Source organism: Mesocricetus auratus, unplaced genomic scaffold (assembly GCF_017639785.1).
Source record: "Mesocricetus auratus isolate SY011 unplaced genomic scaffold, BCM_Maur_2.0 Super-Scaffold_4256, whole genome shotgun sequence".
NCBI lineage: Eukaryota > Metazoa > Chordata > Mammalia > Rodentia > Cricetidae > Mesocricetus > Mesocricetus auratus.
In genome coordinates, this window is record NW_024429182.1 from 111207539 (window position 1) to 111351717 (window position 144179).

General features: G+C 37.1%; 5 protein-coding genes across 8 annotated transcripts; all 5 read left to right on the forward strand.

Annotated features, from left to right (window-relative positions):
• The first annotated feature begins 27777 nt into the window (after positions 1 to 27777).
• On the forward strand, positions 27778 to 74355 carry LOC101823865 (olfactory receptor 6F1-like). 2 transcript variants are annotated; one of them, XM_040728960.1, is made up of 3 exons: positions 27778 to 28726; positions 47635 to 47713; positions 74277 to 74352. In XM_040728960.1, the coding sequence occupies exons 1-2, from the start codon at positions 27778 to 27780 to the stop codon at positions 47652 to 47654; spliced, it is 969 nt and encodes a 322-aa protein (XP_040584894.1). In that variant the 3' UTR covers positions 47655 to 47713; positions 74277 to 74352. The 2 variants fall into 2 exon arrangements, with proteins under 2 accessions (XP_040584894.1, XP_005085442.2); XM_005085385.2 differs by lacking the exon at positions 47635 to 47713 and having other exon boundaries at positions 74277 to 74355.
• Positions 50711 to 55029, forward strand: LOC101824123 (olfactory receptor 14A2-like). The gene is made up of 2 exons (XM_005085386.1): positions 50711 to 51626; positions 54902 to 55029. Exons 1-2 carry the CDS (start codon positions 50711 to 50713, stop codon positions 55027 to 55029), a joined length of 1044 nt encoding a protein of 347 aa, XP_005085443.1.
• On the forward strand, positions 74323 to 89028 carry LOC101841938 (olfactory receptor 14A2-like). 3 transcript variants are annotated; one of them, XM_040728944.1, is made up of 3 exons: positions 74324 to 74410; positions 84534 to 84648; positions 87087 to 89027. In XM_040728944.1, the coding sequence occupies exon 3, from the start codon at positions 87106 to 87108 to the stop codon at positions 88111 to 88113; it is 1008 nt and encodes a 335-aa protein (XP_040584878.1). In that variant the 5' UTR covers positions 74324 to 74410; positions 84534 to 84648; positions 87087 to 87105; the 3' UTR covers positions 88114 to 89027. The 3 variants fall into 3 exon arrangements, with proteins under 3 accessions (XP_040584867.1, XP_040584878.1, XP_040584888.1); XM_040728933.1 differs by lacking the exon at positions 84534 to 84648 and having other exon boundaries at positions 74323 to 74410; XM_040728954.1 differs by lacking the exons at positions 74324 to 74410; positions 84534 to 84648 and adding an exon at positions 84832 to 84888 and having other exon boundaries at positions 87087 to 89028.
• A 10053-nt stretch (positions 89029 to 99081) lies between these two features.
• LOC101842203 (olfactory receptor 14A2-like) lies at positions 99082 to 100005 on the forward strand. Its single transcript, XM_005085377.1, has one exon. It carries the CDS (start codon positions 99082 to 99084, stop codon positions 100003 to 100005), a length of 924 nt encoding a protein of 307 aa, XP_005085434.1.
• Positions 100006 to 120423: 20418 nt separating this feature from the next.
• LOC101842472 (olfactory receptor 6F1) lies at positions 120424 to 121350 on the forward strand. The gene has a single exon (XM_005085378.2). It carries the CDS (start codon positions 120424 to 120426, stop codon positions 121348 to 121350), a length of 927 nt encoding a protein of 308 aa, XP_005085435.1.
• The last annotated feature ends 22829 nt before the right edge of the window (positions 121351 to 144179 follow it).

Sequence of the window (144179 nt, forward strand, 5' to 3'; positions counted from 1 at the left end):
AACACTAATGACAGTTTATTCTGGAGAGGATGTGGAGAAAGGGGTATACTCCTCCATTGCTGGTGGGAATGCCAACTTGTGCAAGCTCTTTGGAGATAAGTATGGAGATTCCTCAGAAAAATCAAAAACAGTCTACCACAAGACCCAGCAATCCCACTCTTATGCATATACCCAAAAGATGTACCCTTGTACAATAAGGACATCTGCTCAACTATGTTCATAGCAGCATTATTTGTATTAGCCAGAACCTGGAAAGAACCTAGATTCCCCTCAACTGAAGAGTGGATAGAGAAAATTTGATACGTTTACACAATGGAGTACTACTCAACAGAAAAAAAATGGAATCTTGAAATTTACAGGCAAATGGATGGAACTGGAAGAAACCATTCTTAGTGAGGTAACCCAGTCACAAAAAGACAAGCATGGTATGTACTCACTCATACATGGCTTTTAGACATGGAGCAGGGCATTGCCAGCTCACAAACCCACCGCCAGAGAGTCTGCAGTGCAGGGAGGACCCATGAGAGATATGCATGTTAACCCGGAGAAAGGTTAGGCGATGTGATCTCCTAATTTGATTGGTTGGAGACAGGGAGGGTAGAAGGAGATGGGAGAAAGAGAGAGAGAAAAGAGGAGGGGAGAGGAGGACATGGAAGAGCAGGAAGGTTGAACCAGGATAAGACTAGAGGAGAAAAGGATGGGAGATACCATAAAAAAGGGAGCCAGTATAAGTTGGAGGAGAGATCTGGCACTAGTGAGTTCTTCACAGATCTACAAGGATGACACAAACTGGCATTAAGGCTACTTAAATGCCCTCCCATGATAATGAAAATGCTGACTACCTTATATGCCATCCTAGAATTCTCATCCAGTGACTGATGGACGCAGAAGCAGACACCCACAGCTGTGAACCAAATTGAACTCCTGGAACCCAGTTGTAAAGAAGAGTGATGACCAAAGGAATCAAGATCGGACTGGCAAAACACACAGAGGCAGCTGACCTAAACAAGGGGAAACACACGGATCCCCGACTGAAGACAGAGGGGCCAGCATAGGACTGATCCAGACACCCTCCCACCAAACCTGGGTGACAGAAAGGAGGCCTTGGCAAACTGTGGGTCCTTGGAAAGGGGAGAAGTATTTATTCCTGGCATACAGAAGGACTCTGGGAACCCATACCACGTGGAAGGATGCTCTCTTAGCCTGGACACATGGGGAAGAACCTGTACCCTTCCCGGGATGATGTGACAGACTCTTAAAATCCCTCATGGAGGCCCCTGCCCTCCATAGGGAGCTGGGGGAGGGATGGAGTGGGAGACGAGGGGTTGGGAGGATTGGAGGGTGAGGGAGGAGGGAAGGGAGAAGGAGCTGAAAGTGACATGCATAAAAAGTTAAATAAAAAACATAAAAAAGACAAAAAAGTGAACTTAAACTAACATGTTATGTTGAAGAAAGATAATCAAGAACATAGGATATTTTATTGATATGTATTGAAAGCAATCCTATGCTACAAGTCTCGTGGTCTTGTTGGGCATTGGTGGTGCATGCCTTTAATCCCAGCACTCAGGAGGCAGAGGCAGGCCGATCTCTGTGATTTCGAGGCCATCCTGGTCTACAGAGAGAGTTCCAGTACTGCCTCCAAAACAATACAGAGAAACCCTGTCTCGAAAAAACAAAAAAAAAAAAAAGATGAACTGGTTTCCTAAGAAATCAAACAGTAAACATAATTTTGAAAAGTTGGAAAGGAATTAAATTAATATAATTGTATTACATATCCTTGTCTTCAGAAGTATTAATAAGGAATCTGAGATTAGGCAGGAAAAAAACATAAGCACTACATTTGTCAAACAGTGTGGATCAGAATGTGGTCTGGTTGATTATTTTCTCACTCAAGGTATTTGCAGTTATATCTGAATAGAGAGGCAATTAATATTTATTCTAAAGGAAAATGTTGTGAGGATAGAAAACTTAAGTTTCTTTGCAGGGTGTTTATACGTTATATGTAGGCTGCTTCCAGGTTCTGGCTATTACATATATTGCTGATATGAACATATTTGAACAGATGTCCTATGGAGAAAAATATGCACCCTTTGAATATATTCCTAAGAGTAGTTTTGCTAGATCTTGAGGTAGCCTGAGTCCCATTTTCCTGAGAAACTGCCATACTGATTTCCAAAGTTGCTGTGCAAGTTTGCAATCCCACCAGCAATGAAGGAGTCTTTTCCTTTCTGCACTTCCTCTCTAGCATAAACTGTCATTGGTATTTTTCATTTTAGCTATTCTGACAGGAGTAAGATGGTATCTGAGTTGTTTTGATTTGCATTTTCCTGATGGCTAAGGATGTTGAGCAATTTCTTAAGTGTCTTTCATCCATTTTAGATTCCTCTATTTAAGTGCTCTGGTTAGTCTTATACCCCACTTTTTAATTGTATTATTTGGTGTTTTGGTGTCTAGCTTCTTGAATTCTTTGTATATTTTGGAAATCAACACTGTGTCACATGTGGAGCTGGTGAAGATGTTTTTTGTGGGATGGTGGTGATTCTTGTTAACTGTGTCCTTTGCCTTATAGAAACTTCTCAGTTTCAGGAGGGCCCGTTTATTAATTATCAATCTCAGTGACTGTAGTACCGGTGTAAGGTTCAAGAAGTGATCTCCTATGTCAATTCATTAAAGGGTACTTTCCACCTTTTCTTCTAAAAGATTCAGTGTGGCTGAATTTATGTTGAAGTCCTTGATTCATTTGGACTTATGTTTTGTGTATGGGGACAGATATAGGTCTATCTGCAATGTTCTACGAGTCAGCATCCTGTTATGGCAGCAACATTTGTTAAAGATGCTTTCTTTTTTCCATTGTATAATATAGTTACATGTATCATTATACAGAGGTTAATTTGTTCCTTATTTGATGAGTCAGACTCAAAGAGTGTTCTGTCCACAGACATCCACTGTTCAAGCAAGATTTATGGGAATGAATGAAGAATATTGTTGATACTCTTTAGTCTGGAGTAGATAATATAAAACACAGTCATTATTAGAAGTAGAAATATCTTTGTTAATTTATCTTTGCTCCACCCTAGGAAGGAGATCAGTGTTGGCTTGAGGTAGACACATGTCTCTCCTTATAATAGAGAAAAAATTTGTCTTAAATTTTAATAGAATCAAACACAAAAAATGGGAGATATGTCAAGCTTTTGTCTTATATTTAATTTACCATTTGACATTTGAAGTGATTTTAGGTAAGGCAGAATTTAAATCTTTGTTATGGTTTCCTTAAGATTTCTTTGTAAAACTTGGGAAGAAAGAGTTGTTGATAAGACCATCTTCTGTTGTCAAGACTCACAGATATCTTATATAAATGTTAGATTTAGGTTAGAGAATTAAATGAATCTCTTGTATTTTATTTTTATATTTTTTGTAGATTATTTTTCTTCATCTCATTTATTTTTTCAGCATATTCATACACAGTGATTGTTCAGGATATGGCAATAATTTGTTCACTGAATTCATGTATAAATAAGTAATTATCATTTTGAGATGCTTTTTAAGTCCAAATATTCAAAATTCTTTCTAAAGTTAAATGTATTCAGTATTCATAAAATGATAAACCATCAATGACAACATGATGAAATTAAAACCATGGAAACATATCCCTAAACTTATTATTAAAATTAAATAAGAACTTTTTATATCACATATTATTTGTTAATCAGATTTGATTTAACATAGTGATGAGTTAAGATTTTACATCTCAATTATAGGAAACTTACATAACCTGTACCAAACATTAAGGAAAATCCAAGGACTGCATACAGAGATAGAAAGGGAGATATAAAAGAGGAGAGGGAGAACAAAGGGGAAATAGAGTGAAAGGGACAAGGGGAAGATAGTCAGAAGGGAGTGACCAAGAGAGGGGGAAAGACAAAAGAAGAAATACTCAAAAAAGCTATAGTAGTTAGAGTCCAACAAATCCCTAAAACAAAATATCGAGGGAATATGGGACACTATAAAAAGACCAAACCTATGAATAAGAATGATAGAAGTTGAAGAAACCAAACTCAAAGATAGAGAAAATATATTAAAGAAAATCATAGAAGAAAAATTTCCCAACCTAAAGAAAGACATGTTGATGAAAGTACAAGAAGCTTACAGAACACCAAATAGAGTGGACCACAAAAAAGTTCTCTTGCCACATAACAATCAATATCCCAAATATACAGAAAAAAGAAGGAATATTAAGAACAGCAAAGGAAAAAGGCAAAGTAACATATAAAGGCAACCCTATCAGATTTATATCTGACTTTTCCACATAAATTCTGAAAGCCAGAAGGTCCTACCAAAACAAAGTGATCACAGATACCAACTCATATTACTATAAAAAAAGCAAAGCTTTCAATCACTTCAGATGGATAAAACAAAGTTTTTCATGACAAAACCAGATTTAAACAATGCATATAAACTAATTCAGCCCTACAGGAATTTCTGGAAGGAAAACTCCAACCCAAGGAAGTTAACTACAACCAGAAAAACTTAAGAAATAGGTAATCCCACTTTATCAAAAGCAAAAAAGCAAAAAGGGGTGGAAATCCACACAAAATTCTGCCACCACCAACAAATCTAAAACAAGAATCAACAATCAAAGATCATTAATAATCTTCAATATTAATGGTCATAACTTGCATGTAAAAAGACACAAGCTAACAGAATGGATAGGAAAACAGAATCCATCCTTCTGCTACATACAAGAAACAGACCTGAACTTCAAAAATTGATGGTACCGGTTCACCTCCACCCACACTCAGGGGAGAGGCCAGAGGTGAGCCATCGGTCCCCATCTTAGTCCCGAATCCTTCCCACTTGCCTCTCTCAGATCCCCTGACCTGGAGACTTAGCCAGGTCGGCTGGCACCTGACTGCCTGACTGCGCACCAAGTAACCAGGCACCTGCAGAGTGAGCCGGTCCACTCCTGCCCGCACTTAGGACAGAGGACAGAGGACAGAGGACAGAGGTCAGAGAGTATTGGATTTGCTTCTACCCACCAAAAGGGAATCCTGGTTGCCTGCCCACCAGGAGAGGAAGAGGCTCTTACTACACCCACTGGAAGAAGCGAAGGGAAAGAGGCAATATAAGAACACACTCAGCAAATGAAAAACAAATATGACACCACCAGAGTCTAGAGATTCTACACCAGCAAGACCTAAACATCCCAGTGCAGATGAAGCAGAAGGGAATTACCTTAAAAACACCTTCATGAAAATGATAGGGGCCCTCAAAGAGGATATGAGAAAATCCCTGAAATAAATGGAAGAAAAAAAAAACCAAAAATTCCAACAAAAGCAAGAATGGGAGGAAAACACGAAGCAAAAATTACAAGAAAAATTTCAAACAGTGCAAGGCTGAAAGCTGACATGGAAACAATATAAATAAAACACAGTCTGAAGGAAATCTGGAAATAGAAAAACTGGGGAAATGGTCAAGTACTACAGGTGCAAGCATAACAAACAGAATACAAGAGGTGGGAGAGAGACTCTCAGGTGTTAATGACACCTGAGATAGATTCATCGACCAAAGAAAATCTTAAGTCCAACAAATCTCTAGCACAAAACATGCAGGAAATATGACACACTGTGAAAAGACAAAACCTAAGAATAGTTGGTATAGAAGAAGGTGAAGAAACCCAAACTCAAAGGTACAGAAAACATATTCAGCAAAAGCATAGAAGAAAACTTTCCCAAACTAAAGAAAGACATGCCAATGAAGGTACAAGAAACTTACAGAACACCAAATAGAGTGGACCACAAAAAAGTCCCCTTGCCACATGATACTCAATACCCCAAGCATACAGAATAAAGAAAGAATACATAGAGCAGCTAAGGAAAAAGGTCAAATAACATATAAAGGCAAACCTATCAGAATTACACCTGACTATTCCATGGAAATTCTGAAAGCCAGAAGGTCCTGGATATATATTTTATCAACACTAAGAGACCACAGATCGATTAATATAGATGGAGAAAACAAGATATTCCATGACAAAACCAGATTTAAACAAAACATACCCACTAACCCAGCCCTACAGAAGGTTCTGGAAGGAAAACTCCAATCAAAAGAAGTTAGCTACAACGAGACAAATATAGGTAATAGATAATCCCACTTTACCAACAGCCAAAAGAGAAAAGGGGTGGAAACCTACACACAATTCCACAACCAATAAGAATGAACAATCAAAGGTCATTAATATCCCTCAATATTAATAATGGTCTTAACTTACCCATAAAAAGGCACAGGGCAACAGAATGGATTAGAGGAGAGAATCCATCCTTCTCTTGCATACAAAAAACACACCTCAGCTTCAAAGACAGACGTTACCTCAGAGTTAGGGGTGAAGAAAAGATTTTCCAATCAAATGGACCCAAGAAATAAGCAGGGGTAGCAATCCTAATACCTAACAAATTAGACTTTAAACTAAACTCAATCAAAAGTGATGAAACAGGTCAGTTCATAGTCAACACAGGAAAAATTGATCTGGAAAATGTCTCAATTATGAATATCTATGCCCCAAATATAAAGGCACCCATGTTCAAAAAAGAAACTTACTAAAACTCAAATCACACATAAAACCTCACACAGTTATAGTGAGAGACTTCAACACCCCACTCTTGCCACTAGACACAACCACCAGACAGAAGCTTAACAAAGAAACAAAGGAACTAACTGAAGTTATGACAGAATTGGGTTTAACAGACATCTACAGAACATTCTATCCAAACTCCAAAGAATATACCTTCTTCTCAGTGCCACATGGGACCTTCTCTAAAATGGACCACATAGTTGGCAACATAGCAAACCTCCACAGGTACAAAAAAAATTGGAATGACCCCCTGTATCTTATTAGACCACTATGCTTTAAAATTAGAATTCAACAACATCACAAATTGCAGAAAGACTACCAACTCAGTTTGAAAATTGGAAATTGAACAATGTACGATGTGCAACTGCACTATTCCTGGATCAAGGAATAAATAAAGAAATTAAAGACTTCCTAGAAGTAAAAAAAAATGAAGACACAATATACCCAAACCTATGGAACACTTTAAAAGCACTACTAAGAGTAAAATTCATAGCACTAAGTGCTCATATGAAGAAACTGGTGAATAGTCACACTAGAGAATTAACAGCACAACTAAAACTCTAGAACAAAAAGAAACAAACTCACACCAGAGGAGTAGATTTCAGGAAATAAGCAAATTGAAGATCTGAAATCAATAAAGTAGAAACAAAGTAAACAATACAAAGAAATAATGTAACAAAGAGTTGGTTCATCTGAGAAAATCAACAAGATAGACAAACTTTTTTGTCTGACCAAAAGACAAAGAGAGAATATGCAAAATAACAAAATCAGGCATGAAAAGGGAGATATAACAAAGCATAGTGAGACAATCCAGAGAATCTTCAGGTCATGCTTTGAAAGTCTGTACTCCACAAATTTCAAAAATATAAAGGAAATGGAAATTTTTCTGGATAGACATCACTTATCAAAATGAAATCAAGAACAGAGAAGCACTTTAAAAAGTCCTATAATCCCTAATGAAATAGAAGCAGTCATCAAAAGTCTCCCAATCAAATAAGGCCCAGACCCAGATGGCTTCAGTGCACAATTCTACCAGAAATTCAAAGAATAGTTAATTTCAATACTCCTCAAATTGTTCCACACAATATAAGCAGAAGGTTCATTGCCAACCTCTTTTTATGAGGCTACAGTTACTTTGGTACCCAAGCCACATAAAGATACAACTAAGAAAGAGAATTGCAGACCAGTCTCCCTCATGAACATTGATACAAAACTACTCAATAAAATACTAGCAAATCAAATTCAAGACCATATCAGAAAAATCATACACCATGATCAAGTAGGCTCCATCCCAAAGATGCATGGATGGTACAACATATGAAAATCTATCAATGTAATTCACCATATAAACAAACTGAGAAAGAAAAAGTCACATGATCATCTCACTTGATGCTGAAAATGCCTTTTACAAAATCGACCACCCCTTCATGATAAAGGTTCTGGAAAGACCAGGGATAACAGGACCATACCTGAACATAATAAAAGCAAAATACAATAAACCAACATCCAACATCAACTAAATGGAGAGACACTCACCACAATACCTCTAAAATTAGGAACAAGACAAGGCTGTCCACTCTCTGTGTACTTCTTCAGTATTGTACTTGAAGTTCTAGCTAGAGCAAGAAGACAACCACAAGAGATCCAAGGAATACAAATTGGAAAGAAGAAGTCACACTTTCACTATTTAGAGATGATATGATAGTTTCCATAAGTGACCCCAAAAACTCTTCACGGGAACTCCTACAGCTGATAAACACCTTCAACAATATGGCAGGATACAAGATTAACTAAAAAATTTCAGCAGCCCTACTTTTATACAGATGATAAATGAGTGGGGAAAGAAATCAGAGAAATATCAGCCTTTATAATAGCCACAAAAAACATAAAATATCTTCGGGTAATGCTAAAGAAACAAGTGAAAGACCTGTATAAAAGAACTTTGAGTCTTTAAAGAAAGAAAGTAAAGAAGATACCATAAAATGGAAAGATCCACCATGTTCCTGGATAGGTAGGATCAGCATAGCAAAACGGCAATCTTGGCCAGAGCAATCTACACATTCAATGCAATCCCCATCAAAATACATGCAGAATTCTTCACAGACCTTGAAAGAACAATAATCAACTTTGTATGGAAAAACAAAAGACCCAGGATATCCAAAACAACCCAGTACAATAAAGGAACTTCCGGAAGCAGCACCATCCCTGACTTGAAGCTCTATTATGGAGCAATAGTCTTGAAAACAGGTTGGTATTGGTATAAAAAATAGGTAGGTAGACCAATGAAATTGAATTGAAATTCCTGATATTAAGGCAAACACCTCTGAACACTTGATTTTTGAAAAAGAAGCTAAAATTATACAATGGAAAACAGAAAGTATCTTCAAAAATAGTACTGGCACAGCTGGATGCTGGAATGTAGAAGACTGCAGATAGATCCATGTCTATCACCATGCACAAAACTTAGGTCCAAATGGATCAAAGTCCTCAACATAAATACAGCCACACTGAATCTCTTAAAAGAGGTACAGGAGATTGCTTCCTGAACATAACACCAGTAGCAAAGAAACTGAAATTTGCAGCGCCCAAACTACAAGGAAGTCCGAGGTATCAGGAAAAGATAGACAAGACATCCAGCTGCTTGTACTAAGAGATGCATGTGTTGCCTTTATTGCCAGGAGAGAGAGAGAGAGAGAGAGAGAGAGAGAGAGAGAGAGAGAGAGTCTTTATCGCAAGTGCTAAGAGGTCTCTCTCTTGTAGGAGGGAGCAGTCTTTTATATACAGGCTCACAGCACAGTGGAAAAGCCCCAGTTGGGAAGAGTATGTTTTCCTCATGCTAGATGTTGATGTCAGTGGAGCAATAAGGGGACAGTAAGCCAGGACTAGAAAACAGGATGAACCTGTGGCTATCAGCTGACAAACAACTCAGAGACGCTGTGCGGTCTAGGCCCCAACAGAAATTGACCATTAATAAATAGGATCTCCTGAAACTTAGAATCTTCTGTAAGGCAAAGGGCACAGTTAACAAGATAAAAAGTCAGCCCACAGAATGGGAAAAGATATTCACAAACCCCACAGCTGAATAAGGGCTGATCTCCAAAAATTACAAAGAACTCAAGAAGCAAGTCTCCAAACCACCAAAGCATCGAAATAAAAAAAAGGGGGTACAGAACTAAATAGATAATTCTCAATAGAGGAGCATAAATGGGCTGAGAGACACTTAAGAAAGTGTTCAACATACTTAGCCATTAGGGAAATGCAAATCAAAATAACTCTGAGATACCATCTCACTCCTGTCAGAATGGCTAAAATCAAAAAGACCAATGACAATTTATGCTGGAGATGATGTGGAGAAAAGGGAACCCTCACATTGGAGATAAGCATGGAGATTCCTCAGGAAAACGGGAATTAGTCTACCACAAGATTCAGCAATTCCACACTTAGGCATATACCCGAAAGATACACATTCATACAACAAGGACTTCTGTTCCACTATGTTCATATCAGCATCTTTTTAATAGCCAGAAACTTGGAGCAACCTAGATGCTCCTCAACTAAATAGTGGATAGAGAAAATGTGGTACATTTACACAATGGAGTACTACTAAGCAGAAAAAAAATGGAATCTTGAAATTTTCAAACAAATGGATGACACTAGAAGAAACCATCCAGAGTGAGGTAACACAGTCACAAAAAGAAACATGGTATGTACTCACTCATATATGGATTTTAGACAAGGATCAGGGGAGTGCCAGCCTTCAATCACACCGCCAGAGTGTCTGGGAAACAGGGATGACCCTAAGAGATATTTGCATGATACCCCGGATTAGGGGAATTAGATAGGATCTCCTGGGGGGACAGGGAGCATGAGAGGAGGGGCCAAGGAGCTGTGGTAAAGTAAGGGGCAAAAGAGAAGGGGTGAGGAGTACATGGGTGTGCAGGAAATATGAGTTGGGGAAGAATAGAGGAGAAGAGGTTGAGAGATACCATAATAGAGGTAGTCATTATAGGTTTTAGGAGATATCTGACATTAATGGGATTTCCAGAGGTCTACAGGGATGACACCAACTGGCACTCTAAACAATAGTATAGAGGCTTTCTTATATGCCCTTCCCTGATTGTGATATGGACCTTGTAGGCCATCCTAGAGTCTTCATCCAGTGTCTGATAGAAGCAGAGGCAGACACCTATTGCTAAACCCTGAACCAAACTCCTGGAAACCAGTTACAGAGAGGGAGGAGTGATGAGCAAAGCAGTCATGGCCAAGTGGGTCAAACCCACAGAAACAGCTGACCTGAACATGGGGAGCTCATGGACCCCAGACTGATGGCTGAAATCACAGCGTGGGACTGACCCATATCGCCTGAGCATTGGTGACAGTGAGAAAGCCTCGGCAGTCTTTGGGGCCTTGGTACTAGATCACTGTTTATCCTTGGCACCCAAATGAACTTTGGGAGCCAGTTCCACATGGAGGAATTCTCTCTCAACCTGGACACATGGGGGAGGGTCTAGGCCCTCCACTGGACAATATGGCAGACTTTGCAGATCCCCTTTGAAGGGCCTCACCCTCTCTGGAGAGTCCAGTGATGATTGGATGGTTGGATATGTGTGTTGGTTTGGGGGCGGAGGGGAGGGAAAGGGATCTAGGATTGACATGTGAAGCAAGTTTGGTTCTAATTTAAATGAATAAAAAAGAAACAAAACAACAACAACAACAACAACAAAAAACCAGAAGGGTCATTGCCAAACTCTTTTTATGAGTCTTCAATAACTTGGTGCCAAAGCCACACAAACGCACAACTGAAAAAGGGAACTATAGGACCAATATCTTTCATGAACATTGATGCAAAATACTAAATAAAATAATGGCAGATAGAATCCATGAACACATCTGAAAAAAGTCATCCACCATCATCATGTAGGCTTCATCCCAGGGATACAGGGATTCTTCAACCTGTGGAAATCCATCAGTGTAATACACCATATAAACAAAACGATAAAGAAAAATCACATGATCATGTCATTAGATGCTGAAAAAGCTTTTTACAAAATCCAAGACCCCTTCATGATAAAGGTCTTGGAGACACCAGGGATAATAGTAATACACCTAAACATAAAAAAGAAATACACAGCAAAACAGCAGACAACATCGAACTAAATGGAGAGAAACTCAATATAATTTCTCTAAAATCAGGAACAAGACAAGGCTGCCCACTCTCTTCATATTTCTTCAATATTTTACTTGAAATTCTAGCTAAACAGAAATAGAGATCAACAGGATACAAATTGGAAAAAAAGATGTCAAACTTTCACTATTTGCAGATGATATGATTGTTTACATAAGTGACACGGGAAACTCTACTCGGGATCTCCTACAGCTGAGAAACACCTTCAGGAAAGTGGTAGGATACCAGATTAAATTAAAAAAAAATCAGTAGCCCTAGTATATGACTCTTCCAGAACCCTTTAATGTGGATGTTAGTGCGGATGTCTGGTTAATCTATGAACCCTCTGGTGGTGGATCAGTATTTATCCCTATTACACCAATAGAGTTTGGAAGCCCACTCCTCATAGAGGAATACTCTCTCAGTCTACATACACCAGGGAGGGACTAGTCTCTGCTTCAAATGATATGACAGACTTTGAAGATCCCCCATGGAAGACTTCACCCTCTTGGCAGAAAGGGGATGGCATAAGGGTCAGTGGGGTCGGGGGAGGAGGGAGAGAACTGGGATTGACATGTGTAACTAGATTGTTTCTAATTTAAATAAAAAAGGGGAAAAGAGAGTGAGAGGGACTGGTATGAGAGGGAGGGAGAAAGAATTTACCTTTTATGAACAATGCATCATTTTTTACACTTTGAGTAGTTGATTAACATGTTTTATACTGAACATTTCTGAAAATCAATGATATCATTTGGGACTTTACAAATTTTTGCTCATTTCTTTCCACCTGCTGACAGATTATGAAGAGAATGCAGTATGCCAACATCACTTCACTAACTACATTCATCTTTCTGGGATTTTCTGACACCGATGAGATTCACACTGTGTTTGGAATGTTCCTTCTAGCAATTAACCTGTCATGCATAATGAGGAACTTCCTTTTTTACAACAACAACATTGTCGGTAACTCAATGCACTTTGCAGCATAAGCAAATACATCATTTTTTTTCCTGAGAAAATGTGACCATGTTCTTTGTGACCTATTCCAGTGTATTTTCTGGGACCTGATAATTCTTATTTTTATAAAACAACAATTACTACAACACTAATTATATTAAGACATGGGTCCTTAATAAAGCTATTGAGAAGTATTTGTCCTTTGGGACTCCAAGAGAACAACCAAATGACTGTGAGAGGTCTATAAGGAATATGTTCATTATATATGGTTACAAATAAATCCACATCAAATTTCATAAAAATATAAAATATTTTCTTTGTTGGTTGTATTTGCTTTTTCAGGATAAGAAATGAATACAGTTTAAATCAGAATTTTGTATTTGATAAGAACATTAAAGACAGAAGAATATAATATGATAAAAAATTTAACAAAGATTTGTATGTTCAGGCAAGCCAATGCTAAAATGAGCTCTTATGGATGTGAAATATATTCCCCTACTCAAATTGATCTGCTGGAAACTCTAAAGAGTAACTCTTATCTAGGATTATGAAGCATTTGAATTTTTGTAAGGTATGATTTTTAAATTTTCTTTGGTAAATTTGTAAAATAGGAAATGTATTAAAATCAATGCAATTTAGAAGTGATATATTAACCTTTATGTCTTATATTTGACTTTTTCTGTGTATTCTTGACTGCTTATTGCAATAGCCTGTCAAGTTTCCAGAGTCTAAGCCCTCTTCCACAGATTTTTCCAGTGTACACATAGAGATTTTCAGTTAATATTTCAAATAGGATTCCTCTTAATTGCATTAGAGATATGCTTTCCTAAATGTCATCTCTAGGGCATATTGTCCTGTATACTTGCCCTGTGCACATTCATAGATATCCCTTAAGTTTCAGCAACCAACTTACTACAGAATAAATCATGACTTTTCATGCAATAAATCATGCCAACTTAATATTAGTTTGTATTTTTATGTTAGGAGCACTCTTATTTTACATATTTTCCCCAATTCCCTTGCCCTCCCATCCTTCTATGCCCCCAACCGATCCCCCCAGCTAACCCCCACCCACTAAGAACAGTAAGGCTTTCCATGGGGTCCCACCAAAGGTCTTCACATTATTTTGGGTGAGCACCAAGGCCCTCCTTCGTGTACCTGGACTGTACTATATCTCTCCGTAGGGAATGGGCTTCCAAAATTCATTTGTGCACTAGGGATAAACACTGTTAAACATCCCATAGACTGCCCAGGCCTTCTAGCTGGCACCCACATTCAGAGTGCTTGGTTGGTTCCAGTGCTGGTTCCCCAGTCTTACAACGGGTCCCTGTGCTCTGATTAGGTCTGGTAAACTGATTCTGTGGGTTTCTCAAGCATAGTATTGGCTCCTTTGCTCATCCCTCCTCCCTCTCTACAATTGGATTCCTGGAGTATGGCTCAATGTTTAGCTGTGGGTGCCTGCTTCTGCTTAAATCAATTACAGGATAAAGGCTCTAGGATGACACATATGGTAGCCATCAATCTCATTATCCGGGAAGGGCATCAAAGGCAGCCTCTCAACTACTGACTAGATTCTTAGTTGGGGTCATCCTTGTGGATCTCTGAACATTTCCCTAGTGTCAGATTTCTCTTTAAACCTATACTGGCTCCCTCTATTAAAGACTCTCTTTTCTTGCTCTCCTATATTCCTCTCCCATCTCAATCTTTGTGATCTCTCTTGTTCTCCTCCCCCCTGCTCTTCTCCCCTTCTCTTTTTTGTACTTCCCTCCCCTCATGCTCCCAATTTACTAAGGGGTTCTTGGTTCTTTCCTCTTCATTGGGGGACCATGTGTTTCTCTCTTAGGGTCCACCTTGTTTCCTAGTTTCTCTGGTAGTGTGGATTGTAGACTGGTATTCCTTTGCTATATGTCTAAAATTCACATATGAATGAGGGCATGCCATACTTTTCTTTCTGTGACTGGGTTACCTCACTCAGGATGGCTTCTTCCACTTCCATCCATTTGGAAATTTCAAGATATCATGTTTTTTTTCTGCTGAGTAATACTCCATTGTAGAAATGTATAATATTTTCTCCATCCATTCTTTGGTTGAGGAACTTCTAGGTTGCTTCCATGTTCTAGCCACTATAAACAACAGTGCTATGAATATAATTGAACATATGTCCTTGTATAAATGTGTATTCTTAGGTTGTATGGTCAAGAATGGAATTTCTGGATCTTGAGGTAGACTTATTCCCATTTCCTGAGAAACTGCCATACTGATTTCCAAAGTGACTACACAAGATTGCACTCCCACCAATAATGGAGGAGTGCTCCCCTTTCTCCAAATCCTCACCAGCATAGACTGTCACTGGTGATTTTGACTTTATCCATTCTGGTCTGTGTAATATGATATCTCAGAGTTGTTTTGAGTTGCATTTCCCTGATGGCTAAGATGTTGACACTTTCTTAAGTGTCTTTCAGCCTCTTTAAATTCCTCTATTGAGAATTCTTTACTTATTTCTGTACCCCACTTTTTATTTAGATTATTTGGTGTTTTGATGGCTAGTTTTTTTTAGTTCTTTGTATATTTTGGAAATCAGTCCTCTGTCATATGTGGGCTTGGTGAATATCTTTTCCCATTCTGCGGGCTTGCTTTTTGTCTTATTGACAGTGTCCTTTGCCATACAGAAGCTTCTCAATTTAAGGAGCTCCCATTTTTTAGTTGTCGATTTCAGAAACTGAATATTTGTACCATCTTATATTTTCCCCATTAGGTAAGTGGAGAATAAAATGCCCCTGTATACTCTATATTAGTCTCAATAATGTAGTTGGGGAACAGAGAAACATATATATATACATATATATATATATATATATATATATATATATATATATAGAGAGAGAGAGAGAGAGAGAGAGACAGAGACAGAGAGAGGAGAGAGGAGAGATTTGATTACTGGTGTTTTAATAATAGAGATATTTAATCCTAGTATTCAAATAATGTAATCTGAACATACAGCATTTGACTTGTATCCTAACATACCAGATAACATTCGAAAGTGCATTTCGAAAATATGACAATATAAAGAAAATTACTCAAGAAAAGGAGAGAATATTTGGTTGGATTTTCTTCAAAGGAATCTTATGTCATAAAGATCCTGAATTTTGAGCATTACAGCATATTAGTAACCCATGAGGCCTTTGGAGGAAGCTATGAAGAGAAAGCCCAAGTTTCAGTGGAGACTCTAGGATGTTGAATATGTCAAAATAATGATATGTCTGCCTAGGAAAGCTGTAGCCATAATGTGAACCCTGCCAAAATGAGGTCATATTTGCTACAGGGACCAGAGGTGAAACAGTGGAACTCGTCAAGCCTGTTGGAGTGCAAATGATGCCACTGAAATTCTCCAAACATAGACATGGAGTTGAAAGGTGTTGTGTTTGCACTGTCAGTTGTTGAGATTTCTTTGGTCTAGTCTTTCATTATTTTACTCCCATTTCTCCTTATGGAATGGAGTATTATATGTTGGAAATACATTTTTCTTTTCTCTTTTTCTTTTTTTATTACGTTAATTTTAAATAGCTTGCTTCACATGTCAATCCCAGTTCCCTCTCCCTCCCCTCCTCCCGAACCCCCCACTATCCCCACCAGCCTCCAACCCTATCCACACTTCCTTCCACATGGGGAATATACAGAGTGTTATTTCACTCATGGCAGGATCCAGGCAATTCCCTAAGCGTCCAGGCTGAGAGAGCATCCCTCTTTGTATAATGGACACACAAAGTCCGTTTGTATGACAGGGATAAACACTGATCTACTGCCTAGGGCCCCATAGGTTGCCCAGGCCTCCTCACTGACTGTCATACTCAGGGGGTCTGGATCAGACCCAAGCTGGCCTCTCAGCTGTCAGTCTGGGATCCAAGAGCTCCCCTTTGTTCAGATCAGCTGTGTCTGCTGGTTTTGCCAGCCCATTCTTTGCCAATTTGCTCATCGCTCCTCTCTCTCTGTCACTGGGTTCCATGGGTTCAGTTCAGTGTTTAACTGTGGGTGTTTGCCTATGCTTCCATCAGTCACTGGATGAAGGTTCTAGGATGGCATATAGTGTAGACATCAAGTTCATTATCAGGAATAGGCATTTAAGGTGGTCTCTCCACTATTGCTTAGCTTGCCAGTTGGTGTCATCCCTTTAGATCACTAGAGGTCTCACTAGTACCAGATCTGTCTTCTAACCCATGACTCCCTCTTTTATGGTATTTCTTATCCTGTTCTCCCCCTTTTCGGCCCCGACTCAACTTTCCTGTTCCCCCATGACCTACTCTCTCTTTCTCTTTTTCCCCTCTCTTCTTCCCGGCTCCCACTCCCTCCCCCCATCCCTCGCCGTATTCCCAATCTGTTCAGAAGATCTGGCCTCATTCCTCTTCTCTTGTGTACCATGCATATCTCTCTTAGGTTCTTTCCTGTTTCCCAGACTCTCTTTCAGTGGAAGTGCAGACTGGCACTATCCTGATCCATGTCTAAAATCCATATATGAGTGAGTACATACCATGTTTGTCTTTTTGAGACTTGGTTACCTCACTCAGGATGGTTTAGTTGCTTTTAATTTTACAGATGTTTAAGAGCCTTCTGAGTTCCAGAAGAGATTCTAGACTTGGAACAAGCTAAAATTTTTGAGATTTTTGGGTATTCTTATTTATTTTCTATTGAGATGACTACTGTAACAGACCTTAACACAAATGACTCCATATAGGAGTACTATTCATGCCCTAAATCTCAGCATGTAGACAACACTACCTGCCAACTAAAAAAAAGGCCTAATCCATCAAAATCTATGGTTCTGGGAAAAATCTCTAAATGTATGAACCTTGCTCTTTGGTGTCTGTAGTTCAGTTTCTGTCTAACCATTCAAGTTAGCAAGAGCATGTAGATCCAGGATATGATTTTTGTGCTTAGAAGATCACCCTGAGAAAGTCTTAGGATTACGCTGGAATCTGCAACATGCAGTGTAGTCTCCACTCTTCTAATAAAGACTTTCTATTGGCTTAAACCTGTGTCCAAGTAGTTATTTCTGGTGGATACCCAGCATTTTGGAGGTCTCACAGAGATAGAGTCTCAGAAATAAGACCTCAAGATATGTGAGTGCGTCGTGTCTCAGAGCCCCTGACAATGGGGAAATGTGTGGTGATCAAAGGACTCCTACCTAGCATGGGCAGCTAGAGATGTTCAAAGTCCTCAGGACTCCTTTTGATCAGTTGCTGGGTAATGCTTCTAAGGAGTCTCAAACTTCAAAACCCCAAAGGAATCAAAATTTAATGTTTCATGGAGTATTACCTCAGGAGGTAAATCTTGGTAAACCATCTCCTGACTTGACATATATGTAAAGGCTGACACTGAGCTAGAGTCAGAGATCAGTAGGAGATGTTATTAGATTCAGGTGTTTGAATGTATAGTGGCCGAACTTGATTGTCTTTACTGAGTTTTGTGTGTGTGTTTCTTTTTATTTATGTCAGTTCTGTTTTTATTTGTTTTTCAGTTGATTCTCTGTTTAGAAAGCCTCCACATCCCACCCAACCCTTTCTTGCTTAAGACATGTGATTTCTCAGTGGGAACTGAAATCCTTTTGACTCTGATAGGTTTGCCCAGAGAAATCCAAAAGACCTGTCTTTTAACTGTAGTGTGCTCACTTGTTTATTATCTCACCTGCTGCTCAGGGGACAGGTCAATTTCGTGCCTGGTGTGGAAGCAGGGAGAGCCATGATTCTCATCCAGGACCCCATTGCCTACTAAACACAATGAACATAGAGAAGGAAAAATAGTTCCCTGAAGTGTGTCCATTCACACCTGCCTCCCAGTAGCCCTTGGATAAGGGAAAGGAGGAAGTTCCACTCCTTCATCTTTTAGGATTTGCCACATTTTCAACTAATGATCTATAGAGCTGCAAATTCAAAACCCACCATTCTCTGATAAAGATAGAATATCTTGCCCCAGCTTGGGCAGGGAATGGCTGAAGCATATTGTAGCCTGGATCTAATGCAATTACTTTCTGTCCAACACTGACATTGGAGATTTTAACCATTTTCTTTAGATCCTTTTATAAAAGGATTAAAGATAGCTGCTAAAAAAATTCTTTTGTCACCCAGTTGGCCAAAGATATTAGGAAAAGAAGATTATAAAAGGAAAACAACAACAACAACAAAAAAAAAACGACACACACATTTAAAGTATAACTATGTCCCAGTTGGTGGAGTAGCTCAAGAGATGTTTAACACAAAGAACCAATTGGAAGACAAGAAATTTGCATAAACTGAAACCAAATGTCACTTTCTCAGATGAAGAGATAGTTAGGCTTACAGATATACAGCAATATATTTGTGTCTTGTCATTTGTCAGAAGACTGTTTCCTAGGTTACAACTTCACCCTATGAAAACATAACAGTTGGATTGTCTCTCATATTGACACAGAATATTTCTAGGAATATGGGCAAAAAAACAAACCCCAGGGATTGACCCAACAACAAGTTTCTATAATTGTTCAATTAATCAGTTGTTCAGTTAAGCAATTGATTGTTAAATTACTCACATCCAGATTGAACAAAGCCCCCATAATGTGGGATCAAAAAGGAAAATTGCACTCCATATTGCCAGGATTAGAGACGTAGTCATCCTGGTGTTCTGCCAGTTACTCTGGAATAAACCTCTCCCACCTGTGAAGAGACTGGTACCTTTAACTCTCATGAGTCTAATTCTTCCTGAAACCAGGTGTACATTGCCTTGTACCTGAATAATGAGTACTTCAGTCTCCCATCAGAAGTTGAGTCAACCCATTTTTGCTTTTATGTAGACAGCCTCAGAGGGAGGTTATAACAAGCAACTTTCCTATACCAAGTTGCACCAAGGAATTAAAAACTTTTCAACTCTGTTTGATGCTGCCCTTTTGCTGCTCAATCAGAGGTTTCTCAGGACCATAGTCTTACAATATATAAATAACCTCGTCCTCTAAAACAGAAATAAAATATTTATTAGGGCCACTGGGAGGCTGCTGTAAGAGTTACATAGCCTGGACTACAGCATGTTTACTAAGAAAGCCCAACTTTGTACATCAGAATTTAGCTACCCTGACTACCAGCTGAGGGGAGGCAAAAGGAAATGGTAACAAAATAGAATGTCAACCATTCTTTAGATTCCAACACCAAACGCAATGAGACAGATTCAAGATGTAGGTCTTGCTATCTCTGGATATCAGAGTTTGTAGGGATAATAAGACCTCCACTCACCAGCACAAAGGGGACACTGAACCCTAACTTGGACAGAGACTAATTAAAAGGCATTTTAGGCTTCAAAACCAGCATAGATTACATTCAGCTCCAGCCAGAGCACTTCCAGATGTTTCAAACCCTTCTGACCTGTTCATCAACAAAACAAAAGATATTATAAAAATATTTTAATTCAAACTTTTGGGTCATGGAAATGCCCATAATATTCTTGTCCAAAAGTTTGGACCCTGTAATGACAAGATGACCCACCTTTCTTAAAACTGTGGCAGCTACTTCTAGTCTAAAAAATGAACAAACAAATTAACTCTGGGTGACAGTCATTCACTTACAACATTCTAGGCCACTGAAGATCTTCTCTAAAGAACATCAGGATGATGACTATCTAATGCCTGTGTGACCCTGATCCTGACCTGCATTCCACCCTCGTTTGAGAAATGCTCTTCTTTCAGTCCTTCTACCCTCTTTCCTGATGACCCACAGATGTTTAATTATGACTATCTGAAAAATGAAGTCAGTAGATGAAGCAGTTCCTTTAACTGAAATGATTTGAACCCTATTGAGGTATCTTACTTCAGAGATCAGAATTAATCACATTTTAGGCTCTTAGATAGCAAAAAAGAAAGTTCATTAGTACATATATGGACGATATGCTTTTATTATATGCTCATAGTATGATCTATATAGAATGAGGGATTCTCACTTCTGAAAAACGGCAATAAAAATAAAACAAGCAAAAATCTTGGCCCTCCTTGAGGCTATTTAGCTTTCCCTATGAGTTACTATCATCCAATTCCCAGGACATCAATAGTTGTCTATACTGACAAAAGTAGAATGGTAACTGGGCTGTTGATGTTTCTGCCCAACAAATGGTTCTAAGACCAGTGGGACCTCTTGATATTCTGGTGGCATACCATGTCTAAGTTCTGTCTGAGGTTCAGTGATACAACCAAAAGAAATAGGGGATGTAAAAGAAAATGGCCAGCTCAAATGGAGAAGATTGATGGATAACACCAGAGAAAAAGATCATTTTTCCATAGTCAATTGGTAGAACTCTAGTAAATGATCTTCATCTGGCTACTTACCTGGGGACCAAAAAAGTTTCTGAGTTCACCAGATAAAGGTATGTTATTCCTAGATTAGAGAGTCTGTTGTAGGATATTTCAACTAAATGCCATGTTTGTGCTCAAGTAAATCCAAAACAGAGCTCTTATTCCATATGGGGTTGCATGAAAGGCCAACAAACTTCTAAAATCTTGTAAACTGTCTTAATTGGGATCCAGCCTACCAGGACAGAAGTATTTGCTTGTTTATAGAAATACTTTTTCAGGGGCTGTCCAGTTGGCTCAGCCGTTAAAGGCTAGGCTCACAACCAAGAAATAATTTTTCAGGATAATTAGAAGTGTTCCCCACCAATACTGAAACTGCTCAAATAGCATAAAAACTTCTCCAGGAACTGGTCCCGTGATTTCTTCCACCTGCAGCAATGGAGTCTGACAATGGCCTGGATTTCATTGCTTAACCTATTAATTAAGAGCTAGAGATTTAGACATAGATTTAAAAATTCCCTCTGAGTATAGAACTAAAAATTTTAGACACAACAAAATTGTCACTAGAGGTCAGTGAAGGATAGATATACTTCCTTTGCTTTGTTTCATTCTCACTGTATTTTGTATATCCAGGTACTTTAATCACTATGATATTATTTTTGGGAGACCTCCTGCATTGTTTCCCCAGTTTAACGACAAGCAGTTCCAGTTTTTCCTTGTTGTAACCCAGTGATACTGAACCTAGATAAAGTAGATAACCAAAGGAGCACTGGAAACAACCTGAAAAGAACCATTCTTGCATCCAACTAGACCCAACTTGAAAAGTAATTCTCTTCATTCTTATGGCTTTGATGGTACCTGCCATTGTATCATGGTTTCAGTTAAGAGAGTAAAAGACACATATAAAGATAATACATGTACTGTCTACAGGCTTTTGGACCATTAAAATTAAGGTTTCCTCAGAACTTAGTCCCTCCTACTTCCTGCACCAAAATCTGTGTTTTATATTATGGTTATAGGTGCAGACACATGGTCCAACCCACCACTCTTAGGCCTGGACTTTGGAATTGAGGAAGGTTGATATGTTGGAGATTTTAGTTAGTATGACTACAGATAGAAACTTGCATGCCATTTTGACCTTTAATCATTTCTAACCAGAAATCAGTCAAGTTTGCTGATTGTACTTAGTCAAACCTAGCCATGTACTATACAAGGATAGGAACTAACCAGACTGTCAGACCATGGATAGACAAAACTCAGTGTGACTGGGAGCTTAGAGGAATACAAGTGGCTGAAACTTGTCTAATATACAAATCCTTTAGCTCATGCAGGACCAGTGTGGTGTCATATGAACAAGAAGCAAAAGATAACCAGGATTAGACATATAAATTCTACAAAAATGTAAAACAAAAACACTGTATTATGTAAGAATTTAAGCAACTGAAGCAGCTTTGTCCAGAGGATTTTTCTTGAGTCTACTGACATTTGGCACTCTGTCCATCAAAAGTTAATAATACACTTTTCAGGACTTGGCAACCTGACTTGGATGCCTCTGAGATTTTCTTTCTGTCTGGTGCTTTTCAAAACACTAGGGACACCAGCCTGAGAATGGGCTGTCATTTACCATATATGCCTGCTTTGTAAAAATATGCCTCCAGATTGTTAGCACCTGGGTTACGACGTTGATGTGGAAAACTGCGTGTGAAAGGCAATTCTGTTCTATCATCATTTACAACTATGACAAAACTTATGATCCCAGATATGTAAGTTAAACATGTATCCAGGAACAGAAATAATATGATTTATATTTAGAAACAACCCAAATGTATCCATGCTTGCCTATCTTTTTACAAATAAACTGACAGTCAGGATTTCAGGAGACTCCAGACCACCACATGCCTGACCCAGGTCTTCTTAGCCTGCTTCTTGCATCCACTTTGGAACCTGTTAAGTGCTAGGCACGCCCCCAGCAGTCTTGGCCTTTAGTTTTCATTGTGATTTGTTTAATGGTGGTATCATGTACCTTAAACTATATGGAAAATTATGTGTAAATTCAGTAAAATTAATGGTCCTTTGAACCAACTATACCTCTTTAGAACACTATGAGTCCATGGTTTGACACACTCATGATGGTCCACTGGAATATTACAGGCCCTCAGACCTAAGAAGATCCCCAGACCTTAGCACAATTGACTGCATGATGTTCATACCATTCAGGTTGTGAGGCTCAGGATGTAAAAAGTACCATAAGCCCAAATGAAAACAATGAATTAATACATCAATATCCACAGTTCTTTGGAAAGTCTCTAAATGGATTAACCTTGCCTTTTGGCTTCTATAGTTCTGCTCCTGGCTAATTATTAATATTAACTGAAGCATGGTAATCTCACTATGTATTTTGTGCTTAAAAGCTCACATTGGAGAGACTCCAGGCTACACTGGGATTCCACCGTACAGTATATATTCTGTGTAGCTAATAAACATTTTCTGTTGGCCTAAATGCATGTCTGAGTACATATTCATTGGAGGATACTTCACTGTTGGGAGCTGCAGAGTACCACTCCTATGGATGGCGCTGGTTTCCGCATTCCGGCAGCCCGATGGCAAGTGCTCTCAGTAAGTAAACAACTCCTTATTAGGAGTAAGGCCACATACCCTTCTAGCTCTGCTTGGTGACAACCTATCCTAACGTGCCACCTGGGTGTAGTTGATTGGCTATCTCTGAGTATATTAAGCCCAGAATCCCTGGGGTCGGGGCCACTCCCGAATAAACTGAAGAAGATTCCTCATTGCCGCATCATTCTTGCTGGTTGAGGGTGGTCGCGACACTTCACAACACCATGAGACTTGAGGGACTAGGATAAATTATTATGTGTTAAAGTTATGCTCTTGGGTTTCAAATGAGCAACTAGTCAACAAAAAATTAATAAATTGTGTGTTCCTTATTTTGCACTTTTGTGAGTCTGAGGGAATGGGAATTGTTGACCTCCAGAGGGAAAGTAGTTTTATCAGACTTAGACATACAGACATATCAGATATGATGCACTTATCAGCCACTTTGGAACAGAGGTTTCTGTGGCAACCTACAGTGTGCTTGACAATATAATTTGAGCAGTAAAATTAACTAGACAATGTAGTGAGTTCTAGGTCTAGGATAAAGGTAATTGGCTTGCTAAAATTTTCCAATAGAAGGAAAGAACAGAATATCAAATGTCCTCTTTTGAGAATCCATCCATGATTCGCTATGGCCCCTTACTTCACATGGTCTTTGGCAAAGTGCCTAAATTTCTGAGTAGTGGAAGTTTAATCAAATTTGCCACTCAGTAATACAGCTTTCATGAGGTTATTACTGATTCTAGAGTGGTACTTTTTGGTAATTCAATTGTCTTAATTCACTCATATTCCTGTAATAACTGCTCAGCCATTGTACTATAGTTGGTCCAGTAAAATAATTGACATATCATATTGGAATTGAATCATTTCTTGAGTCATTTATTGGTAACCTAGCTGATGAAAAGATGTTTAACAAATTAAGCCAGATGTTGACATACACGTATCATGTATTCACTCCAATGAGTGGAATCTAAAAAGAAAAACTATTATTATTAACACTATTATTTTTACTAGAAGGAAAATGGGGAATGCCAGAGAGTAGCTGTGTGGGAAGAAGGAATGGATGCATATAAACCTGTATGAAAAGGTCTCAATTCCCTTATTGTGTACAACTGATATATTATAAGTTCTAAAATTTGGCAAAACTCATAGTTTCACATTCTATACAAAAATGTATTAAGCAGTGTTTTGTTGTTATAAAACTATGTTGAAAGGGTCAACATCTTTTGAGGAAGAATATAAACCATTTGACTCTGTCAAATTTGTTTTGTCTGTTTCATTTTTGATGATACATATCAGCTCATATTTTCTTCACAAGTTTGAAAATCCTTTGACACCATGGTCTTCAGTTTTCCCATCTGTGCAATGCTGTATATGGGCTGTCATGACCCCTTTTCACGGCACTTCCCACTCGTGCTTTCTACTTCAGATTAAGTCTTTCTTTTGCATCACTAAATACTTTAAATCTTCATAAATGCACCAGGCATGGTGGTGCATGCCTTTAATCCCAGCACTCGGGAGGCAGAGCCAGGTGGATCTCTGTGAGTTTGAGGCCAGCCTGGTCTACAAAGCGATTTCCAGGACAGCCTCCAAGACAATACAGAGAAACCGTGTCTCGAAAAACCAAAAAAAAAGTCTTCATAAATGATACTAGCTTAGCATTTCTTTTTTTTTTGGTTTTGTTGTTCTCATATTATAGATTAAGGCGTTTCAATACTAATCCAGTTCATACTTTATATTCTAATCTTTATGATTTATGAAAAATGCTTTTGAAGGCTGAAATGTCAAGTGATTCGTTCCCATAACTGTACATTAAAGAAAGAAGACCATAGGCAATGTCTGCTAATGAAGTCATTTGGGACACCATTTACAGTTACTGTAGTGACGTGTAATGCTATGAGAATCTCTCTTCTTCTCTAGTCCACAAGGGAAAGCATTTTGACCCTCAACAAAGGGAATTCAACTGGGAATCTATTTAGTGTCCCATGTCTCCAGGTTGGTGAAATCATGATGCTTCTCAGGAGGAAGCTCTGGACTCACCTTTTCCTGTAACTGGACCACAGCAGGAAAATGCAACTGAGAAGAAAGAATGTGGTGTCTCCAAGCGGCCAGATGCACCCTCAATTCCAGTAACAAAGCAAGGAGGAGACACCTGCTTTCTTCTGAGTTGCCTGAGGACTGTGCTTACTAGCTAGCTATACTGAAAATAAAAGCTCAGAGAGTGCTTAACAGATAATACTACATCTGTGCAAAATGACAATGCAAAACACCCAAGGTAAGTACACTGGGGAAGGATTGTATGTGTCATTCCTCAAATATCTATGGATAATGGAGGGCACACCCAAACAACTTCCAGTAGGAATTTAGTGATTTTCACAGTGTTGTTAAGGAGAGGTAATATTCATCCTCAAGTGTGCATTTTTATGTAGGGTGAATGATTCTATTCTGTAAGATAAAAACAGAAAGCTACGGTATGAGTTGTTTTTATTTTTGAGTATTAAAACCTTTCATTGATTTCAAGTTCATTTTCTCTGTCTTCCAGTTTCTTTCTTAGTTCAAAGGAAAAATCTGCTTTATTGTCATTCCCACAAGGAGAATTAGAACAGTAATGTCCTGGTAACATAACAGGGACTTTGGGATGGGATCACAGCAGCTTAATTTCACATGAAAACTCTCGCTAAATTATTTAAAAATAAAGACTGTAACTTTTCTTGTTAATGTTGAAATAAAAGCTATGCAATATCATTTTCCTAAAAACAGTAAAAACTACTTTGGAATATGGCCTTTTGTAAATAGAATAAAATGTTAATATCACTCTTAAACAACAAGAATTTTTAAAAAGAAACACTTTTTTAAAAAATATTATTTCAAGGATTTGTTTTTTAAAATTTCCTTCAATTCTAAATGCTCCTTAATTTCTCAAAGCTTTTTAAATGAGTTTGTAGACTGAAATCAGGTTTTTTGTTACAAAATGGAAGCAATTGACCCAGCAGTTTTTAGGAATTAATAGCTTCAATTGGGAAGTAAATACAATTTTGACAGCATACTAACATTACATGGCTCTTAGCAAAACAAAACAAAACAAACTTCCAAGCAAAGTTCTCCTCTGCATAAACAACATTATTTGGAATAATAATCCTGTGTAATCAAAGATGTACAAATACTGTTTTAGTGAAGTTTTATATCCCAAAATCTCCAGAGTGGGTTGAAATAAGAAAGTAAGGACAAAAACAAAATGACCAGTTTGAATTCTACTGCTGATTTCATTGTGATATGAGATTCTTACACAGTGCATTTCATTGTAGAGAGTTCATAATTTAAAATATTTAAATTTAAAATATATGTTGATTATGTTTATGAAGATTTTTAAACTTTGTAATCCTCACTTGGATATTTTGACATGAATGCATGTGAATATATCCACAGAGAATTCTCTTGACTCTAATGACAAAAGATTCTCATTTCCATATCTTTTCTTTCTTCTGACAAATATGAGAAAGTAGGAAGATGTGAAGGTTGTAAACATAAATAAAACAGAGAATATGAAATTTAAATGTATCTTCAAAAATATATCTTTTAAAAATCATGTCCTTATCTCACTCCAATCATAAACTCATGTGTAAATAAAGACCATAAATTTAAAATATTAGGTAGTCTTTTATCTTAACAGGGTGCACTACACAGTTGTGAAGACCTCCACCAACAACTTCATCAACTATTGATTTTTGTGTCTGTACTTTAGCAAATGAAGTCCTCAGTGTTTGGTGGTGCCATGTTCTTCCTTGGTCTTCAAATCAAGTCATCAGTGTTCCATCTGTGCCCTACTACCTCTGTGATATAATGGTGGGTGGGTAACCTATTTCCTTTATTTTTGATTTGAAGCAATAGAATATTTACATTAGATATCTATTTTTAATATGAAACTAAAAAATAAATATATATATATATATATTATGTGTGAAATTGTCACTTATGTTTACAACAGATGTTTTTCTCTGGTTACTAGGGATCACTTAGCATCATGGCAGAAATGGACAATGTGTTACAGTTGTGATCCTTATTTACCTATCATTACCTGAGTGCTGCTGATCCCTCCAAGAGTAGCGAAGATGAAATATGGATGTAACAAACCAAACAGCAGTGACAGAGTTTATTTTTTTAGGGTTTCCAGGCTCCTCCTCACTGCAGCTTTCATTATTTGTAGTGTTTCTCACTGTTTATTTGCTGTCTCTCATGGGAAACACTCTCATAATTTTCCTCATTTTGATGGACTCCACACTGCAGACACCCATGTACATTTTCTTAGGAAACCTGTCTTTCCTGGAGATCTGGTATACCACAGCCACAGTACCTAAGTTGCTGGCTACATGTATCACAAGTGTTGTCACTATTCCTGTAGAAGGTTGTATTGCTCAGTACTACTTCTTCTTCTCCCTGGGAGCCACTGAATGCATCTTGTTGGCAGTGATGGCTTATGACCGGCATGTGGCTGTTTGCCGTCCTCTGCACTACTCACTTCTCATGAGTGTTCAGATTTGCCTAAGGTTTTCAGCTGGATCTTGGATTGGGGGCTTTATTGCCCCTCTGCTACCTACCATACTCATCTCTCAGCTCAACTTTTGTGGCCCACAGAAAATCAATCATTTCTTTTGTGACTCTGACCCTATCTTTAAACTCTCCTGTTCAGATACGTTCTTGGTGGAGGCCTTGGGTTATACCTGCAGCTCCGTGGTAATTCTCAGTTCTTTCCTTCTCACAATGAGTTCCTATGGCAACATTGTGGTCACAATAATGAAACTGTCTTCTCGAGAGGCCAGGAAGAAAACATTCTCAACCTGTGCCTCCCACCTCACAGTAGTTACCATTTATTATGGGACCATAATCTTTGCCTATGTTCGCCCTCCAGCCAAGTACAATTTCACAATTGGCAAAGTCGTCTCTGTGTTCTACTGTGTGATCACCCCATTAGTCAACCCACTCATTTATACATTGAGAAACAAAGATGTCAAGAAAGCATTCCAGAAATTTCTAGCACAGAAGAGATTTCTATCAAATGGAAATAAGGGTGAGTTTTGAGAAAGCAATAATTAAGTTCTATTTAAAGTGAAGACTTACACCTCATTTGCTCACGGTATGTATATTAAATTATGAAATGGAATTCTTATATGCCTACCTCTGCACCTTATATGTTTTGCTTTGAATAATTCTGAGAGTTATTTATACCTGTTCTATTCATGATGTTTAATACAATACCACAGTGATAAACAGGATAGATAATGAAAGCTTTTTGCCAATAACCTGTTCCCAATTGTTTTATTCCAAATTCATATTTTTAAGTCTTACACCTTGGCAGGAAACCTAACTCATATAATATGTGTTAAGTAATGCAGTGTTTCTCCATCCAAGAGTCTTATGTAAACTAAATAAAAATACCTGTAAAACACATTTAATAAACATTTACTAAACACAGATGGTGAACCAGACACTATTTTTAGCTTTTACACTTTTTGTTATATATAAATATATAGATAATCTTACTAGAAAATGATTAAATAAATATGATTTTATGGACAATATGAAGTTGTAAATAAATGAATAGAACTTAAAATATTATCAAGAGTACCATGATTAAAATGTTGTAGAACGCTTAGGATGAGATAACATCAGAAGTGTATATTTAACAAGTTTAAGTAATTATTAGATTTTTGTATATAGTCAATCAGATAAAAGTACATTAAAAATTAACTCAAGTGCTACACAGACACAATATTAGCTTCTGAGGATACTCAGGCAGAAAAACCATGATTTCATGCAGCATAACACATTCCCTGGTCATGAAAAAAGAAAAATAACTAAATTTATTTTGAAATGCTAAGAATAGGCTACCAGTTTTCTATTGTTTTATATTATTTTTCTTTGTAAATGAAGAACCTTGTGACATTAATTTATTTTAGTGTAGTTTAGGGACAAAGGAAATGGGAATGTGATGGAAGCTGTAAATCACAAACATCTTTATTGTGAGTGGTCACATGACTATCTCCTTAGTGCTGTGTGTGTGTGTCATGCCTGAGCACCAACACATTGTCTAGTAGAATGAACAATACAAACTCAGACACTGAGTGAGAATCTGTAGTGTAGCAATAACCAGCTTCTTGCTAGTCAGACTGATTCTTCAAAATCATTCTTTTAGGTAACTAAGTATATAAGAAATTCACAACTTGTTCCACATGTTTACTCTTGAAATTTTTCTTGAACTGCATCACAAAATCTTTCTGGAATGCCTAGAAATAAGAATTATATTAAAATGCAAATTATATGCTGCTTTTTAAACTAATTTATTCACTAAAAGTTTTATGCTTGTATATAATCCATTTTGTCACACTCACTACATGTCCATCCTCTGCTTTTATTCTTCCCATATTTAACAAAGCTCTGCTTAATGAGGAAGTACCCACCCACATACATGTCTTCTTTTTTGGACCCAATGGGATTATCCATAGCCTCTGTGTGGGCATGGATATGGAGCTATACTTTGGAACATGGGTATTGAGCAGTGACCATGCCACTGAAGACAATGAGTTTACCCACCCTCTTGCAGTCCTCTGCTGTCAATATCACCAAAGGGAGGTTCAGCCTTCATGAGACTCTCCACAGTCTATTTACAGGCTCAGTATTGGACAGTTCTTTTGCAAGCAATAGTAGATGCTATGAGTTCACATACACCATTATGTTTTCATGCTCTTAAGACAGAATTCCACCCAGCACTCGGGAGGCAGAGGCAGGTGGATCTCTGTGAGTTCGAGGCCAGCCTGGTCTACCAAGCCATTTCCAGGACAGCCTCCAAAACATTACAGAGAATCCCTGTCTTGATAAACAAAGAACAAAACAAAACAAAACAAAACCAGAATTCCGGCTCCTACATTCTCTCTACCACTTCTTTCACAGTGTTTCCTGATGTTTGTAAGGGGTATATGGGTACCATCTTATAACTGAAGACTCAACAGTAACTTGTTCTAGTTCCTTGACCAGCCATGAATCTCTTCATTAACTGGTCACAGTATATTAAAGCTTTTTTGACTAAGACTCAGGACACCATGGGTCTTGCTATAAATATAAATATTTAGGAGGTAGTTTGATATATCCACTTAGAAAAACAAATAGTTGGTTCAATTGTAGGACCAACAATTTCTTCTTGATCTTGGATCAGGTTGAGAGTACAAGGTCTGAATTTCCCACTATAGAATTTGGTTCAAGATTAGATCAGAAAATGACATTTTAACCTCATATTGGTAGCAACATTATTGTACCAGTAGATATATCTTGACTTTCAAATTTGTGTTTTAGCATTTAAAACCCAAAGCTACTAAACACAATTGTAGCTGACTTTTATCAGTTTTATATTAAATGCTTCATATATTTGTATAAACATGTGTAAAAATAACCTTAACTTAGGATATTTAGGTCCACAAATACCATTGTCTCTTCTAACCCTTTGTTTCAATCAGAATATCAAAGTTATATGCAAAGGATCTCAGTAGTACATATGAAATGATAAAAATTATTTATGTTTGCTGTCTCATCTAAAACAAGATTTCCACATTTTTAATAATAGTAATTTATTTTCTAGTATCAGATTCTGCAGATGATATCTCATTGTATCTTAGATTATAACCTTTGAAGTTTTCCTCTAACTTGACTAATATTTTCACCAAAATATTTGGAAATATGATTGATTAATGAGTTTCTTTTGTAGCTCTGAAAACTTTGTGAAAGTGCTTACATTTTAGATGATAGAATTTGGGAAAGTTCAATCCATGTTCTCTGGCCTGGGAACTCACATATGACTGAAGCATAATCTTTATCTTATTCCCTTTGGAGTAAGGTATGAATTCTGTTTTGCTGTGTTTATTCAAGTAAAAGCAACTGGGACATGTTTATATTTGTCATTTGTAAATATGTAACTTCTTAATTTTATGTTATTGTAAACACCAAATTTGATTAGCTGAATATTTTCCTGTTGTCTAATTTATAAAATAAATACTCATATTTATACACTGGACAATATATTTTTGAAGCACTTTGGTTGTGAACTTCCATTTAAAAATGTGTGAATACTTCTGATTATATCCTTGAAGATTTAGTTGCAGACTATACATAATGGAATTATGAAATCACATATGCCCATCACCCTTAAGAAAAATCTTACCTGTGTTTTTGACTTATAACAAATCATAAGAACTCAGAATTGTCATTACCATTGAATCATTATTAATGTACAATAAAACTAATTCTGATTTTTTATCACATTCTTTTCTAAGTCCTCTCCAATAGTATAAGCCACACTAGAATCTTTGTTTCCATGCTCTTCCTGTCTACAGTTTAGGGAACAAAACATTGTCCTCAAGGGTCAATTTCTTTCCTCTAGAATCACTTTCTAAATTGTCCGCTACCTCACAACCAAAGATAACAGTTCACAGTGTCAACTAGGGCATACTTCTATCCTGATTTATAGATACAAATGCCCATCTCTCTATAAAAATGTAAGATAAAATTATTTTATGATCTACAAACATTTTGTGATCAGCTATCCTTTTATTATCATCACTACCATTACTACTATTATTATTTGACACATAAAACTTACATGGTAACTAAGGCTGACCTAGAGCTTAATGTGTATCCCAGGGTTGCAATTATCTTAACTTAGCATGTCAGGTGCTGTAAATACAGATAAAAGTCACAACAACAATGTGTTTTCTTATGTTTGTTCTTTTGCCTAAGTAAAAATGTTCTTGAGTATCCTGTTACTGTGCACTGGTCAAGTCCTTCTCCACATTAGTTATTACACCTGCTGTCCATGCTCATGGCAAAGCCTTCTCTCCTCACTTTCTCTTCCATGAATTAGTGTGAGTTCTGATTCTCTTCCTTGAGGATCTCCTCTCACATGCCAGTTTCCTCAATAGCCTTTTTCATCCCTTAATAGATTGGAGCCCAAATCATCTAACTGTAATCACCATGTACTTCTAAGTTAATCCTGTTAAGTTATAACATCACGATTTTCAAGTGAGTATTTAATTTTGCATTCATATCATGATATTTTATTTAATTTCTGAGAATAAATTATTCACATATAAAGAATCAAAGCATATAAGAAGGTCTCTTAAGACATCATACTTTTTCATCTCTTCCTATATTCCCTTCTGATTTTAATGAAATCATACAAGGTACTTTCTATTTATGTCTGTTTGTTTTAATATAATTATTTTTCATTTAAATTAGAAACAGACATGTTTTAGATGTCAATCCCAGTTCCCTCTCACTCCCCTCTGCCTCAGACCCACACTGACCCCATATCCCATCCCTTTCATCCTCCCCAGGGAGGGGGAGGCCTTCCATAAGGAATCTTCAAAGTCTGTCATATCATTTGAGGCAGGGCCTAGACCCTTCCACATGTGTCTAGGCTGAGATAGTTTCCCTCTATGTGGAGTGGGATCCCAGAGTCCATTCGTGTATTAGGGATAAATACTGATCCACTACTAGAGGCCCCAGAGGTTAACCAGATCTGCAAACTGACATCTACATTCAGGGGGTCTCGGACCATCCTATCTGGTTTCCCAGCTACCAGTCTGGGGTCCACGAGACCCCTCTTGTTCAGGTCAGCTGCTCTTTGGTTTTCTCCAGTCTGGACTTCACAATTTGCTCATCTCTCCTCCCTGCCTGCAACTGAATTCCATAATTCAGCTCTATGTTTAGCTGTGGGTGTCTGCTTCTGCTTCCATCAGCTAGTGGATGAAGGTTCAAGGATGGCATATAAGTTTGTCATGTATCTCATTATCAGAGAATGGCACGTAAGGTAGCCTCTTGACTATTGGTAGCCTCTTATTTAAAAATTTAATGTATTTTCTGTTAGAGAAATAATTTTTCTTTTGAGAATGTCTCTCTCTTTCTCTGTCTTTCTGTATCAGGCCACATTTATTTACAACTACAAATGTACGTGTGTGTGTGTGTGTTTATTATATTTTCAGTGTTAATCCTTTTATAAACTGTAGAAGGAAATTTCTCAGTGATGTGAGAATATGTGAAATATAGAATATTCTATGTGATAAAAATGAGAAATACAAACTTCTTTTTGGCCTGAGATTAAATATTCATCGAATATAAGATTAGAAGGAAAATACAATTACACTATAATCTGTATGCATGCAATAGTATATTTTGTAGAAAGTATTTATATTCCAATTCAACTTTTTGAATTTTCTCTTAAAATTTAAACTCAGAAAAGTATCAGGAAAGAACTAAATTAAAATTTAAGAAAATGAGGTAAAGGACACCGTTCACAAGACAAAGCAGCAGATAGAATGGGAAAAGATCTTTACGAAACCCCATTCTGACAGAGGGCTGATTTCCAAAACAAAGAACTTAAGAAAGTTGTTGCTAAAACACTAAATAATCCAATTAAAAAGTGGGGTACAGAACTAAATAGAGAATTCTCAACAGATGTATCTAAAATGGCTGAAAGACACGTAAGAAAGTGTTCAATATTCTTAGCCATCAGCAAAATGTAAATCAAAACAACCCTGAGATTCACCATCTTACTCCTGTCAGAATGGCTAAAATTACCAAAAAACAATGATAATTTATGCCTGAGAGCATGTGGAGAAAGTGGAATACTCCTGTACTACTTGTGGGAGTGCAAACTAGTACAGCCACTTTGGAAATCTGTATAGAGGTTCCTCAGGAAAATGAGAATCAGTCTACCACAGGAGAATTAGTAGCCACTCAGGTTAAATGTATTATTGGACAGACACTGGATAACTTGAAATTTGTGTGATTTTGTTTGTACTTTCTCCTGAATAGCAACATATAGGTGTGAGGAGGAAGGCTACAGTGTCTAAGGAGTGTGTCCAAATAATTTCTAATTAGTTGAAAATATACACAGGTACATTTTCCATATTGTAGAAGTGTTAAACAATTGTTGAGGAGAGGAAAATCTCTTACTATACTAAGAGCCTGGAAGGGATTTTGTAATCTGTGAAGCTATTTAACTTCATGCATCAAGCAGGCATGTAGCTACTGTAAGTTGCCATCAATACCAGGAATGGAAGTTTTGGATGCTGCAGTTGCCTTTGTGTATTCCTTGCACCTGTAAGCACATAATCCTGATAAACACATTGGTTTACAAAGCTGAACTTTGGAGGAGTGTAGGAATTTCTGTTTCTCTATCTGGTGTAAGTAGTTGTTTCTCTAAAGATAAAGATACCAGAAATGTCATCCATGTATGTTTTTTAGCCTCCCATAGTGCAGGAAAGCATCACTTCTAACTACATTCAAGTAAGTGTTCTCATCAGTGTCTAGAATAAGTTATGGAACTTACTACAATTGCTGAAAAGGAATCATTCTGGGGTGAATTTCCCAGTGTCTTCAATAACAAAACACTCTCCTGGCCATGTTTTAAATCTCTCTGCATATAATACTTTATCAGAACAATAACCTGCCCTTTATATCTAATTATTTTTCATTACTTGAAAAATAAAAATATTTTTGTGAGGTTTTATGAGGTATGACCACTTTCAATTATATTCACTTTTACAATAAGAATGGAAGCAATGTCCACCTGCCTATACCTATTCCATGCTACACACACACACACACACACACACACACACACACACACACACAGAGTTTACTGGACTACAGTTGGTGAACTGTTAAATTATTGCCCATAACAAATACCTTGAGAAATGTGCAGTTCTTAAAAACTTCATTCAATGAGCAGTATAGCAAGTTACCATAGTAAAACTTGATAATAATAATCACAATTTATAAGAACGTGACCCTACTATTCTTGACTCAAATAGCTGTATATGATATGTCTTAGTTAAATCTCAATGTATTTTTGAGACTTAAATTACAAGAAAAACAAACAAAGGAGACAAATAAATCACATCAAACTAGAATACCATTAACAGTAACTGACTTATAATCAAATGCATTCTCTCTGGCCTAACATGGCACACCCAAGACACACTCTCTCTTCTCTCTCTGTCTCTGCCTCTCTGTCTCTGTCTCTGTCTCTCCCTCACACTGTTTTCATTTCACAAATAAACTCTTGTTTAAAGGACATTTTTGTTTGTTTATTGATTAGCTCATTGGTGGGCTCAAAAACCTAGCATGAATACAATCTATCTTTACTTGCCAAAGGCCCCACTGTATCTATGGTCTTGTCTATAAAACCCTTTTTATGCATTACTGGAATTAACCTTGTGACCTCACAATATTTAATTTTTTTTCTAAATCAAAGTTCAGGTAATCCCACTTTATTTCTGTCTTTTTGTTTTGTGTTATATGGTTTTTTGTGTTTTGTGTTGTCTATCACTTCTTAACACATTCTAAGTCTTTTTCTTTGGGTTTAAATTCAGTCAACCTTTATTTTATACTAGAATCCATTTGCTCTATTCATATCTTTCTGACGCAAGAGTATAGGATGGAGAGCTGGTTCAGGAGACATTAATGGTAGCATGCAAAATAATTGGGTGATATATAGAGGGAAGGACTATAGCTTCTCTCAACTGCATGTGACATACAACATTACAACAAAAGAGAACCTTTGAAATTTTTTTTAGAAATAATACAAATTTAGAAGGGAAATTAGGGTATTTAAAGAAAACAATATAACAGAAGTATTAAATATTTTATCAGATTTGTTTTCATGCTTAATATTTTAATTTTCTAGAATTTTAGGTGTGACTATTTTATTTATATCATTTCCTCTCTTACCTTCATCTCATTCAATGTCCTCCACTCACTTCATCTCAAATATATTGCTTCTTTTTAAAAATACTTGTTTTTTAGACACACACATACATAACACAAACACAAACACATAAGCACATACACTGCCTCTGAAATCACACTGGAATATTTTACTTCTGTGATATAAGAGAAACCTGAAGAGAGCCAATGCTTTATTAAATTTCTCATTGGATGTAGTTCATAAATAGCAACTCATTGCTTCTATATTTCTATGACTTTCACATATAACATTTTCTTTAGGTATTTGGGAATTTTGAGTTTTTCCAATATTTTTACTTAGCATATCTTACAGCAACTCTTCCCAGATATATGACACATTACTATCTACCCCACTTTGTGTTGTTGCTTTTTAAATACTTTAAGACCAATTTGTACTGCCCAAAAGTTATTGTATGGGTAACCTAGCACCAAAGATTGATTTGCCTACCAGGAGCTACATTTTAGAGAAAAATAACCCCCGAGTTGCTAGAATCTATGAATTGTCAATGCTGTTTTTACAAAATGTGGAATTTTGGGTTCAATTCCCAATTCTATGGTGGCATTTGGTTTGGTTTGTATTTACAAGTTGTGCAAATGCTGTCAAAAGCTACATGAGTATGCACCTGTATGTACAGCTTCTTTTCTGTGTCAAGAAAATATTTCTTTATTGGCATCCATTTAGTCTGGCTTTCCATATTTGCCATTCACTGTAAGCAATGATCCCAAACACTTGGAACCTGATTATGACATGTATATCTTCCTTTTAACTGCATATTCTGTAGACTCTAATTTTCTTCACCTTGACCAGTTTTTTTTCTTTTTTTTATTTTTTATTTTTTATTTTTTTTAATTTTATTTTCCAGGTTAAATTTGGATAAGAAACAAGGTTGCTTCACAAGTCAGTTCCAGGTCCCTCTCCCATTCCCTCCCTTCCTCCCGAGCCCTCCCCCCCCCCCGTTATCCCCTCATTTCCGCAGGGAGGGTGAGGCCCTCCATGGGGGTGTGCATAGTCTGTCATTTCATATAGGGCAGGGCCTAGACCCTTCCCCAAAAGTTCGGGTGAGAGTGCACCTCACATTGTTCTATGGGAGTCCAAAGTCCGTGTGTATACTTGGGATGGGTACTGATCTGCTGCCCAAGGCTCAATAGATTCCCTAGGACTCCTCACTGACACCCAGATTCAGGGGGTCTTGATCAGTCCCATGCTGGCTTCCCAGGCTGATGCCTGGGATTCAAGAGTTAACCTTTGTCTGGTCAGCTGTTTCTGGGGGTTAAACCAGCCCAGTCTTAATCCCTTTGATCATCAGTCCTCCCTCTCTGTTACTGGCTTTCTTGAGTTCAGCTCAGTACTTAACCAAGGGAGTCTGCCTCTTCTTCGATCAGCCACTAAATAAAGTTTCTGTTTCCCAGACTCTCTGGCCATAGGATTGAAGGCTGGCACTCCCCAGATCTATGTCTAAAATCCATATATGAGAGAGTACATGCCATGTTTCTCTTTTTGTGACTGGGTTACCTCACTCAGGATGGTTTCTTCTAGTGCCGTCCATTTGCCTGCGAATCTCATGATTCCATTATTTTTTTCTGCTGAATAGTACTCCATTGTGTAGATGTACCACATTTTCTCTATCCACTCTTCAGGTGAGGGACATCTAGGTTGCTTCCAAGTTCTGGCAATTACAAATAAAGCTGCTATGAACATAGTGGAACAGACATCTTTGTTGTATGAATGGGCATCTTTTGGATATATGCCTAAGAGTGGAGTTGCTGGGTCTTGTGGTAGGTATATTCCCATTTTTCTGAGGAATCTCCATACTGATTTCCAAAGTGGCTGAACCAGTTGGCACTCCCACCAGCAATGGAGGAGTGTCCCCCTTTCACCACATCCTCTCCAGCATAAATTGTCATTGGTGTTTTTGTTTTTAGCCATTCTGACAGGAGTGAGATTGTATCTGAGAGTTGTTTTGATTTGCATTTCCCGGATGGCTAAGGATGTTGAGCACTTTCTCAAGTGCCTCTCAGACATTTTAGACTCCTCTATTGAAAACTCTCCATTTAGTTCTGCAGCCCACTTTTTAATAGGGTCCTTTGGTGTTTTGGAGACTTGCTTCTTGAGTTCTTTGTAAATTTTGGAGATCAACCCTCTGTCAGATGTGGGATTAGTGAATATTTTTACCATTCTGTGGGCTGCCTTTACCAGTTTTAATCATCTGTGTTGACACCGTCTTTTCTAAACAGAAACTTTCTTGATCATTGTTGAGAGGTGTGTCTAAAGTAATAACAATCAGGCATAATATGCATTTTAACATTTTGTCCATTTGTGAGAATCCTAGTGAAAGACTCTCTCTCTCCTTTAGGAGACATGGACTGTCTTGCCAAATTTTCTGTTTGATGGAGGTAAAAATGTTTTGAAGAACCTAGACAAAAATTTTCAAATTCACTTTTAAAATCTATCAGGCATCATATAGACAACAATGAATGTGTATCACAAACAATTTTGGTTTTAATGCTGACTTAATTATTAATGAGTATGTTTTCCCTAGGCATCATGTATTTCCATACTTCCAAATATTTAGATACATATCATGGGCATTTCCTAAAATCTCCAAGTCAAAATCATTAAGAAAAAAGAAAATTAAGATTAATTGTATTGCAAAGGAAAAGCATCAGTTCATCCAGACCCCACCCCCCAGAGTCCCCAGATTCAGGTGAGCTTGGGTCACCCTGGGACCACTAACCCCACTGCCTGTCACCCACTCCCTCAATTTTTGGGGGGCCCACTCCTGGCATCTAGAGGACCTGCCCACACAGGAAAGGCATCAGTCTTTCGAGACCCCACCCTGCAGCTTCCCAAGTTCAGGTGAGCTTGGGTCACCCTGGGACCACTCCCCCACTCATTACCCACTCCCTCAATCTTCTGGGGGCATGTTCCTGGAATACAGATTATCTGCCACACAGGAAAGGCATCAGGCCTTCCAGACCGCCCCCCTGGCGTACCCTGACTCAGGTGAGCTTGGGACTCCCTGGGAAGACTCCTCCACCCATCACTCACTCCCTCAATCTTCCAGGAGACAGCTCTTGGAATCCAGAAGACCTGCACACACAGAAAAGGCATCAGTCCTTCCAGACCCCACAATCCAGCGTCCCCAGCTTCAGGTGAGCTTGGGTCTCACTGGGAACACTCCTCAGCCCACCACCCACTCCCTCAATCTTCCGAGGGCCTGTTCCTGGCATCCAGAGGATCCAACACACAGGAAAGGAATCAGTCCTTACACCCCACCCTCCAGTGTTCCCAGCTTCAGCTTCAGGAAAGAAGGAGACCAGTAGAGACAGAAAGACCCCACCTGCACCCACTGGAAGAAGAGATGGGAAGAAGACAAAATAAGATCTCACTCAGCAATAGAAAGACAAACATAAATCCACCAGAATCTAGAGACCCAATGCCAGCAAGACCTGAAAAGCACTACATAGAAGAAGCAGAAGAGACAGACCTTACAAATTATTTTATGAAGATGATTGAGACCCTCAAAGAGGAAATGAGGAAATCCATTAAAGAAATAGAAGAAAAAACAAACAAAAACTACATGAAATGGAGGAAAAAACTAACCAAAAAATTCAAGAAATAAACAAATCTCTTAAAATATCTAGAGTACCATTCAAGAACACATCAGAAAATCATCCACCATGATCAAGTAGGCTTCATCCCAGGAATGCAGGGATGGTTCAACATTAGAAAATCTATCAATGTAATCTACCATATAAACAAACTGCGAAAGAAAAACCACATGATCATCTCACTAGATGCTGAAAAAGCCTAGATGCCCCTCAACTGAAGAATGGATAGAGAAAATGTGGTACCTATACACAATGGTGTATTACTCAGCAGAAAAAAAACAATGGAATCTTGAAATTCACAGGTAAATGGATAGCACTAGAAGAAACCATCCTGAGTGAGGTAACCAAGTCTCAAAAAGACAAACATGGTATGTACTCACTCATATATGGATTTTCGACATGGATCAGAAAAGTGCCAGTCTGCATGTCCACTAATAGAGAGTCTGGGAAACAGGAAAGAACTTAAAAGATACTCATGGTACCCAAGAGAAGATGAATGAGGCACAATCCTCTGAACAGATGGGGAACACAGCGAGGGGTGGGAGGGGAGTGGGAGCTGGGAAGAAGAGAGGGGGAGAAGAGGAAAAGAGAGTAGGCCATGGGGGAACAGGAAGGCTGAGTGGGGGTTTAGAATATGGGGAAGAGGGAATCATAGGTTAGAAGACAGATCAGGTACCAGTGTGACCTCTAGTGATCTAAACGGATGACACCAATTGGCAAGCTAAGCATTAGTGGAGAGACCACCTCAAATGCCCATTCCTGATAATTAACTTGATGTCTATAACCATCCGGGAGCCTTCATCCAGTGACTGATGGAAGCAGAGGCAAACACCCACAGTTAAGTACTGAACTGAATCCAAGGAACCCAGTGACAGAGAGAGAGGAGAGATGAGCAAATTGGCAAAAAATGTGCTGGCAAAACCAGCAGAGATAGCTGATCTGAACAGGGGAGAGCTCTTGGACCCCAGACTGACAGCAGGGAGCCCAGCATGGGACTGATCTGGACCCTCCAAATGTGAGTGTCAGTGAGGAGTCCTGGGCAACCTATGGAGCCCTGAGCAGTGGATCAGTCCTTATCCCTAGAATACAAACAGACATCGTCTGCCCATAGCACAAAGAGGGATGCTCTCTCAGCCTGGACTCTTAGGGGAGTGCCTGGACCCTACCCTGAGTGAAATGACAGACTCTAGTTATCCCCTATGTGGAAGGAATTGACAGTAGGGTGGGAGGCTGGGGGGGGATGGGGCTGTGCGGGAGGAGGGGAGGGAGACAGAACTGGGATTGACATGTAAAACAAGCTATTTAAAATTAAAATAAAAAATTAAAAAAAAATCTAGAGTACCAAGAAACAAACGAACAACAAATAAACATGAAGGAAACAACTCAAACAGTTGAAGGATTGAAAGCTGAAACAAACAATAAAGACAACACAGAATGAGGCGATGCTGGAAATAAAAAATCTGGGTAAATGATCAGGAACTACAGATGCAAGTATCACCAATAGAATACAAGAGACAGAAGAGAGAATCTCAGGTGGTGAAGACTCATGAGAGGATACACAGTCATCGACCAAAGAAAATCTCAAAACCAACAAATCCCTAACACAAAATATGCCGGAAATATGGGACTCAGTGAAGAAGCCAAACCTGAGAATAATAGGTACAGAAGAATGTAAAGAAATACAGCTCAAAAGTACAGAAAACTTATTCAATAAAATCATAGAAGTTTCCCTAACCTAAAGAAGGATATGCCTATGAAAATACAAGAATCTTATAAAACATCAAATACCCTGGACCAGAAAAGGAAGTTACCTTGCCATATAATAATCAAAACATCAAACCTACAGAATAAAGAGAAAATATTAAGAGCAGCTAAAGAAAAAGGCCAATTAACATATAAAGGCAGACCTATCTGAATTACACCCAAATTCTCAATCGAAAATATGAAAGCCAGAAGATCCTGGACAGAAGTCCTACAAATGCTAAGGGAACAAGGATGCCAGGCCAGACTATTATATCCAGCAAAGATTTCAATTACCATAGATGGATAAATCAAAATATTCCATGACAAAGCCAGATTTATACAGTACATATCCATGAATCCTACTCTAAAGAAAGTGCTGGAAGGAAAACAGACCCAGTGAGGATAACTACACTCACAAAGACATACCAATAAATAATCCTGCTTTACCAAACACCAAAAAAGGGGAAGAGAACATACACACACTAACACCACTACAAATAAATCAAGCCCAAACAATAATCATTAATCATTGGTCATTAATATCCCTCAACGTCAATGATCTCAACTTGCCTGTAAAAAGACTCTGCCTAACAGAATGGATACGAAGATAGAAACCATCCTTCTGCTGCATACAAGAAACACATCTCAAAATCAAAGATACTCATTACCTCAGAATAAAGGGTTGGGAAAAGATTTTCCAATCAAATGGACCCAAGCAATCCTATTACCTAACAAATTAGACTTCTAATTAAAATCATTCAAAAGAGATGAAGAAGGACATTTCATATTCATCAAAGGAAAAATCCATAAAGATGAAGTCTCAATTTTGAACATCTATTCCCTAAATACAAAAGCACCCACATTTGTGAAAGAAACATTACTAAAACTCAAATCTCTCACACAAATAGTAGAAGACTTCAACACTCTGCTCTCACCATTAGACAGGACCTCCAGACAGAAACTTAACAAAGAAACAAAAGAAGTAAAAGAAGTTGTGACCCAACTGTTTTTTAACAGACATCTACAGAACATTCCATTCCATCCAAACACAAAGGGATATACCTTATTCTTGGCACCAGATGGAACCTTCTCTAAAATCCACCACATAATAGGAAACATAACAAACCTCCACAGATACAAAAAATATGGAATGACCTCTTGTATCTTAACAGACCACCATGCATTTAAATTAGAATTCAACAATAACACAAATCGCAGAAACCCTACAACTCATGGAAATTGAACAATGCACAATTGCACTATCCCTGGGTAAAAGAAGAGATAAGAAAAGAAATTAAAGACTTTCTGGAATTCAATGAGAATGAAGACAAAACATATCCAAACTTATGGGACACTCTGAAAGCAGTGCTGAGAGGAAAGTTCATAGCACTAAGTGCCCACATGAAGAAACTGGAGAACAGTCACACTAGAGAGTTCATAGCACAACTGAATGCTCTAGAAAAAAAGAAGCAAACTCACCCAGCAGGAGTAGATACCAAGAAATAATCAAATTGAGGGCTGAAATCAATCAAGTAGAAACCAGAAAAACATTGCAAAGAATCAATGAAACAAAGAGTTGGTTCTTTGAGGAAGTCATCAAGATAGATAAACCTTTGTCCAAAAAACCAAAAGACAGAGAGAGCATGCTAATTAACAAAATCAGAAATAAAAAGGGGGACATAACAATGGACACTAAGGAAATCCAGAGAATCATCATGGCATACTTTGAAAACCTGTACTCCACAAAATGGAAAATTTAAAGAAAATGGACAATTTCCTGGATAGATATCACTTGCCAAAACTAAATCAGGAACAAATAAACAATCTAAGCTGACCTATAACCCTTAACGAAATAGAAGCAGTCATCAAAATCTCCCAACCAAAAAAAACCAATAAAACAAAAAAACAAAAAAAAACAAAACAAAACAAAACAAAAAACCCAGGCCCAGTGGCTTCACTGCAGAATTCTACCAGAAATTCAAAGAGCAGTTAATCCCAGTACTCCTCAAAGTGTTCCACACAATAGAAGTGGGAGGCTCATCTGCCAAACTCATTTTATGGGGCTGCAATTACCTTGGTACCCAAGCCACACAAAGACACAACTAAGAACGAGAACTATACACCAATTTCCTTGATGAACATAGATACAAAAATACTCAATAATATGCTAGCAAATCGGATTCAAGAACACATCAGAAAAATCATCCACCATGAAAAAGTAGGCTTCATCCTAGGAATACAGGGATGGTTCAACATTAGAAAATCTATAAATGTAATCCACTATGTAAACAAACTACAAAGAAAAACAACATGATCATCTCACTAGTTGCTGAAAAAGCCTTTGACAAAATCATGATAAAGGTCCTAGAGAGATCAGGGATAACATGAACATACCTGAACATAATAAAAGCAAAATACAGTAAACCAACATCTAGCATAAAACTAAATGGAGAGAAACTCAACAAAATTACTCTAAAATCAGGAACAAGACAAAGCTGTCCACTCTCTCCATATCTCTTCAATATTGTACTTGAAGTTCTAGCTACAGCAATAAGACAACAAAGGAGATCAAAGGGATACAGTTAAGAAAGGAGGAAATCAAGCTTTCGCTATTTGCATATGATATGATAGTTTATATAAGTGACCCGAAAAAGTCTGCAAGGGAACTCCTAGAGCTGATAAACACCATCAGCAAAGTTAGATGATACAAGGTTAACTAAAAAATATCAGTAGTCCTATTATATACAGATGATAAGGTGGCTGAGAAAGAAGTCAGAGAAACATCAACTTTTACAATAGCCTTAAACAGCATCAAATATCTGGGGATAATGTTAACCAAAGAAGAGAAAGATCTGTATATCAAGAACTTTGAGTCTCTAAAGAAAGATCAAAGAGGATACCAGAAAATGGAAAGATCTTGGATTGGTAGCATCAACATAATAAAAATGGCAATCTTGTCAAAAGCAATCTACAGATTCAATGCAATCCCAATTTAAATTCTGGTACAATTCTTCACAGACCTTGAAAGAATAATAATCAACTTTATATGGCAAAGCAAAAGACCCAGGATAGACAAAACATCTCTATACAATAAGGGAACTTCAGCAGGCATCACCATACCTTACTTGAAGCTCTATTACAGAGGTATAACCTGAAAATAGCTTGGTATTGGCACAAAAATAGACAGGTAGACCAATGGAATCGAATTGAAAACCCTGACTATAACCCACACACCTATGAACACTTGCTTTTTGACAAAGAAGCTAAAATTATACAATGGAAAAAAGAAAGCATCTTCAACAAATGGTGCTGGCATAACTGGATATTGGCATGCAGAAGACTTAAGATAGATCCAGGTCTATCGCCTTGAACAAAACTTAAGTACAAATGGATCAAAGACCTCAACAGAAATCCAACCACAATGAAATTCTTAGAGGAGAAAGTGGGAGATACTCTTCAACAAATTGGTCCAAGAGACCACTTCCTAAACATAACAGCAGGAGCACAGACACTGAGATTGACAATTATCAAATGGAACCTCCTTAAACTAAGAAGTTTCTGGAAGGCAAAGGACACAGTCAACAAGATAAAGAGGCAGGCTACAGATTGGGAAAAGATATTCGCTAATCCCACATCTGACAGTGGGCTGATCTCCAAAATTTACAAATTCAAGAAGCAAGTCTCCAAAATACCAAAGGATGCAATTAAAAAGTGGGGTACCAACCTAAATAGATTATTCTCAATAAAGGAGTCAAAAATGGCTGAAAGACACTTAAGAAAGTCCTCAACATCCTTAGCCATCAGGGAAATGCAAATCAAAACTACTCTGAGATACTATCTTACTCCTTTCAGAATGGGTAAAATAAAAAAAAAAACACTGAAGGCAATTTATGCTGGAGAGGATATGGAGATAGGGGAACACTCCTCTACTGCTGGGGGGGAGTGTCAACTCGTAAACCCACTTTGGAAATCAGTATGGAGATTCCTCAGGAAAATGGGAATTAGTCTACCACCAGACCCAGCAATTCTACTCTTAGGCATATATACTATGCATCATTATGCAGAAACAAATAAATGAAATGAAGAAAATGTATTTCTCCTAACTGCCATATTTTTGATGGCTATTTTGCCTTCTTTTTTCCCAGCAATAAGATGCCATCATGAGTGTGTAGTGATAGTGGGTGTTTTCTGGATTACTGGGGTCCTCCTTGGAGCCATATATACAGTTGGCACATTTCCATGCCATTCTGTTGCTCCAAAGTTATCTGACAGTTTTTCTGTGATGCTGCCTCCTTTTAAGTAAAGGAGCATTAAATCTTTGTTATGCAGTTCTTAAAATTTTCTTGATAAAATCTGTTAAGAGTTAATAGGAGCATCTACGGCTGCCCAGATTTACAGCCATCTTATACAAAGTCAAAGTTTAGGCTACATGATTAAAGGATATTCTTACACTTTGTTTTTATAATTTTTTGCAATTTATTTTTCTTCATTTCATTTATTTATTTCTGCATAATGATGCATAGTAATTGAACAAGGTATGGGGTCAATATAATCATTTGATACATGATTAAATTAGTAATGGTTATTTTAAAGTGCTATTTCAGTGCAAACCTTCAGAATTATTTCTAATCTTTTAAAGTTAAGTATACTCAGTATTCATAAGAGAATAATCCATTAGTATATAAATTGAAATAAACCTAAACTAAAACCATAAAAATTCTTCCTAAACTTATTATCAGTATGTACTAATAATGAAATAAGAATTATTATTGCACACATTGTTCAGGGTAGTCAGACTTGATTTTGAAATAGTATTAAAGTTTATAACTCAATTTTAGAAAATCTACATATTTTGTACAGAAACTTAAGGCTAATTTTAGGCCAGGATAGAGAGATATAAAGAGTAAGGGAAAGGGAAATGGAGAGGGGAAGAGGTAAGGACAAAAAGAGAGAGACAATAAGAAGGGATGAAAGTTAGAATGGAATAACCAAGGGAGAAGAAAATAGGAAAAGAGAAAGATTCAGAAAACCTATTGATTAAAGAGTTAGAGGGAAATGGTATGATAGGTAATCAGAAAGAAATGCAATTTTATACAAAATGTATCATATTTTATATTTTAGGTAGTTGACATATTTTCTACTGAGAATTTCTGTATATCAAAGTTATTATTTAGGATATTGGAAATATATAGGGAGATTCAGTCTCCTGCATTATGAATTGAATATGCCAGTGGCATTTCATGACCAGATTCATCTTTCTGGGATTCTCTGATATCCATGAAATACAGATTTATTTGTTATTTTCATTTAGTGATTCCCTGCCATCACTAATGAATAACTTCATTTTTACAACTCTAGCATTGCCTCCAACTAGATGCAATGTGCAGCTAAGCAAATACATGAGTAACTTAATTTTGAGGAAAATATGACCATGTATTTACTGACATATTTTAGTGTATTTTCTTGGACTTGATAAATGTCATTTTGAGGAAACAGCAATTATTATAACAGTAATTGTTTCTTAAGACATGGGTTCTTAATAAGGCTATCCAGAAAGATTTGCCTTTTGGGAATTCCAGAGAGTAGCCAAGTGACTGTGAGAGGTCTGTTAGGAATAAGTTAACTATATATGGCTTCAAATGAATGCACATCAAGGTTCATAAGAAGGTAAAATATTTTCTGTGTTGCTCATATTTACTTTCTCAGGATAAGAAATGAAAACAGTTTAACTCAGGATACTGAGATGTAAAATAGCCTTTAAGATAAAAGAATATAATATGATTTGAAATTTAACAAAGAAAATTGTATGACCTATTTTTCTTTCAGGTAATCCAATTTTAAACTGAGCTCTTTCAGATGTAAAACAAATTCCCTATTTTATTCTACCTAGTGGAAAATCTGAAGAGTAAGTATTTTCTAGGACTGTGAAGAATCTGCATTTTTTAAGGTACAGATTTGAAATTTCTATAGGTACAATGTTAAAATATGATTTTTAAAATAAATTTACAACATTATACATATAGAGGATACTGGAAAATGTATTAAAACATTGTAATTTAGTCGTGATTTATTGACTTACATACCTCATATTTGCCTTATTTCTATATTTCTCAAGCTTGAAGATTATAATAGCCTGGCAAGTCTCGAGAATCTCAGCCCTCTATCACTCAGTTTTCCAGAGTACACACACAGGTTTTCTGTAAATATTCTAAGTAGGGTTTATCTCATGTTACACTAGAGATATGCTCTCCTAGATGCCATTTCTAGGGGAATTTATCCTGTTTACTTGTCCCAAGCATATTGGTGGAAAGCCCCTAAATTTAAGCAGCCAACTGACTAAAGAAGAAATCATGATTTTTTTTATTTTAGTAAAGCATGCTAACCTAAGAATGAAGACTTTTGTTGTTTAGTAAAATAGATATATATGCTCATAAATGACTGGCTTTGAATCATCAGAGCAAAAATCAACTTCCCCCATATACTCTGTATTAGTCTTGATTATTTAGTGTGGAAATAGACAAGTACAAACACATTTGCAAATACACAGAGGGGGGGGGAGAGTGACAGAGACAGAGACAGAGACAGAGATTTTTCTACTGGTAATTCAATAAAGAATGGAGTAATAAAACAATTTTTACCTGGTAACCAACTAATAAAATTTGAATGTGGAGCACCTGACTTGCCTCAGGATATACCAGATAATATTCAAAAGTGAATTCTAAACAATATGACAATATAAAGAAAAATAGTCAAGGAAATGAGGGGTATTTGGTTGGAGTTTCTTTTGTTGTTTCCTCATTTTTTATTTAACTTTTTATGTATGTCACTTTCAGTTCCCTCTCCCTTCTCTCCTCCCCCTCGCCCCAATCCTCCCAACCCCTCACCCACACTCCATCCCCCCTCCACAACCCTGGGAGGGCAAGTGCCTCCATGGGGGATTTCCAGAGTCTATCACATCATTCCGGGAATGGCCCACGTTCTTCCCTATGTGCCCAGGCTGAGAGAGCATCCCTCTACGTGGCATGGGCTCCCAGAGTCCATCTGTATGCCAGGAATAAACACAGCTCCCCTTTCCAAGGTCCCACAGATTGCCAAGGCCTCCTCTCTGTCACCCAGGTTCAGTGGGAGGATGTCTGGATCAGTCCCATGCTGGCCCCCCAATCATCAGAGTGAAGTCCATATGATGCCCTTTGTTTAGGTCAGCAGCCCCTGTGGACCTTTCCATCCCAATCCTGATTCCCTTGGTCATCACTCCAATGCTATAGAGATCCTGGCTTTTGAAATTTACAGCACATTAGGAATATCTGATCTGCACAAAAAAATCAAACAAATTAGTGAAAGTTTAGAAAGAAATTGAGCAAACATTACTGTATTGGATAACCTTGTTTTCTGAATTAGTGACAAGAACTCCACGATAAACAGGGAATGTGAGTAATAACTCCTGGGTCAGACTGTGTTCTCGTTGAATCTTATCTCAGTCTTATCACATAGTGTCCAGATAATTACAGTTGACTCTGCTTAGAGAGCCAATCCCTGTTTAATATAAAGGAAAATTTCAGGATGAGTAATCTTTACTATATACATGTATATGTATATGCATATGCATATGTATATATATAGTATGTTTTATTTGAAAGATTTGATATCTCTTCCCAGTTTAATTATTACTCCTTTGTATGGGACCTATCTTTCTAATCAGTGAGTCATCTGCCTCTAATCTTCCATTTTTCAAGAAGTGTTTAGTGACAGGAATAATGACTTCTTATGGTCCTTTGTAGATGATGTAAAAAATAGCTGTTAATAAATTGGAAATTTCTTAGTTAATCAATCCTTTCCTCAGTTCTTAAGGGACAGCATTATTGTCTAGAGGTATATGCAATGCTTGTCACCAGAGTTGAGTAACAATTTCTCAGACAGTTTAAGAGAATCATGTGTGATACAAATTATGGGAATTATGTCAAGCTTTCATCATACCTTTACCTTTCCTTTGGACATTTGCAATGGTTTTAGGCATAGTAGTATCTAAATGTGGGTTACCATTCTCTTAAGATTACTTGATAAAAACTTGTGGGAAAGAGTTGACAACAGTATTCATTAAATTAGTCAAAATTTTGTTGTGCAAACTCATAGCCATTTAATACAAATGCAAATTTCACTCTATAGGATTAAACAAAACCATTACATATTGTTATGTATTTTCTGCATTTTTTGTTTATGCATGTTGGTTCATGTTAACTATACATTATATGACATAATATATTTTGATACATGTGTAATTATCATGTAGAGATAATTTATAAATACTAAATGGAAAGAAGGCCTTCCTATATCAATGAAAATTTTTCCTATACTAATTATGACCATAGTCTTAAAATGATGAGACTAATGTATATTAAAAATTGTTTATGCTGCAAAGAAGACTTAAGTTGCTATACCTCAATCATGGAAAACTTAGTTTGAAAATATAAAGCCTCTTGGACAATCCAACCCTGAGTAGAGAGAGAAGGAGAGAGAGACAAAAAGGAGATGGGACAGAAAAGTGAAGAAGTCAGAAAGAATAGAGTGAGTGAGGTGAGAAAGACAGAGATAAACACACACACACACACACACACACACACACATATATACACACAAAGAGAGAGAGAGACAAAGAAAGAGAGGGAGAGAGGAAGAGGGAGAGAGAGAGAGATACAGAGAGATAAATATACAGGAGGAAGAGAGCAAGAAAACAATATGAGAGAAGGGGAGAGGAAAAAGAATTTACTGAATATATCTGTGCCGTATGTGTAGTTTCTTGAATTCTTTTCCTCTGAAAATAATTGTATGTCGAAGTTATTACTTACAGTAGTGGGAGTATTATTCATTTTTTCTTTCCTAGTGACAGGGCCAGAAAAAATCAAGAATGACCAATATCACTGCAATAAGTGGATTCATCTTCATGGGGATCTCTGACATCCAAGAGCTACAGACTTTCTGTGGAGTGCTCTTCCTAATGATGTACATGGCAACACTAATAAGTAACCTGATGATCATCATCCTTACCACCCTTGATCTGCAGCTTCAAACACCCATGTATTTCTTCCTGAAGAATCTGTCCTTATTAGATGTCTTCTTTGTCTCAGTTACCATCCCAAATTTTGTTTTCAATAGCCTAATACACAACAATTTCATTTCAATTCTTGGTTGTGCAGTTCAGGTATTTTTATTGAGTACTTTCACAGGAGGGGAAGTATTTATACTGACTGTCATGTCCTATGACCGCTATGTTGCCATTTGCAGTCCCCTGTACTATGATGCCATCATGAATGGCGGTACCTGTGTGCTTATGGTGGGTATTTCCTGGGCTACTGGAGTAGTCTTTGCAGCCATAAATACAGCTGGCACATTTTCCATGTCATTCTGTGGCTCAAATATGATCCCACAGTTTTTCTGTGATGTCCCCTCATTGCTAAGGATTTCCTGCTCTGAAACACTCGTGCTCATTAATACAAGTCTTGGAATTGGTCTGTGTCTAGGCATGATTTGCTTCATCTGTGTGGTGATCTCTTACTTTTACATTTTCTCCACTGTGTTTAAAATTCCTACAGCAAAAGGTCAGTCCAAAGCTTTTGCCACATGTATCCCCCACCTCACTGTTTTCACTATTTTCATGGGTACTGCTTGCTTTGTCTATCTGAAACCACCATCACGTGTGCCGTCAATCACAGACAAGCTTTTTTCCGTGCTATACACTGTGTTATCTCCAACACTGAATCCATTGATCTATAGCTTGAGGAACAATGATGTCAAGTGTGCTATGAAGAGGTTGCAGCAAAATCTTTCCTTAATATGTTCATTTTGTTTATCACTTCAAAGTATCTGTCAGGGATATAGTGCCTCACAATGTCCAAGCAAGTTTTGTGATTTTTGACATAGTCAAGAAACTTGTAAATACTCATTTTTACCCTAACTAAATAAACTTTCAGAATAAGGATGCTGTGAATTAAGATCAGAAAATTAGATTATATGAGAATAACATATGATGTCAAGGTACAAATTTCTGTCTGCCATGCTAAAGCTGTTCTTGTTTGGGAATTATAACTATATAAAAGGATTGGCCATTTTTTAAAGGTAAGATTAAATTCCTTATCATTTGACAACTCCTGATACAACTTAATTACAAACAAAAATAACAATTACAACAATAACACAACTTAAAGAGTGGAAGCATGTGAACAGTCAAGGTGAACTGACATATGCTAATATTTCTAGTATTTAGAAAGAATAGGCAAGAAACTCAGCCCAATTGTCCTAGTGCCTAGTAGATGCAATTCTTAAAGAAGTATTAAATGCTTAAAACAAAGACAAACCTGAAGGAAATTCATATGATAACTTTTCTTTCTAAAAGAGAAGTAGTAGCCACTCAGGTTGACTGTATTATTGGACAGACACTGGAGAGTTTGATATTTGTATGTTTGTTTTTTTGTTGTTTCTCTTGAAGAGGAACATTAGATGAAAGGAGGAAGCCTCCTGAGTCTAAGGAGTGTGTCTAATAATCTTATAAGCTATCGTGAGTTTAAAAAACACGTTTGTTTACCATGTTATAGAAGTGTTAACTGTTTGGCGGAAGAAACTCTCTGACTATCCTAGGAGACAGGAAGTGATTTTGTGATTTGTGAAGCCATTTGACTTCATGCATCAAGAACAGGCATGCAATTGCTGTGAGTTGTCACCAGTGGTGTGAATGGATGATTTGGGTGCTGCAGCTGCCTTTGAGTCTTCTTTGCTCCTGTAAGTAAGTAATCATGATAAACACATTGGTTTACAAATTTGAAGTTTGGTGGAGTTACTTAGGGTTTGCTCTGTTTCTCTATCTGGTATGAGTAGTTGTTTATTTACAAATAAAAGATAACACAAAAGTCATCCATATATATTTGTCAGCCTGCCTGCAGTGCAGGAAAGCATCACTTATAACTACATGCATGTGAATGTTCTTATTACTGTCTGGAAAGGAGTTATTGAGTTTACTCAAATTGCATAAGAAAAGAATCACTTGTCCAAAAATATTTCTCGAGATGAATTTACACTGTCTTTAAACACAAAATATTCTTTTTGCCATGTTATAAATCTCTCTGTAGATTCTAAACATTGTCAGAATAATTACCCATCCTTTATATTTAATTGTTTTTTATTAATTGAAAAACTAAAGGATTTTCCTTGAGATTCCTTAATGTACCACACTTTCAATTATATTGCCAAAGATGTATAATCATTTTGAAAAGGGGTCACTAAAGTCAGATTAAGGATTGATATAATGTCTATTCTTTCTTAGAACCACATAATGAGACAAATCACTTATCACTCTCATTCAAGCAGAAAACAAATGTACTCACCCTTCTGTGATACACTCTGTTATTTGCCCATAACAAATCCCTTGAGCAATGTGTACTCCCTTAAAACCTACATCCAATGAGCAGCATATCAAGTTCCACCAGTAAAACTTAATGATAAAAATTTATTATTACAAGACAGTGACCCTAACTATGCTAGACTCAAATAGCTATATATGATTTCAATTTATTGCACCTCAATATAATCTCGAGACCTACATCACAAAAACAAACAAAGGAGACCAATAAACCACACGACAATAGACAACCATTAACATTAGCTGACCTATAAACAAAACCATTCTTCCTGACCTAATTTGGTCCCCACAAGATTACTCTCTCTGTTTTTTTGATATTCAGATCTCAACTGATTTTACTTTACAAATAAACTTTTCTTTAGTAATCTTTTGAGTATGCTTATCAATTAGTTCATTGATAAGCCTAAGAACCTAGTAAGAAAGTCATCTAGCTTTGTTTGTCAAGCATCCTCAAAGTGTCTGTATTCTTTTCTATAACTGTCTTTTTCTGTGTTATTGATAATAATATCCTAAACTCACACATTTGAAATTTTTTGATCCTAGATCAAAACCCCAGCAAGCCAATATGACACTTTATTTGTATCTTTTGTTTCTCATGTCTACCTTTTCTTACCATATTATATGACCCTTTTATCTGTGTTTAAACTCAATCAACATTTATTTTAAATATTAGTTGAAGATACTAGAATCCATTACCCCTATCAAATTTTAATGATGCAAAAGAATATAATGGAGCAGTTATTCAAGAAAAAAATCAATACTAGGATGCAAAACACACAGGGTGATAGAGACATAGAAGAACTATAATTCTTCTCAGCCATAGATGGCATAAAACAAAACAGTACACTTACAGAAATGTGCTCCTTATGGCAGTATCTCAAAAAAGATATGCAGTTTTGGGCCACAAGAGGATTGAGCCCTTTAAATATTTTTCAGAAATCATACAAATTAGATAGGAAATTAGTATATATAGGCAAGGCAATATCATAGAAGTTTTTGAATTTAAAACATTATCTGATACAAAAGACTTGTAGAGAGTATGATCAGATTTGCAAACAAGAAAAAGAAGTAGTGTTGGTGAAGACGAAAGATTTGATTTACAAATGCCAAAGACTTTCATGTAAAATCCAAAACTTCGAAAATACTTCAAATTATGGGCATAGGTAAAATTTTTTTCCAGATTTGTTTTCCAAACTTAGTATTTACGTTTTCTTGAATTTTGCATGTGAGTGTTATATTTTTATTATTTCTTCTACACCCTTCCTATCTTCAGCTCCCTCACTGTCCTACCCTCACTTCCTCTCAATATTATGGTCTATTTTTAAATAGTATTTGTTGTTTATACATGCACACACACAACACAAAAAGAAACACAAAATCACATACACTGCCACTGAAATCACCCTGGGCTCTCTCACTGCTGTGATTAAAGGGAAAACTGAAGAGGATTCTGAGCCTGTCTTAGTGGTTTCTTACATTTATTATGTTATAAAACAGAGTTAAATACAGGAGATAGACATATGTTTTTAAGAACACATCTCATGTGAAATTTACTATTCAAAATTTAAAGAAAAGCAATATTACATCTGTGTAACATGAGAAATAGACTCAAAGACAGCCATTTCATATACATTTTACTTTTAAATAGAGTTTTTTATATAAATTACTAAAATTGTGTGGCAATGGTGTATAAACAAGAGTATTTGCACTTGATAAGAATCAGCTTAAATGGAATAAATGGTTCCACTGAAATATATAACCATGTGAAAATGAAAAGGAAACAAATATATGTAACATGTAATAAAATAGTTTAGCATTTGTGACTTTTAAAAGGAGGAGGAAATATATAGAAATCTTCATGTATTACACAAGGATTCCTTTGGGGGTGCTGTGACCGCAGATATTTGTAAACTTTTTATGCACACTTTTTACATTTGTGCAAGTGAGGAAATGTTAGGTATTTCTGGAACTCAGTGAAGGATTGAAAATGATCAAAGCAAAGTGAGAAACAAGCCTGTGAGAATTCATGTTAGTATACTTCTTATTGCTGTCATATAGTACTTGATAGCCAGGACTTAAGAGAGGGAGGATTCATTTTCACTCCCAGATCCAGGGGCTGTAGTCCACCAATGGAGGAATGACTTTGAAACTTGATAATCTTTGTCATTTTTGGATGAATGTGTGATGCCGCTCTTCACATACTCAACCAGATTGTAGGATGGCACTCCCCGATCTATGTCTAAAATACATACATGAGTGAGAACATACCACGTTTGTCTTTTTGCAAGTGGGTTACCTCAGGATGGTTTCTTCTAGTGCCATCCATTTGCCTGCAAATTCAAGATTACATTATTTTTTTGCTCAGTAGTACTCCCTTGTGTAAATGTACCACATTTTTTCTCTATCTACTCTTCAGTAGAGGGGAAATTTAGGTTGATTCCAGGTTCTGGCTGGCTATTACAAATAATGCTGCTATGAATATAGTGGAACAGAAATACTTGTTGTATCATCTTTGTGTATATACCTAAGAGTGGAATTGCTGAACCTTGTGGTAGACTAATTCCCATTTTCCTGAGAATTATGCATACTGATCTCTATAGTTGCTCTATGAGTTGGCATTCCCATCAGCAGTGGAGGAGTGTTCCCCTTTCTTCACATCCTCTCCCAAATAAACAGTCATTGATATTTTTTATTTTAGCCATTCTCACAGGAGTTAGATGTTATCTCAGAATTCTTTTGATTTGAATTTCCCTAATGGCTAAGGATGTTGAACACTTGAGCAGTTTTTTAAGTGTCTCTCAACCATTTTAGACTCCTCTATTGAGAATTCTCTATTTAGTTCTGTACTCCCACTTTTTTATTGGATCCTTTGGTAGTGGACTTCCTTCTTGAATTCTTTGTAAATTTTGGAGATCAGTCCTCTGTCATATGTAGGGACAGTGAATATATTTTCCCATTCTGTGGGCTGCATTTTTGTTTTGTTAACTGTGTCTTTTGCCTTAGAGTAGCTTCTCAGTTTTAGGAGGTCCCATTTATTAATTGTTGACTTCAGTGTCTGTGCAACTGGTATTATGTCCAAGAAGCACACTCGTACACCAATTCATTCAAGGGTACCCCTCACTTTGTCTCTAAGAGGTTCAGTGTGACTGGATTTATGTTAAGATATTTGATACTTTTGGACTTAAGTTTTGTGCATGGTGATAGACATGAATCTATCTGCAGTCTTCCATATGCCAGCACCCAGTTATGTCAGCACCATTTGTCGAAGATTCTTTCTTTTTTCCATTGTATAATTTTATCATCTTTGTCAAAGATCAGGTGTTCATATGTGTATGGGTTAATATCAGCATGTTCAATTTGATTTCATTGGTCTACCTGATTATTTTTGTGTCAATACCAAGCTGTTTTCAGGACTATAGCTCTATAGTAGAGTTTAAAGTTAGAGATACTGATGCCTCCAGAAGTTGCTTTCTTGAATAGGGTTGTTTTGGCTATCCTGGGTCCTTTGTTTTCCATATATATTTAAGTATTGTTATTTCAAGGTCTGTGAAGTATTGTCTTTGGATTTTGATGGGGATTGCATTGAATCTGCAGATTGCTTTGTGCAAGATTGTCATGTTTACTATGCTGATCCTACCTATCCAAAACATGGTAGATCTTTCCATTTTCTGGTATCTCCTTTAATTTCTTTCTTTAAAGACTCAAATTTCTAACTGTACAGGTCTTCCACTTGTTTGGTTTGCATTACCCCTAAGGTTTTTTTATGTTGCTTGTGGCTATTATAAAGGGAGACATTTCTCTGATTTCTTTCTTAGCCCTTTTATCATCTGTACATAGTAGGAATACTTATTTTTTTGTGAGTTGGTCTTGTATTCTGCCACTCTCCTGAAGGTGTTCTTCATCTGTGGGAATTTTCTGGTAGAGCTTTTTGGGTCATTTATATATACTATCATATCATCTACAAATCGTGAAAGTGTCACGTCTTCTTTTCCAATTTGTATCCCCTTGATCTCCTTTTGTTGTCTTATTGTTCTAGGTAGAAAGTCAAATACAATACTGAAGAGGTATACAAAGAGTGGATAGCCTTGTCTTGTTACAGATTAGAGAGGAATAATATTGAGTTTCTCTACATTTACTTTGATGTTGGCTGTTGATTTGCCATATATTGTCTTCATTATGTTTTGGTATGTTCCTGTCATCTCTGATCTCTCCAAGACCTTTATCATGAGGGGGTGCTGGATTTTTCAAAGGCTTTTTCAGCATCTAGTGAGATTATCATGTGATTTTTGTTTCTTAGCTTGTGTATGTGGTGGATTACATAGATGAATTTTCATATGTTGAACCATCCCTTCATCCCTGGGATGAAGACTACTTGATCATGGTGGATGATTTATCTGATTTTTCTGTTCATGGATTCCATTTGCCAGTTTTATTGAGTATTTTGCATCAGAGATCATGAGGGATATTGGTCTGTTGTGTCTTTGAATGTATCAAGGTTATTTAAGCCTCAGAAAAGAGTTTGGCAATGACTCGTATGCTTCTATTTCATGGAATATTTTGAGGAGAGTTGGGATTAACTGGGATTTCTGGTAGAACTGTGCAATGAAGACATGTGGTTCTGGGCTTTTTTTTGGGTAAGAGATACTTTGGATGACTTTTTCTATTTCATTAGGGTTATAGGTCTATTTAAATTGTTTATCTGTTCTTGATTTAATTTTGGAAAGTGATATCTATTCAGAAAATTGTTCATTTCCTTTAAATTTTTGAATTTTGTGGAGTACAGGTTTTCAATATATGACCTGATTATTTTCTGGATTTCCTCAGTGTTAATTGTTATGTCCTCCTTTTCATTGTTGAAATTATTAATTTCCATGTTCACATTCTGCCATTTTGTAAGTTTAGATACAGGTTTGTCATTCTTATTGGTTTTCTCGAAGAACCAACTCTTAATTGCAATGATTCTTTGTATTGTTTCCCTAGTTTACATTTTATTGATTTCACTCCTCAATTTGATTATTTCCTGGCATCTACTCCTCTTTTTGTTCTATAGCTTTCAATTGTGCTGTTCATGCACTAGTATGACTTGCCAGTTTCTTCATGTGGGCATTTAGTGCTATGAACTTTTTTCTTATCACCATATTCAAGTCCCATAAGCTGGGGTATGTTGTGTCTTCATTCTCATTGAATTTTAGGAAGTCTTCATTATCATTTTTTATTTCTTTTCTGACCCAGGAATGGTGCAACTGAGCATTATTCAACTTCCATGAGTTTGCAGGTTTTCTACAATTTGTGTTGTGGTTCAATTCTAACTTTAAAGCATGATGGTCTGATAAGATACATGGAGTTATTCCAATTTTTTGTTCCTGTTGAGGTTTGCTATGTGGCCAAGTGCATGGTTGATTTTTGAGAAGATTCCATATGGCACTGAGAAGAAGGTATATTCTTTTGTGTTTGGATGGAATGTTCTATAGATGTCTGTTAAACCCATTTTGGTGATAACTTCTATGAGTTCCTTTGTTTCTTTGCTGTTTCTGTCTGGTAGTCCTGTCTAGTGGTGAGAGCGTGTTGTTGAATTATCCCACTATAAGTGTGTGATGGTTTATGTGTGAGTTGAATTTAATTAATGTTTATTAATGTTTTTTATTAACATGGATACCTTTGTATTGGGGGCATAAATGTTCAGAATTGAGACTTCATCTTTGTGTTTTTCTCCTGGGATGAGTATGCTATAACCTCCTTCATCTCTTCCCAACCATTAACTCTGAGATATATGTCTGTCTTTGATGCTGAGGTGTGTTTCTTGTATGCATCAGAAGGATGGGTTCTGTGTTGGAATCCATTCTGTTAGCCTGTGTTTTTCAATGTACAAGTTAAGAACATTAATATTGAGGTATATCAATGACCATTGATTGCTCATTCATGTTTGTATTGAATATGTTGGTTGTAGCCGCATTGTGTGTGGATTCCCACCACTTTTTTCTTTTGGCTGTTGGTAAAGTGGGATTATGTATTACCTATGCATTTCTGGCTGTAGTTAACTTTCATGGGTTCGAGTTTTCCTTCCAGAACTTTGTGTAGTGCTGGATTAGTGGATGTGTATTGTTTTAAATCTGGTTTTGTTTAGTAATATCTTGTTTTCTCCATTTACTGTGATTGGAAGCTTTGCTTGTTATAGTAATCTGGACTGGCATCTATGGTCTCTTCGTGTTCGTAGAATATCTATCTAGGACTTTCTGGCTTTCAGAGTTTCCATGGAGAAGTCAGGTATAATTCTGATAGAATCACCTTTATATGTTACTTGACCTTTTTCCTTAGCTGCTTTTAATATTCTTTCTTTATTTTGTATGTTTTGGTTTTGATCATTATGTGGTCCACTCTATTTGGTGTTCTGTAAACTTCTTGTACCTTCATTGGCATGTCTTATGTTGGGAAAGTTTTCTCCTATTATTTTGTTGAATATGTTTTCTGCCCCTTTAAGGTGGGTTTCTTCACCTTCTTCTATATCTATTATTTTTAGGTTTGATGTTTTCACTGTGTTCTTTATTGTTTTATCTGTTTCTGAGTGGTTTTTAAATTATATTAACAACAAGCTTGCTTCACATGTCAATCCCAGCTTTCTATCCCCCATAAGAACCGCTCCCTGCCCACTACCCAATCCCCATTCCATTCTCTAGGGAGCGTAAGACTCTCTATGAGGGATCTCCAGAGTCTGTCATTTCATTCAGGGTAGGTACTTGGCCCTTCCCCAAGAGTCCAGGCTGAGAGAGCATTGCTCATTGTAGGAGGGGCACCCAAAGTCCATTTGTATTCCAGTGATAAATATTGATCTACTGTCCAATGCCAAATAAATTGTCCAGGTCTCCTCGCTGACAGTGAGTCTGGATCAGTCCCATGCTGGCCTGCTACTCATCAGTCGGAGATCCAAGACCTCCCCCTTGTTCAGGTCAGCAATCTCTGTGGCCTTCACCAGCCTTGTTTTGACCCCATTGCTCATCATTTCTCCCTCTCTGTCACTGGGTTCCAGGAGTTCAGTTCAATGTTAAGCTGTGGGTGTCTGCCTCTGCTTCCATCAGTCACTGGATGAAAGCTCTAGGATGACATGTAAGGTAGCCATCAAACTCATTATCAGGGAGGGGCATTTAAGATAGTCTCTCTACTATTGCTTAGTTTGATAGTTGGAGTCATCCTTGTAGATCTGTGGAAATCTCACTAGTGCCAGATCTCTCCTCAAACCTATAATGGCCCCCCTCTATTATGGTATCTCTCTTTCTGCTCTCCTCTATTCTTCTCCCGACTTAATCTTCCTGCTCCCCAATGTCCTCCTCTGCCCTCCTTTTCTCCTTCTCTCTTTTTCCCAGCTCCCTCTCCCCTCCCCCATGCTCCAATCTGCTCAGGAGCTCTTGGTTCATTCCTCTTCTCTGGGGTACCACGAATATCTCTCTTCGTGTTCTCCCAGCTTCCGAGGCTCTCTGGCAGTGGCATTGTAGGCTGGCACTCCTCTGATCTATATCTAAAATACATATATGAGTGAGTATATACCATGTTTGTCTTTTTGTGGCTGGATTACCTCACTCAGGCTGGTTCCTTCTAGTGCCACCCATTTGCCTGCAAATTTCAAGATTAAATTTTTTTTCTGCTGAATAGTACTCCATTGTGTAAATGTCACCTTTGCTCATCACTCCTTCATCTCTATCACTAGGTTCCAGGAGTTCAGTTCAGTGTTTAGCTGTGGGTATCTGACTCTGCTTCCCTCAGTCACTGATTAAAGGTTCTAGGATGGCATATAGGGTAGTCATCAACCTTATCATAAAGGAGGGGTTATTATTGTAGTTTCTCCACTATTGCTTAGTTTGCCAGTTGGCATTATCCTTGTAGCTCTCTGGAGATCTCATTATCATATTCATGCCCTATCTATTCCCTGATCTGACATACATTACTTCCACCCATTTGTTTTAAAACACTTCAAGACCAGTATATGCTGTTTCAAACTTCTTACATGTGTGATATAGCACGAGAAACTGGTTTGCCACCAGTGGCTATATTCTTAGAGGGAACTATCACCTGAAATACTAGCATCTATGAATTCCAATAACTCTTCTGAAAGTGGTGGAATCTTATAGTCAATTAATTCTCCCTTGTATTCTGGGATTTGGTCTGATTTGTTATTTCATAAGCTATGCAAAAGCTGCCTCCATATGTTTGATTTCATATGTATAGCTTCCTTTTCGTTTTGAGAAAATATTTCCCTAAATACTTAATCTGGCTTTTATATACTTTCTGTACGCTCTAAACAATGATCCCCAAGTCGTGAGACTTGTAGATGTGGTATTTATCTTCCCTCTATGGCTGAATATTTTATAAACTTTTATTTTCCTTACCTTGACCAATTTTAATCATCTTTATTAAGTACCATATATCTAAACAAAAAATTTTAGTCATGGATGAGAGTTATGTTGTACTAAGGGAATAACCATGGGTATTATAGGGCATTTTAGTACTTTGTCCAAGTAGAAGCATCCTAGCAAAAGGGGCTCTTTCAGAAGATATGAACTGTCCTCCAAGAAATTCTAACTCTATGATGAAGGAAAAACTGTTTTTGAAGAACATAGATAAAAACATTAGGCATATAGCCAAATGATAAATAAATGAAAAATAAATAAATTAATTAAAAATATTTCAACATCATTTTTAATTTTTTGTTTACTCCTTAATTTTTATTCTTTTTAAATTTACATTAGAAACAAACTTGCTTCACATGTCAATCCCTCCCTTCCTCCCCCACATGTTGCCCCCCTTTGTACCAGCCTCCCCAGCCCCATCCAATCCCCACTCTGATCCCCAGGGAGGTTGAGGCCCTCCATAGGTGATCTCCAGAGTCTGTCATTTCATTCAGGGCAGAGTCTAAGAGTACTACATGATGAAACAACGAATGTATGTAATGATTGATATTGTTTTTCATGCTAAATGATGTTCAGTAATGAGTAGGATTCTGAGGGAATCATGTATTTCTGTTACTAACAAAAGATTTAAATAGTTCCAAATATAAATATCATTAACTTTACCTAAACACTTCAAGTCAAAATCATTAACTTGAAATTCATTATAAATAGTGATGATGGTTATTGTTGACTATAACCTTCACAAAATTAAAATCATGTAAGAAAGAAAACACTGAGTTGTTTTCATAGCAATTTGAGTGAAGTGGAAAAATCCATCTAAGTTTGTGTGGGACTGAATTCTGTGTCTAGGGGTCCAAACTGAATAAAAGGGAGTGGTAGGTGGGGTGAAATAATTAGTTTCTCTGTGCTTCTTAACAACAGATTTATTATGATCATCTACCTCATAGTCTTAAAGCATCCCTTCCTGAGTGTCATAGAATACATTTGCAAACAATGAGGCAAATTAGAAATTCCTTCATAAATCACTGTTTTAACTATTTTGTTACACTCATCAGAAATGTGACTAATATATGTTATTGGTAATCAAGAAGTAAGAGCCTAACAATGTTTAACATTTGTCTATGTTTCTGATTATTTAAAATTGATGTGCAGTAAGGTAGTGGAAAAATTTGGAGGTATGGCTTACTTAATGAGCCTTCTGGTTAGTTTTTATAGGTCAGAATTCCTATAAAATAGTGAATAATTGGATCCTGAGGTGTTTTTAGGGGAACAGGGGTTCTATTTGGTATTGAAAATGGAACATAATGACATTGTATTGATTTGTAATTTTTTCTCATCAGTGAAGTATTTCTCCTAAATCCTATGTTTTATAACCACTATGTTGCCATCTGTTTTCCCCTGAAAAATGTGCCCATCATGAATGGTGATCCCTGTTTGCTGATAACAGATATTTCCTGGGTTACCTGGGTATTATTTGGAGCAAAATATACAGATGTCACATTTTCTATGCCTTCCTATGACTGCAATTTGATCTGATAACCTTTCTGTGATGGTCCTCATTTAATTGAAGGATATTTTAGAAAAACAAAATATAACTAAAAACAACAAAAAATGTTTCTTTATGAAATCTGTTAAGAAAAAGTTGACAGGAACATCTTCTGTTGCCCTGACTCATATCCATCTTAAACAAAGATGAGATTTAGGCTACAGGATTAAATAAAACTCTTACATTTTTATAAATATACTTTTCATTTTTTATTTCTTATCTCAATTATTTGTTTCTACATATTGATACATAGGAATTGTACATGATATGGGGGTAATGTGATCATTTGATGCTTGAATAAGTTAGTAATGATTGTTTTGAGGTGCTTAACTTAAGTATATACAATATTCTTCAAAGGATAATTCATTAATACATAAATGGAAACAATCACAATCTAAAACTATGAGTAAAGCCGGGTGGTGTTGGCGCACGCTTTTAATCCCAGCACTCAGGAGGCAGAGGTAGGCGGATCTCTGTGAGTTCGTGGCCAGTCTGGACCGACAGCCTCCAAAACAATACAGAGAAACCCTGTCTCGTAAAACCAAAAAAAAAAAAAACTATGAGTAATTCCTCCTAAACTTATTATGAAAGTATCCTAAAAATAAATAATAATAACTTATATAATACGTAGTTCATGGTCATCACTTTATTTTAAAATATTTGTGGTTTAAGGTTTCATATCTCAATTTTAGAAAACCTACATAGTGTGTGTATTGCCTTCAGCAAAATCCAAAGCCAGTAGGAGACAGAATGAGAATAAGGAGAAAGGGAGGGAGGATGGATTGGAAAAGAGGGAGGGAATAGGAAGTAAGAAAAGTTAGAAGGGTGTGAACCAAGGAGGAGGAAAAGACAGAAAGATAAATGTTCAGAAAACCTATAGAAGGAAGAGAAAGGAGAATGGTATGAGAGGAGAAGAGAAATGACACTTTATGTAAAAATGTATCATATTTTATACTTTAGGTATCTGACACATTTTCTCCCAAGCATTTCTGTATATCAGTGTTATTATTTGAGAAATTACAAATATTTACCCAGATGTAGTTCCTTGAATTAAGAATGTAGTATGTCAGTGTCATTTCAGTAACTAGATTCACCTTTCTTGGATTCTCTAATATACATGAGATACAGACATATTTGGAATTTACCATCTATTGATTCTCTGATACCCGTAGTGAGTAACTTTATTTTTACAACTCTAATATTGCCTCCAACTCTATGCACAGCTAAGAAAATACATAATAACCTTATTCTGGGGAAAATATGACCACATTCTTTTTGCCATATTCCAGTATAATTTTTTGAACCTTATAAATCTAAGTTTTAGAAAACAGCAATCATGACAACACTAATTGTCTTAAGACATGGGTTCTTAATAATGTTAAAAAGAAATATTTTCCTATTGGAATACTGAGAGGGTAGTCAAGTGATTTTGAGATGTCTGTTAGGAATATATTCATTATATATGGTTTCAAATGAATCCATGTTAAAGTTTATAAAAGGTAAAAATATTTTCTTGTTGCCTATATTTGCTTTCGTGGGATAATAAATGAAGACAGCTTAACTCAGAACTTTGAGTTTTCTATCAACCTTAAAGACAAAAAATATAATATGATTTCAGAACTCACAAAAGAGAGCAAGCTGCTTCTTTTATGCTCCTTCATGGTGATCTAATGCTAAACTGAGCTCTCGTGGATGTAAAAAAAATCCCTACTCAATTTAACCTGCTGGAAAATCTAAAGGATAACTCTTTTCTACAAATGTGAAGAATCTGAATTTTTGTAAGGTACAAATTTCCAAATTTCTATTGGTAAAATGTTAAAGTATGCTCTTTAAAATAAATTTTTAAAATACTATAGCTATGGGAGAAATTGGGAAATGTATTAATAACAATGCATTTCAGTAGTGATTTATTCAGCAAAATATCTCATATTTGCCTAGTTTCTGTATTTCCCAAGCCTGAGGATTGTAATGGCCTGGCAAGTGTCCAAAAATCTCAGTCCTGTATCAGACATTTTTTTCCAGAGTACACAGACAGCTTTTCCATAAATATTACTCATGTCTTTATCTTATGTTGCACTAGAGAAGTGCTTTCCTAAATACCAAATCTAGGGAAATTTATCCTGTATATTTGTCCTGAGCACATTGATGGAAATCCCTCAAGCTTAAGCAATAAACTAAATGATAAATCATGATTTTTATTGTAATAAATTATGCATACAGAAGAATGAAGATTTTAGTAAGATATTTGCATATGCTTAAAAGTGATTATATTTGCCTTATCAGGTTGAAAATAAGATGTTGCCATATACTCTGTATTAGTCTCAATTATTTAATTGTGGAACAGACACTTCCAAACACATATGCAAATACATACACAGAGAGAAAGATTTGTCTACTGGTAATTTAATAAAGCATAGAGTAATCAAAATAATTTTGAACTAGCAACTAAATAATATAATTTAAATATGCAGCACTTGAACATGCCATTTAATATTCAAAAGTGAATTCTAAACAATATGACAATATAAAGAAAAATACTCAAGGAAATGATGAGATATTTGGTGGGAGTTTCTTAAGTGAAATCCTTTGTTACAGGGATCCTGGCTTTTGAAAATTACAGCATATTAGGAATATCTGATCTCCACAAAAATCAAACATTAAGCATAACAGTTAATGTTTGCGGCGGTGGCGGGGCCGAGGGGCCCAGGATCCATGACTTTCTCTTTCACCTGGAAGATAATTTGAGGGTTAAAGGTGCCATCTCTTGGCCAGCCAACATCAAAAGTTGGCCATTCAGAAGAGCAAAAGGTGATCCATTTCTTCTTGCGCACATCGACAGACTGGTTATGAGCATACTCCTGAACCTGTTGCCAATGTGAAAGGGTCAGACTGAGCGGAGTGGTAACTGTCTGGCCCATTTCCTCGAGGGCGATGACAAACGACACTAAGATGGACGAACAGACAAGAAACACAAACAAACAGATTTTCGCTGCGCGGCTTTGACGCAAAGTCGAAAGCAAAAAAATTCAGATGGGCTCGGGGACGGGGGCCTCGTGCTCCCGTCCTCGTCCCCTACAAGGATGGAAAATCCCTCGGCCAGCGGGACTTCCCCAAACAGACGGGGCAGATTCCTAGACATCTACCCCTAACCCAGATGAGTCCTTAAGGACTCCAGACGCTACCAGGACGTCTCCTGGAGCTGTGGTCGGGAGTATGAACTCGTCAGTTCCTCCTCGGTGCCGCCAGATACAGATGCATACAGCTGTATACTACAGACGCAGGCGCGAGAAAATAACAGGCAAAGACAGACAGCAGACAACAGAAATTGAGTCCGGACAATTCTTACCTCCCAGAAGTGGGTCGGTGGTCCCTGGGCGGGGGTCTCAAACTTTCCCGGCCAATGCACCAAATGAAAGACCCCAATAGGGATACTTTCACGGAAGTGAGACCCGTACCCAAGGAACAGCGAGACCACGAACTTGGATGCAACAGCAAGAGGCTTTATTGGTGACATACGGGTACCCGGGCGTCTCAGTCTCGGGGAACTGAGCGCCCCGAGCTGGGGACTCAGGGGTTCTTTTATAGCAAAAAGCGCGGTACAGAAGTGAGAAGCCAAGTAACAGGACCCTGATTGGGCAATTTAAATGAGGCTAGGGCTCAGAGCGCGGGCAATTGAGGTTTTTCTTGGAACTCAAGTCTTGGCTTTGGCCCTATCTGAGGAACAATTAGTCTCTGTGTTTGCTCAATCCTGCTGAGCTGGCCGTCTGGTTGCCCGCAGATATCTCTGTGTTTGTTTAACCTTGCTGAGCTGGCCATCCGGCCACCTGCAGATACCCAGCAGCCTGTGTCCTTGGGACTGAGCTCCCTTCTGATAGGCAATGACTATGCAGCTGTGGGGGAACAGAATTCTCCATAAGCCTCAGCTGCCTGTTTAAACTGGGCCAGGGTCTTTCACATCTATCACAGACAGGCTTTTTTCTCTGCTGTATATTGTGTTTCCTACAATACTTAATCTTTTGATCTACAGCCTAAGGAAAAATGATGTCAAGTGTGCTCTGAGGAGGTTACAGCAAAATTTCTGCCTAATGGGTTCACATCATTTAACACTTCAAAGATTCTCTCAGTGGTATAGTGCCTCACAAGTTATCAGCAAGATTTGTAATTTCGACAGAGGAAAGACAAATATAGGTACTCATTTTTACCCTTAGTAAATAATCACTCAGTATGAGTTTGATATAAGATCAGAAAATTAGAGTGTATAAAAAAACATCTGAAGGCATGGTACCAATTTCTGCTGTGGTATGCTAAACCTGTTCTCATTTGGGAACTATGTCTATATTTTTTAAGATTCAATGTCTTATCCTTTGATAACTCCTTTATGATTCATTTACAAGCAAAAATATCAACTACAATAACAAAACAACTTAAACAGTGGAAACATGTGAATAGTCAGGGTAAATTGACAATGCTTTCGTTGTTAATTTTTCTAGAAAGTAGAAAGAACAGGCATGAAGTCAACCTAGGTGACCTAGTGCCTAGTAATCCTAATCTTTAAAAAGGCATCAAATCCTTAAACAAAGACAAACCTATAAGATGATCATGTGATACAAATTCTAAAAGAGAAGTAGTAGCCACTCAGACTGAGTGTATTATGGACAGCCACTGGAGAGGCTGTAATTTATGTGGTTGTTTTTTGTTGTTTCCCCTGAGTAGATACATATTTTTATTTATTTATAGGTGATAGGAGTGATTCTTATAGTCTAAGGAATGCATCTAAATAACATAAGATTAACAAACAAATTTGCTTTTCCATATTATAGAAGTGTTAAACAACTGCTGAGAAGAAAAGTCTCTCAGAATATACAGGATCCTTGAAGGGGCTTTTGTGATCTGTGATGATATTTGAACTTCTTGCACCAAGCAGCAGATGTGTAGCTACTCTGAAATGTTTTGCTATAGAAACAGATAACAAAAAAATCCATATGTGTTTGTCATCCTGTCTGTGGTAAAGGAAAATATTACTTCTATCTACGTGTGAATGAATGGATCAGTATACAGAAAGTTTTGGAACCAAATACAATTACAAACTACAAGAATCAATATTTCATGATACAATTCTTAAGGTGAATTCACCAGTGCCTTCAAACACAAATTATTTCTTTTTTATGTTTTAAATTTCTCTGCATAATATATTTTATCATAATAATCATCTGCCCTTCGTATTTAATTAGTTTTCATTACTAGAAATACTAAAATATTTTCTATGATGTTTTCATAATGAACGACCACTTTCAATAATATTGACAATGATGTATAGTCATTTTATCAAGGGTTACTAGAATCAGAGTAATGGACTAATAATAGCTCCATTTAACTTATGTCCTTCTCCATCTTACACACAGATAATCAGACACATCCTTTATCACTCTCATTGAAACAGAAAACAAATGTACTCATCCCTCTGGAATACACTCTGTCATTTTTAAAACCACTGCCAATAACAACTCCCTTGAGCAATGTGCACTTTTTTAAAACCTCATTCTCCTGAGCATTATACCAATATATACTTGTAAAACTAAAATAATAAACACAATTTATAAGAAAGTGACCCTCCTCTGTTTGATTCAAAAAGCTGCATGTGATAAGCTTGATTTCATGACAGTGTAATTTCAAGACCTAAATTACCAAAACAAAGGAGACATAAAAAATGTCATCCTACAGCACCATTAACGTTAGTGGACCTATAAGCAAAACCATTCTTCCTGCCCTAACATTGTCCACACAATATCACTCTCTCTGATGTCTGATTTGCAGGTCTCAACTGTTTTTACCTTACAAATAAATTTCTTTTTACTCATCTTTTGTACCTGTTTCCCAATTAGTTCATTGATGAGCCTGAGAACCTAGTATAGAAAGCCATGTATTTTTCCTTGCCACACTTCCCCAGAGTCTCTGTGGTCTTGTCTTTAACATCTCTGAACACACACTTGAACTTTTGTTATCCTAAATTGTAGTCCAGGTAAGCATACTTCTATGCTTTTGTTTGTATCTTTGCCTTTTGTCTTCTCTGCCACTTCTTACCACATGTCAACTTCTTTCCCTGGATTTAAGTTCAAATAGAAGTCATCTGTCCTGCGAATTTCAAGATTCCAGTTTTTTTTTCTGCTGAGTAATACTCCATTGTGTAAATGTACCACATTTTCTCCACCCACTCTTCAGTTGAGGGGCATCTAGGTTGTTTCCAGGTTCACCCAGTGGCAGGGAGAGAGGAGTGATGAGCAAATTGGAAAAGAATGGGCTGGCAAAACCAGCAGAGACAGCTGATCTGAACAGAGGAGAGCTCTTGGACCCCAGACTGACAGCGGGGAGGCTAACATGGGACTGATCTGGACCACCTAAATGTGAGTGTCAGTGAGAAGGCCTGGGCAACCTATGGGGCCTTGAGCAGTTGATCAGTGTCTATCCCTGGAATACAAACAGTCATCGTGTGCCCATAGCACAAAGAGGGATGCTCTCTCAGCCTGGACTCTTAGGGGGAATGCCTGGACCCTACCCGGAGTGAAATGACAGACTCAAGATATCCCCTATGTGGAAGGAACTGGCAATAGGGTGGGAGGCTGGGGGGGAAGGGGAGTGCGGGAGGAGGGGAGGAAGAGGGAACTGGGATTGACATGTAAAACAAGCTATTTAAAATTAAAATAAAAAATGATAAAAAAGAAGTCATCTGCCCTATTCTGATGTTACTGAAACAACAGAATAGGATGGAGAGCAGGTTAAGGAAACATCAATAATAGGATACAGAGAGAGGGGGGAGAGAGAGAAAGAGAGAGAGAGAGAGATGGAGACAGAGACAGAAAAAATGAGGGAGACCAAGACAAAGGAGGATTGTAATTCTTTTCAAACATAGGCAGTATATAACAAAATAGTACACTGGTAGAGAAATATGCTCAGTATGTCAACAACTGAAAGGAGGCATAAGGTTTTGGGTACAAGAATATTGAACCTTGGAAATATTTTACAGAAATCATGCAAAATTAGAAGTGAAACTTAAACATAGCAATACAATATAAAAATTAGAATTTAAAACATCACTGTAGCTAATAAGAAAGACTGGGGAGTAGAAGGGGGATGGGGTGGGGTTAGGATTGGTGGGGGTGGAGGAACAGGGGAGGGGGAGGGAGCTGGGATTGACATGTAAAGCAAGCTTGATTCTAATTTAAATTTTAAAAAATTTAAAAAAGAAAGGAACTACAAATAAGCAAGGGAACTAAAATCTGAGGGGAAAGGGAATTGGCTCACACACAATTGCTGTTCTGTTTCTCTGTTTCTGTCTATCTCTCCATCTCTTTGTCTCTCCAATTCTTGTCTTCCCTCAGTTCTTGGGGGTACAGGTATTTATGCATTTGCAACAGTAATTATTTTTGCAATACAACATGAGGCTTGAGTTTCTCAGGGTCAGCAAGGCAGATACAATTTGCACATAGAGCAATAAACTAAAACTTCTATTTTCTATCCATTTAGGCAGCTATGAATCCACAAGTTTGGATGTGTAGTAATTCTATGTCCTTGGATATTTGGGAATGTCGTAGATGGGATGCTTTTGCCTGGGCCCTAAACACTGACCAAATGCCCCTCAATAAAGATAATTTCAGGAAAGCAGATCTCTGCAATTACAATAGAGAGGGGATTAGGGACCTGGTAGTGGGAAACAGGTCTCACACATAGCTAAAGAATATATACCTGTTAATGGAGAACAGGTATTTAAACATAGCTAGGGAGTATAATCAGTAAAACTCCAAATGCATGGGTGAAATTTGTTCCCTATAAATTATCAAATGGTGCTAAACTGTGGGAAGTAAACCCAAGTTTGTTACAAAAAGGAATAAGCTACAGGAAGAATCTACCACAAAAAACAGCCAATTCATTCATGAAATTATAAATCCAGGTACAGCTTTGAACTGGTTTCATCTATCATAGGACTCCTTAATTCTTCTAAGTTATCTCATGATGCAAAGGCTGTATATTTACTGTGTGATCTTCCATTTTGTAGCCCCAAATATTTATATACATTAATGTCATTGACTTTCCCTAAACAATGCAAGGCAAAAACATTAATATGAAACTACATTGAAAAATAGTTGTGATGGTGATAGTTGGTTCTAATCTTTAATAAATTAAAATCATGTAAGAAACAAACCTCTGAGTATGTTTTCAAAGAGGTCTGACTGAGGTGGAAAGATTCATATGTGTTTGTATGGAAATGAATTCTGTGGTCTAGTGTCCCATACTGAATCAAAGGGAGGGGTAAGTGAAAATATTCACTTCTCTGTGCTTCTTAAAAACAGATGGATTGTCAGCATCTACCTCATATTCCTTATGGCATCTGCTCTTGAATGTGATGGAGAACATAAATAATGTGACAAATTAGAAATTCCTTCATTAAATTACTATTTTAAATAATTTGTCAGAGTACAGTGAAATACAATCAACATATAATATTGGTAATCAAGGATGGTGTGATTAATAATATTTAATATCAGTATGTGCTTCTGAATATTTTGAAATTAATGTGTAGGAAAAAAGTGGAGGAATTTAGAGTGAAGGTTTAGAGAAGCTTCAGAATGCACAGATTAATGACCCTTATGGTCATTTTCATGTCATTATTCCTAGATCACCAGGCTTCATGTGGGAAGCCAGGACTCATTATATTATTACAAACTGGACATAAACTAACTTGCGTTTTTTTTTCTGACTGTTTCTGACTACAATTGAAATGTATTAGATTATCTCCTTTAGCATAGGACTTTTCAAACATGTATGGTATTCAGTCAATGGGGTCATTAATACTCAATGCTTTTATTCATCTATGGTGAGAAATTTCTAAAATATAGATAAAATATCTAAATTCATTGGGAATGACTGTAAAGATATTTAAAGTTGTAGATAATATGAAGATAAAGAAAACTATCAACTGGTGTCAATAAATGGAAATATTATCTCAAAGCCGGGAAAGGAGAAAAGTCCTTTAGAAGCAAAAACCCATTCACTCTACTTGTGAAAACGCAAATGTATTGAAAGAAGAAATTTTCAACTAAGAAGTTCTCTGGGGTTCCATTTCAAACGTTTTACAAAGGGAGGTATTTCCCTTTGCTCAGAATCAAAGGCAATCAAAAACCACTGAAACTAGCCCAGAGACCAGTCTATGTATCTAAGTCGACAGAACTCACTAGTGATGTAAATGTGATACTGGCTTGTTGGAACGAAGCATACTGAAATGAAAAGCACATGGAGATATATACAAAGGTTCCTGAAATCTTCAGAAGCCAGACAATGTTTGAAAGCCTCAAATAGATTTCCTGCTAGTACATTTGAGAGGGAACTGGGAAAGGTAGCCTAGTTGGCAATATATAGCATGGAGTGTCTAGCAAGGAAAACTGCAGATATATTGTAGAGCAATATCCATGAGGTGTTACCTGAGCTTAAAGTTGCAGAATTATATGAGTTTGATGATGGCTCAAGGCTATGGAAGTGCAAATGTCATCATCATAAATCCCAGATCCTAGATACAAAGTAAAATTTTTTCTTGTTTTTCCTGCTGGATTTTAGTCTTGATTTAACTTAATCTATCCTGGCTGTTCCTCATTATTCTCTATCGTAAAGGGAAATTTTGCTATGTGCAATTGAATATATGAAGCATATTACATATAGTACATTAATATATAATAAATACATATATATGATATGCTTCATATATGTAATCACACAAATATATATATGCATATATATATATTGACAGACATATTACTGCTTTATGCTTCAGGAGAAAACTAAATGGTTCACTGAAAATATTTATTTGTATTTAAATTATATCTTTGTATGTGTTTGAGTTGGTGAGTACATTTGAGTGAAGGCATCAAAAGCCAGAAAAAAACATTAGGGCTAGAATTATGGGTAACTGTGCATTTCCTAATGTGAGTGGTGGAACCAAATCTTGCATCCTTAGCAACTGAGTAATCGCTCCAAAACTCTGAACCAAAAAATTTTTATCAGTGTTAGAATTGCTATGCCTTTAGGGATTTTTGGATTATATGAAGCACATTTGGCATCATGAAAGGAACAGGAGATTTTAAGAAGCTCCATGTAATATAATGGTTTAAAATGTTGCATCTGGGCATCATGTTGCTAAAGGATCAAGTTGCAATGACTAAGTTTTACTGTAAATTTAATGAGATTTAGTAACAATTAGGAAAATAACAATAAGGACATGTCTCTAAGGGCATTTCAAGAGAGGGTGGACCTTGGTGGAAAGATGTAATCTAGCTTGGGCAATTCTGTTTTCTAGATTGTGTCCTGACCTTAAAACCACAAGCAGAACAAAATAGCATTTGAATGCTAAAGTTTGTCATACTCTGCTTTCTGCCTGTAGGTATACTATGACAGCTATTAAATGATCCTACCCCTCAGCTTTCTCTGTCACTTGAATTGTACCTTCAAATAGTGAGCTAAAAGAAACCCATTCTTTCTCCTGTTGTCTGTTTTGCCACGTGTTTCAGAACAGCCATGAGAAAAGCAACCAGTACATGGTACATTGCAGGATTCTTTATTCAAAATACCGAATTTTTATATTGTGGAACATTTGTTTAATATTATAATGTTTTCTCCAATTCTATGTAATAAATAGTTAAGAAAATACAAATACATAATTAGTTTAATTCGGGGAAAAATATGACCATGTTCTTCATGACCTATTGCAGTTTACTATCCACCAGAGTGAGCAATCTGTTATGTAAAAAGGGTCAGTTACTACAACTGTATCTTAAGCTATGAAGTCTTCAGAAGGCTACCCAGAATGATTGCCCTTTGAGAGCTCTCAAGGAATAGCCATATGGCTTAAAAATTCTGGTAGGGACAGTTTGAATATAAGGTTTCAAATGAATACACATCAAAGATTGTATAAAGATAAAATATTGTCCCTGCTGCTTATATCTGTACTCTCAAGATAAGAAATAATTACAATTCAGTTCAGAACTTTAAGTTTTCTTACACTACTAAATATGAAACAATATAATATGTTAATTTTTTACAAAGAGAGTCACATGCTCTAACTTCCTTCCAGGTGATCTATTTCTAAAATGAACACTAATGTATGTAATTAAAAATCATCCTCAAGTTGACCTGCTGGAAAATCTTCCTGCATACATTCAAAGAGTAGCTCTTTTCTGGGACATGAAGAATGTGAATTGTTCTAAGGTACAGATTTCAAATTTCCTTTGGAATATTGTTAAAATACACTGTCTATAGTAATTTTAGTAATGTTATAGATGTTGAATATCCTGGAACAGATATTGAAAGCTGTGTAATTCAGCAGTGATTTATTCACCCTTATTTTTGATGGTTTTCTTTCTGTATTTGCCAAGTCTTGTTATTGTTTGAATAGCCTAGTAAAGGTGAAATCTTATTCCTTTACATAACATTCCTGTGCATGTAAAATGTTTCTCTTAAATTGTACAAATGGTTTTCTGGGGCGTGGATGGGGGGTGGGGTGAGGGAGTCATGAGAGGTATGGGAGGATGGAAGGGAGAGGGAACTTACATTGATATGCAAAATAAGGTTGTTTATAATTTAAATAAAATGCATGTATAAAAATTGCACAAATGGGATAAATTTCGTATTTCATTAGAACTGTGTTTCTAAACTGCCATCTCCAGAGATCTTTGTCCTTGATATTTTTCCTGTGAATTTTGGTTAAAAGCCCTAAAGGTTAAGCAGCCACCAGTCTAATCTCTAAACCAAGACCTTTCATTGCCCTAAAACATGCCACATGAAAATTTTTTATTATTTCATAGAATATTTGTGAATGCTTAGCTTTGAATTCTCCATTGGAGAATATGTTGTATTGATAATTTTTACGTTACTCTCTATTATATAGTCAATGTAACACACACATACAGACACAAAGAGAGTCAGAGAGAAAGAGAGCAAAAGTGAGAGAAATATTTACCTTTAAATAAAGTTAAGTTAGTAACTTTGACCTAGTAACCAAAATTAGTGTTTGAATAAATGACACAAGCATTATATGATATCAGATTATATTAAAAAGTGAACTTCGCCGGGCGGTGGTGTTGCATGCCTTTAATCCCAGCACTCAGGAGGCAGAGGTAGGCAGATCTCTGTGAGTTAGAGGCCAGGCTGGTCTGACAGCTGCCAAAACAATACAGAGAAACCCTGTCTCGTAAAACCAAATAAAAAAACAAACAAACAAAAAAACAAACAAACAAACAAAAAAAACCAACCAACCACCCAAACAAACAAACAAACAAAGAAACCAGTGAACTTCAAGTAAGATGATACTCAAATATTTTGGTAGAGTTACTTTAAAGGAGTCTTGTGCCCACAGCTCTCCTGCTTTTATTATTCACAGTACATTAGGAATAGATAGTCTCCTCAGAAATCAAACAGTAAACATAATAGTGAAAGCTAGGAAAGGAATTAAATCAATATAATTGTAATGGATATCCTTGACTTCAAAGTATTGATAAAAATTCTAAGATTAAACTGGCAAAGATCATAAGAACTATCGTTGTCAGACAGTGTGACTCAGACTGTTGGCTAGGTAATTGTTTTCTCAGTTCAAGATAATTATAGGTTAATCTGCTTAGAGAAAATTCCTATTTATTCCACAAGAAAATGTCAGGCTAACAATTTTTATTTGCTTTGCAGGGTGTCTATATGTCATATGTACTATGAGCAAAAGAGGAAATTTTTCCTTATTTTATGATCCCTGCTTATCTAGGGGTCAGACTCAATGGTTGCTCTGTCCATAAACTTCCTTTGCTCAAGCAAGTTTTATATCAATGAATAAGGAATATTGGTGGTCCTCTGTGGTCTGGAATAGACAGTGTAAAAGACAGCAATTAAGAAAATTAGAAATATCTCTGTAAATTTATCTTTCTTCAAGCTTTGGAAATGAAGCTTGAAGCAGACACAATGCTTGTCCTCACAGCTGAGCAAAAAATTTGACTTAAATTTAGTAGAAGCTAACACAAAACATTAGGAGATATGGCAAGCTTTTATATTACATTGGGTATTTCACTGAGCATTTGAAATGGTTTTAGGCAATCGAGTATTTCAATCCTTGCTATAGTTTTCTTACGATGTATTAGGTAGACTGAGTTCCATTTTCCTAAGAATAATCATACTGATTTCCAAAGTGACTGTACAAGTTTGCATTCCCAGAAGCAATGGAGGAGTGTCCCCATCTATCCATATCCTCTTCATCATAAACTGACATTGGAGTTTTTGATTTAGCCATTCTGAAAGGTGCAAGATGGTATCTCACACTTGTTTTGATTTTAATTTCCCTGGTGGCTAAGGATGTTCAGCACTTTCTTAAGTGTCTTTCAGCCATTTTGGATTCATGTATTGAGACTTCTCTATTTAGTTTTGTACCCCACTTTTTTCTCATTACTTTATTTTTTCAGATTTTTAAATTTAAATTATAAACAACCATGTTTTACATGTCAATCCCCGGTCCCTCTCCCTCCCCTCCTGCCCTGACCCCCCCACTGACCCACTATCCCATCCCCTTTCTCCTCCTCAGGAAGATGCAATGGGGGATCTTCAAAGTCTATCATATCATTTGGATCAGGGCCTAGACCCTCCCCGATATGTCTAGGCTGAAAGAGTATCCCTCTATGTGGAGTGGGTTCCCAAAGTCCATTTGTATATTAGGGATAAATACTAATCCACTGCCACAGGCCCCATAGATTGCCCAGGCCTCCTAACTCACATCCACGATCAGGGAGTCTGGGTCAGTCCTATGCTTGATTCTCACCTATCAATCTGGGGACCATGAGCTCATCCTTGTTCAAGTCAGCTGTTTCAGTAAGTTTCTGCAGCCTGGTCTTGACCCCTTTACTCATCACTTCTCCCTATCTGCAACTGGGTTTCAGGATTCCAGGAAAGTGTTTATCTATGGGTGTCTGCTTCTGCTTCCCACAGCTACTGCATGAAGGCTATAGGATGGCATATATGGTAGTCATCAATCTCATTACCAGAGAAGGGCATTTAAGGTATCCTGTCCACTATTCCTTAATTGTTAGTTGGTGTCATCCTTTTGAATCTCTAGACATTTTCCTAGTGCCAGGTTTCTCTTTAGATGACCTATAATGGCTACCTCTATTATGGCATATCATTTCTTGCTACCTCTATCATGGCATATCATATCTAGCTCTCCTCTATTCTTCCCCCAACTCAAACTTCCTGCTCACTCATGTTCTCCTCTCCCCTCCTCTTCTTCCCTTCTCTTTCTCCTAATTCCCTCAATCACCCCCACAACCTCCTAATATGCTCAGGTGATCTTTTCCCTTTCCCCTTCCCCAGGAGACCATGTGTGTCTCCCTTAGGGTCCCTCTTCTTTCCTAGCTTTTCTGACAGTATAGATTGTAGGCTGCTAATCCTTTGTTCTATGTCTAAAATCCATATATGAGTGAGTACATACCATGTTTGTATTTTTGTGACTGACTTACCTTGCTCAGGATAAGTTTCTTCTAGTTCTACCCATTTGCCAATGAATTTCAAGATTCCACTTTTTTTTCTGCTGAGTAGTACTCCATTGTGTAAATGTACCACATTTTCTCTATTCATTCCTAAGCTGAGGGACATACAGGTTGCCTCCAGGTACTGGCTATTATAAATAATGCTGCTCTGGACATAGTTGAACAGATATCTTCTTTTAGGAATATGCTTATGAATGTAATTGCTGGATCTTGTGATAGGCTGATTCCCATTTTCCTGAGGAATCTCCATACTAATTTCCAAAGTGTCTGTATGAGATGGCACTCCCACCAGCAGTGGAGGAATGTTCCCCTTTCTCCACATCCTCTCCAGCATAAACTGTCATTGGAGTTTTTGATTTTAGCTATTCCGACAGGAGTGAGATGGTATCTCAGAGTTGTTTTGATTTGCACTTCCCTGATGGGTAAGGTTGTTGAGCACTTAATTAAGTGCCTCTCAGCCATTTTAGACTCCTCTATTGGGAATTGTCTATTTAGTTCTGTACTCCATTGTTAATTGGATCATTTGGTGTTTTGGAGATTTACTTCCAGAGTTCTTTGTAAATTTTGGAAATGTGCCCTCTGTCAGATGTGGGGTTGGTGAACATCTTTTTCCATTCTGTGGGCTGTTGTTTTGTCTTGTTGACTGTGTCTTTCACCTTACAGAAGCTTCTCAGTTTTTAGCAGGTCCCATTTATTAATTGATGATTTCAGTGTCTCTTCTACTGGTGGTATGTTCAAGAAGCAGTCTTGTGTATCAGTTTCTTCAAGGGTTCTTTTCACATTCTCTTCTAAGATGTACAGTATGTCAATATCTTTGATCCATTTGAACTTACATTACTTTCTAGAAGACATGGATCTATCTGCAGTCTTCTAGATGCCATCATTCAGATGTACTAGCACCATTTGTTGAAGATACTGTCTTTTTTCCATTGTATAATTTTAGCTTCTTATTGTAAAAACAGATGTACCTAGGTGTGTATGTTAATATCAGTGTTCACAACTTGATTCCATTGATCTGTGTATTTTCATACCAATACCAACCAGTATATATATATATATATATATATATAATATTTAAATTTAAAATTAAATTAGAAACAAGGTTGCTTCACATGTCAATTCCAGGTCCCTCTCTGTTTCCCCCCGCTCCTCCCATGCCCTCCCACGAACCCCCCCCATTATCCCCTTATTTCCCCAGGGAGGGTGAGGCCTTACATGGGGGTGTCCATAGTTTGTCATTTCATCCAGGGCAGGGCCTAGACCATCCCCCAAAAGTTCAGGGTGAGAGGGAATCTCTCATTGTTGGATGAGAGTCTAAAGTCCATTTGTATACCCAGGATAAATACCGATCTACTCCGAAAGGCTCAATAGATTACCTAGGCCTCCTCACTGACACCCACATTCAGGGGGTCTTGATCAGTCCCATGCTGGATTCCCAGGCATCAGACTATGTTTCAAGAACTAACCATTGTCAGGTCAGCTGTTTCTGGGGGTTAAACCAGCCCAGTCTTAATCCCTTTGCTCATAAGTCCTCCCTCTCTGTCACTGGATTTTTTGAGTTCAGCTCAGTGTTTAGCTGTGGAAGTCTGCCTCTGCTTCCATCAGCCACTGAATGAAGGTTCTGTTACCTAGACTCTCTGGCCATGGGATTTTAGGCGGGCACTCCCATAATCTATGTCTAAAATCCATATATGAGAGAATACAAGCCATGTTTCTCTTTTTGTAACTGGGTTACCTTGATAAAGATGGTTTCTTCTACTGCCATCCATTTGCCTGCGAAATTCAGGTTTCCATTGTTTTTTTCTGCTGAATAGTACTCCATGTATAAATGTATCATGTTTTCTCTATCCACTCTTCGGTTGAGGGGCATCTCGGTTGCTTCCAAATTATGGCTATTACAAATAATGTTGCTATGAACATAGTGGAACAGACATCCTTGTTGTATGAATGTGCATCTGTGGATATATGCCTAAGAGTGGAGTTGCTGGGTATTGTGGTAGGTTTATTCCCATTTTTCTGAGGAAACTCCATACTGATTTCCAAAGTGGCTGTACAAGTTGGCATTCCTACCAGCAGTGGAGGAGTGTTCTGCTTTCACCACATCCTCTCCAGCATAAATTGTCATTGGTGTTTCTGACAGGAGTGAGATGGTATCTCAGAGTTGTTTTGATTTGCATTTCCTGGAAAGCTAAAGATGTTGAACACTTTCTCAAGTGCCTCTCAGCAATTTTAGACCTATTGAAAATTGAAAATTCTCTATTTAATTCTGTAGTCCACTTTTTAATTGGATCCCTTTTTGTCTTGCTGACTGTGTCCTTTGCCTTACAGAAGCTTCTCAGTTTCAGTAGGTCCCATTTATTAATTGTTGATCTCACTGTCTGTGCTACTGGTGTTATGTTTAGGAAGCTGTCTCCTGTACCAATTCGTTCAAGGGTACCACCCACTTCCTCTTCCAAGAGGTTCAGTGTAACTGCATTTATGTTGAGGTCTTTGATCCATTTGGACTGAAGTTTTGTGCATGGCAATAGACATGGGTAGATCCGCATTCTCATCCAGTTAATTCCAGCACCATTTGTTGAAGATGCTTTCATTTTTCCATTGCATATTTTAGCTTCTTTTTCAAAGAGCAGATATTCATACATGTGTGCGTTAATATCAGGGTTTTCAGTTCGATTCCATTGGTCTACCTGTCTATGTTTGTGCCAATACCAATCTGTTTTCAGGACTAAAGCTCTATGATAGAACTTGAAGTCAGGGATGGTGATGCCTCCAGATGTTGCCTTGTTGAGCAGAGTTGTTTTGGATATCCTGGGACTTTTTTTTCCATACAAATTTGATTATTGTCCTTTCAAGGTCTGTGAAGAATTTTGGTGGTATTTTAATGGGGATTGCATTGAATCTGTAGATTGCTTTTGGCAGGAATAAATCCTACCTATTCAAGAGCAAGGGCGATTTTTTCCATTTTCTGAGGACTTCTTTGATTTCTTTCTTTAAAGATTCAAAGTTCTTGTGATACAGGTGTTACCCCAAGGTATTTTATGTTGTTTGTGGCAATTTTTTTTTTAATTTTTTTATTTTAATTTTAAATAGCTTGTTTTACATGTCAATCCCAGTTCCCTCTTCCTCCCCTCCTCCCCCACCTCCTCATCCCCCTCAGGCTCCCACCCTATTGCCAATTCCTTCCACATAGGGGATATCTAGAGTCTTTCATTTCACTCAGGGTAAGGTCCAAGCACTCCCCTAAGAATCCAGGCTGAGAGAGCATCCCTCTTTTTGCTATGGCAATTGTAAAGGGTGATGTTTCTCTGATTTCTTTCTCAGTCCTTTTATCATCGGTATACAGTAGGGCTACTGATTTTCTTGAGTTGATCTTGAGGCTGCCACATTGCTGAAGGTGTTAACAGCTGTAAGAGTTCCCTGGTGGAGTTCTTTGGGTCATTGATGTAAACTATCATATCATCTGCAAATAGTTATTGTTTGACTTCTTCCTTTCCAATTTGTATACCCTTGATCTCCCTTTGTTGTCATATGGCTCTGGCTAGAACTTCAAGTACAATAATGAAAAGGTATGGAGAGAGTGGACAGCCTTGTCATGTTCCTGATTTTAGCGGAATTGTGTTGAATTTCTGTCCATTTAGTTTGATGTTGACTGTTGGTTTGCTGTATATAGCTTTTATTATGTTTAGGTATGTTCCTGTTATCCCAGATCTCTCCAAGACCTTTATCATGAAGGGGTGTTGGATTTCCTCAAAGGCTTTTTCAGCATCTAGTGAGATGGTCATGTGATTTTTGTTTTTCAGCTTGTTTATATGGCAGATTACATTGATGGATTTTTGTATGTAGAACCATCCCTGCATGCCTGGGTTGAAACCTACTTGATTGTGTTGAATGATTGTTTTGATATGTTCTTGGATTAAATTTTCCAGTATTTAATTGAGTATTTTTGCATCAATGTCCATGAGGGATATTGGTCTGAAGTTCTCTTTCTTGGTTGTGTCTTTGTGTGGCTTGGGGATCAAGGTTATTGAAGCCTCATAGAAAGAGTTTGGCAAAGACCCTTCTGCTTTTATTGTATGGAATACTTTGAGAAGAATTGGTATAAGCTGTTCTTTGAATTTATGGTAGAATTCTGCACTGAGGCCATCTGGACCTGGGCTTTTTTGGTTGGGATACATTTGCTGAATTCTTCTATTTCCATAGTGGTTATAGGCCTATTTAAATTGATTATGTGTACTTGATTTAATTTTGGCAAGTAATAGCTATCCAGGGAGTCATCCATTTCCTTTAAATTTTCAAATTTTGTGGAGTACAGGTTTTCAAAGTATGACCTTATGATTCTCTGAATTTCCTCAGAGTCCATTGTTATGTCTCCCTTTTCATTTCTGATTTTGTTAATTTGCTTGTTCACACTCTGCTGTTTGGTAAGTTTGGACAAAGGTTTGTCGATCTTGTTGATTTTCTCAAAGAACTAACTCTTCGTTGCATTGATTCTTTGTATTGTTTTCCTAGTTTCTACTTTATTGATTTTAGCCCTCAATTTGATTATTTCCTAGCATCTACTCCTCCTGGGGGAGTTTGCTTCTTTGTGTTCTAGAGATTTCAGCTGTGCTGTTAATTCTCTAGTATAACTATTCTCCAGTTTCTTCATGTGGGCACTTAGTGCTATGAACTTTCCTCTAAGCACTACTTTCAAAGTGTTCCATAAGTTTGCATACATAGTTTCTTCATTCTCCTTGAATTCTAGGAAGTCTTTACTTTCTTTTTTATTTCTTCTATGACCCAGGAAAGGTGCAGTTGTGCATTATTCAATTTCAATGAGTTTGTAGGTTTTCTGCAATTTGTGCTGTTGTTGAATTTTAATTTTAAAGCATGGTGGTCTGATAAGATGCATGGAGTTATTCCAATTTTTTGAAGTTGCTGAGGTTTGATATGTTGCCATGTATGTGGTCGATTTTTGAGAAGGTTTCATGTGGTGATGAGAAGAAGGTATATTATTTTTTTATGTGGATAAAATATTCTTTTGTTTTTTTTATTTTATTTTCCAGTTTAAATTTAGATAAGAAACAATGTTGCTTCACAAGTCAGTTCCAGGTCCCTCTCCTATTCCCTCCCCTCCTCCCATGCCCTACCCCCAACCCCCCCCATTATCCCCTCATTCCCCCAGGGAGGGTGAGGCCCTCCATTGGGGTGTCCATAGTCTGTCATTTCATGTAGGGCAGGGCCTAGACCCTTCCCCAAGCAAATGGAATCTGGGATCCCATTCCACATGGAGGGATGCCCTCTCAGCCTGAAAACATGGGGAAGGACCTAGGCCCTGCACTGGATTATATGACATACTCTGAAAATCCTTCATCAAGGCATCACCCTCCCTGGAGAGTGGAAGGGAGTTGGAGTGGGATGGGGGGGTGGGGAGGAATAGGGGGCTGGGGAGAGGGGAGGGAATGTGAACTCAGAGTAACATGTGTAAAAAGTTAAATAAAAAATATAAAAACAAAACATTTCTTTATTTGACAAGAAAAAAAGGTAATCCATTTCTTGCATAAATAAAAACAAGACCAAACTAAAATCATCATGGTTTCTACCTAAACTAAATTTTCAAACTATCCTAAAATTAAATAAACAGATTCATATCACATATTGTTTACAATAATCAGACTTGATTTTAATATAGTGGTGAGCTAAGGTTTCATTTATCAGTTGTAGAAAATTTACCACATTTGTACAGAGAATTAAGAAAAATACAAGGCCAGTATACAGAGATAGCAAGGGCAATATAGAGGGAAATGAGGATAGGGACATTGAAAGTGAACATATATATATATATATATATATATATATATATATATATATGTGTGTGTGTGTGTGTGTATGTGTAATATATATATATATATATATATATATATATATAGAGAGAGAGAGAGAGGAGAAAGGGAAAGAGAAAATAGAGAACAGGAAGGTAGGAAAGTCAGAAAGGCATGAACAAGATATTGGAAAAAGAGGGAAGAAAAATATTTAGAAAAGCTACAGAAGGAAGAATGAGAGTGGGAAGGAGAAATAAATGACATTTTATGAAAATATATAATATTCTGTACTTTAGGTAGTTAACTGACATGTTTTCTAGTGACTATTTCTGAACGTTAGTGTTATTATTTGGCACATTGCAAGTATTTACTAATTTCCCCTCACCTGCTGATAGGCCGTGAAGTGAATGTACTACGCTAATGCCATTTCAATAACCACATTCATCTTTTGGAATTTTCTGATATCCTTGAGATACAGACTGTGTTTGGAATGTTCTTTCTAGTGATTGAGCTATAATGTGAGCTATAATGAGCAACTTCCTTTTTACAACATTGTCTGCAACTCTATATACTATGCAGCTAAGAAAATATATTTGTAATTTAATTCTGAGTAAAATATGATAATGTTCACTTTTAGGTATTCATTTGTTTTCTGGGACTTGATAAATCTCATGTATAAAAACAGCAATTATTCCAACACTAATTGTCTTAAGACATGGGTTCTTAATAAGGCCATCAATAAAGATTTGTCATTTGGGACTTCCAGGGTGTAGCCAAGTGATTTTGATAGGTCTATTAATACTATGTCATTATAGATCTTTTCAAAGGAATCCACATCAAAGTTTATAAAACTGTAAAATGGTTTCTGTGTTGCTTATATTTGCTTTCTCGGGATAAGAAATGAAATCAGGTTAACTCAGGAATTTGAGTTTTATAACAACCTTAAAGACAGAAGAATATGATATAACTTCAGAATTTAACACAAAGAGTTGTATGTTCTATTATTCTTTGTAGTGCTAAACTGAACATTTTCAGATGTGAAAAAATTTTCACATCCTTAAACCAGTCTTCTGGAAAACCTAAACAGTTACTCTTATCTAGAAACGTGAAGATTCTGAATTTTTGTAAGGTAAAATTTTCAAATTTCCATTGTTAAAATGTTAAAGTATGCTCTCTAAAATATAGTTTTAAAAATACAGATACGGCGGAAAGTGGGAAAGGTATTAAAAGCAACATAATTTATATATTTATATCTCATATTTTCCTTCTTTCTTTATTTCCTCAGGCTGAGTATTGTAATAGTCTGGCAAGACTCCAGAATTTCAGTCCTCTACCTCATATTTATTTCTGTGTCACCCACAGCTTTTATGTAAATATTCAAAACAGGATTCATTTGATGTTGCATTAGATACGTACTTTCCTAAATTTCCTCACTAGGGCACTTTGCCCTATATACTTGTCTTTTGCATGATGCTGGAAATAAATTAAGCAGCCAACTGATTAATCAGTAGTAAATCATGAGCTTTTATTTTCCTAAATTCTGCCATCTGAAGATTTTTTTGATTAGTAAAATATTTGTACCTGTTTATCTTTGCATTATCAGGTGGAGAATAAGATGCCCCTGTACAATCTATATTATTCTCAGTCACTTAGTCATGGAACAGACAATTATGCACATACACATATGCACAAACATACAGAGAGATAGAGATGAGAGAGAGAGAGAGAGAGAGAGAGAGAGAGAGAGAGAGAGAGTGAGAGAGAGTGAGATTTGTCCAATGGTATTTTATTAAAGAATAGACTTACCTAAATAATGCAATTTGAACACATACAGCAGTTGACTTGTATTAAGACATATGAGATAATATTCAAAAGTGGATTTCAAACAATATGATTTTAAAAAGAAAAATACTCAAGGAAATGAAAGAATATTTGGCTTGAATCTCTTGAAAGGAATCCTATATCATAAGGATCCTGGCTTTTGAATATTATAGCACATTAGGAAAATCTGATCTCCACCAAAATAAAAAATCAGACATAATAGAAAACAACAGGAAAGTAATTTAGCAAACATAACTGTATTAAGTAGGCTCTTCTTCTGAACTATTAACAAGAACTCCAATATTAAACAGGAAAATTGAATAACAGTTATTGGGTCACACTGTAGTCTGGTTGATTCTTATCTCAATCTGGTTATAGTATTTATACAGTGTCCAGGTAATTACAGATGACTCTGCTTAGAGAGACAATCTCTGTTTAATCTAAAGGGAAATATCAGGAGGAGAAACTTTCATTTGCTTTGTAGTCTGTATAAACACCAAATGATTTATTTGGAAGTTTTCATATTTCTTCCCAGTTTATCACTCCTTCTTGTAGGGTCAGCCTCATGAGTGAGTCATCTGCATACAATCCTTCATTGTTCAAGACAGGTTTATGGACAAGAAAAAAGCAGTTTTTGTTTGTCATTTGTAGATTCTGTAAATTATTATTGTTAATTGGAAATATCTTAGATAATCTCTCTTCTTCAGTCTGTTAGTGAGTGTATTATTGGCTAGAGGTATTCACAATGTTTGTCCTTAATGTTGAGCATTAGTTTCTCTGAAAGTTTAAGACAAACGAATTCAAAATAAATTATGAGAGATGTCAAATTTTTATCTTACCTTTAGCTTTCCATTGGACATATGCAGTGGGTTTAGGTAAAGTGGCATCTAAATCTAGGTTATTTTCTTGAAAAATGCTATGAAAGAGTTGACAAAAGCATTCAGTATGTTAGTCTAATTTTTGTTGTTCAAATACATAGTCATCTAATACAAATACAAGTTTGTGTCAATATGATTTTAAAAAAATACATTTTTACTTTTTTTGTATTTATTTTTTGCATTTTCTTTTGTTTATGCATATTAATGCAGAGTAATTGCATATTATATGGAGTAACATGACATTTTGATACATTTGTAATTAGCATATTGAGGTAATATTTAGATATATCTTCATAACTCTCTCATGACTGTTTTTCAAACATTCAAAATCATTCTTACAATCTATTGACAGACTCAGTATTCATAAAAGAATAATGTACCAACACTATGATGGAAACAACACCTTCCTAAATCCATGGAAATTTTTATGCCTTAATTATAACTATAGACTTCACATGATAAAATTAATTTATATTAAATATTGTTTATGCTACAAAGAAGACTTAAGGTTCTATAGCTAAATCATAGAAAACCTAGTTTTTATTTAGAAAGACTCAAGGTCACTGTAAGACTGGAGAGAGAGAGAGAGAGAGAGAGAGAGAGAGAGAGAGAGAGAGAGAGAGAGAAAGAGAAAATCAGAGAGAAGATAGTGAGGGAGTAGAGAAAAATGGAGATTTATATACATATTCAAAGAATATATATAGGGAGAGAGATAAAGGACAAGTGCATGAGAAGAAGGGACAAGAAATGAGAAATTGTTGGAAATGTATCTGCCATTTATGTGTATTTCAATGGAGAAATTCTCTACATAAGTGTTATTACTTATGACAGTACCAGTACTTATTCATTTTTCCTTTCATGCTGACAGGGGCTGAAAATATTCAAGTATGTCCAATTTCACTGCAATAAGTGGATTCCTCCTTATGGGCTTTTCGAACATCCAGAATCTACAGACTTTATGTGGAGTGTTCTTCCTAGTGATGTACATGGCAGCCCTAATAAGTAACCTGATCATCATCACTCTCACCACCCTTGATTTGCAGCTTCAAACACCCATGTACTTCTTTCTGAAGAATTTGTCCCTGTTGGATGTATTTTTTGTGTCAGTTCCCATCCCAAATTTTATTGTCAATAGCCTAACCCACCACAATTCCATTTCCATTTTTGCTTGTGCCCTACAAGTATTTTTAATGACTTCTTTTGCGGCAGGGGAATTATTTGTCCTAACTTCCATGTCTTATGACCGCTATGTTGCCATTTGCTGTCCCCTGCATTATGATGCCATCATGAATAGCAGTACATGTATGCTGATGGTGGGTGTTTCCTGGATTACTGGGGTATTCTTTGGAGCCATGTACACATCTGGCACATTTTCCATGCCTTTCTGTGGCTCTAATATGATCCCACAGTTTTTCTGTGATGTCCCATCATTGCTAAGGATCTCATGCTCCAAAATGTTTTTGTTCATTTATACAAGTCTTGGAATTGGTGTGTGTCTAGGCATGTCCTGCTTCATATGTGTGGTGATCTCTTATGTTTACATTTTCTCTAGTGTGCTTAAGATTCCTACCACTAAAGGTCAGTCCAAAGCATTTGCCACATGCATCCCCCACCTCACTGTTTTCACTGTTTTCATTGCTACTGCTTGCTTTGTCTATGTGAAGCCTTCCTCAAATGTACCATCAATATCAGATAGGCTTTTCTCTGTGCTCTACACTGTGCTACCTCCAGCACTTAATCCTGTGATCTACAGTCTGAGGAACAATGATGTAAAGTGTGCTATGAGGAGGTTACAGCAAAATCTCTTCTCAAGAGGTTCACTTCATTTAACACTTCAAAGTATCTGTCAGTGGTTTAGTTCCTCACAAGATACAAGCAAGATGTGTAATTTTTAACTTTAGAAAAACAAGCATAGATAAGTATATTTTCCCAATGTAAATAAACACTTAGAACAGAGCTGATATTATATATGATCAGAAAATACGATAAAGCTGTTCTCATTTGAGAAATATAAATTTGAGAAAATATTGATCACTTTTTAACTCCTTATCTGATGCATTTACTAAATAATAATTAGATAGATGACAAATTAGATGGGAAAATCATGGGAGCAATAAAGGTAAGTCTACATATGTTTCCTTTGACGATCTGTCAGGTAGTAAGAAAAACAACAGGGAAGTTTACCTAGTCAAGCCAGAGTATTCTGGAGACTTGATCTAATCTTTAAAGTAGCCCAAATGATTACAGCAAAGACAAACATGGTAACAGATTATATGAACCACGTTCTGTAATAAATAGTGGCCACTCAGGTTGAGGGTATCATCAGAAAAATAGTGGAGAGGTCAAAATTTGTGGGACTTCTTTTCTGCAATGTTCATCAACACAAACATTACTTAGAAGTGAGAGAAGGCAAGCTCCTTTATCTAAGGAATCAAATAACCTAAACTATTTCTAGAGACCGAAAAATACAGACAAGACGCTCTCTCAAAATTATAGAAATATTGAACAGAGGCTGAGATGAGGGAACTCTGACTATTCTGGGTACCTGGTTGATGCTCTATGATTTTTAAAACAATGTGAACATCATGCATACAATTGTAGGATTGCAACTTTGGTGAGTTGTCACCAATTTTATGAAGTAGGACCTTTTGTGATATACCTGGCATTGTCTCCTCAAAGCTACTATACGTATGTAACCTGAATAAACACATTGGTTTACCATGTTGCACTTTAGTGGAAATATTTTGTATATCTTTTGATCTGTATATATTGTGAGTAGGCATTGTATCTTCAAAGGAATAATTACCACAAAAGTTTTCCATATGTGTGTATTAGCCTTCCTGTAGGTCAGAAAAGCCTTACCTCCAGATATGTGAAGGTGAACTTTCCCATCGCTGTATAAAAGGAAGTTGTGGAACCAACTACAATTGAACAAGAAATCACTTGTCCATGAATGATTTCCCTCGGTAAATATTACAATATCTTCAAATACAAAGTATTTTCTTTATGATGTATGAAATGTATTTGGATACTCTATGCATTATCAGGATAATAATATCTTTTATATTTAATTGAGTTTTCATTTCCTGAAAAGATCCAATATTTGAAGTATATGGCTTCTTTCAATATTAAAAATATTTTAGGAATTTATTTTTTAATTTCATTTTATATTCCAACCAAATTCTCTCTCACAATGCTCCTCCTGCCACCCTTTGCCTCCACCTCTAGCCTATGCCCCATCCACTCCTCCCAATAGATAAAGCTCTTATGGGGAATCTGCAAAGTCTGCCATATTAAGTTGAGGTAAGATCAAGACCCTCCCCTCTGTGTTCAGGCTAAACATAGCATCCCCTCATAGGGAATGGGCACCAACAAGCTAGATCATGCACCATTGAGAGATTCTGGTCCTGTTATCAGGGGCCCCTCATATAATCCAAGCATTAAAATTGTCTCCAACACACAGAGGGACCAGTTTGGTCCCATGGAGGCTCCACAGTTATTGGTCCAGAGTTCATGATTTTCCATGAGCTTAGTTTCTATAGGCTGTCTCTGTAAATTTCTTCTTCATAATCTTGATTTCCCTTGCTCATGTATTCCTTCTTCCCTTCCTTGCTTGTGGATATTTGCATCTGATTCCATCAAATACTGTATGAATTCTCTATTATGACAGTTGGGATGTTCACCAATCTTCTTACAGGGGCTGGCCAGTTCGGGAAGCCTCTCCATTATAGTCCCTCTGACAAATGGTTACCAGGCTTAGAGTCATGAACTGAAAAAATGTCCACCTCACTTACCCTATTTGGTCATAGTCTCACATATGCTGACAGCAAGAGCCTAGAAAGAAAGTAATCTGATATTCATTTCCCCACTATGTCTATGGTCTCAAATAATACGTTTGCTACCACATTACTAAGAAGAATGAATGACCACTCACTTGGAAGTTTAGATCCTCTATCAAAGTCCTGGCAATCAAGTTCTCTGTTTTCATTTTTATCTTTTACTTTTTTGTGTGCCACATCTAGCTTCATTTTATGGTTTCTTTCACTGAGTTTAAACTCAAATAACATTTACTACAAGCACAATGCAAGAGTACTAAAAACCATTTGTCTTATACATCTCCTATTGATACAATACGCTAGGATGCAGAGTTTGTTGAGAAACCATAAACAATAGTGTACCAAAAATAACCAAACAAATAATTCAGAAGGACAGTAAGTCCCCTTACCCATGGGTTATATATAAAAAAATAGAGATCATGTATTTCTGCAACCACTGCACAGCCTGTGTCCAAGAATGTGTGGAGGGTGTCCGGATTGATGACACAGATACCAGTCGGTGGTGAAAAGAAAGCCTCAAGAAGGCTTCTAGAAGGCTCTTATAAGGCCCCTCAAGAAGGCTCCACTCTATTCTTACCCTGGCTGGTTATTATATGCCCTGACACCAAAGGCAGGGATGGGGGTCAGAAAGATGTGGTTAGTCATTGGAAAAGGTCAAGGTCAGAGTGTTCCCGTGGGCAAGCCCTTATCAGGAATTTATTGCACCAGTAAGCATTTCTTAAAGGCACTGTATTGTTTTTAGTAAACATGTTTTTAGTAAACATGTCTGTGGTTATAGCTGCCTGCTCCCAGGCTGATGGGGAAGTGGGCCTTCAGCCAAGGTCTGTTGTTCCCACAATGTATAAAAGTGTTCACTATCTCAAACTCATAAAGAAGCATGAATGTTCCACACACATGAATTCTGACTCTGTGATGTGTACAAGAATAATAAAAATTTTAAATGGAAATTAGGATTTTTAAAATTTTTATTTTTAAATTTAAATTAGAAACAAGGTTGCTTCACATGTCAATCCCAGGTCCTTCTCCCTTTCCCTCCCCTCCTCCCACACCCTCACACCAAACCCCCCCAGTACCCTCTCCTTTCCCCAGGGAGGGTGAGGCCCTCCATAAGGGTGTCCATAGTCTGTCCCAAGAGTCCAGGATGAGAGGTCATCTCTCATTGTGTGATGGGACCTAAAGTACATCTGTATGCCAGAGATAATGATCTACTACCCAAGGCCCAATAGCTTGCCTAGACCTCCTCACTGATACCCACATTCAGGGGGTCTTGGTCAGTCCCATGCTGGAGTCCCAGCCATCAGTCTGGGATTCAAGAGCTACCCCTTGTAAAGTTGTCTGTTTCTGGGGTTAAATCAGACCAGTATTAACCCCTTTGCTCATCAGCCCTCCATCTCTGTCACTGGGTTCCTTGAGTTCAGCTTAGTATTTAGCTGTGGGAGTCTGCCTCTACTTCCATCAGTCATTGGATGAAGGTTCTGTTCCCCAGACTCTCTGGCCATGGGATTGTAGGCTGGCACTCACCAGATATATGTCTAAAATCCATATATGAGAGAGTACATACCATGTTTGTGTTTTTGTTACTGGGTTACCTCACTCAGGATGGTTTCTTCTAGCGCCATTCATTTGCCTGCAAAATTCAGGATTCAATTGTTTTCTTCTGCTGAATAGTACTCCATTGTGCAAATGTACCTCATCTTCTCTATCCACTCGTCAGTTCAGGATCATCTAGGTTGCCTCCAAGTTCTGGCTACTACAAATAATGCTGCTATGAACATAATGGAACAGATGCCCCTGTTGTATCAATGTGCATCATTTGGATATATGCCTAAGAGTGGAATTGCTGGGACTTGTGGTAGGCTGATACCCATGTTCTGAGGAATCTCCATACTGATTTCCAAAATGGCTGTACAAGATGGCAGTCCTACCAGCAGTGGAGGAGTGTTCCCCATTCTCCACATCCTTTCCAGCATAAACTGTTAATGGCATTTATGGTTTTAGCCATTCTGAAAGAGTAAGATGGTATCTCAGAGTTGTCTTCATTTGCATTGCCCTAATTGCTATGGATGTTGAGCTCTCTCTCAAGTGCCTCTCAGCCATTTTATTCTCTATTGAGAATTGTCTATGTAGTTCTGTAGCCCACTTTTTAATTGGATCCTTTTGTGTTTTGGAGACTTGCTTCTTGATTTCCTCTGTCAGATGTGCGGTTAGTGAATACCTTTGCCCATTCTGTTGGCTGCCTTTTTGTCTTGTTGACTGTGTCCTTTGCTATAAAGAAGCTACTCAGTTTCAGAAGGTGCCATGTATGTATTGTTGACCTCAGTGTCTTTGCTATTGGTGTTTTGTTCAGGAAGCAGTCTCCTGTATCAATTAACCCTGACTACATATATATATATATATATATATATATATATATATATATATATATGGATTTATCTTACTGAGGATGTGAGCCTCATGCATGCTGTCTTCTGGAAGTCATATGGTGACTCTCTACTCTTAACTACATTTCCAAAACTCCTTCTAGAATCCTAATCCCACCTACCTTGCTTCCTTATTGGCCAACAGTGCTTCATATATCAGCCAATAAAACATATACAGAGAAGGACTTCCCCCATTAAGTTGGGTGACCCTTCCTCCCTCACCACTCCATGTGCACCCCTCCCAAAGCTGCAGGCTAGGTCTGCTGCACCCACAAAGCCTGGGACCGAGAATCTGCGGACAGTGTCGGGATTGATGACACAGAGACCAGTCCAACGAAAGAAGTCTCACTTTATTCTTACCCGGGCTTGTTATATATCCTGACACCAGAGGCAGGGGTGGGTGGTCAGGAAGAGGCAGTTCATTGGAAAGGTCAGGGTGTTCTCATGGGCAAGCCCTTCCAAAAATATTAGGAACTTATTGCTCCATTAAACATGTTTTTCTTTGTGATTACTGACACTGGATTGTTTTTAGTAAACATGTTTTTCTCAGCAGTTGCAGACACTGGTTACAGCTGCCTGCTCCCAGGCTAATTTGGAAGTGGGCCTCCGGCCAAGGTCTCTTGTTCCCACAGTTACCCCTTTTTTATTTTCTAAAATTTTGTTTGAACTGTTTGCTACTCTATAGAAACTTCCATACAGATTTCTTTGGCTCTCAGGCCATGTTGTAGGCTTCTGTTATTTTTCCACTGACTGGCTCTGAAGACTCAAATCATCAACCTTTCCTCTTAAGACATTGTCTGGCTGGATGTTCCTTTTGGCTATATCCAAGGCAATTTAGGTACCTTTATAACTATCTTCAAAACAACCTAAGTATCATTTTTATCATATCCAAGTCAATTTAAGCAGTTCACACTCATGCATTCACAATCACATTTTATGCATACGGGTGTGGCCACATCATACATTCAGACCATACATACATCTTTCAGTCATTCTTGATCCCTAGGTCATGATTTCTTTGTTGAAATGAAACTTCCTTAATTGAAATCTCTGTGACAGAGCAACTCCAGCCAATCCATAAATTAAACAAAAGGTTGAAAAAGTACTGTGTGCCCCTCATCATCCCTCCATTTGAGAAGTTCTGAGCTACACTCAGGGGCTACAGCCATACCCACTACTTGTAAAAAGTTTTTAGAGATGAATCATGAAATTGACCTTAAATTTGTATCAATAAGTAACCCTGCATACATGCAAACAAACATTTATAAACAATATTTGGAATGTGGGCATCGTTTTTTCCAAAATACTTCCTGCTGCTAAGGGGCGCTGAAACAACAGGGGGATCATGACTAAAAAAACACAAACCTATTGAAGTCCTTGTTTTTGTGGTCTGCAAGGCTACATCATCTCAGCTGTTTTAGATGTTGGATCACTTGGGCCACTGATTCAGGTGGTCTTGCTTCATCAAGGAAGGAAGGAACCCACAGCTTTTTATTTTCTGTGGAAACAAAAACAGAAATTCTTTTCCCAAGTAACCTGTCCTTATATTTAAATTTAGAAGTCAAAGCACTTTAAAAATATATAAGTTGGATTAATTTAGCAGCATTGATAATCAAATGTCTTTTAGCAGTTTTTGCTTTTTTCTCATCAATTAAACAATTTAAAGACAGCACAACAACACACAGTATCCAGACTCTCTGTGTATTTTCCATTCCATATACTTTTAACTTTTCCTTTTCCTTAACTTAATACCAATACCTCATTTACTAACTGTTACCAATTTCAATTCACCCATTTTCAATCCATCCTCCAACCGAGGAATATCCCTCAGGCAAAAGCCTTAAGATTTACTCAATACACCCTCCAACTAAAGGCGATCTCTCAGGCTTCCGTTTCTTTCCCAACCTTGGTATCTGGTGAAGGCCTGGAGATTTAACCTGATACCCCTAACTTGGTACCCTTTTCCAATACACCCTCATATTCCTACTTTCTGGCCAGCCTTTGAGGGTTATCTCTCAGTTCCCCTTTACTTTCCTGACCTCAATGGATCAGGCAAAAGGCTGGAGATTAATTCAATACACTCTTCAACTGAGGGTGATCTCTCAGTTTCCCCTTACTTTCCTGACCTCAGTGGGTTAGTCAAAAGCTAGAGATTAATTCAGTACACCTTTTCCTTAGAAGGTGATCTCTCAGGCAAAAACCTGGAGATTTGACCTTTCAATTTAAATCTTTCCTTTTGGAGTCTCTGTTCTCCCAAGTCTTCTTTCTGGTCGATCTTTCCCAGTCTTTCCAAGTCTCTCTGGATCTCGGTAGAACCTCCAATTGCCGCGCCTGTGCAGCCTGGGACCCAGATTCTGCGGAGGGTGTTGGGATTGATGATACAGAGACCAGTCGGTGGTGAAAGAATGCTCACTTTATTCATACTCCAGCTGGTTATATACCCTGACACCAGAGGCAGGGGTGGAGGCTCAGGAAGAGACAGTTAATCATTGGAATGGTCAGGATATTCACATGGATGAGCGCTTCCAAAAACACCAGGAACTTATTGCTTCTGGAAACATGTTTTTCTTTGTGGTTATGGATACTAAATTGTTTTTAGTAAACATTTTTTTCTCTGCAGCCGCAGACACCGGATACAGCTGCCTGCTTCAAGGCTAATGGGGAAGTGGGCCTTCAGCCAAGGTCTCTTGTTCCCACATGGTCATAGAGGATGGCCTTCCCCAAATAGAGGAGGACTGGTCATTCGTCAATGGTGTATGAGTAGCTGTGTTCCCCTGCTGTTACCTCCTAACAAGCTATCAAGAATTATAGAGTTAGTTTTAGTTTTTCTTTGGTCAGACCCACATTTGTAGGCTAAAGTATTAAAGGAAGAACCATTCCCATGGTAACATAAGGTCTGAAGGCCATAGGAGCAAAAGTGAGACCAGACAGAGTGGGCACAGTACTCAATGACAATTTTAATACACAAATCTACTGTTAGTAGACTAATAAGTGAAGAATAGACATGCTTTAAGATTAATGTGATGTTAGCTGGGGACAGTGCTTTCCTATCTGCTGACAGAGAGAATCCAGGACAATCTTGTTCTCTATCTCTCTGAAAGTTATGGCTCAAAAACTTTAATAATTTTGTCCTTGGGCATCTGTGAATGTCTTAATAGAGGTCTTTTTGCCTGGAAACTAACACTGACCAGCTCTCTGTAAAAGAAGACAATTGCAAGGGCACAGACTTCTAAGTTTATATGAAGACTTGGTTGATAGTAAGGATATTAATGGTGATTTTTTTGTCACAAACAGGCATTTCTGGGGGGAGTCATCCAATATAACAATGTATAGTAGATTATTAATACACTACTAGATTTTGGAGTATGATTCCCATCATAGAAAGGGAATGCCATGACTTCATAGGGAATTTACAGCAAGGATAGTAACTACTCATAGAGCAAATACTCCCACAGCTCTGGATGTGTGCCTCCTCCATCAGAATGTGTGATACTGGTGAGTAAGCTTCATGGTTTGTCTGCTAAATTCTCATTGCACAATTCTGCAGTCCATAGCAATAATTAAAAGACATTTTAAGAAGTTCATAACTCAAAATTAAAATAAAACTCTAGAAATGGAATAAATAGCTAAAAGTTATAGGAACCCAGACTTGGTAACATGCCCTTTATAACATGCAGATTTCCAGTAAGACATATAAATAAATAAAGCTTGGAATCTTTTATATGCATTGTTCATGGCAGTATTAAAAACTGATAGCTGAGAGGCCAGCATTGGACTGATCCAGACTCCCTGAACATGGTTGCCAGTGAGGAGGCGTTGGCATTCTTTGGGGCCTTGGGCAATAGATCAGCATTTAGCCCTGTCAGACAGATGGACTTTGGGAGCCCATTCCATGTGGAGGAATGCTGTTTCTGTCTGGACACATGGAGGAGGCCTAGGCTCTGCCCAGGATCATATGACAGACTTTCGAGATAGCCTCTGGAGGGCCTCATCCTCCTTGGAGAGTGGAGTGGGGATTTGTGGAGGGGCCAGGGGAGGGCTGAAAGGGGCCAGGAAAGGAGGGGAGGGAGAAGGATCTGGGATTGGCTTGTGAAGCAAACTTGTTTCTAATCTAAATTAAAGAAAAATATTAAAAAAGTAAAAGAAGAAAAACACTTAGAGAACTGTTCTTATCTTTTGGTTCAAGCCTCTGGGGGGGAAAGAGATTTGGAAAAAGAATACTAGACAGGTAGTATCTAGAAGGAAATGCTGACAGAAATTAGCAGAAATGAAGAAGAAGAAGAAGAAGAAGAAGAGGAGGAGGAGGAGGAGGAGGAGGAAGAGAATGAAAGAGAATTATAATTGAAATTAGAACTGAGGCAGAGAATTAGAGTTAAGCAGTTATAGACAATTAGGACAAAAGAATTAAAATAGAGAAGAACAAATGTAGAACTATAAAAACACATGTATGAAAAGAAAGTTTGTGAGACAATTATTTTCTATAGCCCTCAGACTTTTCTTCTATGCTTATTTTAGCATCTCGTTTTGAACCCTGTAAGAAAGCTTTGTGGCCATTCCATAAATTTTCCAATAGATTATATTCATGCTTCAAATCTTCCCTGTTCTTTCCCACTCACTGTCCTCCCATATTGATGTATGAAGCAGAAACAAGCACACACTGATCCATACTCCAGGAATCCATTTGCATTGTGTAGAGGGAGGAGGGATGAGCAAAGAGCAAATTAGGGGGAGAAACCCATAGCAATAGTTTACCTGACCTAGTGAGAGCATAGAGACCCTCTGGTGAACCACCATTGGACTGAACCAAGCCCTTTGAATGTGGGGACCAGCCACAAGGCCAAAGCAGTCTATGAGACGTCTAACAGTGGAGCCAGTGTTTATCCCTAGAGCACAGATTAACTTTGGGAGCCCATTCCCTATGGAGGGATGCTACTGCAACCCAGATACAAGCAAGAGGGCCTAGGCCCTCCCCAAATGATATGAAGGACTTTGATGTTCTCTTGTAGAGGGCCTCACTATCTCTGGGGAGTGGGTGGGAAGTGGGTTGATAGGGAGTATGGAAGGATGGGAGGACAAGTGAATGGAGGGACTTGTATATAAACAAGAGTGATTCTAAAATAAAAATAAAGAAAATAGAAAAGGAACTGTTTGGGGATCAGAGGGGTCACTGTAAGATGGGCAATGGCAAAGGTAATTTTAAGGAATAAGAACAATGTACAATATGCATATGTAAAAATGCCACAATGGTAAACATTACACTACATATGAACTAAAACATTGTTAATAAATAGATGCATAATGTTATGCTTTAAAAGTGATACATCTACTTGATTTTGGCATGAAGTTGATAAGGAATAGAGGTGAGATGGCTAATGTTTATTGCCAATTTAATGAAATTTAGAATCACGTAAGGAAGGAATTTTGGAGTGTCTCTAAAGGCCATTATAGGAAGACTTGACCACAGTAGGAAAATGTACTCTGGGTATTGGTGGCTCTATTTTATGGTTTCACATCCTGGGAAGAAAAAGAAAAGCTGGACAGAGTATCACTAGAGAGATATAGTTTGTCATTTTATACTTTCTGAATGTAAGTAGACTATGACCATGTCTTTCATAACCTTGCAGCTAAGCATTCTCTGCCATGTTGGAGTATAACTTCAAACAAGGAGTTAAAGTCAATCGTCCCTTTCTCATGCTGTCTTTTTCCCAATTATTTTGCCACAGCTTTGAAAAAAAAGTTATTAATATTTATTAATAATAAAATCCCAAATTTTATGTTTTGTAGCATTTTTTACAACTATCATGAGTCTCCAACTCTATGCACTGTATAATTAAAAAAACATAATTAATTTAATTCTGGGGAAAATGTGAACCTATTCTTCATGATTTATCTCAGTGTATTTTCTTGGGAGTAAGTATTGTGTTCTGTAGAAAGCACCAATTATTATGAAACTAATTGTCTTAGTACATTCTTAATAAGGCTACCTGGAAAGATTCACCTTTGGGAATTCCAAGGGAGTATCCAAGTGACTTAAGAAGGTCTGTTAGAGAAGTTTTGGTTTATTTAGTTTCAAATTAACTCACATTACAGTTTACAAAAAGGTAAAATATTTTCGTTGATGCTTATATTTTCATTCTCAGCTAAGAAATGAGAACTGGCTAGCTAATAACTTAGAGTTTACTTACAACCAGAAGATGCAAAAATTTGTTCAGATTTCAGAGTTTCCAGTGAGGACTTCATGTTCTATTATCATAGCAAGTGATCTACTACAAAACTGAATATGAAAAAAGAGTTCCCTCTTCACATAGTCTTGCTGGAAAAGTCTCCTACAGATATCTTAAAAGTAACTCTTATCTAGGAATGTGAAGAATCTAAACTGCTATGAGGTACAAATTTCAAATTTCATAGGTAAATATTAATATACATTATATAAAACAATATTTAAAAATATAAGTATGGGTGAAATCCAAAAGGTTGTTAGATGCAATATAATTTAACAGTAATTTTTTTCACCTTTATTTCTTCTATTTGACTTCTATGTTTTCTAGCTTAAGGGCTCTAACAGCCTGGCACATGTCCTGAATTTTAGATGTCTACCACACCTAACATGCCAAATATCACTGCAATAAGTGGATTCATCCTTATGGGGTTCTCTGACATCCAGGACCTACAGACTGTATGTGGGGTATTCTTCCTAGTGATGTACATGACAGCCCTAATAAGTAACCTGATCATCATCACTCTCACCACATTTGACTTGCAGCTTCAAACACCTATGTACTTCTTTCTGAAGAATTTGTCCCTTTTGGATATCTTCTTCGTTTCTGTTCCTATCCCAAATTTCTTTGTCAGTAGTCTAACTCACAACAATTTCATTTCCATTCTTGCTTGTGGCCTACAGGTATTTCTAATGACTTCATTCTCATCAGGGGAAGTATTTGTCCTAACTGCTATGTCCTATGACCGCTATGTTGCCATCTGTTTTCCTCTCCACTATGATGCCATCATGAATGATGGTGTGTGTGTCCTGATGGTGGGTGTTTCTTGGGCTACCGGGGTACTGTTTGGAGCTATATATACAGCTGGCACATTTTCCATGCCTTTCTGTGGATCCAATGTGATCCCACAATTTTTTTGTGATATTCCCTCTTTGCTACACATATCTTGTTCTGAATCACTTGTGGTCGTTTATACAAGTCTTGCCATTGGTGTGTGTCTAGGCACATCTTGTTTCATCTGTGTTGTAGTCTCTTACTTTTATATTTTCTCCACTGTTTTGAAGTTTCCTACTACTAAAGGAAAGTCCAAAGCATTTGCTACATGCATCCCCCACCTCACTGTTTTCAGTGTCTTTATTGTTACTGCCTGCTTTGTCTATCTGAAGCCATTGTCAAACATACCATCAATTATTGACAGGCTTTTTTCTGTGCTATATACTCTTTTGCCTCCAACACTTAATCCTGTGATCTACAGCCTGAGAAACACTGATGTTAATAGTGCTTTGAGGAAGTTGCAACAAAATATCTGCTAGACAGGCCTACTCAGTTAATACTTCCAAACATTAGAGAATGGTGTGATAACCATTCTACATATGTTATAGGGCTGTTTTTATAATTTTTGTCTTTGGAAAGATGGGAGTGGATATGTGTAATCATTTAGTGATTTCTTCTGTTTCTTAGAAGACAAACAAAGATATGGAGATGATTAAATTCATCTGTACTTTGAAAATATATGAGCTACCTATTTAAATTTGCTCTTGGCTTATATGAAATTATTAGTTGTGAGGCAGAAAACCATTGTGACAGAAATACATTAAGTACAATGCACTGTAGATATCTACCCAAATCCATAATATACGATCAGAAGAGATGTACAGAGTATACCCTGACAGATACTTGAGTATTTATTATGTAGCTGCATGGCCTATGTCTACAATCCAGGTACTTTTCACATCTAACAATGTGAAGAAAAATACTTTCCATCTAATGCTACAGAGAGTCTTTGAAACAATTATAATTATAGGAGAAATCACTTTGACTGATTTCTCCTGGTTCATTCTCTGTTGTGAACAATATTGAAAACTATTCTTTACTGTGCATTATCTTCTGCAGACCCTTTTTCATCATACTGAGCATTTCATCTAAGAAAAAAATCTGTTTACTATGAATTTTCTTTGATTCTGTATGTATGTCTTCTATTGTTGTCCTATAATTGGTTTGACAAAACACTTCTCTCAGAATATCTTGCACCTTTGTCTAGTAAATAATGAGACAAATACATATTGCTATTAATAAACCAGAAAAGAAAAATGATCCAGCTGTCTGCTTGATCCAACTACCTTCTTGATTGTCCATGAGCAATGCGAAATTCTGTAAGACCTCCACCTGATGACAAAGACATCACCTTCTACAGATGGGACTTTTCCAATAAGCACACATTAGGAGACTATTGGGCTCTCTGTCCTGAATCATTATTTCAAGCATCATGTGTACATGTCTGCTTAATTCAACTTCAGTCCAATCTTAGCAGCTGAATATAACAAAGGAGGAGACAGAGAACCCTCACCCCTCTAGAGATACGTCTCAATCAACATTTGACAACACACTAAAATCACGCCTGTCATTGATCCTGCTATTTCTACATTTCTCATGGCATTCACTTCTTACACTTTTATTTACTGACTTCAGTGTTTCTGTATAGATTTATTTCATCATTGAAAGCAAAAGGGGATAAAGAACATGGTTCAAATTCTTTGGCTGCCCTATAATATACATCATTTAAAGTTATTTAGGACTTCAATAAATTATATCTGCTGCTTGAGGGCTGATGGTTCCACCTTTTGAGCATGTGTGATGTATCCTCGGCAAGTCAATTTCTTTCAACTGATTTAATATGTTTCTCTGACTTCGTCTGCTACTTAGTTGCTGCTGCTTTTATAGATTTCTACCGTGAAATCAAACTCAAACAGCACAAGCAAAGCATGAAATCATTGCTTGATTCCAAATTGCTTGATTCCAATTTGAGGGAAAGAAGAATAGACAGGGAGGTTATATATGAATATGGAATAAAATATGAAAGGACTAGGTGACTGAGAAAGACTGTAAGTCCCCTTCACTCTGGATTGCATGTAACAAATACATCATACATTTCAAAATATGTAGTATGTAAATAGTCTATGAAGAATGAAGTGTATGGTATTATTTAGAGCCATAAAAAGGCTACAAGTCTCCAGACATGGGTTCATTGAAATTTTTATTTTTTACTAGGTTTGGATCATTTCCAATCATCTATTTTTTAAAAAATTTTTCTTTATTTTTAGTTTAAATTTAGGTAAGAAACAAGGTTGCTTCACAAGTCAGTTCCAGGACCCTCTCCCTTTCCCTCCCCTCCTCCCGTGCCCTTTCCCCAACCCCCCCCATTATCCCCTCATTTCCCCAAGGAGGGTGAGGCCATCCATGGGGGTGTCCACAGTCTGGACCCTTCCCCAAGTTCAGGGAGAGTGCACCTCACATTGTTGAATGGGAGTCCAAAGTCCGTGTGTATACTCAGGACTGGTACTGATCTGCTGCCCAAGGCTCAATAGATTACCTAGGCCTCCTCACTGACACCCACATTCAGGGGGTCTTGATCAGTCCCATGCTGGATTCCCAGGCTGATGCCTGGGATTCAAGAGTTAACCTTTGTCAGGTCAGCTGTTTCTGGGGGTTAAACCAGCCCAGTCTTAATCCCTTTGATCATCAGTCCTCCCTCTCTGTTATTGGCTTTCTTGAGTTCAGCTCAGTACTTAACCAAGGGAGTCTGCCTCTTCTTAGATCAGCCACTGAATGAAGTTTCTGTTTCCCAGACTCTCTGGCCATGGGATTGTAGGCTGGCACTCCCAGATCTATGTCTAAAACTCATATATGAGAGAGTACATGCCATGTTTCTCTTTTTGTGACTGGGGTACCTCACTTAGGATGGTTTCTTCTAGTATCATCCATTTGCCTGCCAATCTCAGGATTCCATTGTTTTTTTCTGCTGAATAGTACTCCATTGTGTAAATGTACCACATTTTCTCTATCCACTCTTCGGTTGAGGGACATCTAGGTTGCTTCCAAGTTCTGGCTATTACAAAGAATGCTGCTATGAACATAGTGGAACAGGCATCTTTGTTGTATGAATGGGCATCTTTTGGATATATGCCTAAGAGTGGAGTTGCTGGGTCTTGTGGTAGGTTTATTCCCATTTTTTTGAGGAATCTCCATACTGATTTCCAAAGTGGCTGAACTAGTTGGCACTCCCACCAGCAATGGAGGAGTGTTCCCCTTTCACCACATACTCTCCAGCATAAATTGTCATTGGTGTTTTTGATTTTAGCCATTCTGACAGGAGTGAGATTGTATCTCAGAGTTGTTTTGATTTGCATTTCCCGGATGCCTAAGGATGTTGAGCACTTTCTCAAGTGCCTCTCAGCCATTTTAGACTCCTGTATTGAAAACTCTCTATTTAGTTCTGCAGCCCACTTTTTAATTGGGTCCTTTTATGTTTTGGAGACTTGCTTCTTGAGTTCTTTGTAAATTTTGGAGATCAACCCTCTGTCAGATGTGGGGTTAATGAATATCTTTTCCCATTCTGTGGGCTGCCTTTTTGTCTTGCTGACTGTGTCCTTTGCCTTACAGAAGCTTCTCAGTTTCAGGAGGTCCCATTTATTAATTATTGATCTCACTGTCTGTGCTAGTGGTGTTATGTTCAGGAAGCTGTCTCCTGTACCAATTTGTTCAAAGGTACAACCCACTTTCTCTTCCAAGAGGTTCAGTGTGACTGAATTTATGTTGAGGTCTTTGATCCATTTGGACTTAAGTTTTGTGCATGGCGATAAACATGGATCGATCCGCATTCTTCTACATGCCAGCCTCCAGTTGTGCCAGCACCATTTGTTGAAGATACTTTCTTTATTGCATTGTATATTTTTAGCTTCTTTGTCAAAGATCAGATGCTCATACATGTGTTGGTTAATATCCGGGTTTTCAATTCAATTCCATTGATCTACCTGTCTATTTTTGGGCCAATACCAAGCTGTTTTCAGGACTATAGCTCTATAATGGAGCTTGAGGTCAGGGATGGTGATGCCTCCAGACGTTGCCTTGTTGAACAGGGTTGTTTTGGCTATCCAGGGTCTTTTGTTTTTCCATACAAAATTGATTATTGTTCTTTCAAGGTCTGTGAAGAATTGTGCTGGGATTTTAATGGGGATTGCATTGAATCTGTAGATTACTTTTGGCAGGATTGCCATTTCTACGACATTGATCCTACCTATCCAAGGGCATGGGAGATCTTTCCATTTTCTGAGGGCTTCTTTAATTTCATTCTTTAAAGTTTCAAAGTTCTTGCTATACAGGTCTTTCACTTGTTTGGTTAGCGTTACCCCAAGATATTCTCTGTTGTTTGTGGCAATTGTAAAGGGTGATGTTTCTCTGATTTCTTTTTCAGCCCTTTTATCATCTGTATATGGTAGGGCTACTGATTTCCTTGAGTTGATCTTGTAGCCTGCCACTTTGCTGAAGGTGTTAATCAGCTGTAAGTGTTCCCTGATAGAGTTCTTTGGGTCATTGATGTAAACTATTCCTTCACAATTTGTATCCCCTTGATCCTCCTTTGTTGTCATATGGCAATGGCTAGAACTTTGAGTACCATGTTGAAAAGGTATGGAGAGGGTAGACAGCCTGGTTTTGTTCCTGATTTTAGAGGAATTGCAATGAGTTTCTGCCCATTTAGTTTGATGTTGGCTGTTGGTTTACTGTATATAGCTTTTATTATATTTAAGTATGTTACTGTTATCCCAGATCTCTCCAAGACCTTTATCATGAAAGTGTATTGGATTTTGTGAAAGGCTTTTTCAGCATTTAGTGAGATGATCATGTGATTTTTGTTTTTCAGCTTGTTTATATGGTGGATTACGTTGATGGATTTTTGTATGTTGAACTATCCCTGCATCCATGGGATGAAACCTACTTGATCGTGGTGAATGGTTGTTTTGATGTGTTCTTGGATCCTATTTGCCAGTATTTTTTTGTTTTTGTTTTTGTTTTTGGCTTTTTTTTTTTTGGTTTTTATGAGACAGGGTTTCTCTGTATTTTTTTGGAGGCTGTCGGTCCAGCCCGGCATGAACTCACACAGATCCGCCTGCCTCTGCTTCCCGAGTGCTGGGATTAAAGGCGTGCGCCACCACCGCCTGGCCTTTATCGAATATTTTTGCATCAATGTTCATGAGGGATAATGGTCTGAAGTTCTCTTTCTTAGTTGTGTCTTTGTGTGGCTTGGGGATCAAGGTTATTGGAGCCTCATAGAAATAGTTTGGCAAAGACCCTTCTGCTTCTATTTTGGGGAATACTTTGAGAAGAACTGGTATAAGCTGTTCTTTGAATTTCTGGTAGAATTCTGCACTGAGGCCATCTGGACCTGAACCTTTTTTTGGTTGGGAGACTTTTGATGACTGCATCTATTTCCATAGGGGTTATAGGTCTATTTAAATTGCTTATCTGTTCCTCATTTAGTTTTGGCAAGTGATAGCTGTCCAGGAAGTTGTCCATTTCCTTTAAATTTCGAATTTGTGGAGTACAGGTTTTCAAAGTATGATCTGATGACTCGCTGGATTTCCTCAGAGTCTATTGTTATGTCCCCCTTTTCATTTCTGATTTTGTTAATTTGCATGTTCACTCTCTGCTTTTTGGTAAGTTTGTACAAAGGTTTGTCTATCTTGTTGATTTTCTCAAAGAACCAAATCTTTGTTGCATTGATTCTTTGTATTGTTTTCCTAGGTTCTATTTTATTGATTTCAGCCCTCAATTTGATTATTTCCTGGCGTCTACTCCTCCTGGGGGAGTTTGCTTCTTTGTGTTCTAGAGCTTTCAGCTGTGCTGTTAATTCTCTAGTATAACTGTTCTCCTGTTTCTTCATGTGGGCACTTAGTGCTATGCACTTCCCCCATAGCACTTCTTTCAAAGTGTCCCATAGGTTTGGGTATGTTGTGTCTTCATTCTCATTGAATTCAAGGAAGTCTTTAATTTCTTTTTTATTTCTTCTTTGACCCAGGAATGGTGCAGTTATGCATCATTGAATTTCCATGAGTTTGTAGGTTTTCTGCATTTTGTGTTGTTTTTGAATTCTAACTTTAAAGCATGGTGGTCTGATAAGATGCATGGAGTTATTCCAAGTTTTTTGTAGCTGCTGAGGTCTGATATGTTGCCAAGTATGTGGTCGATACTTGAGAAGGTTCCATGTGGTGGTGAGAAGAAGGTATATTCTTTTTCATTGGATGAAATGTTCTATAGATTTCTGTTAATCCCAGTTGGTTCATTACTTCTATTAGACCAGTTGCTTCTTTGTTGAGTTTCTGTCTGGTATTCCTGTCTAGTGGTGAGAGTGGTGTGTTGAAATCTCCCACTATAACTGTATGGGGCTTTAGATGTGATTTGAGTTCTAATAATGTTTCTTTTACGAATGTGGATGCCTTTGTATTGGGGGCATAGATGTTCAGGATAGACACTTCATCTTGGTGGGTTTCACCTGTGATGAGTATGTAATGACCTACTTCATCTCTTTTTATTGATTTTATTTTAAAGTCTAGTTTGTTAGATATTAGGATTGCTACCCCTGCTTGTTTCTTGTGTCCATTTGATTGGAAAAAAATTTCCCAACCTTTAACTCTCAGGTAATGTCTCTCTTTGAGGGTAGGTGTGTTTCTTGTATGCAGCAGAAGGAAGGGTTCTGTCTTCGAATCCATTCTGCTAGTCTGTGTCTTTTTATGGGTGAGTTAAGGCCATTAATGTTCAGGGATATTAATTACCATTGATTGCTCATCCTTCTTTGATTTGCAATGGTTGTTCGTGGTGGAATTACGTGTGGAATTTCACCCCTTTGTTCTTTTGGCTGTTGGTAGAGAGGGATTCTCTAATGCCTATGTTTTTCTGGTTGTAGTTAGTTTCCTTAGGTTGGAGTTTTCCTTCCAAAATTTTCTGTAGGGCTGGGTTAGTGGATACGTATTGCTTGAATCTAGTTTTGTCATGGAATATCTTGTTTTCTCCATCTATAGTGATTGAGATAGCTTTTCCGGGTATAGTAGTCTGGGCTGGCATCCATGGTCTCTTAGTGTTGGTAGAATATCTATCCAGGACCTTCTGGCTTTCAGAGTTTCCATGGAGAAGTGAAGTGTAATACTGATAGGTCTGCCTTTATATGTTACTTGACCTTTTTCCCTAGCTGCTCTTAGTATTCTTTCTTTATTCTGTGTATTTGGGGTCTTCATTATTATGTGGCTAGGGGTTATTTTTGTGGTCCACTCTATTTGGTGATCTCTAAGCTTCTTGTACCTTCATTGGCATGTCTTTCTTATGGTTGGGAAAGTTTTCTTCTATGATTTTGTTGAATATGTCCTCTGCCCCATTGAGGTGGTTTTCTTCTCCTTCTTCTATACCTATTATTCTTACGTTTGGTCTTTTCATGGTGTCCCATATTTCCTGGATGTTTTGTGTTAAGGATTTGTTCGATTTAAGGTTTTCTTTGGTTGATGAATCCATTTCTCCTAGTGTATCTTCAACACTTGAGATTCTCTCTTCCATCTCTTCTATTCTATTGGTAATGCTTGTATCAGTAGTACCTGACTGTTTGCCTAGCTTTTCTATTTTCTGCCTTTCTTCAGATTGTGTTTTTTTTATTGTCTCTATTTCAGTTTTCAACCCTGGCAGTGTTTGCATTGCTTCTTGCAATATTCGGTTTATCTTTTCATCCATTTGTTGCCTTTTATGAATGTTTTGGTTTCTTCTTTCTTCCATTTCTTGCATTTTTTGCTTTGTTTCTTCTTCCATTTCTTGCATTTTTTGCTTTGTTTCTTCTTCCATTTCCTGCCTTTTTTGGTTTGTTTTTTCTTCCAATTCTTGCCTTTTTTGGTTTGTTTTTTCTTCCAATTCTTGCATTTTTTGGTTTGTTTTTTCTTCCATTTCTTTGAGGGATTTTCCTATATCCTCTTTTAGGGCCTCTATCATTTTCATGAAAGTGGTTTTAAGGTCATTCTCCTCTCCTTCTTTTGCATTGGAATTTTGGAGTCTTGCTGGTGTGGAGTCTCTAGTATCTGGTGGCATTATATTTGTTTTCCTGTTGCTGAGTGTGTCTTTGTATTGTCTCTTTCCCATCTCTTCTTCTAGTGGGTGCAGAAAGAGCCCCTTACTGTTCTGGTGGTTAGGGGACCAGAGTTCCCTTTTGTTGAGTGCTAGCAAGTCCAATAATCTGGTAGTTCTTCTATTCCTTGTCCTCGTTCTGGTCCCGTGGGTGGAGAAGAAGAACAGTAATCTGGGGTGCTTAGCCTCCTTCCTGGTCCCCTGGACCCTATGCTGTGTCCTGTTTTACCTGATCCTGCAGCCAGAACAGCTACTTCCCTGGACTCCCTGGCTCCTCTGGTTTCGTGGTCTCATTGGTGGGAGAGAAGACCTGGAGTCTGGGGTGCTTTGCTCGCACTGTGATTGGGAGCTCTGTGCAGTTGCCATGCTATCCACAGGTACTGGAACACAGGCCCAGAAGCCAGCCTGTTTACCTGATACTGCTGGAACAGCTGCTTCACTGGACTCCCTGGCTCCTCTGGTTTCCTGGTCTCATTGGTGGGAGAGAAGACCTGGAGTCTGGGGTGCTTGGCTCCCACTGGGATTGGAAGCTCTGCAGTTCCCAGAAGATCCACAGGGACTGGAACACAGGCCCAGATGCCGGCCTGTTTACCTGATGCTGCTGCTGGAACAGCTGCTTCCCTGGCCCCCAATCTTCTATTTTTTATTTCAAGATTGCTTCACGTGTCAATCCTAGCTCCCTCTCCCTCCAATCTTCCCATCGCCCACACCAGAACCCCCAGGCCCCCACCCAATCCCCACTCCATTCCCCAGGGAGGGTGAGAACAACCTTGGAGGCATCCCTAGAGTCTGCCATTTTGTTCAGGGCAGGATGCAGGTCCTTCCCCAAGAGATCAGGCTTAGAGAGCATCCCTCACTGTGTGAGGGGCACCCAAAATCCATCTGTATGCCTGGGACAAACACCAATCCATCATCCAAGGCCCCACAGATTGTCCAGGCCTCCTCACTGACACCCACATTTAGCGGATCTGGATCAGTCCCATGCTGGTCTCCCGGCCGTCTGGCATGTTGTCCAAGAACTCCCCCCTTGTTCAGGTCAGCTGTTCCTGTGGGTTTCACCAGCCCGGTCTTGACTCCTCCATCTCTGTCACTGGGTTCCAGGAGCTCAGTTCAATGTTTAGCTGTGGGTGTCTGCCTCCACTTCCATCAATCACTGGATGAAGGTTCTAGGATGGCATATAAGGAAGTCATCAAACTCATTTTCAGGGATGGGCATTTAAGGTAATTTCTCCACTATTGCTTAGTTTGCTAGTTGGTGTCATCCTTGTAGATCTCTGGGAATCTCACTAGTGCCAGGTTTCCCCCAAACCTATAATGACTCCCTCTATTATGGTACCTCTTATCCTGTTCTCCTCTATTTTCCCCTGACTTAATCTTCCTGCTCCCCCCCCCCGTCCTCCTCTCCCTTCCTCCTTCACCCTTCTCCTCTTCCTAGCTCCCCCCTCTGCTCTGGCTCATTCCCCTTATCTGGGGTACCATGCATATCTATCTTAGGGTCCTTCCTGATTCCCAGACACTCTGACAGTAGGATTGTAGACTGGTACTCCCCTCAGCCATGTGTAAAGTCCATATATGAGTACGTACATACCTTGTTTGTCTTTTTGGGAACCCATTTCCAATCTTCCAAGTGCTTTGCTTTCTTAAAAAACTTGCCTCTGTTTCTACTACTACCCCACAAATTGCTTGTCCAATTTCTTGTTTCATGTCTCAGTAATTTGAAAATTAAAGCAAGTATCATCCATACCTTTAAATATGGGGTTTAAGCAGTTTTATTTTATCTACCAGCCAAGATGTATAAATTTTGACTTTTCTTTTCATATATTCTTCTCTCCTATAATACATTCCACCCTCCCTCCACTGTTCCAAATCCTCTCCAAAAACCGTTACCCCAGATACACTACTCCTTGTGTTCCCTTCTGAAAAGAGCAGATATCCCAGTGTTATCAGCTGAACATGGCATAACAAGATAAAATTAGACTAAGTACAAACTCTCATATCAAGGCTGGACAAAGCAACCCAGTAGTAGGAAAAGGGTCCAAGGTAAAAGAAAATGTCATGCCCCTGTTAGGAGTCCCACAAAACCCTGAACTAAACAACATATTTTCAGAAGACCTAGAAGAGACCTATGCAGTCTCTATTATTATTGCATCAGTCTCTGTGACCCCCACATGGCCTGTTGTTATAATTTGGTGGGCCATGTTCTTGTGGTAGCCTTAATCCTGTTGCCTCCTACAATCCTATCCTATTCTGTTGCAGGATGCTCCAAGCTCCATCTAATGTTTGGCTGTTGCTTTGTGCATCTTCTCTCATCAGTTGCCTGATTAAATCTCTCTGATGATGATTGGGCTAGGTATTGACCTATGAGTATAGTAGAATATCATTAGGAATCATTTCATTGAAGTTTTGTCAGTTGTATTGGTTTCTATTCTAGGTCTATGGCCACACAGCCCTACTTCCTGGTCATCCAGGAAGTGTTACCCATGGACTCTCTCTCCTGGCCTGTGACTCAAGTTTGACAAGTTATTGGTTGACCCACAAGCTCTGAGCCACGAGCAAGTCCACACCAAATACAGGGCTCCTACAAAATACATAACTCAAGCAACTAGACATTAACGAACTAAATAATACTATTAAAATGTGGTTCATAGCTAAATAAAATTCTCAACACAGAATTTCAAATGCCCGAGAAACAATTAAATGTTCAACATCCTTGGAGAAGAGATTCAAACAGAGAATTCTCAATAGAGATATCTCAAGTGGATGAGAAATCTTATGTTCAACTTCTTTAACCTTCAGGAAAATACAAATCAAAACTACTTTGAAATTATATTTCATACTTGTCAGAATGGTTAAGATCAACAACACAATGAATAGAACATGATGGCCTGTATGTGGAGTAATGGGAATACTCTTTCTTCGTTGGTAGGGGTGAAAACTTGTGCAGCCGTTATACAAATCAATAGGGAAATTTCACAGAAAGTTTGGAATCAATATATATGATGATTCAGCTATAAAACTTTTTTGGAATATACCCAAATGACTTCCCATCCTACCACAATGACATTTGCTCCACTATGTTCAGGTGGCTTTTTTCATGAGAGCCAGAAACTTGAAGCAATATAAATGTGCCTCGGATAATGGATAGTGAAAATATGGTATATTTGCAAAATTGAGAATTACTCATATGTTAAAAAATGACATCATAAAATGTGCAGACAAATGGATGAATTGAGAGAAAGAAAGCATCCTTATTGATGAAACTCAGACTAAGAATGACAAACATGATATGTACTCCCAAGTGGATATTAGTTTTTAAGTAAAGGATAATCACACTAAAATCCACAATTCTAGAGAAGTTAGTTTATGAGAACAGAGGTCTAGTGATGGTGAATAGATATCCCTGGGAAGGGGAAATAAAATATATTTTGTAAGTATACTTGGGATAGGTGGGGATGGGAACAGGAGAAATCATGTGGGGGAAGGAGGGACAGAGGGAGTTAATATGGGGGAGAGATTCCTGAAAATGGGTAGCATTTGGAACGCAATGTGGAAATGAGGGTGACCCTCATGAGGATCCCTACTAGAGTAGCATATGGAAATTTAATAGGACATCTTGTATAACCAGCCTTCTGGTGGTGAGGCTGGAATGCCTACCCAGCCACAAAAATCTTTCACTTATAATCTATTCTGTCTGCAATATGTGCAAGATGTATGATTTATGACTCTAACCTTTTGAAAACTTTCTAATAAAACCAACTTCTTTCTTTACCTACCCATTTCACTTTCCCTTGTACACTTGTTATGCAAATTCCTAAGGAAGTGATAAAAAATACAGTCAGGGGCACTAAAATAATCACATTGACCCCTCCTTCTCCTTTTCCCTATATATCTTATTATCAGAAGATTGAAGGTGCATATCAACACTTGCTCTGCCATGGAAATAGCAAGGGCTGTGAAAATTCTGAAAACATAAGCAGAATATTTTACATTTGTTATAAATTAACCAGATTCCTACTCAGGTAGCACTCGTCCATTGGAAGAACAAAGGACATGGGCCAGCATAAGCAGACAAAATAAAATAAACTTTAAATGATAGTTTTACACATTTCCAATTAAGCACCCCAATAAAAAGGAAAAGAATGGGGATCTAGACCAAAGCAGAAACCAAAAAAGATCATCGATCTATATGGGAAATGAATTACTATTGCCATAGACTATAATGTAAAGTATGATTAAGGTAACATATGGCTCATTCCAGTTGATGAGATGACATCCTAAAAATGTAACTGGACTTTCCCTAGAGAAATCATTAACAAACAAAGGGAAATATGTCTATCACTTCTTACACTGCTCAAGGAACTGATGCAAATTAAAGATACCTATCCATGTGAGGACTGGAAAATAGAAATTATTGATATGTTCCAACAGTTCGAAGCATATGTTGGTGATGTTAGACACTTTCATCAGTTGGGTTTAAGTTTCCCCTATTAGGACTGAAAAAAACCTATCAAAGTTGCAAAGGTCCTCTTAAAAGAAAACTGAAACCTCTTCTATTCACTAAAGAGTGACAGTGGGCTATTGCATCATACATCACCAAGTCTATTTTTATAATCATAGGAATTCTCTACACTGAAAGATATTATCTACACTCTACTTATGGGTCATATTCTTTAGGAAAAATTAAAAGGAAGAAATAATTTAGATTTAGTCAAATTTTAAAGAGTACCAATTATGATGGTTTAAAGAAAATACCCCCAAAGAGAATAGCACTATTAGAAGGTGTGGATTTGATAGAGTAGGTGTGGTCTTGTTTGAGGAAATCTTTCACTGTTGTGTCAGGATATCTGAGTTTGAGGCCAGTCTAGTCTATAGATACAGTTTCAGGCATCATGTTTAGGCAGTGAAGGAAACTACGATAAAAAGAAAGCCGATGAAGATGTAATTGAACAAATCCTTCTTCTCAGACAATCTAAGTAGCAATAGAATCCAAATTCATCATACACCTTCTGAATCACAGCAGACAAACTATGTGCCTCTCATAGATTGTCTGATGACTCAGTTCATTAAGGTCAACATGCAGCAAAACACATAAGTTTATCTGTGCGTTATAGAGTGACATCATGATGTGATAAGACAAACACTAGTCTGTTATTCAAAGAGGATGAGATAGGATGGTCTCCCAAACAAATATGCAGTAATTCAGAAGAAAGCAGCCAAAGTTGGAAGACCACACCTGTCACTCACTATCTCTTTTTCATATAATTTTTTTCCAAATATCAAAAGGCTAGAAATTCAAATCTCAGGACAAAAACTGTCCAGGTCATGTCCACATATAACACAAAGTAGTGAACCTATTACTACTATTTTCCTAAATGCACAATATGTCAAACTGGTCATTAAAATCATATGTATGTACCTATAGATTACTACAGTATCATTTCTCATTAGAGAAGTTTCTTTGTGCAGGTGAAAATGCAGAGAATATCTATTCTATTCTTAGCTACTAATGTGATATCTATATCATATTTCCTTCTCACAGACCTCAGGAAGCATCATAAATGAGGGTTATGAAGCTTGTGAAAATCAGACATCATGGCGTATTGGTACTAAACAATGTTATCTGTACATTATAAAACTGGGGTATTCATGAACTCACAGCATTTCTGAATGACTGCATAAGGCTGGTAAAAGATCAGCCAATATTCCATCATGGAGGAAATAGTTGTTTGTGAAGTCACCCTGGCCCTGTTCCTTAGAACAATTGACAGTTGATGGATTCAAGAAAGACTCAGTATTCTTCAAACACATTACATCTGGTAGGTCAACAGTGCTACAGCTGATGGATCTGTGCTGCTTACTCACTTGTTATCACAAACTGGACACAATGGGTTATAAAAGACACCTAGATGACATGAAATTAGGAGGAAGTTAGAGAGTAGGAGCTAGATCTGGAAGGACTTGGTGAGGGTTAGGTCATTAATTTATTCAAAACATATTTTGTATTATGAAATTATCAAAGAATCTACATAAAATTATTAATGGGGTCACTTCTACAGTACCATTTGCATAATCAGGTGACTTCTCAACTCTCCATATTTATATTACCTCTTTACTTGTTCATGTTCTTCCAAAATGTGACCTGTACACTGTATCTCAAAGTCTTATTCATCCTAAAGCCTCAACATTCTCCTTATTCCCCCACATCAATATTTCCATATTATATTTATTTGCTGATTCTTAGGGTACACAGCCACCTAGAAAAAAATTAGGAAATGAAACCTTACAAAACAGCCCAGTATGATCAGCGGAAATTTGTTCTTTGGTTGGAAACTCAACAGACAAAGGAGACAAAGGTGTCAGAAGTTTTTGTCTATTTGTGTAAGTGTAAGCAAGGTTTTTACTTATTCCTCAAGCATATACATCATGGAACTTCGTGATCCTGGTCTGGGCTTTCTAAAAAGAAGGGATATTTATAATTTTCCCAAGTCTGGTATGGTATTGGAAATCATAGACTAAGTATACTGATTCCTACTTTCTCCCTTTTAAGGAGTTTGGAGATGGGCAAGGTGTGTTTGGCCTGTCCTCTGAGATACCAGAGAAAGTTTAGGTATTAGTTAATAATAATTGGCCACTCTGGGTTTTCTATAATATTATTTTATGCCTCTCTGTGAACCATCATAACTGTCTCTCCATTTCTGTGGATTCTTCTCTAGAATAATCACCATGACGTAATATCAGGAATTTTCTAACTATAGGTCAATCACAAAAGTGATTCTTTTCTATCATGTATGGCAAAAGAGAGGGAAAATTGAAGTCTAAAATAATTATCTCCCTTATTTATCTTTTACCAGTAATATTAAAGAATTGTAGGGTTAAATGCAACCAGTGGTGACTCTCCAACTGACAAAAATGAACTTTCAAATACATCAAATATTTCATATATCATAATGCCATTTTCCAAGTAAATTTGTTGAATTAAAAATAAGAGACTTGAGATGAGATTCCCCATTTCCTAGCTTATGGGGAATTAGAGAAAATCATTAATTTATCAAAATCATAACTATGTAAAACACTCAGCTGTTATGGGAAATCCAAAGAACCCTTCAGTAATCTTTACTGATTAACATTTCTCTTCCCAAAAGAGAAAATTGAGCTCTAAGCCTTAGGCTAACCCCTTTTCTATGTAATTATGTGCCATCTAATACTCAAGGTATCTGCTATATTCACTCTAGGAAGTAACAGCAAGGAGACAAACACCAATATATACACATGCTTACTTTACAGAAGAAAATTTATAAAATACACCGAATTATTGAGGAGAAGGAAATTAGGGATTCCACTGTTACATTTGACTGGATATAGAAAGACATGCCAATGCTTCTCTCCTACAATAACTTGATTTAATTAAATGGCCAGGAATTCATATTATCTCCCACTCCTTCCCTCCCTCCTAAAAGCAAAAACAAAATAAAAATTAGAGGAAAAGCTAAGAAGGCCAAAGATAAAAAACCAAAAGACAACAACAACAAAAAGCAATCTTCCACCATCCTTTTAAAAAAACAAACAAACAAAAAAGGAGTCCATTTTCCACTGGTCAACTACTTCCTGGGCATAAAGCCTGCCTTGGTGTGTGATGGTTATACCCCACGATATGCATCTTCAGAGAAAACTGAATTTTTCTTTCCTAGCAGGTATTGATTGCAAAAATTTTTTTGGTTAGAGGTAGGATTTTACATCCACTTTTTCTTAAATACTGGTGCTGCCAAATTTGAAGAATTTAAGAATAACTTTTAAAAAAAATATGCAAGAATAATTAGGAATTTCTAGAAATGTTCATATTCCTTAAAGTTAATTTCTTTTGATTTCAATTTTAACTGGCCAGACATGACTGTTGAAATACAGATTTTGATCATTAACAATAATAACATGGACTGAGAATATAGCTACTGGGAAAGAGAAGCTTAACATTAGAGACATTGGATTTAATCCCAATACTCAAATATTATTTTATTACTCTATACACAAGAGAAAAATTACCTTTGAAAAGATGCAAATAGGAAATTCTGTAAAATGTGTTGCTAAGCATTACTTTGAATTATAATTTTATATATAATATTTTGAAAATAATATTATTTTAATGTTACCATAAACTTAAATAAAGCCACAATCTTTCTATTTCTGATAAAGATAATTCCAATGAAAATACAAATATGAAAATAAACTGTAAGGGATAAGTAAGGAGAATTATATCAAGAATTCAATACTCTTATTGTTAAATGGAGACTTTTAGACATGTAAACACATAGTCCCAGAGAAAGTCTAAAGAAATGATTCACAAGAGAAACTTAATTTTATTTTTTGCAAAGAGTTTTGTAACAAAATTTTAAGATTTTTCAGTGTTGAATTCTTTTTCAGTATAGAATATTCTAAGAAAAAACAACAGTGATGTAAAAGTATTTTTGATAATTTTGACCAATGACCAGAATTCTTACATTTTTATTTAATCTTTAATTTCAACTTCTTTTGATTATTTATGGAGCAGTACTTTATTTTTGAGCATAGTCTTAGTATACCCAAACTCAGTTTCCATCACAGAATTATATTCCAACACAATTATTTTGTTATTATTTTTAATAAATCATATAATAGATGCTTATTGTATTATTTTCTCCAATACCTTGCAGATATACCTTTCCTACCATCTAAATTTCATTTTCTTTCTCACACCTTACATACACAGTACCAAAACCACAAAAATCATGGGAAACCTATGACTATCTAACCTAAAGGGTTTCTGCAGAAAAAATAAATGCTTCTTCATTGTATAATTTTTTTTTGCAAATAATCAAGAAGCTAAAAATTCTGATGTCTCCCATTTATAAACATTTAGCCAGAGGCCACAGTTTTGGAAGTGACCCTAAATACACAAGAGAAAAAAATTAATTTCCTCCCAAAGGTTTCATCTCTACATAAGCAGTTACATAAAAACAAATTGTGCTTTCTAGGAAGCTCATTAAAAAGAAGTGAGCAAGAAATCAAACACCAAATTGAAAGTTTAATTAGAAAAGTACTAAAAGGAAATATGGGTAGTTTCAAAGACCAGGAAAGATGGCATTTATCAAAGAATAATGAATGCAAAAAGAAATAATGTAGACCATATAATTAATGCAACATAATAACCATAAGGGAGGAAGGGAAGAGCACACACATATACAGAGACAGGAGAGACAGCCAGCCAGCCAGACAGACAGACAGACAGACGGGGGGAGTGGAGAATGATCAGAATAAAATGTAAGGATGTATGCAAAGAAAACCATGCACTAACACTATGAGAAATGTGAGTTTGGAAGACATCATGTTGCCTTTATGATATTTATGGCAGAAAGAACTACAACTGGATAACCAAAGGGATTATATTGTATTCAATGTATTCTTTCCGAAGGTAGGGTTTTTTTTTTTTGTATTGACAAACTTGTTCTGTGGCAGGGCCATTGTAGCATTTGATTAATACCTTAAATCTATATGTAAATACCAAATGCAGTTACCTTTGGTAAAAGAAAAGTCTGTTTTGATAAAAGGTATTATCTTATATATTCAAATTTGAACATTCCATCTATAAGAAATTTAAACTACAATATGCAGTCAAAAACTGTTCAAAAATAATCTCTTTCCATAAAATAGATTAGTTTGTTTCAACTTCTTAGCTAATTTTAAGCACAAGTGATATTTTAATTATAATATTTTAAATTTATTTTTCTCCTCTTCTCTCCATTTTCTATAACAACTATCTTTGGTACACCAGGATAATCTGGAACTCAGAAATACTATTCCATTCATATGTTAAGTGATGTGATTTCAGTTATGAAACATCAGCATTATACATGTTTGTGGGAATTAGTATACAAGATAATGGGTTTGTGTCATAATGCCATTTTTATACATACTTTGATCATATTTGATCCTTTATCTACTTCATTTTTATCCTCCTATATCTTTTTTGTTAGCTGAATATGTCCAAATCTACCTTATATGTTCTTACATTTAGTACTGAACCCATTCAACTATAGAGCACATACACAGGTCTTAAAAACAGAAAAAAAATAGCCATGTATCAAACAAATATTATAATGGTATAAGAAGAATACTGTAGCTTAATCAAAGTAAAATCATTTCATGATAAAATAGCAGAAATTCTATTTGTTTATATCTTTATTCTTTTAAATTGCATTTTAAAATTAGCAAATGGATGATGTTGTATATATTTCTTTGATACATTCATGAATTTAGGATTAATTTAGTAGCCATACTACTAGGAATAATTTTCACAGTTCTAATTTGGAAAGTTATTTGGTTTATGTTTTTAATCATCATTGTATATAAAGTATTATGATATCATCACAAAGATATTTCTCATTTCAACTGGTATAAAAGTGCATTTTAGAACAAACGTGAGAGACTAGGGCCTCGAAAGACAGTTCTAGTTTACTACAAATGCTGCTTCTATATATGGTAATAATGTCTATAATTTTTTACAACACAGAGCAAAGAAAGCCACAAACTGAGGGATATTTAAAATGCAATACTAGGGACATCTGGTAGGCAGGCTAGATTAACATGGGACATCTTTGCTTTGGGTTCAAATGTTGTCTGATGACATGCTGACCCTTAGGTTTGATGGATGCTAGGGCCCTCTAAAAAAACACTTTATAAGAAAGGATTTAACGGACAGTTACTAGAATGATAGCAAAACAAATTCATAGGAATACATGCCTATTAAAAGGAGATACGAATTGCCTGAGGTAATTTGTCTCTGACCCTGTAACATTCTGCTCTCAGAAGACATAGACATTCTAATGAATATATTAATACTTTGTAGAATCTTCAACACAGACCTTTCCCAACCTAACCAATCTTCAGTTCACAAGAGCAGCAAAACCATGCTTATAGGCTTATGAAGATGATGTTAGATATGAATGAGTAACCGACAAACCAGCTTTCAATTAGCGTTGTAATGTTCATGGTTGGATTTTCTACAAGTATAGATTAGAAAGATGAAGTGCAACAAATATATTTAAATTTCATGATATGGAGTCATTCAAAAATTAAGATCGTGATACCAAGAGATATGATACATATTCATGACCTCATAATGAAATATGTTATGAAGAAAAAAGATGGAATCGTGATGAGCAGAGAGGAATTTAGTAGTCTGTTTGTTGAGAATTTACTGGATTACTTGGTGTGCTATTTCTTCACTGCAGACACAAAAAGTATCTCAAAATACAAGGATTTTTTAGGTGGTAAGATATTTAGTGAATAACCCTCCCGATTCATTCCATTTTCTATGTTACCTTCATTTTTAAAGTCCTATCTTGCCAATGTTCCAAATTTTATTAGTTTGTTTCTTTGTCCTTTTTGTCTTTGTTTTTCAAGACAGGGTTATTTGTATAGCTGTAGCTGTCCTGAACTTAGCTCTTGTAGACCAGGCTGGCTTTGAAGTCACAGAGATATGCCTACCTCTGCGTCCTTAGTGCTTGAATGAAAGGCATATGCCACCGCCAGCCAGCAAGGCTCTGAGATTTCAGACTACTGGTAGCTGTCAATATAAATTTAATTTGGTGCTCCTTGACTACTGTTTAAAAAATAACAAATGAATAATACCAAAAGATGATAACTTTTGACTTCAGGGCTTCTGCAACTAAACAATTGTTATTTTTACAGTCAATTATACCTATCAATCTTTAAGATGCACAGGTTGACACATAGTTAAGAACTCTCTTAACAATTTTGTGGGGGGAAAGTCCTTTGTTTATTTTTCTCTTCTGGGTCAATGACATCTAAAACCACTTTTATTCCAATAGAACAATTAACAATCTAATTATTATGTATTTTACTCCTGCAGTGTAAGAAAATTAAAACTATTTTGTTGCTCATCATAATTTCACTGTCTGGAACTATACAGTTAGACATAAAAAAGGTCAAATGAATGAGAGAGAAAGAGGTATCTGTCTTAACAAAATAACCTCATACACAAAGTGACAATCAAAACAAATAGTACTGGGTCACATTTATTTGCTCAGCCATATTTATTGTTGAACTGTTCCCAATAGATAGGAAATGGAAACTTCTTAAACTTGCATTTTTAAGAAAGAGTTTTCAGTTATTTTATTGTCTTCACCTACTCTCAATTATTGATGTCAGTGTTGCAGGGATCCATTTTCTCACAATTGTTCTTTGTGGATTTTGTTTTCATTATTATTGTCATTATCATCATCATTATGCTTATATGAATCAAAACATATCAGGAAAGACAAATACTACTTTTTTGCACTAAACTTATAATTTTGAAAAATAACTTAGACTTTGTAACATTCAAATGTGGTCCTGATTTAAGCTGTTAGGCCAATTTCCAAACAAGTAGAAGCTGTATCTTTTGTCAGTTGTGAGGTGTTTTACTTTCCCATCTCCCACACAGGTAATAGTTAAAGACATGAGTTATAGTGTATGAATCACCTTGAAATAGCTGTTTGAAGTCTTGAGATGGGATGAGTCAAGTAGAGGCAGGATTTAAATCTTGAAATTCAGAATAACCACAAAAGCTATCTGTGGTGTAGCTATTATCATGGTCTTATGAATACTCAGGAAATCTTTCTATATTAATTTCCTACATTAGTTTTCTGTGACATGTTTCATGGTCTAAATATCAGGCTTTCACAATCTTTTTATCTTTCTAGGACTAGACTACCAGGCTAAAGATCTCAGTGAGGAAAGTCTGTTTCTGGTTTGAAATCAGCAAAATGATCACAGAGAATGCAACTCTAGCCCAAGACTTTCTTCTCTTGGGCTTTCCTGGAACTCAGACCCTCCAGCTTTCTCTTTTCATGCTGTTTCTGGTGATGTATCTCCTTAGCATTGGTGGTAACATGGCAATCTTGATATTGGTCAGCACTTCTCAACAGCTACACACACCTATGTATTTCTTTCTGAGCAACCTGTCATTCTTGGAGATATGGTATACCACAGCTGCAGTTCCCAAAGCCCTGGCCATCTTGGTGGGGCAAAGTCAGACCATATCATTTTCAGGGTGTCTTTTGCAGATGTACTTGGTTTTCTCACTAGGTTGCACAGAGTACTTCCTCTTGGCAGCCATGGCTTATGATCGCTATCTTGCCATCTGCTCTCCTTTACACTACCAGTCTATAATGAACAGTCTACTCTCTGCACAGCTGACTCTTAGCTCTTGGATTTGTGGTTTCTTGGCCATTTCTGTGCCAGCAGCCCTAATAAGTACCTTGTCCTTCTGTGGCCCCCATGCCATCAATCATTTCTTCTGTGACATTGCACCCTGGATTGCCCTGGCATGCAGCAATACACAGGCAGTGGAGACAGTGGCTTTTGTGATAGCTTTTGTGGTTATCCTGAGTTCCTGCATCATTACTCTGATTTCTTATGTCTACATCATTAGCACCATCCTGAGGATCCCTTCTGCCACTGGCAGAAGCAAAGCATTCTCTACCTGTTCCTCCCACCTCACTGTGGTGCTCATCTGGTATGGGTCCACAATTTTCCTCCATGTCCGAACCTCCATCAAAGATGACTTGGATCTGACTAAAGCTGTCCATGTTCTCAATACAGTGGTAACTCCAGTTCTCAATCCTTTCATCTATACCCTTCGTAACAAGGAGGTCAGGGAAACTCTGATGAAGAAATGGAGGAGAATATGAACTTCCTGCTGTGCCATGAATCATTTCCATCACTGATACAGGGATTAATACTTTTAAATATACTTTTATCACATGAAATTTTTCTTAGAGTAGTGTGTGATGTGTAAGATTTGAAGATTTAGAAACTTTTAAACAATAGTATAACAAAATGTGAATGTAAATTTATTTCAAGACACAATTTGGGTGAATATAATAAAATACTTATTAATTAGAAGCTGATAGCCACAAAACCAAACATTAATTTCACAAGGATATGAACAGAACAAGCCAAGATATTGTTGGTAAAATGTAAATGAACAGGTGCTTATGAAGTTACAATATGCTTTCAAATTTTCTGTATAGAAATACAAAAAATTATTATAGAAAAATAATATATTATATTTGTCTTCAAACAACCAATATTTTTTAAATTAAAAACAATTAATATTCCTGAAATTAAAGATCAGCTGAGTTTTCTCCACCAAACAAGCAAAAGATAGAAATTAATGAAAAGAAATGGTTTCATGCACTGTTTTGTCCAAAATTAGGTATAGAAATATTGTCTACCTTTCGCCAACAGTATTATGTTTGAAAGGACACATAAAAACAAACCCAAGAAAAATAAATATATTAGCCCAGTTGTGACATAAATTACAAAAATTCTGAGGTAAGTCTGTTCCTGCAAATGAGCATTTCCTTTGGTGGTAGAATGATGGTTACCAACCCTGGGGTATATTTTCCTGAGAAGATTCCAATATTTTTATTTGTTGTAATAATTCCTCTTGCCTCAGGGAGTTTGGAGTGCTGTGTTTTTAATTGGTGGACTGATATTCAAGATTCATTAATGGAATCTGAAATAAAGGAGCAAAAATAAAAGTCATATGCATCTGCCTGAGAAAAAAACCATCATGTGCCATTTTTTAAGGAGCCAGCAAGATATTGTGAGATTATAACAACTTTAGTGCCAGGAAACCATCCAATATGTGTCCCTTCTCTAAAAGCTTTTGGTTTTACTTAATTTAAGAAGGGCTATTACAGGTAACTCCGTTTTTTATTGCTCGTTTTTGAGACAAGCTCTAACTTTGAAGTTCAATTTGGCCTTGCACTGCTTTAGTATCATCATGATTTGTGCATTAGGCAGGTTACTATTTTTTTGTTTTTAATTTAAATTCAAAACAAGCTTGTTTTACATGTCAATCCCAGTTCCCTTTCCCTCCCATCCTCACCTGCCCTCCACTAGGCCCCTATTCCAACCCCTTTCTGCTCCCCAGGGAGGGTGAGGCCTTCCATGGGGGAATCTTCAAAGTCTGTCACATGCTTTGGAGAATGGTCTAATCCAAGCACCATTTGTGTATACTGAGAGATTATCCCTTTATGTGGAATGGGCTCCCAAAGTCCACTAATTTGCTGGGGATAAATACTGATTTACTACCAGAGGCTCCATAGATTGCCAAGGCCTCCTCATTGATACCCACGTTCAGGGGTTCTGAATAATTCCTATGCTGGTTTCCCAGCTATCATTCTGGTGTCCATAAGTCCCCCTTGTTCATGTGAGCTGTTTTTGTGGATTTCACCAACCTGGTCTTGACCTATTTGCTCATCATTCCTCCCTGTCTGCAATTGGATTCTAGGAGTTCGGTTCAGTGCTAGTTGTGGATATCTGCTTTTGATTCCATTAGCTACTGGATGAAAGCTGCAGGACTGCATATAAGGTAGTCATCAATCTAATTATATGGGAAGGACATGTAAGGTAGCCTCTTCACTATTGTTTAGAATTTTTGATGGTATCATCTTTGTAGATCTCTGTACATTTCCCTAGTTCCAGATTTTTCTTTAAATCTATAATGACTCCCTCTATTATGGTATCTCTTTTCTTCCTCTCCTCTATTCTTCTCTCGACTCAAACTTCCTGCTTCTTCATGTCCACCTCTCCCTTCCTCTTCACACCTTCTCTTTCTCCAATCTCCCTCTCCCCTCCTCCCATGTTCCCAATGAGCTCAGGAGATATTATCTCTTTCCCCTTCTCCTGGGGACCATGTATGTCTCTTTTAGGGTCCTCGTTTCCTAGCTTCTCTGGTGGTGTGGATTATAGGCTGGTAATAATTTCCCCTATGTCTAAAATCCATTTTTGATTGCGTGCATTCCATGTTTATGTTTATCATTTTTTAAATAATTTCATGTTTCATTGCTGTAAATTCATTGTACATGTTGTTGGGCTTCATAAAAATAATTTCTTTAGTTTATATCATGCATTTTGATCATATTCTGCACCATAATTTCTCTTGTATCCCTTCTCTTGTAACCTCACTCCAGTTACTCATATATATCATGGATATAACATATATGACATAGATAGATATGTATCTATGTAATGTATCTATAAAATTTGTTGTTTAAGGAATTGATTTTTTTATTTTTAAATTTAAATTAGAAACAAGGTTGCTTCACATGACAATCCCAGGTCCCTCTCCCTTCCTCTCCCATCCTCCCATGCCCTCCCACCAAATCCCCTATTCATTCTCCCCCAATCCCCACTCATTTCCTGTCATTTCATCCAGGGTAAGGCCCTCCCCCAAGAGTTCTGGCTGAGAAAGCATCTCTTATTGTGGGATGGGCACCCAAGTTGCATTTGTAGACCAGGGATAAATACTGATAAACTACCCAAGGCCCCTGGGATTGCCTAGGCCTCCTCACTGACACCCATAGGTCTGGATCAGTCCTAGGCTGGATTCCCAGTGATCAGTCTGGGGTTCAAGAGCTCCCTGTTGCTCAGGTCAGATGTTTCTGTGGGTTAAAGAAGTCCAGTCTTTATCCCTATGCTCATCATTCCTCCCTCTCTGTCACTGGGTTCCTTGAGTATAGCTCAGTGTTTAGCTGTGGGTGTCTGCTTCTGTTTCCATCAGTCATTGGTTGAAGGTTCTGTTTCCCAGACTATATGGCAGTGGGATTGTAGCCTGGCACTCCCCTGATCAATGTCTAAAATCTATATATGAATGAGTACATACCATGTTTCTCTTTTTGTGGCTGGGTTACCTCACACGGGATGATTTCTTCTAGTGCCATCCATTTGCCTACAAATTTCAAGATTCCAATGTTTTTTCCATGGAATAGTACCCATTGTATAAATATAGCACATCTTCTCTATCCATTCTTCAGTTGAAGGGCATCTAGGTTGCGTCAAGATAGTGGCTATTAGAAATAATGCTGCTATGAACATAGTGTAACATATGTCTTTGTTGTATGAATGTGCATATTTTAGATATATGCCTAAGAGTGGAGTTGCTGGGTCTTGTGGTAGGCTGATTCCCATTTTCCTGAGGAATCTCCATACTGATTTCCAAAGTGGCTGTACAAGATGGCACTCCTAGGAGCATTCCCTCCAGCATAAACTGTCATTGGTGTTTTTGATTTTAACCATTCTGACAGGAGTAAGGTGTCATCTCAGAGTTGTTTTGATTTGCATTTCCCAGATGGCTAGTGATATTGAGCACCTTCTTAAGTTCCTCTCAACCATTTTAGACTCCTCTACTGAGAATTCCATATTTAGTACTGTAGTTCATTTTTAGTTGGATTCTTTGGCGTTTTGGAGACTTGCTTCTTGAGTTCTTTGGAAATTTTGGAGATCAGCCCTCTGTCTGATGTGGGGTTAGTGAATATTTTTTCCCATTCTGTGGGCTGCCTCATTGTCTTGCTGGCTGTGTCCTTTGCCTTACAGAAGCTTCTCAGTTTCAGGAGGTCCCATTTATTAATTGTTGATGTCACTGTCTGTGTTACTGGTATTATGTTCAGAAAGCTATCTCCTGTACCAATTCATTAAAGGGTACTACCCACTTTTTCTTCTAAGAGGTTCAGTGTGGCTGGATTTATCCATTTGGACTTGTGCATGGTAATAGACATGGATCTATCCACATTTTTCTAAATGCAAGCATCCAGTTATGCCAGCACGGTTTTTTAAAGATCCTTTCCTTTTTCCATTGTATATTTTTTTGCTTCTTTATGGAAGATCAGATGTTCATATATGTATGGGTTAATATCAGGGTGTTCAATTCTATTACATTGGTCTACCCATCTATTTTTGTGCCACTACCAAGCTATTTCAAGGACTATATCTCTATAATAGATCTTGAAATCAGGGATGATATCCAGATATTGTTTTTTTAATAGGGTTGTTTTGGCAATCCTATGTATTTTGTTTTTCCATACAAAGTTGATTATTGTTCTTTCAAGGTCTGGGAAGAATTGTGCTGGGATTTTAATGGGATTGCATTGAATCTGTAGATAGCTTTTGGCAGGATTACCATTTTTACTAGATTTTTCTACCTATCCAAGAGCATGGATTCCATTTTCTGGTATCTTCTATAATTTCCTCATTTAAAGACACAATGTTCTTGCAATGCAGTTCTTTCACTTGTGTGGTTTGTGTTATCCCAACATATTTTGTGTTGTTTGTGGCTTGTGTAAAGGGTGATGTTTTACTGAGTTCTTTCTCAGCCCTTTTATTGTCTGTATATATTAGGGCTACTGATTTTCTTGAGTTGGTATTGTGTCTTGCCATTTGCTGAAAGTATTTATCAGCTGTAGGAATTCCCTGGTAGAGTTTTTTTGAGTCACTCATGTGAACTATCATATCATCTGTAAATAGTGAAAGTTTGATCTCTTCTTTTACAATTTGTATCCCCTTGATCTCCTTTTGTTGTTGTATTGATGTAGCTAGAACTTCAAGTACAATTTTGAAAAGGTATGGAGATAGTGGACATATTTTTCTTGTTCCTGATTTTAGGGAAATCGTGTTGAATTTCCGATATTTAGTTTGATGTTGGCTGTTGCTTTGCTGTATATAGCTTTTATTATGTTTAGGTATGTTCCTGGTGTCCCAGATCTCTCCAAGACCTTATCATGAAGGGGTGTTGGATTTTTGTCAAAGGCTTTTACAGCATCTAGTAAGATGATCATGTTATTTTTGTTTCTCAGCTTATTTTTGTGGTGGATTACATTGATGGATTTTCGTATGTTGAACCATCATGGTGAATGATTCTTTTGATGTAGTCTTGCATTCGATTTGCCAGTATTTTATTGAGTATTTTTGCATCAATGTTCATGAGGGATATTGGTCTGAAATTCTCTTTCTCAGTTGTGTCTTTGTGTGCCTTGGTTTTTAAGGTTATTGAAGCCTCATAAAGTGAGTATGGAAAAGACCCTTCTACTTCTATTGCGTGGAATAATTTGAGCAGAACTGGTTTAAGCTCTTCTTTGAATTTCTGGTAGAATTCTGCGCTGAGGCCATATAGACCGGGGCTTTTTTTTGGGTTGGGAGACTTTGATGACTACATCTATTTCCATAGGGTTTATAGGTCTATTTAAATTGCTTATCTGTTCTTGAATTAATTTTGGCAGTTCATTTCTATCCAGAAAATTGTTCATTTCCTTTAAATTTTCAAATTTTGTCGAGTACAGGTTTTCAAGGTATGACCTGATGATTCTCTAGATTTCCTCAGTATCCATTGTTATGTGCCCCTTTTCATTTCTGATTTTGTTAATTTGCATGTTCACACTCTGCCATTTCGTAAATTTGGATAATGGTTTTTCTACCTTGTTGATTTTCTCAACGACCTCTTTATTTAATTGATTCTTTGTATTTGTTTTCCTAGTTTCTACTTTATGGATTTTCAGTGCTCAGTTTAATTATTTTCTGGCATCTACTCCTCCTAGGTTAGTTTGCTTCTTTGTGTTCTGGAGCTCTCAGCTATACTGTTAATTCTCTATTGTGTGTATTCTCCAGTTTACTCATATGGGCACTTAGTGTTATGAACTTCCTTCTTAGCACTGCTTTCAAAGTATCCCATCAGTCTGGGTATGTTGTGTCTTCATTCTCATTGAATTCTAGGAAGTCTTTAATTTCTTTTTTATGTCTTCTTTGACCAAGGAATGGTGCAATTGTGCATTATTCAACTTCCATGTGTTTGTAGGTTTTCTGCAATTTGTGTTGTTGTTGAATTCTAATTTTAACGCATGGTGATCTGATAAGATGCATGGAGTTATTCAAATTTTTTTGTACCTGTTGATGTTTACTATGTTGCCAAGTATGTGTTCAATTTTTGAGAAGGTTCCATGTGGTGGTGAGAAGAAGGTATATTCTTTTTTATTTGGATGTAATATTTTATAGATGTCTGACAAACCCAATTGGGTCATAACTTCTATTAGTTCCTTTGCTTCTTTGTTAAGTCTCTTTCGGGTAGTTCTCTCTAGTTGTGAGTGTGGGGTGTTGATGTCTCCCATTATAAGTGTGTGGGGCTTTATATGTGATTTGAGTTTCAATAATGTTTCTTTTATGAATGTGGATGCCTTTGTATTTGGGAAATAGATATTCAGAATTGAAACTTTATTTCAGTGGATTTCTCATGTGATGAGTATGAAATGACTTCCTTTATCTCTTTTGATTGATTTTATTTTAAATCTAGTTTGTTTGATACTAGGATTGCTACCCCCACTTGTGCCTTGGGTTCATTTGATTGGAAAATCTTTTCCCAAGTCTTAACTCTGAGGTAATGTCTGTCTTTGAGGCTGAGGTGTGTTTCTTTTTTTCAATTTTTGTTTTTAGTTTTTTTTTTTATTTAGGTTAGAAACAATCTTGTTTCACATGTCACTCCCAGCTCCCCCTCTCTCCCCTCCTAACCCCGCTCCCTACCTGGTCCCCCAGTGCCCCAACCAATCTCCATTCCTATCCCAAGGGAGGGTGAGTCCCTCCATGGTGGATCTCATGTAACTGTCTTTTCATCCAGGGCAGGCAAATGGATGGCCCTGGAAGAAACCATACTGAGTGAAGTAACCCAGTCACAAAAAGAGACACATGGTATGTACTCACTCATTTATGTATTTTAGACATGAATCAGGGGAGTGCTAGCATACAATCCCACTGCCAGAGATTCTAGGAAACAGAACCTTCATCCAGCGACTGATGAAATCAGAGGCAGATCCTCACAGACAAGCACTGAACTGAACTCCTGGAATCCAGTGTCAGAAAGAGAGAACTGATGGCCAAAGGAGTTAAGACTGGGTTGGTTTAACCCATAGAAACAGTTGACCTGAACAAGGGGGAGCTCTTGGACTCCAGATTGATGACTCTGTGGAATGCATGGGACTGACCCATTCTCCCAGAATGTGGAGGCCTAGGTAATCTGAGTTGTGTTACTTGTATGCAGCAGAAGGATGGGTTCTGTCTTCGAATCCATTCTATTAGCCTGTGTCTTCTTATGGCAAGTTAATATTGGGGGATATTAATGTACATTGATTGCTCATTCTTGTTTGTATTGGAATAGTTGGTGGTGGTGGAATTATATATGGATTTCCACCCTGTTTTTTTTGGCTGTTGGTAAATTGGGATTATCTATTGCCTATGTTTTTTCTGGTTGTAGTTAATTTCCTGGGGTTAGAATTTTCCTTCCAGAACTTTCTGTAGGCTGGTTTAGTGGATTAGTAAAGTTTATACCTGATTTTGTAATACAATATCTTGTTTTCTCTAACTATAGTGATTGAATGCTTTGCTGGGTATTGCAGTCTGGGCTGGCATCCTTGATTCCTGAGTGTTGTTAGAATATCTATCGAGGACCTTCTGGCTTTCAGAGTTTCCATGGAGAAGTCAGGTGTGATTCTAATAAATTTGCCTTTGTATGTTACTTGGCCTTTTTCCCTTGCTGCTCTTAATATTCTTTCTTTATTGTGTATGTCTGGGTTTTTTAGTATTATGTGGAAAGGGGACTTCCTTTTGTGGTCCACTCTATTAGGTGTTCTGTAGGTTTCTTGTACCTTCTTTGGCATGTCTTTCTTTAGGTTGGGGAAGTTTTCTTCTATGATTTTGTTGAATATGCTTTCTGCTCCTTTGAGTTGTTTTTCTTCACCTACTTCTATACCTATTATTCTGAGGTTTGGTGTTTTCACAGTGTCCCATATTTCCTGGATATTTCATGCTAAGGATTTGTTGAACTTAAGATTTTCCTTGGCAATCCTTACCAACTGGCAATCTAAACAATAATGGAGAGACTACCTTAAATGCCCATTCCTGATAATGAACTTGATGACTACTTTATGTGCCATTCTAGAACTTTCATCCAGTGACTGTTGGAAGCAGAGGCAAACACACACAGCTAAACACTGAACTGAAGCCTTGGAACCCAGTGACAGAGAGTGAGGAGTGATGAGCAAATGGGCAAAGAATGGACTGGCGAAACCAGCAGAAACAGCTGACCTGAACAAGGGGGAGCTCTTGGACCCCCAGACAGACAGATGGGAAGCCAGCATGGGACTGTTCCAGAAACTCTGAATGTGAGAGTCAGTGAAGAGGCATGGGCAACCTATGGGGCCCTGGGCTGCTAATCAGTATTTATCCCTGGTATACAAATGTACCTCATGTGACTATAACTCAAAGAGGGATGATCTCTCATCCTGGACTCTTGAGGTAGGGCTTGGACCCTGCCCTGAATGAAATGAAAGACTCTGTATATCCCCTATGTGGAAGGGAGAAGTCTTCTCTGTAGTCCAGTGTCTTTCTGCAGCAGTTTGTCCTTTTTCATTAGCATTAAGAAAATTAAATGTTAGTAAAGCATTATGTAAACTGTGTGATGTGGAAGTCCTGTGTATACATCAATAAAGCACTGTTGGCCAATAGGGAAGCAAGATAGGTGACACTAGGAGTTGAGGATGACTCTGGGGAGGAAAAACACAGGGAGTCATCATGTAGCTGCCATAGGGGTAAGAAGTCTGGACCCTTTTCTCCAGTAAGAGAAATACTTAGATTAACAAAAAAGCTTTCTGGATCTTTTGCCGACCTAAAAAAACCCATAATACATAATTGAATACAGACTATAGATAGTTACGTATAATAGTCAGAACTTATAGTTAGGTATGTTAGGGTTTCTAGATATACAGAGACATATTTGAGATAGATAGACAGTCTTCAAACCTTTCAAAGACCTTCAGAAAATGGCATTTAAAATGGTTTAGGGTTTATCTTGACAATGACAATGTCTGCTCCTGGCAGCAGCAATTACATCTGAGAGGAACATGTGCATTGAAGAAACTCATTATGGAGTTTGCTTTCAACATGCCAAGTTAGCCATTTGGGCAAGAAATGCTCTTGCCTATACTGTTTGACTATTGTTGTATAAACTGGACATTCAGGACCCACAGGAAAGTGACTGCTGAACTCAAACAGTTCTTCAGGGTTCCTGCTTCATGGAAGAGTCTGCCAGACTTAATGCAGGACACAGAAAATGACTGATGGATTGCCAATGCCTGTGGCCTATGGGCTGAAGACGGATGCCCCAACATTACAGAGGAACTTTGGGTGACTGTCCAGGAAGCGAGATGTCTCTGTCAATCTGAATGTTTATATACTATCCTTCAGTGGTCTTTGATAGAGTTGAAAGCAGATAGTTATAATTATAGATTTCCTTAGTTATGATACAAGATAAGCTACATATAGAACTTTGGACTCCCAAGGATGGGATGGATGATATTTTCTTTAAATCTTGCTGAATTTTGATAGACAAAATGTTGTAACTGTTTTCTTGCTTGATAGGTGTTCTGTTATATAAAATTTGACTATGTTAAAGTTAAGACATTTCTTTTTATTTAGACAGAAAAGAGGAGATGATGGGGAAGTCCTATGCACATATCAATAAAACACTGTTGGCCAAGAAGGAATCAAGATAGGTGGGACTAAGAGTTGACATGGCAGAGACAATGTAGCCCACCAGAGAAGTAAGATGTCCAAACCCTTTTCTCCAGTAAGAGAAATACTTAGATTAACAATTATGCGTTAGCCAGTAAGAAACAAGTAAACAGCCAACAGCTTTATAATTAATATAGCCTCCTGTGTGTTATTTGGGGACTGCAACTTTGGCAGAGCCCAAGTGGCTGGCAGGGAAAAACCAAAGTGGCTAGCAGAGGAAAACTACAAGTTATAGAGAGTAATATGGAAATATCCATGCACAGGAGAGCCTAAATCAGTAAAGCATATAATTTCTAGGTACAAAGCTGTAGTCCTCTTAAATATTAACAATTGCTATTAGAAAAAAAACACTGACAAGCCGGGCGGTGGTGGCGCATGCCTTTAATCCCAGCACTCGGGAGGCAGAGGCAGGCGGATCTCTGTGAGTTCGAGGCTGGGCTGGACCAATAGCCTCCAAAACAATACAGAGAAACCCTGTCTCGAAAAACCAAAAAAAAAAAAAAGAAAAGAAAAAAACACTGACAATACAAACAAAATTATGAACTATTAAAGCATTTAGAAATAATTTTAGCTAAGGAAGTGAAAGAAATGACATAAATTATATAAAATCGTGAACAAATTGACACAGGGCTAGTATTAATGTAATTCAAATCTTTTACCATCCAAGTCAATCTAGAACAATAACATAAATTTTATAAGAATTTCACAAAAAATTTAACAGAAGTGAAATACAGTGTAGTATTGTTGTAGACACACACACACACACATTCAATTAAATCTTAAACAAGAGGAAAAAGTTAGCAGTGTCACCTGCTTTCAAATTATGCAGAAAAGCTTTCATAACCAAAACAAAATATTTTTGACACAAGACTTACACATATACATTTATAGCAAAACAGAGAGATATGGTGCCAAATCACATATTCACAGAGCGATTTCAAGTGCCAAAAGTTCATGGCATTTGTGTTATTGAAGCTACAATGAATAAAATCTTCCCAACATGACTGCCTAATCATTAGATGAACAAAGAAATTTATAATGGACTCTATTGTTGTCATAGTAAAGCTGACTCTGCCTTCTTGCTATACAAAAAACTATAGATAAATAACGAATACTGGTTATGAAAGAAAGAGTCTTCTCCAAGGAATATCACACCAATTTGTTATCCATTACAAGTGGTCCTTCTTGAAAAGAGACAGACAAGGAACAAGAAGGTTGAGCAATTGTATTGTGTACTTAGGAATATATATATATATGTATATATATATATACATATATATTCTAAATTTAGAAGAGAGCAAAGAGGCAGATATGGGATTGTTTTAAGGGAGAACAGGGTATGGGGAAATAATGTAATTATGTTATAATCCCAAAATTTAAAGAAGTAATTAAAAAACAGTCCATTTTTTCACAAATACACATAAATTTAGCAATGAAAAAGTAACAGTCTTTCCAACAAAATACATTTAGAAAGTGAATGTTTGCTTTCAGAATAATGGAGTCAGAAAACCATATAATGTCACTGACAAAAATAATCTATTTAAATGAATTGGTCTTAAATATCAAATGCACAACTGCCAAAGTACCAAAGTTAACATAACAAGAATCCTCCATTAAGTTGTTCTAGACTCCGAAATCACAGTGTGTGGTTATATGACTAAAATTATGAATAACAAATAAGACAATTAGCAGAGTAAAGAAATATCTTGTGGAAACTAAAAAAAAAACGATTAATGAGCAATATGTCCAATAAAGGACTGAAATTTATTGTATGTAAGAGACTAAAACAACGAACTAGTAAGAAACTATAAACCATAAATGAAAATGGACAAAAGTTCCTACATACGTACTGAAAAGGCAAATATATATAAATATACAATTCGAAGAGCTATATGAAAATTCTTCAAAATCACCAATCATCATTGAAATGTAAACTAATACCAACATGAAATGTAGCCTTTATAGTTATTAGCTTTTCTTTTTTACAGGAAGATGAAAATGCCTTGTGATCAGTAGAACTGAGAAAAAAAACACTTACCTCACTGACTTTGGAACATAAATCAGTACAGCTATTTTTTCATATGCTGTGTTACTAAATGATGTAATTATATACTATCTTAAAAATAAAAAGGCAATATATGATTCACATCCATGTACATTTATTAAAAAATTTCTGAGGGCACCAGCTGTTCCAACGGATGCAGGTAAAACAGACCATGCATCTGGGCCTGTGTTCCAGTGCCTGGGGATCACCTGGGAACTGCACAGAGCTTCCAATCATGGCAGGAGCCAAGCACCACAGATTCCAGGTTTCCTCCCCCACCAACGAGACCAGGAAATCAGAGGAACCAGGGAGGCCAGGGGACCAGCTGTTCCAGCAGGTCCAGTGCCTGGGGATCCCCTGGGAACTGCTCAGAGTTTCAAATTCCGGCAGGAGCCAAACACCCCAGACACCAGATTTTCTCTCCCACCAACCAGCTGATACATCAAAGGGTCCAGGGGACCAGGTGAGAGGCTTAGCACCCCAGATTCTGGGTCTTCTTTTCCACCAAAGGGACCAGAATGAGGACAAGGAATAGAAGAACTACCAGATTATTGGATTTGCTACCACCCACCAAAAGAAACTCTGGTCCTGTAACCACCAGACCAGTAAGGGGCTCTTTCTGCACCCACTAGAAGAAGAGATGGGAAAGAGACAAAACAAAAACACACTCAGCAACAGAAAAATGAATATGACGCCACCAGATTGTAGAGATTCCACACCAGCAAGACTCCAAAATTCCAATGCAAATGAAGCAGAAGAGTATGACCTCAACATCACTTTCATGAAAATGATAGAAGCACTAAAAGAGGATATAGGAAAATCCCTCAAAGAAATGGATGAAAAATCAAACCAAAAAAGGCAAGAAATGGAAGAAAAAAACAAACCAAAAAATGCAAGAAATGGAAGAAAAAACAAACCAAACAAGGCAGGAAATGGAGGAAGAAACAAAGCAAAAAATGCAAAAAATGGAAGAAGAAACACAGCAAAAAATGAAAGAAATGGAAGAAGAAACAAAGCAAAAAAGGCAGGACATGGAAGAAGAAACAAAGCAAAAAAAGCAAGACATGGAGTTGAAGATACACTAGGAGAAATGGATTAATTAACCAAAGAAAATCTTAAGTCCAACAAATCCTTAACACAAAACATCCAGGAAATATGGGATACCATGAAAAGACCAAACCTAATAATAATACGTATAGAAGAAGGAGAAGAAAACCACCTCAAAGGGGCAGAAAATATATTCAAAAAATCATAGAAGAAAACTTTCCCAACCTTAAGAAAGACATGCCAATGAAGGTACAAGAAGCATACAGAACACCAAATAGAGTGGATCACAAAAAAAGTCCCCTTGCCATATAATAATCAAGACCCCAAATATAAAGAATAAAGAAAGAAGATTAAGAGCAGCTAAGGAAAAAGGCCAAGTAACATGTAAAGACATACCTATCAGAATTACACCTGATTTCTCCATGGAAACTCTAAAAGCCAGAAGGTCCTGGATAAATATTCTACCAGCACTAAAGACCATGGATGCCAGCCCAGACTATTATACCCGGAAAAGCTCTCAATCTCTATAGATGGAGAAAAAAAGATATGCTATGACAAAACTAGATTCAAGCAATACGTATCCACTAACCCAGCCCTACGGAAAGTTTTGGAAGGAAAACTCCAACCCAAGGAAGTTAACTAGAACCAGAAAAACATAGGCATTAGAGAATCCCTCTCTACCAACAGCCAAAAGAACAAAGGGGTGAAATTCCATACATAATTCCACCACCAACAACCATTGCAAATCGAAGAAGAATGAGCAATCAATGGTCATTAATATCCCTCAACATTAATGGCCTTAACTCACCCATAAAAAGACACAGGCTAACAAAATGGATTCGAAGATAAAACCCATCCTTCTGCTGCATACAAGAAACACACCTCACCCTCAAAGACAGACATTATATGAGAGTTAAATGTTGGAAAAAATTTTTCCAATCAAATGGACCCAAGATACAAGCAGAGTTAGCAATCCTAATATCTAATAAATTAGACTTTAAAATAAAATCCATCAAAAGAGATGAAGGAGGTCATTACATACTCATCACAGGTGAAATCCAACAAGATGAAGTGTCTATCCTTAACATCTATGCCCCAAATACAAAGGCATCCACAGTCATAAAAGAAACATTACTAAAAAGTAAATCACAGATAAAGCACCACACACTTATAGTGGGAGATTTCAGCACACCATTCTCACCACTAGACAGGAATACAAGACAGAAACTCAAAAAGAAGCAAAGGGTCTGATAGAAGTAATGACTCAACTGGGATTAACAGACATCTAAAGAACATTTCATCCACATAAAAAAGAATATGCCTTTTTTTCACCACCACATGGAACCTTCTCAAAAATCGACCACATACTTGGCAACATGTCCAACCTCAGCAGCATCAAAAAATTGGAATAACTCTATGCATCTTATCAGACCACTATGATTTAAAGTTATAATTCAACAACAACACAAATTGCAGAAAACCTACAAACTCATGGAAATTGAATAATGCACAACTGCAACATTCCTGGGTCAAAGAAGGAGTAAAAAAAATTAAAGACTTCCTAGAGTTCAATGAGCATGAAAAAACAACATACCCAAACTTATGGGACACTTTGAAAGCAGTGCTACGAGGGAAGTTCATAGTAATAAGTGCCCACATGAAGAATCTGGAGAATAGTTATTCTAGAGAATTAACAGCACAGCTGAAAGCTCTAGAACACGAAGAAGCAAACTCCCCCAGGAGGAGTAGACACCAGGAAATAATCAAATTGAAGGCTGAAATCAATGAAGTGGGAACTAGGAAAACAATACAAAGAATCAATGCAATGAAGAGTTTGTTCTTAGAGAAAATCAACAAGATAGACAAACCTTTGTCCAAACTTACCAAAAAGCAGAGAGTGAACAAGCAAATTAACAAAATCAGAAATGAAAAGGGAGACATAACAACGGACTCTGAGGAAATTCAGAGAATCATCAGGTCATACTTTGAAAACCTGTACTCCACAAAATTTGAAAATTTAAATGAAATAGACAACTTCCTGGATAGCTATAAATTGCCAAAATAGAATCAAGAACAGATAAGCAATTTAAATAGACCTATAACCCCTATGGGAATAGAAGCAGTCATCAAAAGTCTCCCAACCCAAAAAAGTCCAGGTCCAGACGGCCTCAGTGCAGAATTCTACCAGAAATACAAAGAACAGCTTATACCAATTCTTCTCAAAGTATTCCACGCAATAGAAGCAGAAGGGTCTTTGCCAAACTTTTTCTATGAGGCGTCAATAACCTTGATACCCAAGCCAAACAAAGACACAACTAAGAAAGAGAACTTCAGACAAATATCCCTCATGAATGTTGATGCAAAAATACTCAATAAAATACTGGCAAATCGGATCCAAGAACACATCAAAACAATCATTTACCGCCATCAAGTAGGTTTCATCCCAGGGATGTAGGGATGATTCAACACACAAAAATCCATCAACGTAATCCACCATATAAACAAGCTTTAAAAGAAAAATCACACGATCATCTCACTAGATGCTGAAAAAGCCTTTGACAAAATCCAACACCCCTTCATGATAAAGGTATTGGAGAGATCTGGGATAACAGGGATATACTTAAACATAATAAAAGCTATTTACAGTAAACCAACAGCTAACATCAAACTAAATGGACAGAAACTCAATGCAATTCCTCTAAAATCAGGAACAAAACAAGGCTGTCCACTCTCTCCATACCTTTTCAACATTGTACTTTAAGTTCTAGCCATTGCCATATGACAACAAAAGGGGAACAAGGGGATACAAATTGGAAAGGAAGAGGTGAAACTTTCACTGTTTGCAGACGATATGATAGTTTACATCAATGACCCAAAGAAGCCTACTAGGGAACACTTACAGCTGATTAACACCTTCAGCAAAGTGGCAGGCTACAAGATCAACTCAAGAAAATCAATAGCCCTACTATATACAGATGATAAAAGGGCTGAGTAAGAAATCAGAGAAACATCACCCTTCACAATTGCCACAAACAATATTTAATACCTTGGGGTAACACTAACCCAACAAGTGAAAGACCTGTATTGCAAGAACTTTGAATCTTTAAAGACAGAAATTAAAGAAGCCCTGAGAAAATGGAAAGATCTCCCATGCTCTTGGATATATGGGATCAATGTAGTAAAAATGGCAATCCTGCCAAAAGCAATCTACAGATTCAATGCAATCCCCATTAAAATCCCAGCACAATTCTTCACAGACCTTGAAAGAACAATGATCAATTTTGTGTGGAAAAACAAATGACCCAGGATAGCCAAAACAACCCTGTTCAACAAGGCAACGTCTGGAGGCATCACCATCCCTGACCTCAAGCTCCATTATAAAGCCATAGTCCTGAAAACAGCTTGGTATTGGCACAAAAGAGACAGGTAGACCAATGGAATCGAATTGAAAACCATGATATTAACCCACACACAGATGAACATCTGATCTTTGACAAAGAAGTTAAAAACATACAATGGAATAAAGAAAGCATCTACCACAAATGGTTCTGGCATAACTGGAGGCTGGCATGTAGAAGTGTGTGGATCGATCCATGTTTATCGCCATGCACAAAATTTAAATCCAAATGGATCAAAGACCTCAACATAAATCCAGCCACATTGAACCTCTTAGAAGAGAAAGTGGGTGGTACCCTTGAATGAATTGGTACAGGAGACAGTTTCCTGAACATGACACCAGTAGCACAGACAGTGAGATCAACAATAAATAAATGGGACCTCCTGAAACTGAGAAGCTTCTGTAAGGCAAAAGACACAGTCAGCAAGACAAAAAGGCAGCCCACAGAATGGGAAAAAATATTCACTAACCCCACATCTGACAGAGAGTTGATCTCCAAAATTTATAATGAACTCATGAAGCAAGTCTCCAAAACACCAAAGAATCCATTTAAAAAGTGTGCTGCAGAACTAAATAGAGAATTTTCAATAGAGGAGTCTAAAATTGCTGAGAAGCACTTGAGAAAGTGCTCAACATCCTTATCCATCCAGGAAATGCAAATCAAAACTAATCTGAGATAACATCTCACTCTTCTCAGAATGGCTAAAATCAAAAACACCAACAGGACAATTTATGCTGGAGAGGATGTGGTGAAAGGGGAACACTCCTCCATTGCTGGTGGGAGTGCCAACTGGTTCAGCCACTTTGGAAATCATTATGGAGATTCCTCAGAAAAATGGGAATAAACCTACCACAAGACCAGGAACTCCACTCTTAGGCATATATCCAAAAAATCCCTATTCATACAAGGATGTCTATTCCACTATGTTCATAGCCGCATTATTTGTAATAGCCAGAACTTGGAAGCAACCTAGATGCCCCTCAACCCGAGTGGATAGAAAAAATGTGGTACATTTACACAATGGAGTACTATTCAGCAGAAAAAAACAATGGAATCCTGAGATTTGCAGGCATATGGATGACACTAGAAGAAACCATCCTGAGTGAGGTAACCCAGTCACAAAAAGTGAAACATGGCACTTCTCTCTCACATATGGATTTTAGACAAAGATCTGGAGAGTGCCAGCCTACAATCCCATGGTCAGAGATTCTGGGAAACAGAAACTTCATTCAGTGGCTGATGGAAGAAGAGGCAGTCTCCCACGGCTAAGTACTGAGCTGAACTCAAGAAAGCCAGTAACAGAGAGGGAGGACTGATGACCAAAGGAGTTAAGACTGGGCTTGTTTAACCCCAGAAACAGCTGACCTGACAAGGGTTAACTCTTGAATCCCAGGCATCAGCCTGGAAATCCAACATGGGACTGATGAAGACCCCCTGAATGGGGTTGTCAGTGAGGAGGCCTAGGTAATCTGTTGAGCCTTGGGCAGTATATCAGTATACATCCCGAGTATACACATGGACTTTGGACTCCCATCCAACAATGTGAGATGAACTCTCACCCTCAGCTCTAGTGGGGAGGGCCTAGGCCCTGCCCTGGATGAAATGACAAGACTATGGACATCCCCATGGAGGGCCTCACCCTCCCTGGGGAAATGAGGGGATAATGGGGGAGTTGGGGGGAGGGCACGGGAGTAGGGGAGGGAAAGGGAGAGGGACTTGGAACTGACTTGTGAACCAACCATGTTTCTAATCTAAATTTAAACTAAAAAAAAAGTTAATAAAAACAAAAAAGAAGTACATCTACATGATGGAGTATTACTCAGCAGTGAAAAACAATAACATCGTGAAATTTGCAGACAAATGGATGGAACTGAAAAAAAAATCATCCTGAGTAAAGTAACCAAAAAATAAATAAATAAAAGGCCAGGCTGTGGTGGCACACGCCTTTAATTTCAGCACTCGGTAGGCAGAGGCAGGCAGATCTCTGTGAGTTCGAGGCCGGGCTGGACCGACAGCCTCCAAAACAATACTGAGAAACCCTGTCTCGAAAAAAACAAAAAAAAATTTCTTCAACAAAATACAGATTTCAGCACCATTCAAATAGCAAAATTTTGAATCAAAATATCATGATGAGTAAGTACATAAATTATCTCTACCATCTAATTGTATTATCGAACATCTATATATATATACACACACAAATATATATATATATATAATCTGTCTAACTCTCCAGAATGAATACAGATGGGCTAGCACCCAACATACTTAATTGTTGGGTCAAGAGGAGTAGTGACATTTATAAATTAAATTCTTTCCTTCTGGCCCCTTACACACATTTTTCAGATAATCCAGATTATTTGTCTAGTTCCTATATTGTATTTTGTATTTTGTATTATACAAAAGTCTATAATGATGACATATTTTTACCATATAAAATACACAGTTATTTTACCTTTAAAAGTAATACTGAAGCAGGTAAATTATATTCACTGGCTCAAAAGCAGTCAATCTTTAAAGACAAAATGTTTAATTTGCACTTGGCATTTGAAAACTACATAAAATTCCTGTTTTCCTCTCTCGTGTTGAAAATATAATTTATTTAACATTTATACATAGCACATCATTATAAATACACAGCATTTAATTCAATCAGTGATTTGTAAAGATGATCTAACATTCACATCCACACAGTTTCTTTGGCATAAACAAATAGGATAAATCTATATGTTAAACATTAAATGAATGTTCAGATCAAATACTTGTTTATGACAGTGAGAATATTAGGTAAACAGGCCTTAACATGAATCTGTCCTACAGAGCAGCAATAAAGGATGAGAAGAACAGATTTCAAAATTATTCATTTGAGAAAAGCATTGAAGAACTTATTTGACCCAAAAATTTATTTGTAGATCCCTGCTTATTTTCATATACAGGGCTAAATGGAAAATTTCTTATAAAGTGACCTAACTTCAGATTTATTTTTTTCTATACAATGCTCTTTTATATTTTTTGTATGGATTATTTCAAATTCAGGGTTTTTTGATATTGCTGCTCAATGGTAACCATTGAGTTACATGCCCATTCTAAATTCCATTGATAGAAACAAAAATCCTCCAGACAATATCCACTCAATCATCCCATGAATCACTTGTTTCTCCAATACTTCTCATTGATTGAGCCCCTACATGGTGCCACAGAAAAACCAAGTCATTCCATTTTTTATTATTAATGAGCATAGCCATGTTTTAATTGTCCCTCTGAGATCCATTTTAGTGTAACTCAGCAATCTAGCTCATGGTACTATCTCTCAGGAATCCCAGGTTTGAATGAGAACTAGCAGTCTTGATGGACCATAAATATAGAGGAAGTGATATTTAAGATAGCACAGAGAGATACTTAAGATATGAAACTGACTATGACTACCATCCATGTTTGAGTTTTTTCTGCTTATTTAATACAAACCTCTACTGAAATATGATACTGGCCAGCCAAGCACTGATGTGAGTATCTGTGAAAGTATTAAATATGAAATTGTGTATTTAATCAGGATATTTATGAACTACATAATGTATTTATCCTTTCAACAACAGCATGAAAGAAGATCCACCAATATAATATAATTCAAAGTAGATATTTTAACATATGTATTTATATATGCTAGATGGCTTCTCAATTGCTTTTATTTCATATAATATATGTAAAAATCAGGCTACCAATATTTCTCAATACCTCTGGTTTCAATCCTCAACACCAAAATCAAAACAAACAATGAGAATTAGAAACTGGAATTTAACATAATGCCAATCGATGAATAGAATATCAACAATGGGAATGGTTAGAATATTGCTTTGCAATAACTCCTTAAAGGTATCTTAATTTTTAATTAGTAAAATGATTTTGCAATGTAATTTCAAACACCTCTCAGGAAAAAACTTTGTGTAAGGATTTCATTCACTCATTTGATATGAATATCCTATTTGCTGTAGTCAAGGATGTGATCAGGTCTTGAATAAAATGGGAGGAGTTTAAAATGAATTCAAATGTTTATCTCTATGTAAATATGGAGAGCAAAATGCTTTGTATTTGTTATGTATGTTTACAATTTGCAGGAACAGGTATAACTTTAGCCTGAGGTCTCATTTGGTGATCAACTATGCCAAATTCTTGATTCCTTGGTCACTTTGAAATATATAATCAGAAATGCCCATTTTCATTTCTGTTTTATTACTTTAACAGTGCTAGAAGCTAAGCTAAAGGCAATGCTACTTTCTAAGCAATGGTTAAGCATATTTGACTTAAAAGTGCTTATTAGAGAATTGCCTGGGATGAAAGTGTCTGAAAGAAATCATTCAAGAATAGGAAAATATGGGATAATTTCTACCATCAGATTCCCAAGAAGCTCAAAGCCTGTTGTGGTGGGTGTGAGGCACCATGAGTTGGCATCCCTCTTCAAATGTGGCTATGGCTTTCAAAGTGGCAATGATACTGACAATATCTGAAATAAACAGTTGTCAGGAGTTATGAAGGATGATTTAGACCTAGAAATTCTAAATAATTTAACATTGGTCCATAAACCACATGTCACTAGATGTCAGGGATCATGATTCCATTGCAATCATGATTACTCTATGATATGAGTATGTTTGTGAACTCTATCATTATCACAAATTATTTCTTATATACAACACAAGCAATGATATTTAATCTTACTCCAAGGACTAAGCACATATCTTGGTAAATTACACAGAAATGATCTCTATGAAGTATAGACTATTGTTTAGTAGTCTCTGTTCTAATCTCATTAAACACATTTAGTCTTCAAATTCACTCATGCAAGAGCAACTTGCTTGTATTTACATGGCATCATACCTTCATCCTGACAAATAAAATGGGCCTGTTTAAACGAACTCTGGATGTAATTATCAGTATTGCTTGACTTCGTTTTTTTGAGGAATTCAATTAATAATGAAAGTATAATCTTAAGACATATTTAGATACATTATCTTTTTCTTAAAACCAGGAAATATTGTAAACATATAATCAGGTCAAGATGGGAAACCTAATGGTCTCTTCTGAATTAATCCTCTATGCTGGCATTGGAGCTGTTTATCTAAAGTTAGACAAAACTACATATCACTACTTCCCTTAGAAGTGTTTATGTATCCCTATAGACTACTCATGAGATAATTTCTTGTAATTTCATTATCTCAGCACATTCAGTCTTGATATTTCACGGAAATTCACTTTTATATGAGTAACATGTTACCATGTCCTTGCAAAGTCACTTGCATTTCTTGAACACATTGCATTCCACACTTCTTTACTTATTCATTTAATGTCTTTTTATTAAAATCTTTTTCTTCTAGTATAATATCTTCATGATCTTCAAAACATGGTTACTTGTAAAGACAATACTATATTTATATGGCTGCAGAACAGATGAAAAGCCAGATGGAAAAGAATTCTGTATGAAGAAGATGATCAAAAGACATGAATAGCAGTGTTATTGGTAAATATAAAGACACTGAGCCAGTCAGAGCTGAGGGTATAGAGATCTTATAATAAAATTAAGTATATTATCACTATCTACAATTATGTCATCTTAATGAATATTTTATTGTAGTGATATATTGTTTATGATTTCTTAATGCTTGCCTGAGGATTCAAAACGTAAAGTCAGACACAAACTATAGAAGCCAGGCATACACACACATCTTTAACCCAGCAGCCAGAAGCAAGGATGTGGTGGTATACATCTTTAATCCTAAAATTCAGGATTAAGAGACAGATGGATCTATTCATTGTGATATATTGCTTATGATTTATTAAAGCCAATGGAGGTCAAAATAAAAAACAGCTATATTAGTTAGAATATAGGCACATACTTCTAATCTCAGGATTCAGGAGACAAAGGCAAATGGATCTCTCTGAGTTCAAGACCACCTAGGGCTACACAAGTTTGAATCAGTCTAAAAGAGTAACAGAACTCACACTTTTAAACCCAGCACTAGAGACATGCAAAAATAGGAGTAGGGTCAGTTCCAGTTCCAGGAGTCTCTTGCCACATAGAGGAGAGCACAGCAGTCTGAATGAATCTGTGGAGCAATGAAGTCAAGAGCAGTTTGAGGATCACCCTTTTGGTCTGAGCTGAAGTAGAGGTAAGAGCCAGTGGCTTAGCTGTTTTACTTTTCTCATCTTCAGCTTGAAGCTTGAACCCCAGTACCAGTCTCTGGGTCTTTTATTCATTGTGCTACAATTAATTTAATAATTAAAACATTAATTTAAATAAACAATGGTTTATAGGTTCAAAATGAAGCAACACACATGTGTATATTTATGGAAAAATGTAATTAATTTATCTTTGCTCCAAATTTTGGTTGGTAGAAAATACACTGAAGCAACATTTAGATCTCCATATGAAATGTCTAAGAAAGGAAACAGTCAAAGACAAATAGTTTGACTTATATGCTAGAAAAAATATACTTTCCTGGAGGCAAAGTCAGCCCCATATTCTTTAGACATTATATCTCAGGAAGATCATGGTTGAGGTATAAGTATATAGTAAAATCCAAGAAAGACTAATGTCACTTACAGAGTTCAAAATAAATTATTGATGCCTGTTTGATCACGT

Coding starts and splice junctions, on each gene's coding strand:
- LOC101842472 (XM_005085378.2), top strand. CDS start 120,424: ATGATCACAGAGAATGCAACTCTAGCCCAAGACTTTCTTCTCTTGGGC.
- LOC101823865 (XM_005085385.2), top strand. CDS start 27,778: ATGGATGTAACAAACCAAACAGCAGTGACAGAGTTTATTTTTTTAGGG. Junction 28,727..74,276: donor TCTATCAAATGGAAATAAGG/GTGAGTTTTGAG, acceptor ACTTCCTTCCAG/GTGATCTATTTCTAAAATGA.
- LOC101841938 (XM_040728933.1), top strand. CDS start 87,106: ATGTCCAATTTCACTGCAATAAGTGGATTCCTCCTTATGGGCTTTTCG.
- LOC101824123 (XM_005085386.1), top strand. CDS start 50,711: ATGACCAATATCACTGCAATAAGTGGATTCATCTTCATGGGGATCTCT. Junction 51,627..54,901: donor GAAGAGGTTGCAGCAAAATC/TTTCCTTAATAT, acceptor GTGTGGCAATGG/TGTATAAACAAGAGTATTTG.
- LOC101842203 (XM_005085377.1), top strand. CDS start 99,082: ATGCCAAATATCACTGCAATAAGTGGATTCATCCTTATGGGGTTCTCT.